At 35.5% G+C, this 135,033-nt stretch overlaps 3 protein-coding genes across 3 annotated transcripts in view; 2 read left to right on the forward strand and 1 right to left on the reverse strand.

The window, feature by feature from the left end:
* Nucleotides 1-11,467, reverse strand: part of LOC127554987 (interleukin-18-like) — a 19,209-nt gene extending 7,742 nt beyond the window's left edge. The window contains exons 1-2 of the mRNA XM_051986974.1: nucleotides 11,416-11,467; nucleotides 2,501-2,629 (exon numbers count right to left, since the gene is read on the reverse strand). Of these exons, the coding sequence (XP_051842934.1) occupies nucleotides 2,501-2,629; nucleotides 11,416-11,431 (145 nt within the window). The 5' untranslated portion in view covers nucleotides 11,432-11,467. The remainder of the gene's footprint in view (nucleotides 1-2,500; nucleotides 2,630-11,415) is intronic.
* Nucleotides 11,468-58,567: 47,100 nt separating this feature from the next.
* On the forward strand, nucleotides 58,568-101,780 carry BCO2 (beta-carotene oxygenase 2). Its single transcript, XM_051986966.1, has 12 exons — nucleotides 58,568-58,728; nucleotides 68,393-68,597; nucleotides 68,795-69,006; nucleotides 69,228-69,343; nucleotides 70,507-70,609; nucleotides 78,588-78,716; nucleotides 80,733-80,893; nucleotides 85,189-85,356; nucleotides 94,974-95,111; nucleotides 99,287-99,469; nucleotides 99,656-99,766; nucleotides 100,614-101,780. The coding sequence occupies exons 1-12, from the start codon at nucleotides 58,644-58,646 to the stop codon at nucleotides 100,728-100,730; spliced, it is 1,728 nt and encodes a 575-aa protein (XP_051842926.1). The 5' UTR covers nucleotides 58,568-58,643; the 3' UTR covers nucleotides 100,731-101,780.
* A 5,094-nt stretch (nucleotides 101,781-106,874) lies between these two features.
* Nucleotides 106,875-121,486, forward strand: PTS (6-pyruvoyltetrahydropterin synthase). Its single transcript, XM_051986983.1, has 6 exons — nucleotides 106,875-107,749; nucleotides 110,582-110,661; nucleotides 112,181-112,203; nucleotides 112,613-112,669; nucleotides 117,635-117,705; nucleotides 120,123-121,486. Exons 1-6 carry the CDS (start codon nucleotides 107,661-107,663, stop codon nucleotides 120,262-120,264), a joined length of 462 nt encoding a protein of 153 aa, XP_051842943.1. The 5' UTR covers nucleotides 106,875-107,660; the 3' UTR covers nucleotides 120,265-121,486.
* Nucleotides 121,487-135,033: the final 13,547 nt, after the last annotated feature.

Raw genomic sequence — 135,033 nt, forward strand, 5'->3', positions numbered from 1 at the left:
TATGAATTATAATGGCTTTACTCTTTAAATGATTCACTGAATGCAGCCAAGATTAGAATAGAAGCAGAAAAATGGGAAAACATTTTTACATTCAAGGATTCTGATAAAGGCCTTATTTCTAAAATATATAGAAAATTGACTCAAATTTATAAAGATAAGAGTCATTCTCCAGTTGATAAATGGTTAAAGGATATGAACAGACAACTTCAGATGAAGAAATTCAAACTATTTCTAGTCATTTAAAAAAAAAATCTTTAAATCACTATGATTAGAAAAATGCAAATTAAGATAACTGAGGTACTATTATACACCTCTCAGATTGGCTAAAATGACAGGAAAAGATAATGATAAATGTTGGAGGGAATGTGGGAAAATTGGGACACTAATACATTGTAGATGGAGTTGTGAACTGATCCAACCATTCTGGAGAGCAATTTGGAACTATGACCAAAGGGCTATCAAATATCCTTTGATCCAGCAGTGTCTCTATTAGATCTTAAAGAAGGGAAAGGGACCCATATGTACAAAAATGTTTTTGGCAAGAGACTGGAAACTGAGTGGATGTCCATCAGTTGGAGAATGATTAAGTTATGGCATAGGAATGTTATAGAATATAATTGTTCTGTAAGAAATGATCAGCAGGATGATTTCTGAGAGACATGGTTGACTTACATGAATTGATGTTAAGTGAAATGAGCAGAACCAGGAGATCATTGTACATGGCAACACCAAGATTATACGATGATGACATGTCTGATGGACATGGCTCTCTTCAACATTGTGATGATCTAGAGCAGTTATAATGATCTTGTTATGAAAAGAGCCATCTATACCCAGAGAGAAGACTGTGGGGACTGAATGTGGGTCACAACATAGTATTTTCACCATTTTTGTTGTTGTTTGCTTGCATTTTTTTCTTTCTCATTTTTTCCCTTTTTGATCTTGTTTTTCTTGTGCAGTTTGACAATTGTGGAAATATGTATAGAAGAACTGTTCATGTTTAACATATATTGAATTATTGCCATGTAGGGGAGGGGATGGGAGAAGGGAGGTAGAAAAATTTGGAACACAAGGTTTTGCAAAGGTGAATGTTGAAGATTATCTCTGTGTATATTTTGAAAATAAAAAGCTATTATTAAAAAATAAAAGGGGAAAAATGACATTGCAAGTTTAGAAGAAGGTGGGGAATGAAAACCTTTCTATATAGTCTTCAATGGTAGGGGCTTCTCTGCTGCAGTGACAAGACTGTCTTTTTTACTTGCTAACACTTCCAAATAGAGGTCTCCTTCCATCTTTTAGCAATTTATTTAAGAGAATTCTAAACCAAAGAGCTCATGTTATATCATCCATTTGCTAAGGAAGAACACATCTGAAAATTTATAGAATTGTATCGTGTCCATTAAGGATGCAGACCTCCTATGTATTTAGATGGTGCTGTCACTGGGAATTCCTACATCCTCCTTCTTTTGTGTGTGTGTATGTGTGTGTGTAGGGGCCCAAATATTTTCAAGCCATCTATGTCTTCAATATTTTAATAGAAGTTGATAGGGGTAAAATGAGATTCACTTAAGGGAATAATTATAATAGCTTACTTCATATTGCATATTTACAATGTACTATCTTGTAATATAGTACATTGTAGTACCTTATGAAGAGCAATGCATAAAATACTTGGCATCGTGTCAGGAAGATTTATGTTAAAATCTGAACTCAGACATTTACTAGCTGTGTGATCCTAGGAAAGTCAGTTAACTTTTGTTTACCTCAGTTTCCTCAAAAAGGGATAATAATAGCTCCAACCTCCCAGGGTTGTTGTGAGGATCAAATGAGATAATATTTGTAAAGCATATAGTATCTAGCAACAGGTGTTTAATAAATGCTTATTGCTGAAAAAACCCACATTTGTTAGAGTTGATAGTCACATAATCTTCTTGTTGCTGTGTTCAATGTTTTCTTGCTTATACTTACTTCACTGAGCATCAGTCCATGTAAGTCTCTTCAGGCCTTTCTGAAATCATCCTGCTGATTGTTCTTCTCCTTTCTTCATATTTTATACAGTTTATAAAACATTTTCCTCATAATGACCCTGTGAGATGGGTAGTACAGTACCTACCGTACCTTTAAAAAGAAGAGTTGTAGGCGGATTCCAAAAAATTCATTTGTTTAGATTTTTAAAAAATGTAAAGGACTATTTAACGTAAAATTTTTTTGGTGGTTATTCTGAACTTAAAAAATATCAACAGGACCATTTTCATATACACAGAAGAGAAAAAGGATTTTGCACGAAAGCACAAATCTCTAGGATATATAGCTTACATTTTTTAAAAAAGCACATACATATGTATATGTATACACATATTATGTTATATCCTATTTCAAAATTACTGTATTTCTATGGGACCCATGTTCTTTTGCTATTAAGAAAAATCTTATTATAAGCATGGTCACTCAAAACCAATCCACATACCGGCCATTTCCAAAAATGCCTATGATGACTTACAACTTAAGAGGCATTCCTCTTCTCCAAATTTTGGCTCCATATTGTCAATGAAATTGGGATTTAATTTACAATCCTCTTCTGGGGCACAGGCCACTTCTTGACAGTCTTTTGCAGTTGCCATCTTTATACCTAAAATGGAAACCATACTGTTGAAAGATAACCAAAGTTCTTTTGATATCTTACATTTTTTCAGACTGTTTTCCCAACTCTTTTTTTTTTTTTTTCCTGAGGCATTTGAGGTTAAGTGACTTGCCCAGGGTCTTAAGTGTTTGAAAGTGTCTGAAATGTTAGGAAGTCTGTCTGAAACCAGATTTGAATTCAGGTCCTCCTGACTTCAGGGCTGTGTTCTATCCACGTGCCACCTAGCTGCCTCGCCCCACCAACTCATATTTCTTAAAGCATTTTTTTCTGTTAGCATTTTCTCCTCTTTCCTGTTATAGCAATCTATTATTTAGAGATTTTCTTATTTTCTGAGTTATAGTGTAAACTCCTTCAGGGCACAATTACTTCTTTTTTTTCCTTTTTATATTTCCAGGGTTCAGTACTGTGCTTTGCACCTAAAATATAGGTAATTAATTTATATATTTTAAAAACTGAACTCAGTACTTCATTTAGAACCCTGGCTGTTTAATATGCATTTCTTGAATGCTATTATCTATTGATTGATTGATTTCTTGGTTATGTGATGAGTTTCTCCCAATAATATGAACTGTCTTGTCACATTTTGAAAATTAAAAGTTATCCTGTCTAAGATATGTATGTGCTTCTGTCATCCCTCACAGAATCTTATAAATTCTTTTAGGGTAGAATAAGAAGGTGTGTCTCATTTATTTTTTGAATGCTTGACTTCCAAGTATTAGCACTGTACTTTGCACATATCACTCATTTGGTAGATGACTGTTAAATGAATAAATGAATGAACCAAGAATAGTGTGAATGCATTGCCATCAATGTAGCAATGATATCATAATTTTTTCTTGTTTTAATAGGGCAAAAAAGTTAGTGAACAAGAAGTACTGGGTGCTTGAAAAAGGTGGATCAAATTCTTTGAATTAATAAAAATAAAAAGAAAAGTGATATCGGAGGCATCAATCACAAACTTCAAAAATTTCACAATTATCATCTAAACTCAAAGTTGGAAGGGACTTGAGGTCCAATCTGTAAGGAAATAAATATAGACAGGAGTATTGTATAAGTGCCTCACACATACAAGAATAGATATCAATAAGGAAAAATTTTGATTCCAACCAGAAGAGAAAACAGGAAGGAGTCAGAGGCAGGACACTCTGCTGCTCTAAGAGAAGAGAAGTAATGAGCTAGAATAGTATCTATGGGCTGCTTTAAATATTATTAATTTGGGAGAAGTAACTTGAAGGTTTAAGCTAAATTCTTGATTTCTACTAATTAATGGCTTTACATTCAAGGCTTGATGCCCTTTTCACCAAAAACCAGTTCTACAATAAATGTTCATAATAAATAGAAAATTTATCAATGTTAAGAGGAAAACAAAAATCAGAGAAAAATACTAAAATATATATCAGACAATATAGATTGAAAATCCTCTCCCATTGAGAGCAGAATATTTCAGTTCAACCAAGAAAGTTCTAGCTTTTGGCCAGAGGGAAAATTCCAGTGTTTCTAAAATAGCAAATGAAGAATAAGGGCATGATAGAGACAGCCAGCTCCTCTCATGTTGTCTTCTTCTGAGATTTTTTCCTCTCTCTTCAGTAACAGGAAGATAAGTTGGAATAGCTACTTTTTCTCTTAAAACTGGAAGCCAGAAGAGCCCATTAGAGACCCCAAAAGTCATGATCTCTCCTCCCTCAGGTTCTTAATAATTCTGCTCTGCTCCTTAGGTGATGCAGGTTATTGATCTCCACCAATGAAGAGACAGTCCTATATCAATGAGTTTTAGAGGTTACAGAAAAATTTATGCTATAATATTACAGAGAAATGGTTATCTAGTCACTGCTTGAATGCATTACTTTTCAAGGCAGCCCTTTCCCCTCTGGAACATCTCTAATTCTTAAGAAGTTCATGGTTTAAATCAAGTCAAAATCTGCTTCTCCACAATTTCTTTCCTAGTTTTTACCTCTAGGGAAAACCAGAACAAATATATAATAATTTTTCTTGGATATGATAGTCCTTTAAAAAAAAGATTAAAACAGCTCATACACTTCAGTAAAACAGCCCAGTTACCTTCAACTGATTCTTAAATTGCATTATTTCCAGTCCTTTTATCATTCTACTTATCATTTTTTGAATGTTGTCTTTCAAAGTCCTTATTAAATGTGGTGCCCATCACTAGACAGAATAGTTGAGGTGTGGTCTAGCACTGAGTACAATGGCCCTCTGATTTCCCTCTTTCTGGATGTTGTGCTTATCTTAATGTACCTTAAGATGCCAGTGATTTTTTTTTTTTTTTTTTTGCTTTCATGTCTCAAGGCTGAATCATATTGAATCTTCAATTCATTAAAACCTCTGGGTCTCTTATGAACAATGATCCATAGGCTACCCCTGTTTACTCCTGTTTTCCATTTGTGTGCAGACAAATATAAACTGGGCCAAAGATCCTTCATGGTTGTGAAGCATCCCTTGAACCTTGTTAGCCTATCCATTGTGGCAGCCCATCCTGATATACCCTCTCTAATTCTACCCCCTCTGTTATCTCATGCTTGCTGAGTCTCCATCAAATTCAATTAAAAGGGTTTTTAAAAATCTGAATTTAACAAGTAACAAGCAAAATGACAATTTCTTTATTCAAAATAGAGCAGAAAAAGATGATTGCAAATGAAACAGTGGGAGATATATGTGTAAATATACATATATATGCACATACATACATAAATTAGATAGATTGATAATAAATATTTGACAAGTTCAACCTGCAGCTTTCCATGCTTATTTGTACTACTTTTTCATCTTTGCATTTTTAAACAAGATGCCTCAACAATCCTCTTTTTTGTTCTTTTGTTATTCCGTTTTTATCATCTTTCCTCCTCCCCTTCATTGTAAAAAAATAAGAAAAAGAAAGCCATCACAAATATGAATAGTAAAGTAAATTAAATCCCAAATTGGTTGAGTCTGAAAATGTCTTGTTTTGCATCTTGAATCCATCACTTCTCTGTTAAGAAGTAGGTAGCAAGCTTCACATCAGACCTCTAGAATCTCAGTTGCATATTGATCAAATTTTCAAGCCCCCTCAAAGTTTTGGCATTATTGTCACTTTATATCAGTTCATTTAGGTCTTCCCAAGATTTCATGGAATTAATTCTTTCATTAATTCTTATGGCAAAATAGTATTCTTGTTACGTGCATATGCTTTAATTAATTTGTTCAACTAATCCCTCATAAAATGTATCTTCCCTTAGTTTCTAGTTCTTTGCTACTACAAAAAGAGCTGCTATAAATAATTTTGTACATATGGATTTTTTTTTTGCCTTTTTGATTGGGATCAAAGAATATGCGTACTTTGGGGACATTATGTCAAATAGATTTTTAAAACAGTTGAACCAATTCACAGTTTTACCAATAATATATTATGCATTTGTTTTCCTGTAGCCTGTCCCCAAACTGTCATTTTCCTTTTTTTTAAATCATCTATATCAATCTGATAAATGAGAGATAGAACCTCAGAGTTTTTAAACTTATAATTTCTGGAATTAGTAGTGATTTGGAATTCCAAATCAAATTGTATCACATCCCCTCAGGACTACATTCTCTATATCTTCCTTAGGCATTGATCAACCAATTCTAGTTAATATGCTAAAAAGAGCTTAGAAATTATTCTATTTAGGGACCATATCTGTAATTTAATTATGGTCTTCTGTTTTTTTTTTTTTATATATAAATTTTATTTTATTTAATAATAACTTCGCATTGACAGAATCCATGTCAGGATAATTTCTACACGACATTATCCCTTGCAATCACTTATGTTTCATTTTTTCCCCTCCCTCCCTCCTCCCCCCCCCCCCCCCCCAGGATGGCAAGCAGTCCTATATATGCTAAATATGTTGCAGTATATCCTAGATACAATACATATTTGCAGAACCGAACAGTTCTCTTGTTGCACAGGGAGAATTGGATTCAGAAGGTAAAACTAACTCGGGAAGAAAATCAAAAATGCAAATAGTTCACATTCATTTCCCAGTATTCCTTCTTTGGGTGTAGCTGTTTCTGTCCATCATTTCTCCAATGAAACTCAGTTAAGTCTCTTTGTCAGAGAAATCCACTTCCATCAGAATACATCCTCATACAATATCGTTGTCAAAGTGTATAATGATCTCCTGGTTCTGCTCATCTCACTTAGCATCAGTCCATGTAGGTCTCTCCAAGCCTCTCTGTATTCATCCTGCTGGTCATTCCTTACAGAGCAATAATATTCCATAACATTCATATATATGGTCTTCTGTTGACAAAACACTCTTCATTTACTGTCTAAAAAGTGGAGTGACTTTGATGTCAGAGATTTCAAGTTAAAGTGAGGAAAGTAGTGTTATACAGGTTAATAGAGAAATTATTTATTGGTACACCTGACTTTTTAGATTACTTAAACAATTCTAAAGTGTCATAGCTTCCTATTCCTAGGATTGGCTTTGTGTGTAATTGTATTTTTATAACTATGTAAATCAAAAGCTCCTCAGAGTTGGAAGGGAATTGAGAGGCTACTTCATCCAGTCCATACCTGAATATTACCTCTAATTTGTCCTTGAGGAGTGATCATCTGGTTGATCATTTTAAGACCTCTGCTTATAAAGATCCCTTCAGTGATAACTGTAATGACTGCGTATTTAAAATCAGCCGGAGTCAGGAATTCAGGTTAAGGGAAAAAATCTTCACTCTTTATTGAAGTGAAGAGGTGAATAAGGATTGCGATAGCAATATGGGCAAGAAAGATTGCGATAGCAATATGGGCAGCTGCGACAGGAAGCCAGCTAACAGAGGGGGATCTGAGCTGAACAGTGGTCGCAATGGCAATGCAAGCAGTCTCTCCTTCCCCTTCCTTTTCCCCTCCCTTGCCTCCACCCACCAAAATCGTCATTTCCTATACAACATATCAGGACTTGCACAAAGAGTGGGCGGGGGCCATTTTTTCTCCAAGCTTATATATTAATAGAGTATGGTCCAATTACTATTTCGCCTCATGTGCTTGGGACCTCAGTGCATCAATTCAAGCCTCAGCCCATTACAGATAACTACTGAAAATTATTTGAAGATCTCTGGTGAATAAGAAACCACTCTTTTTTTTTGAGGAAACTAATTATACTTGTAGGAATCTCTAATTAATAAGAAGTTTGTCTTCTCAATAGAACTGAATATCAGTCTCTACCCATTACTCCTAGTTGTGCCCTTTGGGGCAAAACATGTCTAATCCTTTTAATTCACAGGCCTCCCCAAATTTCCTTATCTAGCTTAAAAATCTCACATTTACTTGAAGCAATTCTGGCATGATGTGGTCTTCTTTCCCCTCACCTTCTTGGATCTTTTCGGTGTGTAGTCTGAGCCTGTTGGCATTCTTCCTAAATTATACCATTATCAAACACAGGTTTCAAATGGGATCTGCTCAAAGTAGTATTCTCAGGAAGGGACACAATGACAAATGTATTAATATGGCCCAAAATGTCAGTAGCTTTTTGGGCTATTATATTACCTTGTGGCTTCCCAGAATTTGCAGTCCACTAAGCCTTTTATACTTTTTCACATGATCTATGGTTTAGTCATGGATTTTCCATTCTATCTTTGTTTTGATTATTTTATTTTTATTTATTTTTATCTATAGACGTAACTTATCCTAATTTGTTGAGATTTTTGATCCTGACTCTATTGTTCATGTTAACTGTTTTCTCAGCTTTGTGTCACTCTCATATTTGATAAGCAATCATCTATATCATCATTCAAATCACTGATAAAAGTGTTGACCAAAGACGAAAAGGAGACACTTAAGAGTCTCTAACAATAACTTTCCTCTAGTTTGGCAATAGCCATTAATTCTTATTTTTTAAGTCCAGACATTCAGCCTGAGCCAAGTTTACCTAACTGCCCCAAAGAGAGAGCAGAATTCCAAAAACAATTGTATAAAATAATCAAATTTTAGTTTGGCTGCTGTGTTTATGGAGCTTTAAAACTTGTAACGGCATTTTGAAGAGACCCCTTTTCCTACCAAGAGGAACTCCCACAGTTCTTCCCTGCATTCCTTAAAACTCAACTTTATCACTCTTCTCCTCAGTTTCCCTCTTGTTTCAGAAGAAAAGGTCCCTACTGTTTCTTTAGGCTAATTTAAGCCTGTGTCCTTGATTGCACTTCCTCCTCCAGGACATTCCTCCAGCAATCATCTTCTTGCTCTCATGCTTCTTCCATCTCTCCTTCTCTACTGACTACCCAGATATCCTCAATTAAAAATATAATAAATAAATAAAAAAAGAAAGTCTTTCCTTAACCTCACTCATCTTTCCCCTAAGTACCAAGTTCTTTAAGACTGAAGGGCCTAACAGGACTCCTCAAACTTTTTAAATAGGGGGCCAGTTCACTGTCCCTCAGACTGTTGGAAGGCCCAACTATAGTAAAAACAAAAACTTTGTTTTGTGGGCCTTTAAATAAAGAAACTTCATAGCCCTGGGTGAGGGGGATAATCGTCCTTAGCTGCTGCATCTGGTCCATGGGCCATAGTTTGAGGACCCCTGGATGCACAATGGTCTTTTAAGAGTCAGGAGGGATAGAAAAGATTGAACCAGTTCACATCTATAGTTAAAAAACTGTATAGAATGGTGGACTGGGTTTGAATCCTGCCTCAGATACCACTGAGCAAGTCACCACCTTTCTGGGCCCCAGGTTCATCAATGGTAAAGAGGGAGAAGGATTACATTTGATGACCTATTAGATCCTTTCCGACTCTAACACTATGATCGATATGATTCTGTGACCTCTTTATCTCACAAGAGAGCCTGATAGCAAGTAGGACTGGTATGGTTATCATGTTTTCAAAATTAGGAAAATTAAACGAAGGAAATTGTTTCTTGCCTAAGAATAAATACATAATTAGTAAACAGCAGAGCCAAGAGTAGTAGATCCAGTTATTCTACTTCCAAGCCTCCTTCCATCATATGGTCTCAAGATCTATGCTCTGAAAAGCTTACCATCTAGTGGAGAAGACAAATCACACATACAATATTTTTTAAAACTCTTTGGGCCATACTGAAGTCTCCCAAGGATTGAGAGTGAGGGGACAGATTAGGCTGTGACCCAGTTTTAAGGGAAGCCTTTGTGGGGTAAAGATGGAAAGATGAGGAGAATTTCAATGGGTGGGAAAGGTAGAAAAGAATCTTTAAGTCTAAGTGATGTCATTAGCATTCATGAAAAGCATCCAACTTTTGGATTTTTCAAATCAGTTTCACATCTATAATCAAAAAGCTGCATAAAATGGTGGCCTGGGTTTGAATCCTGCCTTAGACACTAGCTGAACAAGTCACCACATTTTTTGAGCTCCATATTCATCATCTGTAAAGATGGGGAAGAATTAGGTTTGATGACCTATTAGGTCCCTTCCAACTCTAAAACTATGATCCATATGATTCTGTGACTTCTATCTCATGAGAGAGAGCGTGATAACAAATAGGACCCGTATAATTATCCACATTTTAAAAATTAGGAAAAGAAAACAAAGGAAATTGTTTTCTGGAGTGAGATAGAACAATGTTTAAATAATATACAAGGAGAGTAGGAAAACAACAAACCTTACTGGAATAGAGTTCTTGCTGGGGACTAGTAGAGGATAAAGTAGGCTTCAGTTTACCTTAATCCCAGGATGAGGAGTTTGGATTTAAGTTGATAGACAATAGGGAGGCATCACAGGTACTTGAGAAGAGGAAAGGCATTTTACAGGTGATGAATAAGGAATGTTAATTTGGGAGCAGTAGGGAGGAAGGTGAGAGCAGAGCCAGGAGAACAGCTAACAGGCTATTGCAGTAACTCAGGTGAGGTGTTGGGATCAACAGGAATAGAAGAAGGAAGGAATATGCATTTATATAGGGCCTACTATGTGCCAGACTCTGGGATAAGCACTTTACAAATATCATTTCATTTAATATAATAGCTAACATTTCTCTAGCCCCTATTATATGCCCGGCCCTGTGCTAAATACTTTATAATTCTTATCTGATTTGATTCTCACAACAACCCTGAGAAGTAGGTGCTGTTATTGTTCCCATTTCTTTAAATGAGGAAACCAAGGCAGAGAGCTAATATATATTGTTTAGAGAAATGACAAAGTGTTTCCATTTCCAAATAAACTACACAGCCTTGATTATTTTCACTGAAACAGCAAATATTCTTCTTTTTTTTTGCCATTAGTTCATGTTTCTGTCTTATCTGATCTCTGCTTTTATAGAAGGTTATATGGAAGACACAATAGCCCCAGGAAACATGGGTTCTGCTCCTGACTCTTCCTCTAATGAGCTGTGTTACCTTAGATAAAGAGATTTCTTCTGGGTTTCAATTCCTTATCTGTAAAATGAAGGAACAGCACAGGAGAATCACTAAATAATTTATGGCCTCTATTATTCTGCTTGGCCATCAGTACAATTAAAGATTTGGACTAGACTATGTCTAAGGTCCTCTTTAACATTTTATGATTCCATGTTCCTCTTGCTATCTCAAGGTTTCTGGAAGAAGAAAGACCTGGTGGTTATTCCTTTGTATATCTAAGAACTTGACAAAAACAGACAATAGGACAAGGATATTGAGATCATCCTGCATCTATTTGCAAAGTAAACAAGGGATGTAGATGACTGTGCCCTATGCATCTATCTGACTGCATAGTTCATGGACTTCTGTGACCCCAAGATCTATAGCACAGAATTATAACAATTGTATTTTCCCACTGAAACCCATTGAATATTTAATAGTTTTCTTCCTACCTTCTGCCAAGTCCATATGAAGATGAAGTGATTGTATTCTCACGGACTCTTCTCCAATAATAATGAACTAACTTCCCTGGAGAGCATTGTAACAGCTGATCTAGTGGGAGGAGACTAGAAAGGTGAAATAGGTGGAGAATAATATTCATACATGATATGAATCTGTCTTTTAGTCTAATGTGAGAGAAAACATTAAAAAAAGGGGAGAAAAGAGAGAAAAATCTTTTAAAGGATCTGAGATATTTCTTTTCATCAAAATTATTATTGTATTGGTCTAAAGATATGGAATCTGATGGCTAGAGTCAAAACCTCAGAAGTTACATAGTCCAATCCCTCCTGAAATGTGTCAGGCCATTCTGAACACAGACCATTTTACTTTCATGTACTTTTGTTAAGGAAATTGTGGATTTTTTTTTTAAATATAGTGAATAAAAATCTACCTTAAATAAAGGTAATTTATTATTAATTAATTTAAATAAATTAAATAAATTTCCCACTGGTTGTTCCTTGTTCTTTCCTTGAGGAGTCTATAGATCAAATCTAATTTTTATTCCTTGTGACATTCATTTAGGCACCTGAAGATAGAGATTTTATTCCCTCTAAATCTTTTAGATTTCAGGTTAAATATATCTAGTCCTTTTAATATTGATTTTGTATGATTGTGAGTTTCCTGACTTCTCCCCCAAAATGCCTTCTAGGTTGTTTATTTCATTCAAGAATTTGAAAAACAGAAGAGAAAAGTTATGTATCTTTAATCTGCAGAAAATAGACTAATGCCCAAGTCTCACCTACTATGCTTCTTTGAATTCATCCTAAATTTGCATTGGTTTTGTATTTTGTTGGCTGCTATATTACATCGTTGACTCATACTCCATAGCCATATCTCCACCACCCTGATCTGGTGAAGTTGATAGTTGGACCTCTGTATTAGTTTGATGAGATATTTTTGGAGCCTGAGTCTTTAAGACACTATGTTAATGATGTCCTGCATCTGGGTGTCACTTATATGTAGGCATATTTAGCTTGCATTCTAGAAACTTTTATTCATCGTTGCTTCTTCCATGTTATTGTTTAACTCTAACCTCCTCCCTTCAAAATGACATCAATCTGTTTCTGACTACTCGTGGTGACTAGTTCTCAACTCATCTAAATGAATTATCACCTAGCTAGTCTACATTCCTCCATCTCCTCCATGGAATTTGTAAGAAAGACCATCAAATGTACTAGTCTGGTGAATCCATCAAAAAAAAAAACAAATGAGTTTAGCTTGCCATGTTTTCCCATGCATCTCTAAATTCATATTCTCTGTTCTAAGTGTTTCTACACTTCTTTTCTGGACTTCTATTCCATTATATTCATATATATAAATTTGTTAACTATTTCCTGATTGATGGGCATTTACTTCATTTTCAGTTTCTTGCTATTAGAAAAAGTGTTGCCATATAAATATGTTGGTGTAGATACAATCTTTCTTTTTTATAACTGATTTGTTTGGGAGTGGGAACTTTGGATCAAAAAGTATATGGTCAATGACTTTTGTTCATGTAGTTCTAAATTGAGTTCCAGAATGATCTAGCCCATTTGCACTCCCTAGAATGTCTGATCTTCCACAACTTCTCCAACAGTGACTTTTCATCTTTTTCCATCTTTGTTCATTTTGTTGGATGTGTGATGGAGCCTTGTTTTTGTCTAATTATTAGTTACCTGGAGCAATTTTTCATGTGCTTGTTAATAATTGACAATTCTTTTGAAAACCATTCTTAGTTTTTTTTGACTATTTAGAATAAATTTTGATCATCTATTCATTTTTTGTTCCCTATGTTACTTGGACATTACACCTAATCTGAATACATATTTCCTTGTTAATTATTTTTCTTCTATCATCCCTGGCCCAAAATTTATTTCCTTGGTAGGAAAAGCAGACACAAAATGATAAAAGTGGTTATGCTTTCTCTCCATTTTCTACTTTCATCTTTCTCTCCAGTTCAAGCAGTAGTGTTTTTTCTTCCTTCTGTGATCTTCCTCTTGTTTCCATTATGCCTCAGAACTTTTATTATTATTTTCAGCAGTCATCCCCAATCTCAGTCCATTCTTAGAGAATTAGTTTGATATTAATACTCTGACAGTATTCTCATAGGATTATTGTCATCTTTCAGAAATTTTTTTTTAATTTAAAAACATAATATCTATCAATAAAGGACAGCATGGATACTAGATCTGGGAATGAGAAATGAAGGAGGAGAATTCCCTCCATTAAAGCATGTTGACATCTTCTCTTCAATCTATATTCTCACAGAATTGCCTGGATGGCAACTTCTCTGGATGGAGAAGTCAAATTATTTGCCCAGTCACACAGTCTATTTTTTTTTTTCCAGAGACAAGACTTGAACCCAGATCTTTATAGCTCTGAGGATCATTTTTGAAGGCAGCTACATGACATAGCTCAGGTCTGAAGTTGGAAAGATCTGAGTTCAAATGTGGCCTCAGACACCGAATAGCTGTATCATTCTGCGCAAGTCAGTTGACCTCTGTTTGTTTCACTTTCCTCAACTGTAAAATAGAGATAATAATAGCACCTACTTCTCAGGGATTTTGTGAGGACCAAATTAGATTATGATTATAAAGAGCTTAGTACAGTGCCTGACACCTGGTAAGTGCTATATAAATGTTAGCTATTATGCCATGCTGCCAGCAAAATATGCTACAAAATCAACATGCTACCAAACAAGGGATGATAGTTATCCAAATTTCTAGCTTCAGCCAGTGCTTTCTTTTTTGTTATTAAAATCAGTCTACCAGAACTGGTGACTTTCTCTACTTTTTGATTAATTGTTCATCTCCATAAAGAAACCTCATTGACTTTTATGTTAGAAAATGGTATTATTGATTTTCAAATTGTTATTTTATATAGAAAGGGGAACTGAGCTTTGAACAAGTTCCCAGCCAAGAAAGCCCAGGATCTAATCACTGTAAAGCCTTGGCCATAGCCTTTAGAAATGAGTACCTTTTTTGAACAAGAAAGGGATCCTAGAAATTGGCTGGGAAAAGATTGGCCATGATATTAGGTGGCTCTTAAAATACAATCAATCTTATAGTTCATTCAATTTGGATGAGTCCAATAGGGGAGCGATTTTGTAGAGTGTGACCATTGTGTCTATGCCAGAGAGCATTGGAGAAGAGAGAAAGGGTTTTCCCTTTCCTCACTCCCTATCAGCTATGATGGCTAACATTGGAACTTCTCATCTGATAGTAGGCATACCATTTCTCAAAGGAGCTTCATAAGGAAATCCATAAGGACACAAGGGACACTGGGGACCTGGAGTAAGAGAAGGGTGATTTGCTTTGTCCATGTGTTCCCAAATGTATTCTCATTGTGCTACAAACTAGTTTATATTGCTAAAGAGGCTGTGTATATTTGAGGGGGCATATGGCCCAGATCTGGGGTCTTGGGATGTCTTACCACTATGGTTCTTACTATGATATTTTAATAAAAATGCCTCTGGTTCGACTTCCGGCCAAGATAGCGGAGAGGAGGCACATAGCTGTGTAACCTCCATGTTTTTCTCTCAGAATCCATTTCATTACAAGCCTCTGAATTAATGCTACACTGAAAAAAACATACAATTAGTTACCAAGAGAAACCATCCTTGAGACTCGTCAGGAAAGGTCTGTTTTTGCGTGAGGGCGGGAACGGCTATTAGATCGGAAGCAGACTGCGGGCAGCAGCGACAGTGAGAGCAGGGAATGCGGCTCAGAGCCGAGCAGAGCGGAGAGAGGGTGGGGCGTGATCACAGCAGTCTCTGCAGAGAGAGCTTTGCTACAGGATTAGATACTTTGCTCCGGCAGCAAGTCAGCAGCCCAGCAGAGAAGCTAAAAACACCGAGGGCGAAGAATACAACCCCAAACAGCTGGAGTCTCTCAGGACCTGGCCACCCCACCCCCACAGTATCTCAGCACGCTCTCGGATCTCAGAGCGCAGGCGCAGCACAGTAGGGCTAGTGCCTCGCTCCTGCCCCCACAGTCTGTAGAGGAAGCTCGGTAACACCACCCAGCCCCTCCCCCAAAGAAAGCAGCCTCCATTCAGGGGTTTTTTCTTCTGTTTCTTTGCTAGTTTGTCTTTGATTATTAGACAGAATGAGCAAGAAACTGAAAAAGACTTTAACCCTTGACAGCTTCTATACAGATAGAGAGCAGACTCTAAATCCTGAGGAGACTAAAAACAAACAGTCCCCAGGTGAATCCCCAAAGGAGGAGATCATCTGTTCCTCAGCACAGATGAATCTCATGGAGGAAATTAAAAAGGCTCTCACAAGGGAGCTAGAAGAAAAATGGGAAAAGGAGAGGGAGGCTTGGCAAAAGAGCCTGGAGAAGTCATCCCACTCAGTTAAAGAGAGACTGGATACAGAAATAAAATCCTTGAAAAATAGGATTGGTGAACTGGAAACAGAAAACAGCTCTCTAAAAAACAAAATTGGCGAAATGGAAAAAAATTCCACAGAACAAAAAAACTCAATGGGACAATTAGAAAAAGATTTTTAAAAAGTGAGTGAAGAAAATACTTCACTGAAAATCAGAATCGAACAATTGGAATTGAATGACTAGAGGAGACAAGAAGAATCAGTCAAGCAAATCCAAAAAAATCAAACAATGGAAAAATGTCTTCTGGGGAAGACAACAGACCTGGAAAACAGATCCAGGAGAGACAATCTGAGAATCATTGGACTTCCAGAAAAGCATGATGAAAAAAAGAGCCTGGACACTATTTTCCAGGAAATTATCAAAGAGAACTGCCCAGAAGTCATAGAAACAGAGGGTAAAATAGACATTGAAAGAATTCATCGATTCCCTACTGAAAGGGATTCTAAAATCAAAACACTAAGAAATATAGTGGCCAAATGCCAGAACCCTCAGACAAAGGAAAAAATACTACAAGCAGCTAGAAAAACCCAATTCAAGTATCAAGGAGCCACAATAAGGATCACCCAGGATCTGGCAGCATCCACATTAAAAGATCGAAGGGCCTGGAATATGATATTCCGAAAGGCTAAGGAACTTGGTATGCAACCAAAAATAACTTACCCAGCTAGAATGAGCATCTTTTTCCAGGGAAGAAGATGGACATTCAACAAAGTAAGCGAATTTCACCCATTTTTGATGAAAAAGCCAGAACTTAACAAAAAGTTTGATCTACAAATACAGAACTCACGAGAAATCTAAAAAGGTAAAGATTAATCTTGGGAACTATATTTCTGCTATAAAGATGTATAAAGAATACATCTATACCTTGTTCTAGAAACTAGATGTGGAAAGGACATTGTACCAGAAAAAGGGGAAAGTGGGGGTACTACATTTCATAAAGAGGCAAAGAAAACCTATTATATCCAAGAGAAAGAATGGAGGGGGATGAATATAGTGAGTATTTTATTGCTTTCAGAATTGGCTTTAAGAGAAAAATTTTAGACATATTCAATCTATGGTGAAACTTCTCCCACCTCATTGAAAAGTGAGAAGGGAAAAGTGAAAAGGGAAGGAATAAGCTAAGTGGAAGGGAATACGGGAACTGGGAGGGAAAGGGGTAAGATAGGGGGAGGAACTCTAAGGGGGGGGAGGGATACTAAAAAAGGGAGGGCTGTGAGAAGCAAGTGGTGCTCACAAGCTTAATACTGGGAAGGGGGGTAAGGGGGAAAGAAGGGAGAAAAGCATAAACCAGGGTTAACAAGATGGCAAGTAATACAGAATTGGTCATTTTAACCATAAATGTAAATGGGATAAACTCTCCCATAAAGAGGAAGCGGTTAGCAGAATGGATGAAAAGCCAGAATCCTACAATATGTTGTTTACAAGAAACACACCTGATGCGGGGAGATACATGCAGGTTAAAGGTAAAAGGTTGGAGCAAAATCTACTATGCTTCAGGTGAAGTCAAAAAAGCAGGGGTAGCCATCCTGATCTCAGATCAAGCTAAAGCAAAAATTGATCTAATCAAAAGAGATAAGGAAGGGCACTATATCTTGCTAAAGGGTAGAATGAATAATGAAGCAGTATCTATATTAAACATATATGCACCAAGTGGGGTAGCATCTAAATTCTTAAAAGAGAAATTAAGAGAGCTGCAAGAAGAAATAGACAGCAAAACTATAATAGTGGGAGATCTCAACCTTGCACTCTCAGAATTAGATAAATCAAACCACAAAATAAATAAGAAAGAAGTCAAAGAGATAAATAGAATACTAGAAAAATTAGATATGATAGATCTCTGGAGAAAATGTAATGGGGACAGAAAGGAGTACACCTTCTTTTCAGCAGTTCATGGAACTTATACAAAAATTGACCATATATTAGGACATAAAAATCTCAAACTCAAATGCAGTAAGGCAGAAATAGTAAATGCATCCTTTTCAGATCACAATGCATTGAAAATTACATTCAATAAAAAGCCACGGGAAAGTAGACCAAAAAATAATTGGAAACTAAATAATCTCATACTAAAAAATGATTGGGTGAAACAGCAAATTATAGACATAATTAATAATTTCATCCAAGAAAATGATAATAATGCGATATCATACCAAAATGTATGGGATGCAGCTAAAGTGGTAATAAGGGGAAATCTCATATCTCTAGAGGCCTATTGTATAAAATAGAGAAAGAGAAGGTCAATGAATTGGGCTTGCAACTAAAAATGCTAGAAAAGGAACAAATTAAACCCCCCCAGTCAAACACTAAACTTGAAATTCTAAAAATAAAAGGAGAGATCAATAAAATTGAAAGTAAAAAAACTATTGAATTAATTAATAAAACTAAGAGTTGGTGCTATGAAAAAACCAACAAAATAGACAAACCCTTAGTAAATCTGATTAAAAAAAGGAAAGAGGAAAATCAAATTGTTAGTCTTAAAAATGAAAAGGGAGAACTCACCACTAACGAAGAGGAAATTAGAGCAATAATTAGGAGTTACTTTGCCCAACTTTATGCCAATAAATTTGACAACTTAAATGAAATAGAAGAATACCTCCAAAAATATAGCTTGCCTAAACTAACAGAGGAAGAAGTAAATATCCTAAACACTCCCATCTCAGAAAAAGAAATAGAACAAACTATCAATCAACTCCCTAAGAAAAAATCCCCAGGACCAGATGAATTTACATCTGAATTCTATCAAACATTTAAAGATCAATTAACTCCAATGCTAAATAAACTATTTGAAAAAGTAGGGATTGAAGGAGTCCTACCAAACTCCTTTTATGACACAGACATGGTACTGGTACTTAAACCAGGTAGGCTGAAAACAGAGAAAGAAAATTATAGACCAATCTCCCTAATGAACATTGATGCTAAAATCTTAAATAAAATATTAGCAAAAAGATTACAGAAAATCATCCCCAGGATAATATACTATGACCAAGTAGGATTTATACCAGGAATGCAGGGCTGGTTCAATGTTAGGAAAACTATTAACATAATTGACTATATCAATAACCAACCAAACAAAAACCATATGATCATCTCAATAGATGCAGAAAAAGCATTTGATAAAATCCAACAGCCATTCCTAATAAAAACACTTGAGAGCATAGGAATAAATGGACTTTTCCTTAAAATAGTCAGGAGCATATACTTAAAACTTTCAGTAAGCATCATATGCAATGGGGAAAAACTGGAACCTTTCCCAGTAAGATCTGGAGTGAAGCAAGGTTGCCCACTATCACCATTATTATTCAATATTGTATTAGAAACACTAGCCTCTGCAATAAGAGTCGAGAAAGAGATTAAAGGAATTAGAGTAGGCAATGAGGAAACCAAACTATCACTCTTTGCAGATGATATGATGGTATACCTAGAGAACCCCAGAGATTCTACTAAAAAGCTATTAGAAATAATTCATAATTTTAGCAAAGTAGCAGGATACAAAATAAATCCCCATAAATCCTCAGCATTTTTATACACCACCAACAAAATCCAAGAGCAAGAGGTACAAAGAGAAATTCCATTCAAAATAACTGTTGATAGCATAAAATATTTGGGAATCTACCTACCAAAGGAAAGTCAGGAATTATTTGAGCAAAATTACAAAAAAGTTTCCACACAAATAAAGTCAGACTTAAATAATTGGAAAAATATTAAGTGCTCTTGGATAGGCTGAGCGAATATAATAAAGATGACAATACTCCCTAAACTAATCTATTTATTTAGTGCTATACCAATCAGACTTCCAAGAAAATATTTTAATGATCTAGAAAAAAATAACAACAAAATTCATATGGAACAATAAAAAGTCGAGAATCTCAAGGGAATTAATGAAAAAAAAATCAAATGAAGGTGGTCTAGCTGTACCTGATCTAAAATTATATTATAAAGCAGCAGTCACCAAAACCATTTGGTATTGGCTAAGAAATAGATTAGTTGATCAGTGGAAAAGGTTAGGTTCACAAGACAGAATAGTCAACTATAGCAATCTAGTGTTTGACAAACCCAAAGATTCTAACTTTTGGGATAAGAATTCATTATTTGATAAAAACTGCTGGGATAACTGGAAATTAGTATGGCAGAAATTAGGCAAGGACCCACACTTAACACCATATACCAAGATAAGATCAAAATGGGTCCATGACCTAGGCATAAAGAACGAGATTATAAATAAATTAGAGGAACATAGGATAGTTTATCTCTCAGACTTGTGGAGGAGAAAGAAATTTGTGACCAAAGATGAACTAGAGACCATTACTGATCACAAACTAGAAAATTTTGATTATATCAAATTAAAAAGCCTTTGTACAAACAGAACGAATGCAAACAAGATTAGTAGGGAAGCAACAAACTGGGAAAACATCTTTACAGTTAAAGGTTCTGATAAAGGCCTCATTTCCAAAATATATAGAGAACTGACTCAAATTTATAAGAAATCAAGCCATTCTCCAATTGATAAATGGTCAAAGGATATGAACAGACAATTTTCAGATGATGAAATTGAAACTATTACCACTCACATGAAAGATTGTTCCAAATCAATATTGATCAGAGAAATGCAAATCAAGACAACTCTGAGATATCACTACACACCTGTCAAATTGGCTAAGATGATAGGAAAAAATAATGATGAATGTTGGAGGGGATGCGGGAAAACTGGGACACTGATGCATTGTTGGTGGAGTTGTGAACGAATCCAACCATTCTAGAGAGCAATCTGGAATTATGCCCAAAAAGTTATCAAACTGTGCATACCCTTTGATCCAGCAGTGTTTCTATTGGGCTTATACCCCAAAGAGATACTAAAAAAGGGAAAGGGACCTGTATGTGCCAAAATGTTTGTAGCAGCCCTGTTTGTAGTGGCTAGAAACTGGAAAATGAATGAATGCCCATCAATTGGAGAATGGCTGGGTAAATTGTGGTATATGAATGTTATGGAATATTATTGCTCTGTAAGGAATGACCAGCAGGATGAATACAGAGAGGCTTGGAGAGACCTACATGGACTGATGCTAAATGAGATGAGCAGAAGCAGGAGATCATTATACACTTCGACAACGATATTGTATGAGGATGTATTCTGATGGAAGTTGATTTCTATGACAAAGAGACCTAACTGAGTTTCAGTGGATAAATGATGGACAGAAACAGCTACACCCAATGAAGGAACACTGGGAAACGAATGTGAACTATTTGCAGTTTTGATTTTCTTCCCGAGTTATTTTTACCTTCTGAATCCAATTCTCCCTGTGCAACAGGAGAACTGTTCGGTTCTGCAAATATGTATTGTATCTAGGATATACTGCAACATATTTAACATATATAGGACTGCTTGCCATCTTGGGGGGGGTGGAGGGAGGGAGGGAGGGAGGGGAAAAATCGAAACATAAGCGAGTGCAAGGGATAATGTTGTAAAAAATTACCCTGGCATGGATTCTGTCAATACAAAGTTATTATTAAATAAAATAAAATTAAAATTTAAAAAATGCCTCTGGTTGAGCTAATTATACTACTTTCTGATTGTAGGGGGAAATTCAATATACATGAAGTAATAATCATCAAAATGATTACTGTTTAAAAATTTGAGATACAAATTAACCTAGTCAAAGATAAAGTCTTTGATAAAGTCAAAGACCCTAGATGCTAGGATAAAGACTCATTGACAAAAACTGCTGGGAAAAGAAAACCAAACCAAAAACACAATCTGGAAGAAATTAAATTTAGACTAATTCGTAGCATATACTAAGAAAACTTCCAAATAGGAACATGACTTACCCTAAAAGGTCACATAAACAAATTAGAGGAATAAAGAATTTCCTTTTAGATCTACAACAGGTAGAGAATCTCACAGAAGGTAAATAGATACTTTTATTATGTGCAATTTTGTACATCTGAAAAGTTCCTTCCAACCATGAGATTCTGTGAGTTTCTTTCTTGTTTTTTGATACTTCCTTGACAATATTTCAGCTGGGTGCTGCTACAAAGAGTCTGTGAATGTGCTGCTGTGCCAGCTTCCCTCCCCTCCAGCACCCCAGTACCTTGAGGCCTCTGCAGCATCCTTGCCTTTTCCTCTCTCCGCTCCCACCTGTCACTGTTGCCCAGCTCTGGTCCTGGATCTTTCTGGGTCCTCTTCTTCTATACCTAGATAGAGACTTCTCTCCCTTTGTTTCAGCTGAAATTCTTCTACAAAGATCTCTAAACTAAATTATTTGAAATAATTAGAGTTGCAGACTTAGCTCGAATCTAACTTCTACCTTTGTCTATTGTGGCATTGAGCTGTTTTCCCTGAGTTCAGTTTGTGATAGCAAATACATACACTCAGGGGGCTTACCAAAACACAAGATATTCCTATTAAAGGAAAGCAACAATATGTATCTACCTTATGACTTAATCACCTTGGGTCCAGGCTTTGGGTCCTGATTCCAGAATTATAGCTAGGAATCTTTGAACTCATAGCAAGAGATAATAATGGTGGGAGTAGAGACCTTGACCACCAGCAGAAAAGAGAAGGAACTCCTCCCTTCTGGAGCACCTGGTAGCTTCTAATCCAAGCTAAAAGACAATTATTAGAGACCTACTGCATGCAAGGGAATTGGGATTCAGGGAGAAAACCTCCCCTGCTCTGAGGGAGATCATGCCCTTCTGAGGTATTCTAACACTCTAACACATGCTCGGGTGGCATAGGAGCATTTCAGGTATGGACAGCAGCCCGCAGTTATTGTTTAGTCATTTCAGTCAGGGGCAACTCCTCATGGCCCTATTTGGGGTTTTCTTGGCAAAGATAAAAGTTATAAAAAATTGTAAATTGTAAAAAATTGTAAAATTGTAAAAATAATTGTAAAAATTGTAAAATAATTGTAACAAAATAGGTGGCACATAGTAGGCACTGTATGAATGCGTATTCCTCCTTTCCATACTTTCTATTGGGAGAATGACACGATCAGATCTGTGGAGAGTAGAATCTGATAGTCCAGTGAGGAGTCTATCATGTTAGTCTACTCAAGGTAATAAATCTGTAAATTCGGGTGGTGGGCAAGTGAGTGTGAGGGAAGTGATGGATATGAGATGCTGAGAAGGACTTGGAAACTGACTGGATATGGGGCATGAATGAGAGTGAACAGTGAAGGACTTTCTGGGACTTGAACCTGGGAGCATGGCAATGTCTTCAAGAGAGACAAGGAATTTGGAAGAAGGCTGGGGGCGATGGGATTTTTGTATTAAACACACTCAGTTTGAGATGCTATAGGAAAGCTATGGAAATTAGATTTCCATAGTGGGTTGGATCCACCTGCCTTTGGTAATCTGGCAGAGAGAGAGTGTAGGGATTCTGAAGTCAACTACAGAAATGGTCACTGTCATGGGGAGAATATAATCTCGCAACCTTGTCTAGAAGGGAAATGAGGCTCTAGCTAGTTTTTGGTTATCTCATACTATCTCGTGGAGATCTGTACTTTTCTTTCTAGGTTGTGGCTGAAGTTTTGTCTGACACTTTGTGACCCCACTTGTGAGGTTTTCTGGGCAAAGATACTAGAGCGCTTTGCCATCCCTTCTCTGGCTCATTTGATAGTTGGGGAAATTGAGGCAAACAGGGTTGAGTGACTTGCCCAGGGTCACACAGCCAGTAAGTGTTCCAGTCCAGTTTTGAGTCCGTTCTTCCCCATTGCAGACCTCTTGCTCTCCCCATTGTGCCACCTAGCGGCCCTTTTAAGTGCACACTCACAATTTGAAGCCAGTTTGGTTAACCTTAAGTTTTAGTCCTGAAACCCCTCCCTTGCTCATTGAGATTCCCCACTCAGAAACCAAACCTAGAATGTCTTTCAAAGCTTCGGGACAGATTCTTTCTGAGTCTGTTGACCTGAAGTTCCTGAACTCTCTTGCTAATTTTTTTCTCATCTTCTCATTTATTTTGGATTTTAATTTCCTGTTATGCACTATCCTCTGTATTTTCCTGTCTGAAGATCCAATCAGAAGGAAAATAGATTTGTTATCCTTGCTTTCTCTTGATCACTTATTATTATTAATCCTTTATCTTGATCAGAGGTTCTGTTTTTTCTTTTTCATTCTTCCTTGTCACTAACATAACCAAGATTCCTCATTATTTACTTTCTTTAACATTTATCATTCCAAGTTTCAGTTTATTTTGAGTTTTAGAGATCCCAACTGTAATTTATAAGATTTTTTATGATTTCATTTTAGTTGTGTATTCTTATTTATAGGTATGCTTTTTCAAACAAATATGTTAATTAACTATTGAATCAGAGATAGTTCTGTCCACATCAGTTACTTTTCTTCCTCAGGATAATAATTTGTTTTTGAAGTCAGAACTGAATCCTTGAGAACTTTCCATCCTTCTTGGATCTTAACCATTATTTTTCTGAAATCTTTGTAATCTGCTCTTCCAAAATTTAGAATATGTCAGATTATTGCCTGGCTTTCCCCTCCTTATCTGTTATGAATTTCATATTCCCCTTGACCAGATTTGTTAGTTCTCTATCTGTTTATCTGTCATCTGTCTCTATCTATCTATCTATCTATCTATCTATCTATCTATCTATCTATCTATCTATCTATTCATGGATCCTCAGTTAATAGCTTTTTTCTATTGTTTCTAGGAAGATTACCAATGAATCCCCCTCAGAAACATTACACTTCAGCTGATCTGCTTAGTAACAAATGCTGATTGATTGACTGATTTTCTGTCTCTAAACTATTAAAGAAGATGGCACAATGGAAAGCGTGCAAGGCATGGAGTTAGGAAGACTCATCTTCCCAAATTCAAAGCTGGCCCCAGACTCTTACTAGCTATGTGACCCTGGGCAAGTCACTCAAACCTATTTTCCTCAGTTCCCCCAATTACAAAATGAACTAGAGAAGGGAGTGGCAAATCACTCTAGTATTTTTGCCAAGAAAACCCAAATGGGGATGGACATGACTGAGGCAACTGAACAATAGTTTTGTTCATGTAGCATATGTGTTTGCTTCAGTACTTGTTGTCAGATAAAGTATGGTCTCTGCTCAGTTCCTTGTTTACTTGGATTTATTTTTCACTTGTTAATCTTTTCATTAGAATAGTTATGACAAATAATCACTTTATATGTTTTTTTTTCTGAGCCTTAAAAATCCAAGCATGTAATACACTTCAATCTGAGTTCTGTTTTTAATGATGTAGCTTCAAAAAGAAGTTTACAAATTTCTGTATAGAGTTTATAGTTGTTCCTCTTATTGTACAATTCAGTTCTTTTAATGTACCAATCAACTTTGTCATTTCTTACACTTTAGACTTTTGGATTGTTTCTCGTTTTTTCCCTTGTTGTTAGATATGTTAATGTTAAATGAAAAATCTTTGTGTAAACAGGCTTTCCTTTTAAGTCATTTCTTTGGAATTTAATTCCATAATTAGTAATTAAATTAATTTAATAGAAAACCAGCATAGCAGAATGGATAGAGGCCCATATTTTCATGTCAGGTTCAAATCTTGTTTTTAATGTTTCCTAATTGAAAATGATACTGATATATTCTTATATACTACCCTGATTTGGAAGATTTATATATTATTAACTACTTTCCTGAGAAAGTTTTGATTGAATAATGTTGTTTTATTTTATACAGTAACAGCAATATAGTGCACGATCAACTTTGATAGACTTAGCTCTTCTCAGCAATACAGTGATTTAAGCCAGTTCTGGAAGACTTAATTTGGAAAATGATGTCCACATCCAGAGAAAAAACTATACAGTCTGAATGCAGATCAAAACATACTATTTCACTTTTGTTGTTGTATTTCTTTCTCATGGTTTTCCCCTGATTCTTCTTTCGCAACGTGAGTAATGTAAAAGAAAAAAAGAATAATGTAGTTTTGACTAGATGCAATTTAAGTAGGCATTTAGTTGTTACAAATCACAATGAGATGTTATTATTTTTAAAGGCCCATGCAGATCTAAAGTTCTGTGATGATTAAAAAAATTCTAAAGATAATTTTTGGGTAATATAATCATTTTATTAATAAGCCCAGCACATTTATTAAAACATAGATGGTCATTTTCTATCTCTCTTAGACTAAAGACTTCTCATAGAAGTGAGCTCAAAGTTTATATGCTATTTGAAAAATAGGTGTTCTTGAGATATAACAGTCAGCTCTGGTTAACACAATGGGAAGTGGAGTATATTAAAATGAGTGTCTTGGGATGTGTGATTTAGGTCCCCCAAATATTAGTTAGAGAGACATTCCTCATTACTTGCCTGACAAAAGAGGAAACAACATTTTTTTCAGAGTTATCTGATGATAACAGAGTTATCAATGAACAGGAATGGACTTATTAGCCCAAACTTAGAATTCCTTTTATTATCTGATTAGATCTTGACCTGGGTAAATCTTTTTTTTTAAATTAAACTTTTTATTTTCAAAACATATGCATGGATAATTTGCCAACATTGATCCTTGCAAAACCTTGTGTTTCAGATTTTCTCCTCCTTCCCCCCACTCCTCCTAGATATCAAGCAATGCAATATAGGTTAAACATGTTAAAATTTATGTTAAATCCAATATGTATAAACATATTTATACAATTCTCTTGCTGCACAAGAGAAATCAGATAAAAAAGAAAGTAAATGAATAAGAAAACAAAATGCAAGTGAACAGCAACAAAATGAGTAAAAATGTTATGTTGTGATCCACATTCCATTGCCACAGTCCTCTCTCTGGGTGTAAATGGCTCTCTTCATCACAGTATCATTGGAACTGGTTTGAATCATCTCATTGTTGGAAAGAGTCACGTTCATCAGAATTGATCATCGTATAACATTGATATTGTCATCTAAATGGTCTCCTAGTTCTGCTCATTTCACTCAGCATCAATTCATGTAAGTCCCTCCAGGTCTCTCTGAAATCATCCCCCTGATTGTTTCTTATAGAACGATAGTGTTCTATAGCATTCATATACCATAACTTATTCAGCCATTCTCCAACTGATGGGCATCCACTCAGTTTCCAGTTTCTGGCCACTACAAAAAGGGTTGCCACAAACATTTTGGCACATACAGGTCCCTTTCCCTTCTTTAGTATCTCTTTGGGATATAAGCCCAGTAGAAACACTGCTGGGTCAAAGGGTATGCACAATTTGATAACTTTTTTGTGAATAGTTTCAAATTGCTCTCCAGAATGACTGGATCCATTCACAATTCCACCAACAATGTATTAGTGTCCCAGTTTTTCCATATCCCCTCCAACATTTGTCCTTGTCTTTTCCTGTCATCTTAGCCAATCTGATAGTGTGTAATGGTACCTCAGAGTTGTCTTAATTTGCATTTCTCTGATCAGTAGTGATTTAGAACACCTCATATTGATTAGAAAAGTTTAAATTTCTTCATCTGAAAATTGTCTGTTCACATCCTTTGACCCTTTATCAATTGGAGAATGGCTTGCATTCTTATAAATTTGATTCAATTCTCTATATATTTTAGAAATGAGGCCTTTATCAGAACCCTTAATTGTGAAAATGATTTCCCAGTTTATTGCTTCCCTTTTGATTTTGTCTGCATTAGTTTTGTTTGTACAAAAACTTTTAAACTTAATATAATCAAAATTATCTCTCTGATATTCAATTATGAGTTCTAGTTCTTCTTTGGACACAAATTCCTTTTTCCACAGATCTGAAAGATAAACTATCTTATGTTCCTCTAATTTGCTTATAATATCATTCTTTATGTCTAAATCATGAACTGGGTAAATCATTAAAAGAAATTTTCCACTTGTTAGTTTCTGGGTGAGTGTGTAGAAAAGGGAAAAAAACTTTAGTGTTGATTCAATAATTAGTTATTAAATGTAAGAGAGAAATTCTCATTTTTCATAGTTTTTTTGGTTTCGTTTCTAAAACTTCATAACAGAATATATTAGATTTATCCTCCTCGTCGGTCATTTTCTTTAAAACCAGGATATCAGTGATTCTCTTTTCCTCACATGCCAGGTAATATTCTGAGTATAAAAATGACATGAATTTTACATTTTCACTGCCTGGAAGTGAAATTTTCCAGAGCAAGATATCTTTGTCTTTGTCTTCAACCTTGTCTGGAAAATCACCAGCCTATAGGAAAGAAGAAAGAATAATGTTATCATGCTGGACTATAGCCAGCCTAAATGGGAAGAAATAAATTTATATGGGATGGGTGAAAAGATATGTGCATACATATATGTATATATCACAAAGTTAAGAGCACACATATATGCAAATATATGTGTATATCTATTTGTATGTACGCATAAGTTTTAATTATAAATATGTGAGTATATATATGCATATATATACACACATAAATATGTGTGTATGTGCTGTTACTTCTATGATGCTATTTACCCTATCCTTTTGCACTGTATGTACCTGCACATTCTAAACCTTGATTATATTTCTGGGTACACTCAGACTCTCCTTTTCTGCCTGGTGGGCATCTCATCTGCTCCCAGACAGCATTCTGGCAGTTAGTGGTCACACTAGTGAGAGTAGTTCTTCCCTGTTCTTTCCACAAAGTTAGATACAGAGGTTCATTGCTACAATCACCCTCAAGTTTCCCAAGAACATCCATGGCCCCAGGTAATTAATTTATCCAGTGCATCAAGAGTTTATCTACCTGATAAACCCTATGGAATATTCCTAACTTCCCTCAGTATTTAACCCCCTTCCATTGTCTAACTGGAGACAGCACTCTGCCTGTTGTGAACTGTGGGCCCCTATCTCATAAAATAGGAAAAATGCTATGGAGAAAAAGAGAGAATATCATACCACAATTCCAAGAATATGGGCCCTAATTCTTTGTCATTGACTTTTGGTGTAACTTGGGCAAAATTACTTTCCTTCTCTGGACCTCGTTTTCTGTCTACCTAATGAGAGGGATGACTGGGATGTTTTTAAAGAACTCTTCTAGTTCTAATATTCTAACTCTCTATAGAATATAGGTACTTTATCTCTGTATTCATTCATTTATTAATTAAGCAAGTTATCTAGCTATCTTTAATTAATTTTATCAAGGACAGTTAGATTTACTCAGTTAACCTGGTTTGAAATGTGTTATCCTTGATTTCTCACTTTTTTTGTACCTCAGTATATAATCACTTGATAAATCTTGCTTCTACTTTACATCTTACCTATTTTGTTTATTCATAGAACTACCTTTCTTGTTCAAACCCAAGTCACTTCTTTTCTGGACTATTACAATGGCCTCCTACGTGGTCTCCCTGCCTCCTCATCCTAATCCATCCTTCAGAAAGATGCCAAAAGTGATTTTCAAAAGCATGAGACAAATCTTATCACCCCCTACTCAATGAATTCCAGTTGCTTCCTATTGTATTTAGGATTAAATACAAACTCTTCTGGCATTTAAAGTCTTTCAGAGTTGTACTCTAGCTTACCTTTCCATGCTCATTCTACATTATTCCCTTTCATGCAAGCTCTAGCGCAACAAATTGATGCCATTTCTCCTCACATGCAACATTTCATTTCCTGTCTGCATGACTTTGCACAGGCTGTCTCCCAGTACCCCATTTCCCCTTCCTGGTATTATTTGGTGTTATTCAGCCATTCACTTGTGTCCAACTCTTCATGACACCATGAACTTGTCCATGGAATTATTTTTGGCAAAGATACAGCCTGGTTTGTCATTTCTTGTCAGTTTCTTCTCTCCCTTTGGCATTTTTACCTCACTAATTATCTTTTATTTAGGCACTTATTTAAGTTAGTTCTTTAAGAATTAACTCAAAAGTAAGATTCATTCCTAAAAAAGTCTATGCTTTTATTTTTCTTCAGATGAATATGGTAACTCACTTTATAGATTTTAATCCATGATGAGTATGCCAGCTAATTGTTGTGATTATCTGAGTTTTGACATTAGTACTGGGCCTATCCTGTGAGCAAAAGGCAAATGTTATTCCCTGATTCTGGCAAATGGTGGTGGTCTTCTATTATTAAAATTCTTTGTCTCTTGCTCTTTGTTCTCTGGACACAGATTTTAGACCAAGGAACTGGGACTTATTTGTAATGTTTTCCTAGAAATAAAACTAAGAATTAAACTTAATCTTACCTTCAATTGAAGTTCATTATTTTTGCAGGAGAGAATATAATTATTACTTCCATCCTTCACAGAGAGGGCTATTAAAATTTTGTCACCTTCACAACCATAATGCTGCAGCACAAGTTGAGTCATTTGTGCATTAGCTGAGAGGAAATATTTATGAATTATTATTATTTTAAATCAAAAGATTTTTTTCTAACCTTCAGATTTGAATATTTAAAGATAGTTTCTAAATCCTTCTAATAGACTTCTCTTCTTGATCTTATACAAAGTTTGGACTAGAAAAAAGTATGACCCTCAAGGAGCTTATGTTCCAATAGAGATAATACGTATGAGGTAGTATTAACATGTTTTGGCTTGAGAAGTTACAGGAATAGCAGGTAGGACCATTTGACAATGGCTTGAAGTATCTTTGTGGATAAGACATGGAAATGTGGGCTTCATAATGGTATAAATTGTTTTTTCATTTTGTTGAATTCTATACAAAAATGTTCATTAATGTATCACTGTCAACTAAAGAGATATGTGTAAGACAGGGACTTGTCCTTAGACCTTTCCTACTAAACATTTTAAGCAGTGACATTGATGAAGATAGAAACACATGCTAATCGAATTTTAAAATTTGTATGAAGCTAGGAAGGATAGTTAATATGTTGGATGATGGAATTAATATATAAAAAGTCTCAACAAACTAAAAAAATTAAACAAAATTAACAAAATAAAATTTTACAGATATGAGTGAACTGATCTGAATAATTGCAGATCTAGGAAAGTTTGCCTTGGCAGAAACAAATGTGAAAAAAAACCTTGAAGTTTTAGTTGATTGAAGGGTTAATTGGAAAATTAAAAAATGGAAACTAAGAGAAAGACAATAGTATTGTTCTGTACAGGCTAGTGATTTCCAAAGCTCAATAATCAAAAGGCTGGGGCCTGATCCAAAGGTTTATGTGATCAACCAATGAAGATGAGTGAGAAGAAGGATAGCATCCTACTTTCCTATGATGCAACTTGTCTCCAACACAGTCACAGTTATTTGAATTATTATTTTTAAATTTAAAAAATATTTTATTGTTCCCTAATTACATGTAAAAACAAAATTTAACATGTTTTAAAATTTTTGAGTTCCAAATTCTCTCCCTTCATCCCTCCTCATTGAGAAAGCTAGCATTTTAACATAGGTTTAACATTTGTAGTCATTCAAACATATTTCCATATTATTCATATAAAAGAAAACACAGACCAAAAAATCTTCAAGAAAAATATAGATATGCTTTGATATGTATTCAAATACTATTAGTTTTTCTCTGGGAACGAATAGCATTCTTTATCATAAATCTTTCTATGTTGTCTTGGATCATTGTACTTCTGAAAAGAGCTATTTCTGATACTGAGTACAATGTTGTCCTCATTTCACTCTGCATCAAAATTTATATAAATCTTTCCTGAGAGCATCTATCTCATCATTTTTTAGGGCACAATAGTATTCCAAACCAATCATATACCACAATTTCTGACCTGGAATTATTACAGTAGTTTCCTAATTAGTCTTCCATCTTTAAGTCTTTATTCATTCCAATCTATGCTCATAGTTGCTGAAATAATTTTCTCAAAGCCCTGGTCTGATCATAGCACTTCCCCCTTACTCAGTAAACTCTAATGGCTAAATTTTGGATTAAATATTATCTTTATCTTGCTCTTATCCTTTCATATTTATTTACAGAAATTTTTATTGTACACATTATTAATATATCAGTATATATATGCCATTAATAAGTAAATATATACATATAAGGATATATAAATTATTAAGTTAGTGATAATGCTATCTTATTCTGTTGATCAGACCATAGAGTGCTATGTTTAATTCTGGCAAACCTTTTTTTTAAAATTATAATAATATTAGAAGAGTAAACCAACATATCGACACTTGCATTAATTAAGTCAGGCAGTATCAATGAATTCTGTAATCTTTATATAAAAGTTTCTATGATTTCATTTATCTGGGTATTTCCTCTATAGATGTAAATTCCAATGTCTCTTTACCTGATTAGGTGGTCTTTGTTAGTGATTGTGTCTAGAAAAACTTTTTACCAAATGATTAGTCATTGGCTAAGTCTAGACTTAGCTAGATTGGTACTTAATGTCAGGTTCTCATGACTGCTAAATACCAGGGTCTTTTGACATCTGAAGCAGGAATGGGTATGGCATTTTAAGAGAAGCATTGACAAACAAGGATGCATCTAGAGGACTGAGGACCAGAATAGAAAGGCATCCGGAGACCAGATCATGTGAGGAATGGTAGAATGAATCAGGTATGGTTACCTTGAGAAGAAGTGACTAAGGAGAGAAGAGGGTTAGTGGAAACAGATGGACATAATAATGATCTTTAACTATCTGAATGGCTGTGAGATGTAAGAAAGATTGACCTTATTCTGCTTGGGGAGAATAAGAAGGAAAGGGTGGAGGTACAGGGAGATTGATTTTAGTTAAATATGAGGAAGATAAGCATTCTAGATATAAAAATATCTTTCTAAGAAAAAAAAGCTTCACAAGTACAAGAAAGGGAATAGATGGTTGAATAGAAGTTTGTCAAAAAAAGATGGGGTTTTAGTAAATTTAAACCTCAATATGATTCTTCAATATGATGTGGCAATCAAAATCTCAAATGTAACCATTAGTTGAGTCAAAAGAGGCAAAGATTGTAGTTTAAAAGAGCCAATATTTTCTCTGTACATTGCCTTGATTGGACAACATTTGGAATACTGAATATTACTAATATTAGCTGTGTGGCCCTGGGTAAGTCACTTAACCTTGATTGCTTTAAAAAAAAAAAAGAACATTGATAAGATTGATATGTACTCTGAAGAGTACTCTGAAGAGAGCAACTAGGAAAGCAAAGTCTTGAGTCATATATGGATTGAATAAATTAGAAATATTTAAGTCAGAGGAGAAGACTCAGGGAGGGCATTCTTATTACATTCAAGCATTTGAAGTATTGTTCTGTGCTTGATCCAAATGAGTAGAATCATTGGACTGGCAAAATTGCAAAAGTTAAAGTTAGGCTTGATCTCCTTTGCAACTCCTCACAAGTAAGGTTTTCCAAGTGGATTAGGCTGCCTTAGGAGCTCTGAAAATGATTCTTTTTAGATATGGTTTGGATTAAGTGGCTGCTGTGATCATTTCTTACTAAAATTTTTATAAATCTCTAATAAGAGTTCCTTGTCATTGTATGTGTGCAAGTACAGTCAGAATGTTAGTAGAAGGGCTTCCTGTAGACCCTGTAGGAGTATAGTGGTGGGGTTGAACTAAATAAACATTGAGGTCTCTTCCATTTGAAGATTCTTTAATTATGAGGATATAATTATTACAAATGTCTCTGAAAAACAAATTGAAACCCATAGTGACAGTACTTTATTGGTTGGGTTATGGTTATGGCATGTACTTTATAGAGAGAAGAAGAGAGATGTGTATGAGCTTTGGGTTCTCAAATGAAGTCCCCGAAGTTTGCTCAATAATAAAATCCTACAAGGTTATCCAAATGGGGTTTGATATGAATATCATTAAATTGGACCTACTCCTGTACCTTTCACTTAAGGTGTGGGTCCAGGAGGGCTCAGGGATTTAAGTGACAAAATAGAGTGTGAATAATAAAGATGTGGGGAGGCAAGGTGGTGAAACAGAAAGATCCTTCAGCTGGTAGTCAATTAATGCTAATAATTAATTGGGTTGTTAATGCTGTTCTGCTACTAACTGATCATTTGACTTTTGGCAAATCACTTACCTTTTCTAAGACTTATGAACATTTTGGCATTTGTAAAAAGACAGTTTGGATTGATTTTCTTTAGTATCTTTTCCAATGCTATGCTTTTCTTGATTTCTAGAAAATGAAAAAATACCTTCTATGTTAGAATTGGTCATTTCTTCAAATAGGAGCTTTTTTTCCTCTTTCATGAAGTAGAGAACTTTGTTTTTTAAATTCCATACTCGGATACGACGGGGTTTTTCAATCTTTTTGAATAGTGCTTCACCTGTTTTAAACACAGGACACAAAGATGGGAGTTTGTCACATTTCCCAGAAGACCTTACGCTTAGTTTTTTTTTCCATAATGATTGATGACATTTACAAAAGAATGGATCACAAAATTGCTTCTTTTTTTGAGCTCCTTGCACAAGAGAATTACAGATAGAGGAACAAAGAAAATTCTTTGAGTAATGGGAGTGATTACTCCAATAATACAAAAGAGAGAAGGGGAAATTTTTTTTACCATCTTGAAAAATAGGAACTTTTTTCCTTTTTTGTCTTTATGTTCTCAGTGCCTTCCACAGTATCTTGTGTTAGAAGACTCTTAATAAACTATTGTTGCATTATAGGATTCCTACTTTTAAAAAAATGGCACCTAAAAAATTGGAAAAACCGCCCATACTCAAGAGCCAATAGGAACTCATGGAGGCACAAAATCTGGACAATGGAGAGAGAATCCCGTCCTTTTCTTATAGAAATTTATTGGCTCTCCCAATACATTTTCTCTAATATCACCTACTAGTATTACCTACTATTTACCTAGGGCTCATCGGGAAATTAGGTGGCACCTACATAGAGTGCGGGACCTAGTCCAGGAAGACCAGAGTTCAAATCTAATCTTATATCCTTCCCAACTCTGTGATTGATCATAGTCTACTAATCATATAGCCAACCTCCCAGCATTGTTATGCTAATCAGATTAAATAATAACTGTAAGGTGTCCCCCATTATAACGTGAGCTCCTTAAGAACAGGGACTGGTTTTTGCTTTTCTTTGTATCCCAAGTCTTAGGACAATATCTGGCAATAAGTTGTTTGGTTGTTTCAGTCATGTCCAGCTCTTTATGACCCCATTTAAGGTTTTCTTGGCAAAAATCCTGGCCTGGGTTTGTCATTTCCTTCTCTAGCTCATTTTTATAGATGAGGAAACTGAGGCAAACAGGATTAAGTGACTTGCTCAAGATCACCTGGCTAAAAAGTGTTTGAGGCTGGATTTGAATTCAGTTCTCCCTGATTCTGGGTCCAGTGCTCTATTCACTTCACCACTAAGAGGAGGCACTTTATAAATGTTTGTTGACTGACTAAAGAATCAAAGCACAGGAATGGATAATTCTTATTCTATGGGGCATATTCCCAAGTACAGTCTGGAAGATAGAATCAGAAAAAAGTGTGGATGGTCAGGTTCCCTTTATCTACATGTTTCTTCCTATGTCAATGGCCTGACCTTAAATACCATGTACATGACCTTTTCTGGACATTGCATAGAGCTCACTATCTCCTACCAGGATCAAACCCTGATTAGCAGTACATAATCAATGTGAATAAGATAGATTTTGAGAGTTGGAGAATTTCCAGAGTTAAAAAGAACATTTCAGTCTTCTTACTTTTTACCATTACAGTACCATCATTTTAATATAGTGGGAGTAACACTGAATCCCTATGGCCCACATTCCTTTCATGGAAGGGATGCAGCTTCTCAAATCAGATATGTTCCATGGGTTACCATTTTTTCTCAAGGCTGAGCAAGTTGACAATGGCATATGGATATGTACTAACAAGTAGTTCCTCCTCTCCTTCCCCAGTCTAGAGCCAATATTTAGATAAATTAAGTCATTTTTTTTTCAAGTTAGGGAGAAAAGTTAAATCCTGAATTAAAAGCAATATTTTCTCTCAGCATCTTCATTTTCCCCCCTCAATGTTTTGTCTCCTCATCCTGCACTATTTCCTATAACTTCTGTTATGCCATCCATTTGCTAAGGGAAAGCACATCTGAGAATTTTTAGAATGTAGGAGGTCCATTAAAGATGCAGACATTCTAAGTAGTTAAATGGTACTGTCCTCAGGAATTCCTACATCTCCTTCTATTTTGTGAATGTGTGTGTGTGTGTGTGTGTGTGTGTGTGTGTGTGTGCGCGCCAAACTTCTTCAAGAAGACTATCTCCAATATTTTAATAGAAGCTGATGGGGAAAATTAGATTTACTTAAGAGAATAATTATAATAGCTTACTTCATATTGCATATTTTATACTGTAGTATGTTGTAATATAGTACAGTATACAATGTAGTACTATATAAAGAAAAGTGGATGGAATGTTTGGCATAGAGTCAGGAAGATCTAAGTTAAAACCTGAAATCAGACATTTACTAACTTTGTGACCCTAGCAAATCAATCAAATTCTGTTTGCTTCAGTTTGCTCAAATGAGGCTAATAATAGCTCCAACCTCCCAGGGTTGGTGTGAGAATCAAATGAGATAATATTTATAAAGCATTTAGTATCAAGAATAAATGCTCTTTTCCTTTTCTTCCTTTATATTTTATATTGTACTACAGTTTATAAAACATTTTCTTCATTTTGACCCTGTGAGACAGGTAGTACAAATGCAAAGAAAACCTACTATGTTAAAAAAGAAGAGCTGTGGGTAGATTTCAAAAAATTCACTTGTTTAGATTTAAAATAGATGTAAGAGACAACTTAACTTAATTTTGGGGGTTTGTTATTCTGAACTTGAAAAACATCAACAGGAACATTTTCATATACACAGAAAAGAAACATGATTTTACATGTAAACACAAATCTCTAGGATACATAGCTTACCTTAAAAAAAACCCCATGTATGTATGTGTATTTGTACTCACATATTACACTTATCATATTAGTTTTAAAGTTATTGTGTCTCTATGGGTCTCCTGTTCTCTATTATTTATTAAGAAATGTCTTATGACCTTTATTTGTTTCTTTCTCTTTCCTTTTCTCCCCCCTCTCCTTTCTGGGTTTCTCCCCTTGTTCATCACTATTGCTAATACTAAATCTCTCTCTTCCCTCTCTCCATCCCCTTAAAAGACAAAATCATAACAACCCTTAGAACAATTAAGTGGGGTTAGGCAAAACAAATCCACATACAGGCCAGGTCAAAAAATGCCTGTGTTTACTTACACCTTAAGCAAGATTCATCTTCTCTAAATTCTGGATCCGTACTGTTGGCAAGATTGGGATTAAGTTTACAATCTACTTCTGGGCCACAGATTACTTTTTGACAGTCTTTTGCAGCTGCCATCTTTAAACCTAGAAAGGAAACCATATTGATAAAAGAAAACCAAAGTTCTTTTGAAATCTTATATTGTCATGCAACTGTTTTCCCAACTCATATTTCTTAAAGCATTTTCTCTGCGTTTTGTCTTTTTTCCTGTTATAGCACTTTATTATTTAGGTATATTTCTTATTCTCTGAGTTATATCATAAATTCATTTAGGACAGAATTACCTTGTTTTTCTTTTTATATTTCCAGCACTCAGTACTGTGCTTTGCACTTAGAATATAGGTAATTTATATATTTTAAAATTCAAAATCAGTACTTCATTTAGAATCCTGGCTATTTAATATGTATTTGTTGAATGTTATAATCTATTGATTGTTTGATTTCTTTGTGATGAGTTTCTCCTAATTGTCACATTCTAAAAAGTAAAACTTAATCATGCCCAATATATGTATGTGCTTCTGTCATCCCTCTCAGAATCTTATAAATTCTTTTAGGGTAGAATAAGAAAGTGTGTCTCATTTATTTTTTGAATGCTTGACTTTTGGGCATTGGCGCTGTACTTAGCACATATCATTCATTTGGTAGATGACTGTTAAATGAACAAATGAAATGAACCAAGAATAGTATGAATGAATTTCCATCGATGTAAAAATGATATCACAAATATTTTCTTGTTTTAATAGGGCAAAAAAAGTTAGTGAGCAGGAAGTATTGGGTACCTGAAGGTGGACCAGATTCTATGAATGAATAAAAACAAAAAGAAAGGTGATATCAGAGGCATCAATCACAAACTTCAGAAATTTCACAATTATCATCTAAACTTAAAGTTGGAAGGGATGTGAGGCCCGATCTGTATGGAAATAAATACAGACAGGAGTGTTGTATTAAATGCGTCATATATATAAAAATAGACATCTCTAAGGTAAATTTTAATTCCTACCAGAAGAGGAAACAGAAGGGAGTCAGAGGCTGGATACTCTGCTGTTTTAAAAGAGAGGGGGTAGTGGGCTAGAATAGCATCGATGTGCTGCTTTAAATATTATTAGTCTGGGAGAAGTAACTTGAAGGTTTAAGCTAAATTCTTGATTTCTACTAATTAATGACTTCATAGCCAAGGCTTAATGCCCTTTCTACCAAACCAGTTCTACAATTAATGTTCATAATAAATAGAAAATTTATCAATGTTAATAGGAAAAGAAAAATCAGAGAATATATATATACACACACACATATATATGTATATGTATATATATATATATCTCAGACAATATAGATTGAAAGTCCTCTCCCACTAAATGCAGAATATTTCAATTCAACCACGAAAGAGAATCCTAGATTTCACCCAGGAGGAAAATTCCATTAAATCTCTAGAATAGCAACCTGAGAATAAGCACATGATAGAGACTGCTAGCTCCTCATGTTGTCATCTTCTCAGATTTTTTCCTCTCTTTAGTAACATGGAGAGAAGTTGGAATAGCTACTTTTTCTCTTGAAACGGGAAGCCAGAAGGGTCCACTGGAGACCCCAAAAGTCATGATCTCTTCTCCCTCATGTTCTTACTAATTCTGCTCTGCCCCTCAGGTGGATGCAGGTTATTGATCTCCACCAGTGAGGAGACAGTACTATACCGATGGGTTTTAGAACTTACAGAAAGATTCAGGCTGTAATATTACAGACAAATGGTTATCTAGTCACTGCTTGAATGTTTCCAAGTGGTGAAGAATGCATTACTTTTCAAGGCAAACCTTTCCCCTCTGGAACACCTCTAATTCTTAAGCAGTTCATAGTTTCAATCAAGTAAAAGTTTGCCTCTCCACAACTTCTTTCTTAGTTCTTACCTCTAGGGAAAAGCAGAACAAATCTACAGTAATTTCTCTCAGGTATGATAGTCCTTCAAAAAAGATTAAGACAGCTCATATGCTTCAGTGAAACAGCCCAGTGACCTTCAACTGATTCTTATATTGCATGATGTCTAATCCTTTCACCATTCTACTCATTATTCTTTGAATGTTGTCCTTCAAAGTCCTTATTAAATGTGGTGTTTGTCACTAGACAGAATAGTTGAGGTGTGGTCTAGCACTGAGTACAATGGCCCTCTGATTTCCCTCTTTCTGGATTAATGTACCTTAAGGTGGCAGTGATTTTTTTTTGCTTTCATGTCTCAAGGCTGAATCATATTGAATCTGCAATCCATTAAAACCTCTGGGTCTCTTTTTAATGAACAATTATCCATAGGTTACTCCTGTTTATCTTTCCATTTGTGTGTAGACAAATATAAACTGGGCCAAAGATCTTTCATGGTTGTGAAGCATCCCTTGAACCTTATTAGCCTATCCATTGTGGCAGCCCATCCTGATATACACTCTCTAATTCTACCCACTATATTATCTCATGCTTTTTGAATCTCCATCAAGTTCAATTAAAATGGTTTTTAAAAATCTGAATTTAGCAAGTATGAAGTAAAATGATAATTTCTTTATTCAAAAGAGAATAGAAAAAGATGATTGCAAATGAAACAGCAGGAGATATATGTGTAAATATACATATATATGCATATATATACATACATTAGATAGATTGATAATAAATATTTGACAAGTTTAACCTGGAGCTTTCAAAGAGCAGAACCAGGAGATCATTATACACTTCAACAATGATACTGTATGAGGATGTATTCTGATGGAAGTAGATTTCTTCGACAAAGAGAAAATCTAATTCAGTTTCAATTGATCAATGCTGGACAGAAGCAGCTTCATCCAAAGAAAGAATATTGGGAAATGAATGTAAACTGTTTGCATTTTTATTTTTCTTCCTGGGTTATTTATACATTCTGAATCCAATTCTTCCTGTGCAACAAGAGAACTGTTCGGGTCTGCACACATATATTGTATCTAGGAAATACTGGGACATATTTAACATGTATAGGACTGCTTGCCATCTGGGGAGAGGGTTGAGGGAGGGAAAGGAAAAGTCGGAACAGAAGTGAATGCAAGGGATAAAGTTGTAAAAAAAATTACCCAGGCATGGGTTCTGTCAGTAAAAAGTTATAATCATTTTTTTAAAAAAAGAAAGGCTAAAAAAAAATTCTTATGGCAAAATAGTATTCTTATTACATGCATATGCTATAATTAATTTGTTCAACTACTTTCTAATAAATGTGTCTTCCTTTAGTTTCTAGTTCTTTGCTAATACAAAAAGAGCTGCTATAAATAATTTTGCACACGTGGGTTTTTTTTGCCTTTCTGATTGGGGTCAAAGAATATGAGTACTTTGGGGACATTATTTCAAATAGATTTTTAAAACAGTTGGACCAACTCACAGTTTAACCAATAATATATTAATGTATTTGTTTTCCTGTAGCCTGTCCAAAAACTGTCATTTTCCATTTTTATCTTCTATATAAATCTGATATATGTGAGATAGAATCTCAGAGTTTATAAAGTTATAATTTTTCAAATTATTAGTGAATTAGTGGAAATTCAATTAAAAGTTATCTGTCCTCACATTCCCTCAGATCTACATTCTCTGTCTTTCTTAGGCATTGACCAACCAATTGAAGTTAATACGCTAACAAGAGTTTAGAAGTTATTCCCTGTAGGGACTATACCTGTATTTTAATTATGGTCTTCTGTTGACAAAACACCCTTCATTTGCTGTTTAAAAAGAGGAGTGACTTTGATGTCCAGAGATTTCAAATTAGAGTGAGGAGAGGAGTGTTATGTAGGTTGATAGAGAAACTATTGATATATCTGATTTTTCATATTACTTAATTTTAAGGTATTATAGTTTCCCATTCCTAGAATTAATTGGCTTTGTATGTAACTGTATTTTTATAACTATGTAAATCAAAAGTGCCTCAGAATTGGAAGGGAATTTAGAGGCTACTTCATCTAGTCTATACCTGAAGATTACCTCTACCATATCCCTGAGAAATCATCATTTGGTTGATCACTTTAAGACTTCTGCTTATAAAGATCCCTTCAGTGACAGCTACCGAAAATTACCCGGAGATTTCTGGTGAATAGGAACCCACTCTTTTTTGAGGAAACTAATTACACTTGTAGGAGTCTCTACTTAATAATAAATCTTCTCAATAGAACTGAATATCAGTCTCCACCCATTCCTTAGTCTCTACTTAATAATAAATCTTCTCAATAGAACTGAATATCAGTCTCCACCCATTCCTTATCTAGCTTAAAAATCTCACATTTACTTGAAGCAATTCTGGCATGATTGGTCTTCTTTCCTCTCACCCTCTCCGATCTTTTTGGTGTGTAGTTTGAGCCTGTTGGCATTCTTCCTAAATTATGCCATTATCAAACACAGGTTTCAAATGGAATCTGCTCAGAGTCGTGTTCTCAGGAAGGGACACATGACAAATGTATTAATGTGGTCCAAAATGGCAGTGGCTTTTTGGGCTATTATATCACCTTGTGGCTTCACTGAATTTGCAGTCCACTAAGTCTCCCAGATACTTTTTCACATGATCTGTGGTCTAGTCATGGATGTTCCATTCTATCTTTGTTTTGATGATTTTATTTTTATTTATTTGCATCTAATTAGAACCAGCCCATCACCCTAATTTGTTGAGATTTTTGATCCTGACTATTGTTAACTGTTTTCTCAGCTTTGTGTCACCCTCATATTTGATAAGCACATCGTTTATATCGTCATTCAAATCACTGATTAAAGTGTGAACCAGTCAAAGACCAAAAGGAGATATTGAAGAGTCTCTAACAATAACTTTCCTCTAGTTTGGCAATAGCCTTTAATCCTTATTTTTTAGGTCCAGACATTCAGCCTGTGCCAAGTTTACCTAACTGCCCCAGAGAGAGAGAGAGCAGAATTCCAAAAAACAATTGTATAAAACAATCAAATATTAGTTTGGCTACTGTGTTTATGGAGCTTTAAAACTTATAACGGCATTTTGAAGAGACCCCTTTTCCCATCAAGGGGAACTCCCACAGTTTTTCCCTGCATTCCTTAAAACTCAACTTTAGCACTCTTCTCCCCTGTTTCCCTCTTATTTCAGAAGAAAAGGTCCCTACTGTTTCTTTAGGCTAATTTAAGCCTGTCCTTGATTGCACTTCCTCCTCCAGGACATTCCTCCAGCAATCATCTTCTTGCTCTCATGCTTCTTCCACCTCTTCTTCTCTATTGACTATTGTTCCTCTTCTTACAAATTTGTCCAGGTCTCCTCAATTAAAAAAAAAAAAAGGCCTTTTCTTAACTTCTCTCAGTTGCTATCTTTCCCCAGAGTAGTAAGTTTTTTATGTCTGAAGTATTTAAGAAATGCTCAGTGGTCTCTTAAAAGTCAGGAAGGATACAAAAGATTATTCTTACATGAAAAGCATCCAAACCTTTGAATTTGTCAAACCAGTTTCACATCTATAGTCATAGAATGGTGAGTTGGATTTGAATCCTGCTTCAGATACCAGCTGATCAAGTCACCAGCTTTCTGGGCCCCAAGTTCATCATTGGTAAAGATGAGGAAGGATTAGGTTTGATGACCTATTAGATCCCTTCCGACTCTAAAACTATGATACATATGATTCTGTGACCTCTATCTCACAAGAGAGCTTGAGAGCAAGTAGGGCTGGTATAATTATCCATATTTTAAAAATTAGGAAAAGGAAACAAAGGAAATTGTTTTCTGGAGATGGAATAATGTTTAAATAATATACAGGGGGAGTATGAAGACAACAAATCTTACTGGAATAGAGTTCTTGCTGGGGACTAGTAGAGGATAAAGTAGGCTTCAGTTTGTCTTAAATGCCAGGATGAAGAGTTTGAACTTGAGTTGATAGACAATAGGGAAGCATCATAGGTTCTTGAGGAGAGGAAGGGCATTATATAGGTGATGAATAAGGAATGTTAATTTGGAAGCAGTAGGCACAGTAATTGGAGGAGGCCGAGAGCAGAGTCAGGAGAACAGCTAAAAGGCTATTGTAATAACTCAGGTGAGATGATGGGATCAATAGGAATAGAAAGGGGAAAGGAATATGCATTTATATAGTGCCTACTATGTGCCAGGTACTGGGCTAAGCACTTTACAAATATAATTTAATTAAATACATAAATTATTTTATATATTAATAGGTACTATTCATTAATAGGTGTACTTCTTATGTGCCAGGTACTGTGCTAAGTGCTTTACAATTATTTTCTGATTTGATTCTCACAACAATACTGAGAAGTAGGTGCTGTTATTGTCCCCATTTTACAGATGAAGAAACTAAGGCACACATTTAAAAAATATTGCTAAAAAGCAAGACAAGGAATTATATTTTTCAATAATCCACACAACCTTGATTATTTTCACTGAAAACAACAAATGCACTTTTTTCTTCTCAATAGTTCACATTTCTGTCTTGCCTGATAACTTTTCTAGATGGTTATGGTGGAAGGCACAATGGCCCCAGGAAACATGGGTTCTAGTTCTGGCTCTCTCTAATTAGCTGTGCTACCTTAGGCAAAGATACTTCACCTTCTAGACCTCAGTGTCCTTATCTGTAAAACGAAGGGACAAAATTGCATATCACTGATGTCCCTTCCTACTCTAAGCTAAATAACTTGAAGTTTGTCTGACTCTTTTTGCTCATCAGTAAAACTAGACTATGTCTAAGGTCTACCTCACTTCTAATATTCTATGACTCCATGTTCCTCTTGCTATCCCAATGTTTCTGGAAGAAGAAAAGAGCTGGTAGTTCCTTGTACATATATCTAAGAACCTAACAAAAACATAAAATAGGATAAGGATATTGAGGGGATTATTGACCTTCTTGCATCTATTTGCAAAGTAAGCAGGGAATATAGATGACTGTGCCCTATGCACCTATCTGACTGCATATTTTATGGACTTCTGTGACCCCAAGATCTATAGCACAGAATTCTAACGCCCATCCTTTCCCCTGAACTCTACTGAATATTCAGAGGTTTTGTTCTTACCTTCTGCCAGCTTTTCCTTGAGATGCAACCTCAGCTAGGAGGATCCTTCACAATGAACTGACTTCTCTGGAGAGCCTTATAAGAGGTGATCTAGTGGGAGGATCCTGGAAAGATAAAGTAGGTGGATAGTAATATTTGCTTGTGAAATAAACCTGTCTTACTTCTAGACCAATAAGAGAGAAGAAATCAGAAAAGTGGGCAGAGAAGAGAGAAAAAAATCTTTCAAAGTATTTGGGATATTTCTTCTATGCAAAATCATTATTGTATTAATCTAAAGACATGGAATCTTACAGCTAGAGTCAAAACCTCAGATGTCACATAGTTCAGTCCCACCTGAAACATGTCGGGGCACTAAGTACCTCTGGACACAGCCCATATTGGTTTCAGCTGCTTCTTTTAAAGAAGTTTTTCTTTATGGTGAATAAACATCTACCTCCATATAATTTCCCATTTCTTTTCCAGTTCTTTCTTTTAGGGTCAGTAGGTCAACTTTAATCTCTGTTCCATGTGACAGTCCTTCAGGCACCTGAAGACAGAAATTTTATTTCCCTCTAACTCTTTTGTATTTCAGATTAAATATCCCTAATCCTTTCAATATTGGTTTAGTATGATTGTGAATTCCCTGACTCTCCCCAGGAATGCCTTCCAGTTTCTTTACTTAATTCAAGAGAATGAAGAGCAGAAGAGAAGAGTTATGTGTATTTAACCAGGTGAAAATAAGAGTATTGCTCAACTCTTACCTCTTGATTTCTGGATACTAGGTCTCTTTTAATTCAGCTTAAATTTGCATCAGTTTTTTATTTCTTTCTCTGGCTGCCACATTACATTGTTGCTTCATAGTTTAAGTGCTTAGTAGCTATATCTCCACCATCCTAATTTGTGACATTGATAGCTGAATTTCACATTTATTCTAGTAAATGTCAGCTAGTTAGAATTGACTCATTATAGAGCATGATGAGATCTTTTTGGAACCTAACACTTTAAGAGGGTATATTAGTTATGATTTGTAACTGGGTGTCACCTGTAGGCATACTAAACCTGCATTTTAGATACTTTAATTCATCTTTGCTTCCTCCACAGTATGGTTAAGATATTGAACAAAAGAGGAATAGTAAATTCTAAACTCCTCCTTTCAAAATGGCATTAATTTATCCTTGACTCCTTCTGGTGACTAGTTCCTAACTCACTTAAATGAACTATCATCCATTTAGTTCATATTCTTCCATTTCCTTCATGGGACTTGTAAGAAGGACCATCATATGTACTAGTCTGGTAACTCCATCAATGAGGCAAATGAGTTTAGCTTGCCATATCTTCCATGCATCTCTAAATTAATATTCACTGTTATAAGTATTTCTGTACTTCTATTCCATTACATTCATCTATCTCACTTTGTTTAACTATTCCCTGATTGATGGGAATTAACTTGGTTTTCAGTTTTTTATTATTACAAAAAGTGTTGCTATATAAATATAGTGTAGACGATCTTCTTGGGGTACATGCTTGGGAGTGGGGTCTTTGTATCAAAAGGTATAATATGGTCACTCACTTTTGTCAATATAATTCTAAATTGAGTTCCAGAATGATCTAGCCCATTCACACTCTATAGGATGTCTAAGTTACCCAACATCTCCAATAGTGACGGTTTCCATCTTTTTTCCATCTTTGTTAGTTTTGTTGGATGTGTGATGGAAACTTGTTTTTGTTTCTCTAATTATTAGATATATAGAGCAATTTTTCACATGCTTGTTAATAGTTGTAATTCCTTTGAAAACTATTCTCAAATGATTTTTTGACCACCAATTTTTCATTATCTATTCATTTTTAGTTCTCTTTGTATCTTAGACATCAGATCTTATCTTAGACACTTATTTCTCTGTTAATTATTTTTCTTTTATCATCCCTGGCCCAAAGATTCATTTCCTTGGTAGGAAATATGTTAAAAGTGGTTATGCATTCTCTCCATTCTCTACTTTCATCTTCCCCTCCAGCTCAAGCAGTGGTGTTCTGTGATCTTCCTTTTCCTTCCATTATGCCCTCAAAATCTTCCTTGTTATCTTCAGCAATCATCCCCAATCTCAGTTCTCTCTTAGAGAATTAGCTTGTTATTAACAGCCTGATGGTATTCTCTCAAGGTTGTTGTGAGGAATAAATGAGATTATGATCATAAAGAGCTTAGTACAGTGCCTGACACCTGGTAAGTGCTATATAAATGTTAGTTATTATGCCATGCTGCCAGCAAAATATGCTACAAAATCAACATGCTACCGAACAAGGGACGACATTTATCCAAATTTCTAACTTCAGCCAATACTTTCTTTTTTGTTATCAAAATCAAGTTACCAGAACTGGTGACTTCCTCTACTTTTTGGATAATTGGAGTTTAGATAAACCCCCAGCTCTAGTATCCATGCTATCCAAATAAATTTTGGATAATTTCAAAATAAAACAATTTGGAAATTGGATAATTTCTCCATAAAGAAACCCCCTTGACTTTTGTGTTAAGAAATGGTATTATTGGTTTGAAAAATTGTTATTTTATATAGAAAGGGGAACTAGGCTTTGAACAAGTTCCCAGCCAAGAAAGTCCAAGATCTAATCACTGTAAAGACTTGGCCATATCCTTTGGAAATGAGTAGCTTTATTGAACAAGAAAGGGATCCTGGACATTGGCTTGGAAAAAATGGCCATGACATTAGGTGGTCCTTAAAAGACAATCAAATAATCTTATAGTTTATTCATTTTGGATGAGTCCAATAAGGGAGCGATTTTGTAGAGTGTGACCATTGTGTCTGCCAGAGAGCATTGGAGAAGAGAGAAAGGGATTTATCTTTATTCACTCCCTGTCAGCCATGGTGCCTAACATTGTAACTTCTTATCTGATAGGAGGCATTGCATCCAGCAGTTTAATAGTTCATTGTTTGAAAACAATCCAAGCAGAGCCAGTATTTGAGCGAAGACACAATCTCCAGAATGATATGGACACAAGGAGATAGTTCCTCAAGAGAGGTAGCAGCAACTTCAAGGTACACAATCTCTAGTCATAGAAAAGAGGTCACTATTTATTCAAAGGAGAAGTGGTCCTGGCACAGAAAGAGAATTACAAGAAAGAAGTGGTCCCTAGGAGCTGAGAGAAATAACTTACCCAGTTGACACAAAATTTCTCAAAGGAGCCTCATAAGGAACTCCATAAGGACATAAAGGACACTGGGAACCTGTAGCACCAGAAGCATGATTTGCTTTGACCATATGGGGTTCCAAATTTGTGTCTCATTCCCACTGTAGTACAAATTTGTTTATATTGCCACAGAGACTACATATATTTATGGGGACATATGGCCCAGTTTTGTGAGCAGGGGAATAGCTACTGTTCTTACTGTGAAATTTTAATAAATAAATAAATAATGCCTTTTTGAGCTAATTATATCTACTTTCTGAGTGTAAGGGAAAATTCAACATATTATGAAATAACAATCATCAAAATGATTTGTTACTATTTCAAAAATATAGAGACATTGGGAACAAATGAATCTGGTCACATGGTGTTTGATAAAGCCAAAGACCCTACAATCTAACATAAAGACTCATTAATTGACAAAAACTGTTGGGAAAACAAAACAAAACAAAAAAACCCAGTCTGGCAGAAATTAGATTTAGATTAACTCACATCATGTACCAAGTAAACTTCCAAATAAGAATGTGACATACTAAAATGTCACATCATAAACAAATTAGAGGCATAAAAAATAAATTTCCTTTTATATCTATGATTAACTAAACAACAGGTAGAGAAGCTCACAAATGATAAAATACTTTTATTACATACAATTTGCACATATGAAACAAATGCAGCCAATATTATAATGGAAAAAGGTAATAGAAAAATCTTAACGAGTTTTTCTGATATATATCTCACTTTCAAGATCAAATTGATTTAAATTTATGAGAAGAGCCTCCTACAAATTATAAATGGTTCAAGGATATGAACAGAAAGTCTTCAAAGGAAGAAATCCAATTCAATAGTCATATGTAAAAATGCTCCAGCTCAGGAATAGAAAAATTTAAAAGAAATTCAATTAAAACAATTCTGAATTTCTATTTCATAGGCATGATTGGAAAAGATGTTAAATAAGGAAAATGACAAATGTTGAAGGGACTGTGGGAAAACAGGTATACTAATATATTGTTATTGTAAAGTTGTGAATTGGTTCAGCTGTCCTAGAAAACTGTTCTAGAAATTTGGATCTGTTCCCCCAAATACTCTTTCATCCAGTTACTTTTAGGCCTATTCTCAAAGAGATCAAAGAAATTTGAAAAATATACAAAAATTATTATATATATATAAATATTACAAAATTATTCATAACATTTTTTTTGTGGTAGCAACGACTGGAAACTAAGAAGTTTTCATGATTGGGGAATGGTTGAACAAATGATTTTATGTGACAGAAGACACAGTGCTATAAGAATTACACAGTGCTATAAGAAATGGTGAAAGAAATGATTTCAGATGAACCCGAGAAGACTTACATGAACTGATGCAGAGTGAAGTAAGCAGAAGCAAGAGAACAATTTACACAATAAAAACAACACTGTAAAAAGAAAACAAAAAATAATATTGTAAAAATATTTTTAGAACTATGACTAATTAAATGACTCAACCACAATGCCAGAAGACTGATGCTATCTACCTTGTGACAGAGAGATGATTTATTCAAGGCACAGAATAAAATATAAATATTTGGACATGAACAATAAAGGAATTTATTTTGCTTGGTTATGAATTACTTACAAGAATTTTGTTTTTCTTTTTCCAGTGGAGGTAATGAGAAAATTTTTTTTTAATAATTTGGGAAAAAACTAAGCTGTAGACTATGGATTTAAGAGTGTAGATCCACAGAAGTAAATCTTCGATTCCATAACAATAGAAGTCACCCTCTGAAGAGATAGCTCAAAGGAAATATGACATATAAAATTGCCTTGAGCTTAAGATCTATAATAAAAATTGTTGAACAAAATCTTCAACAAAAAATGGTTAATTGACCTAATCTTCAACCATTAAGATTTTGTGCTCATTGCCATATTCGAGATTGGTAATGAGCAGCAAAGAAAGGCTAAGTGGTTCAGTTTTACCTCCAAAGAAAATAGGGCACACAATTAGACTCAATTTAAAAAATTCTTAGGATCCCAAGGGAGATATATAAAATACTCCTTTTGTCTTTATCCTGAAAATATATAGTTAATTTCCTAATATTTTTATTTTAATTTCCTAGATCTGTGTTTTAAGAAGAATTAATATGATAGCTGAGTAGAGGATAAACTGAAGTGGAAAGAATTTGAGGCAAGAAACCACTCAGCAGGCTTAAATGATACAATATTTGTAAAGCAAAGTACATGGGACATGTAAGGACTTATAAATGTTTCTAGTCATCTTTCCCTTCTCTTCATTCCAAGAGAATTGGGAAGATTAGGACCACCAAGTGGTTAATTGTGGCAATTGAGTGAATCTTACTGACTCCATCTTCTGACTCAGTATTGGAGCTAGTTCAGTTCCCTTTCTATTTAATTATGAGCTTAATCCAAATTCTCTCTTGTGGAAAAAAAAACTTTATTCAATTGTGAGAATTGGGAGAAAACCTTATTGTGTTGTTTAATCCTAACTCTGTGTGTAAAGGGAAGCTGGATCACCTCTACTTGCTGCTTAAAAACTTTTAAGTAAAGATCTAGGTTATGCTGACCCAAAACCCAGTCAGATCTGAGGCTTGATGAAAAAGTTTTCTCACAATTGTATGTCTCAAGAATTCCTGTTGTCTTTTCAGAATATTGGCCTTATATTGATCAAGCAGTTATTGTTTCCATTTTTAAAATTGTTTACAGATACTTGGGGGGAGAGGGACGCCTCTTTTTTTCTGTATTCTGAATATTGTATCTGTTCACTTTTTCCCTCCCAACTTGGCAAATCCTTAATTTTTCATCAATTAGAAATTGGATTATCCCATGTTGTATTGTTTCTTTTTAATTAATTGGACTTATTTGATTAACTTTTTATAATGTATAAAAATATGTCTCCTCCTGTATTCAGGGTCCAATGTCAAAGCTAAGGAAGGCGACTGGTTCCAATTTGTTAGGCAATTAGCATACATTGCTTAATAAAATGATAGGCTTAGAACTTCAAATCTTTTTTCTATATCATATCAACTTTCACCTGCCAAAATTTTCCTTTCTTTATTTTTTTTTCCTTTCCTTTCTATTCCCTTTTCTTTCCAGATTTTGATTCAGGAATAAAGGTATCAGGATCTGCACTCTGGTGATTTCAGTGTCAGAGAAGAGAAAGAATATATGTAAAAGATATTGAAAGATTAAATGGACATAACTTAGTAATAGAATGTAGATGTGAATTGAGAGAGGCTTAGGAGTCATAAATGACACCTATGTTGCAAGTCTTGATGATTGGGAAGATGGTGGTATTCTTAACAGAACTAGGAAAGTTTGGAAGGGAGGAAGGCCATAAGGGGAAAGATAATGTGTTCAGTTTAGGATATGATCAGTTTACGATATCTACAACTAGTTTGAGATGTCCATAGATAGAGATGTGAGTCTAGAACCCAAGGAATATTTAGAAATGGATAAGGATCTGAGAATCATTAGTATAGAGAACAAAATTGATTCCATGGGAGATGAAATCACCAAGTAAAATAAAATGGAAGGATAAAATGGTTCATGGACATGACCCAGATGAAGATCCATCCAAGAAAACTGAGGAGTGGTCCAACAGGTAAGGAACTTGTAATTTTGTTAACCCACATCTGTCCTTCCCTTACAAAGCTAAATTCTATTTTATTTCCTGCTATGGAAATTCTGTCCTATCATTTTATAAGACTGAAATCCCATAGAAAGTTTTATGATCACAGGATCATAGAAATAGAACTCTTTTTTCCACCTTTTTATTCTTATTTGATATTTGTATGTTTAGTTATTTGAGTTGTGTCCAACTCTGTGACCTCATTTAGGGTTTACTTGGCAAAAATACTGGAGTGGTTTGCCATTTCCTTCTCCAGCTATACACAGATGAGAATTATATAGATTATACAGAGAGAAATTATTTTACAGATTATACGGATGAGAAATTATACAGATTATACAGATTATTATTTAACTTGAGTTCAAACCCTAGCTATTGACTACCTGTGAGATCTAGGTCATTTACCATTTTTAACCTAAGTTTCTCCATATATTAAATAAATGAGTTGGACTAAAAGACTAAGGTCTTTTTCAGCTCTAGATATATTGTCCAATGAGTAAAGCAGTTCTTTTAATGGATTTGTGGTCTGACTGATGTGAATACTCCTTAAATGGTAGTAATTACAACTCATCCATGGTTTCATATCCTGTGTGATTCTTAGCCAAGTCTTCCCAAAAATCATTCTTAAAGAAACTATCCAACATGCTGGGTGCTTTCCTTTAGGTCTTTTTCCCCTCCCCTTAATATTTTGTGGATTAGTAGGGCAGGACTGAAGTTGTTATCATTTTGCCTTTCATACCAATTACATTATTGGCTCACCTACTTTTCTGAACACACATTTCCTGGATGAAATCTTTTACATTTTTCATACGTAACTCATCACAGGAAATATGCTGAAGTTGATTTATGTTCATTCTATTTCTCTATTACATTTTGGGTCTCCTGAAATCTTGAATTTTTTTTGAAACAATGATTTTCTAGGATTTGAAGAATGATTGCGTTATCAAAATATTGCCATCAAAAAGAGGGCTTTTTGTGTCAAGGAGAAGTTTAGGATCATTGAAAGAACAGTACAATTTCCCCAATGTGGTCTCCTCTTTCTTTTTCCTCTCATTCAATTCTAAATCCAGCTTACTATCCATCTCTAGTGCAAATCCAACATAACATGTTTTTATGGACTAAATCAGTGGACTAGTTACTTAATTGCATGCCATTATCTGAATGACAAATACTTTTAATCATTTGATTCCTCCTGTGAGGACAGTCCTTTTTTAGGGATTATGAATCTGATTGAGGAGCTACTTATTCTGCAGACTGATTAATCAGCACAATGTCATCTCATCTACAAACATGAACTCCCAGAGGATCTCATTATCTTTTTTTTTTTTAATATATATATATATCTTTTTATTTACAAGATATATGCATGGGTAATTTTTCAGCATTGACAGTTGCAAAACCTTTTGTTCCAACTTTTCCCCTCCTTCCCCTCACCCTTTCCCTCAGATAGCAGAATATATGTTAAATATATTAAAGTATAAATTAAATACAATATATATATATAAATATCCAAACAGTTATTTTGTTGTACAAAAAGAATCGGACTTTGAAATATTGCACAAATAGCCTGTGAAGAAAATAAAAAATGCAGATGGGCAAAAATAGAGGGATTGGGAATTCTATGTAGTGGTTCATAGTCATTTGTCAGAGTTCTTTCGCTGGCTATAGCTAGTTCAATTCATTACTGCTCTATTGGAACTGATTTGGTTCATTTCATTGTTGAAGAGGGCTATGTCCAAGAGGATCTCATTATATAAAGAAAAGTTACCCATTTGTATTCTGTGTAGGATATCTTCATGACAATGATAGACACTTTTGGTGAACATATGCCTATCTGTTTCAGGCTTTCCTTAGTGTTGATGGTCAGATATTTATTTAAAAAAAGTATTCCTATGGTTGTTTCTATCATGAAAATTTCATGATTTTAACATATGCCTTGTAGATATCTTGTGGAAGGAACTCTTTAAGGCTATAACTTGTTCAATCAAATGAAATATTTGTTTAAAATAAACTATTATTATAAAAATTTTGCTTCCAAACTTATTGGTAAATTGCATGATGTTGAAGATGTGGTAATTGAAGATAATTGTGAAATTCTTCTGTTTCAATTCTGAGGTACCAGCTCACACCTATCAAATTGGCTAAGATGATAGAAAAAGAAAATAATAAATGTTGGAAAGGATACAGAAAAATTGGGACATTGATGCACTGTTAGTGGAGTTGTAAACTGATTCAACAATTCTGGAAAGCAATTTGGAACTAACCCCAAAAGCTATAAAACTGTGCATTCCCTTTGATGCAGCAATACCACGCCTAGGTTTATATCTCAAAGAGATGTTTTTAGAAAAGGGGGAGGGGAAAGACCCCTTTGAACAAAAGGATTTACAACAACTCTTTTTGTAATAACAATTGGAAATTGAGGGAATTCTCATCAGGTGGAGAACAGCTGAATAAGTCGTAGTATGTGATTGTAATGGAATATTACTGTGCTATAAGAAATGATGAGCAGGTCGAATTTAGAAAAATCTGAAAAAAACATATATGAACTCATACAGAGTAAAGTAAGCAGAGCTAGGAAAACATTATATACAATTAAGCATTGCTGTACATTGATGAACTGTGAATGACTTAGTTATTGTCAGCAATATAATTATCCAAAATAAATCCAAAAGGCTTATGTTGAAAGATGCTATCTACCTTCAGAGAAAGAACTAATGAAATCTGAATGCAGATCAAAGCATACTATTTTTCACTTTCTGTATTTTTGTCATGTTCTCATCTCCCCACCTCGCCCTTCCCTTGGGTCTGTGTCTTTTTTTTTTTACAACATGGCTAATATGATAATATGTACTGCATGATTGAATATGTATAAGCTATATCAAGCTGTTTATTGTCTCAGGGAAGTGGGAGGTGAAGAGAGAGAGAGAAAATGTGGAATTAAAAATTATTAAAAATAAATGTTATAAATTTTCTTTACATTGTAACTGGAGATAACATAAAATATTAAAAAAGAAAAATGTTTTCTTCTTATATATTTACATGTATTTAGATTGTTGACATAAAATTTTTGCAGAAATAAATATGAGTTAATAGTTACTGACTTCATTACCATTCTGACAACGATATAGCATGCTATCTTTTTCTGGTGGTTTGGTAATCTCTTTGGTATAAGTTGAAAATCAGCTTTAAATTTATGCTTTAAAAATTAATCTTTAGTACAAGTCATGTCAAGTCATGTTAATGAACATTTATTTATTAAGCACTTATTGTGAAAGGCAGAAAAATAGCTCTCAAGGAGCTCACAGTCTAATTGTAGAGATAGCATGTAAATAACTTTGTACAAACATTACACACAGGATAAGCTAGAAGGAAGGTTACTAAAAGATTAGTAAGGCTACTAAAAGCTTAAGGAATTAAGAGAGATCAGAAAGCTTTCTTGCAGAAAGTAGGATTTTAGCCAAAGAGATGAAGGAAGCCAAGAAGTGGCGATGAAAAGGGAGAAAATTCCAAGCACAGGCACAATGATTGAAAATGCAGATTTGTCATTTATGAAGGACAGCAGGGAGTACAGATTTTGTTTGTATATCTGTACTTGGTCTGTTTTAATTTCAACATCCTGCAAGTAGTGTTATCTGGTAATGATATAAGAAATGCTGATTTCTAAAGAAAGAAACATGTAAAAGTCCTTGAGGGCTGCATCCAGGGTTCTTTCAGTACTTTCCACTTGCCCTGTGGCTGATTTATACTTATCTCTAATTAGTGTGAACTCTCACAGAATAGAGACTGCCTTATTTTGTCTGCTTTCCAGCATAATCTGATACAAAATGTCTTTTAGTTAGAACCCTATGTAACTGTGCCCTTCCATGTAACTACAGTACTGATCAATGAAAATAATACAAATAAATAATATTTCCGTGGAGTTCCTATGTGCTATGTCCTGTGTTAAGTGTTTTATAGCTATCAGTCATCTAATTTGATCCAAACAACAAATCTGGGAAATAGGTATTATCATTATCCTCATTTTATAGATGAGGAAACTGAGGCAAACAGAGATTAAGTGACTTTCCCAGGGTCACACAGCTATTAAGTGTCTGAGGCTGGATTTGAGTACAAATCTATGATTAATGTCTGTGATGATGATGTTGAAGTGCTAAAAGATTTTCAATTAATTAACTCATCAATCAATAAGGATTTAATAAATTGTTATTAAGTGTCAGGCACTTTGCTAGGCTCTGGGATGTAACAAAGAATGAAGCTACTCTTAAGAAATTTATAACAGGTATAATGTAAATGGGTAAGAAAATCGGTCCATATGAATACACAGTATAAATATAACAAATAAAATATTTCAATGGGGACAGCTAGGTGGCACAGTGATAGAGCACCAGCCCTAAAGTCAGGAGGACCTGAGTTCAATTCTGGTCTCAGACACTTAACACTTCCTAGCTGTGTGACCCTGGGCAAGTCACTTAACCCCAAATGCCTCAGCAACAAACAAACAAATAAATAAATAAATGAAATGCTAAATAAATAAATAAATAAATATGAGGAAATGCTTTTACATAGATACAAATTACTTTGAGAAGTTTGAGAACACTAGCATTTGAGGGATTCAGGAAAGGCTTCGCAGGACAGGGGATGCTTGAGCTGAAGTTTGAAGGAAAAGGCTTCTTTGAGGTGGAGATAAGGAGAAAGGGCATTCCAGGTGTAAGGAATGAGGAATCCAAAGGCATGGAGAAGTATTGTTGTATGTGAGGGATAGAAAAAAGGCCGTATTGACTGTATTACAGTTCAGGGAAATAGAGTCGTGTCCAACAGAGGTCAGAAAGACATGTTGGTGTGAGGTTGTGAATGTTTTATCTTAAAAATTTATGTTTTGGGGTGGCTAGGTGGTGCAGTGCATAGAGCACCAGCCCTGAAGTCAGGAGGACCTGAGTCCAAATCCAACCTCTTACACTTAACGTGTCCTATCTGTGTAACCCTGGGCAAGTCACTTAACCCCAATTGTTTCAGGAAAAAAAGTAGTTTTATCTTAGAGGCAACTGGAGTTCCTGGAATTTACTGAGAAACAGAGCGATGTGATCAGACTTGTACTTTAGGAACATCTTCTTAGCAACTGTGTATGAGATAGAGTAGTGAGATCTGGCAAGCAGCCAGCTAGGAGACTATTGCAATCATCTTTTGCTACTAAAGTATTTTAGTGATATCTGATTCTTCATGATCCCATTTGGGATTTTCTTAGCAAAGATACTGGAGTTGTCTGCCATTTTCTTCTTCATTTTACAAATGAAAAAACTGAGGCAAACAAGGTGAAGTGATTTGCCAGAGTTATACAGTTTGTAAGTGTCTGAGGCTGGATTTGAAATCAGGTCTTCCTGACTCCAGAACTAGGGCTTTTCACTGGGTCACCTAGCTGGCCCTCTGAAATAATTTAGATGGAAGATAAAGAGGATCTTTATTTGATTATTCAAGAAGAGAGAATGTGTCAAATGTAAGAGATATTGTGGGGATAGAATAAAACCCAATATTGGCAAAATAGAAATTGCCACTTTCCTCCACCAATGATTAGAACAACCCCCCCCCCACAATTTCTTCTTTTAAATTTGATGATTTTATTATAATGAAAAGTATTTAGAGTATAAAGGCTTCTTGGAATGAGAACTCTTATGTATATTAACCTTTCTGCATACTCCAATGTAAAATGTCTTTTAATTCGAATTCTATGTAAATGTGCCCTTCCACATAACTCCAATATTGATGAGTGAGAATATGGATGGATATAAAGGGTGAGAGTGAGGAACTGAGAGTAACACAAGGTCTCTATATTTGTATATAAACATACAGATATAGAGAAGCTGGGAAGAGAGGTGGGTTTTAGAATAACTTCAGTTTGAGATGTTTTCATAAGGTCTACTCTGAAATGTGTGTGTGTGTATATATATGATTAATCTAAACATCCCATTCTCTAACCATATTAGATAACAGGGGGAGGGAAACAAGAGACAATTTGATTGGGACTTAAGAACAATATAAGTTTAGGAGGGAAACCGAGATCGGGAGCCAAATGGGTGAGGGTCTTGAAGGCCAAGATGTATATATTTATTTCGGAGGCACTGAGAAGTCATTGAAGGACTTTTTTTAAAGTAGAGTGATAACATCAGAAATATGTATTAGGAGGTTAATTTTGACAGCCTTTAAAGGAAGATATTATTGCATGAGAGCAACTATATTCCTCATACATATCCTTGATAATTATGAAAATCATAATTTTTCTCACAACATATTATATGTTATAATACATATGAATTATTATATCACTAGATTAAAGTCAGATAGAACTATGTTTTAATTTGGTTCAGTTGTACTCAGGAGCATTGTGGGACCCACATTTCTGTTCTGCAAGATACAAGAAGCTGTTCTTCCTTCAAGGTGTTTGTAATATCAAGCATTTTTTGAGACATGGACATATCATACAATAGAAGAAGCTAGTCTGTGATATAGACAAGCTAGTTCAGAATCGGTTATGTTAATATTTCTAAGACTCTTTGCATTCTAAAAGAGACTTAAATATAAATAAGATGTGAATCCTGCCCTCTAGGAATTTAGTGGGTGCAGATCAAGATAGGGTGACCTATAAGGTCACTTGTAACAGTACATCTATTGTCCTGTGTAAAATAATTTACTCAAATTTGAATAGAAGAAAAATGAGTCAGCTAAAGAAAACAATAGAGATACAAGCAGGAACTTCTTTATGACTGAACTAAGCTGACTCTCCCAAGAATTATGGTCAAGATAGAACTAGAACAGATTTTAGAAATCATCTAATATCTCCCCTCTCTTCATTTTATAGTCAAAGAAACTGACTCCCAGAGAGAAGGGACTTGATCATGATATGGAAAGGTGTGATCACAAGGAAACTTCCTCTTAGGCTAGCACATGGAGGGATCAGTTCTAACCAGCTGGCAAGCACCCACTGTTAAATTTTCAATGTGAATATTTATTTACATCTCAGAACTCTAATCTCTAACAAATCAGAGCTTGGTTTATGGTTGGTTGATTTTCTAGACTTAAGAAAGTGTTAATAATTCAGATTAAACTTTCTAAAAGTGTGTGCATAGATTTCCCTCTACCTCATTTCCCCCAATCTAGTTGTTAAACATTTACCAACCCATCCCAGTATTTCTGTATAAAAATTTTGAGCTCAGCAGTGTCAACAGAAGGAAAAGTCACTATTTCATGACTGTAGGCTAATGATGATGATGATAATACTAATAAACTGGAACATATTTATTGTTTTGAGGTTTACAAAGCTTTTTACTTACATTTTCTTATTTGAGCTTCAAAAAACCCCTGTTTTCACATACATTGTAATCTGGCCAAACATAATTTTTTTTCACTGACTTTAAAGGGCAAGTAGTACGTGTTTACTTAATAATCTTAATAAACTTAATTAATATTAATAATCTTAATATCGTAAATATCAATTCATCAAAATACTATATTCAACCTGCCTACACTGAATGAATGAAATTGAATGGATAGTTCAGAAACTGGTCCATAAATAGGTAAGATTTGTCCTAAAGCAGAGCAAGATTTGTTTTAGGGTTTAATAAATATTCTAAAACAAACACTTTCACCAGCTAGTTCAAAAGAAAAAGCTAAGGAACTTTCAGTTATAATTAAGGCAACTGTTTCTTTGATTTTATCGTTTTCAAAGCGCAGCTCTCGCCAACGTTTATAGCAGAGATTAAAGGCCATTCGACGCTCCGCCCCAGTGCCGCGTCTCTAGGTTCTGCCCTGGAAACACTCGGCCCAGAAGGTCGGCTCTGCCGGACCCAGTTTCAGCCGCTGAGGGCGCAGAGGCCCCGGATCTAGCTTCAGAATCAAATGCAAAATGTTTTCCGCAATCTTCCCGGCTGTCACAGGCATTTCTGCCATCCTAGGGCGTTTCCTTGCCTCTCTAGCTAGCCGGATTCCAGGTAGGGGTTCCACCCCTCCTTTGGGGGCCTTCCTGGCAATGTCCCTCAAACTCCAGAGCGTAGAACCCGAGCCCGGGCTTGAATTCCAGTGGACTGGGGGATCTGGGGTCAGTGGGAGGGGCTGGAGAAGGGTCTTCTTTGGCTGAGCTGGGGGCGGGGGGAGGTGACCAGGTGAGTGACGGGGAAGGAGAGGAGCAAAGCCCCGGCTCACAATGCGAAGTGTTCTTTTTTTCTCCCGGAACAGGCATTCTCAGCTAAAGTGCGTTCTTAACGTCATTCTTAGTACCCCGCAAGTGGTTTTCTCTGGCTTCCAATGGGGATAAACCTTATTTGATAATCAAATCTCACCAATGTTTTATAATTTTAAGAAGCACGATTTTTTTTTTAAAGGAATAATGCAAGCTATTTGATTCTGCTTTGTAAATAACAAGAACAAAATCTGAGTTGCCTTGTTCCTGTACCGTGTTTTTGTTTCAGCCGTTGGTTATTCTTCGCTGAGGAAGCGCGACAAATATTTATTAATCACACGTTATGTTATTAATTAATAATCAGCATATATTAAGTTTAAGTTGTGTGCCAGGCAGTGTACTAAGTGCTAGAGATTAAAACAAAGAGGCATTTTAAAGTACTTATTTCTAAGCACCTGCCGCATATTATTAAACAGTGCCAAAATGAAATAAAACTGCCCCCTCGGAGCTTGTAATTAAATAGGGGTGTGGTGGGGATTGAGAATAAGATTCTTATTTATCCTATGTGATGATACACAGGATAAGTGTAAGGTTGTATTCAAGAGTAAAAGAGATGGCAATCCATACGGAAACTGCGGGTGAGATCCCTGCTGGATGATTTAGGGAAGGATCCCTTGAGGGAAAGAGTGGGATTTCAAAAGGTGGAAAAGGGAGAGAGTGTGAGTAAAGTGCAGGAGACTAGATCAGACTTAAAAAAGTGGGGGAGGGAAACAAGAGACAATTCGATTGGGACTTAAGAGCAGTGTGAGTTTATTTATTTTATTTTTTAAAATAACTTTTTATTGACAGAACCCATGCCAGAATAATTTTTTTTACAGCATTATCCCTTGCACTCACTTCTGTTCCGATTTTTCCCTTCCCTCCCTCCACCCTCTCCCCCAGATGGCAAGCAGTCCTTTACATGTTAAGTAGGTTACAGTATATCCTAGATAGAATATATGTATGCAGAACCAAACAGTTCTCTTATTGCACAGGGAGAATTGGATTCAGAAGGTATAAATAACCCCGGGAAGAAAAAAATGCAAGCAGTTTATATTCATTTCCCAGTGTCCTTTCTTTGGTTGTAGCTGCTTCTGTCCATGTCTGATCAGTTGAAACTGAGTTAGATCTCTTTGTCGAAGAGATCCACTTCCATCAGAATACATCCTCATACAGTATCATTATTGAGGTATATAATGATCTCCTGGTTCTGCTCATTTCACTTAGCATCAGTTCATGTTAAGTCTCGCCAGTCCTCTCTGTATTCATCCTGCTGATCATTTCTTACAGAACAATAATATTCCATAACGTTCATATACCACAATTTACCCAGCCATTCTCCAATTGATGGGCATCCATTCATTTTCCAGCTTCTAGCCACTACAAACAGGGCTGCCACAAACATTTTGGTACATACAGGTCCCTTTCCCTTCTTTAGTATCTCTTTGGAGTATAAGCCCAGTAGAAACATGAGCAGTGTGAATTTAGGAGGGAAACCGACACCGGGAGCCAAATAGGTGAGGGTCTTGAAGGCCAAGAAGTATATATTTATTCTGGGGGCACTGAGAAGTCATTGAAGGTTTTTTTTTTTTAGTAGAGTGATAACATCAAAAATGTGTATTAGGAGGTTAATTTTGACAGCCTTTAAATGGAGATATTATTGAGTGAGAGCAACCATTCAAAACCTTGATCCTAGTCCAGGGAAGAGGGGATGAAGCTTGAGCAAAGAAGATGGAGTATAAAGGGGGGAACTGGGTACTAAACATTTTTAAGAGATAGAATTGACAGGATTTGGCAAGTTATTGGGAGGGAGCTAGGTAAAGAAAAAGGAATGATAAAGGATGACTGATTTTGAGCCTGGTGTGGACTAAGTACATAGTAAAACAATGGGTTTTTTAAAAAAATTAAATTAAATTTTGACAAAATTATTTTTTCCAATTATGCATACAGTTTTCAATACTGATTTTTCTAAGATTTTGAGTTCCTTTTTTTTTTTTCTGTCTCAGCCCTTTACCTCCCCCCTCCCCAAGACAGCAAGCAATCTGATATAGGTTGAACATTTCCCACTCATTTTTAACATATTTCCATGAGTCATGTTAGGAAAGAAAAATCAGAACAAAAGAGGAAACAAACCAGGAGAAAGAAAAGACAAACAAAAAAATGTGAAAATAGTATGCTTCAATCTGTATTCAGTCTCTACAATTCTTTCCCTGGATGTGGATGACATTTTCCCTCCCAAGTCTATTGGAATTGCCTTGAATGACTATTGCCGAGAAGAGCTAAATCCATCATAGTTGCTCATCACGCAGGCTTACTTTGTACTTTGTACTTTGTACAATATTTTCCTGGTTCTGCTCACTTCACTTAGCATCAGTTCATGTAAGTCCAGACTTTTCTGAAATCAGCTTGTTTATCATTTCTTATAAAATAATAATATTCTATTACATTCATATACCATAACTTATTCATCTATTCCCCAATTGATGGATATATACATTCAATTTCCAATTCCTTGCCACCACAAAAACAACTGCTACAAACATTTTTGCATTTTTTTATGATGTCTTTGAAATATCCAGTAATGGCTCTGCTGGATCAAAAGTATGCACAGTTTGATAGCCTTTTGAGTTTTGTTGCAAATTATTTCTAGAATGGTTGGATTAGTTCACCAACAGTGCATAGTCTCCCAGTTTTTCCACATCCCCTCCAAAATTTATTATCTTTTCCTGTCATCTTAGCCAATCCAATAGATGTGAGGTGGTACCTCAGAGTTGTTTTAATTTGTGTTTCTCTAATTAATGGTGATTCTAAGCATTTTTCCATATAACTTTAAATGGCTTTAATTTCTGCAGCAGTTAAAACAATTGACAGAAAAAGATACATCAAAGAGAGGAAGCAGGTTTGAAGGGAAATGATGAGGTCAGCTTCTGCACAAATTGAATGACAGGTGCCAGTGGGAATGCCAGTGTAAATGTCCAGTAGATCATTAGCTAAAACTAAGTGGTATGGGAGCCCTAGGGAGATATAGGGATAGGAGAAGATATGTGAAAATTATAAAGAATTGTATAGGTCAAATTGAAACAACGAGAGTAAATGTGATTGCTCAGAGAACATAGAGACAGGAGAGGGTCAAGGAAAGAACTTTGGAGAACCCATACAAGGGGCCATGAAATTATGATTTATTATCAGTCATACAGTGGGGTCGTATAAAAATTTCTTGGTTAAAAAGGAGTCATAAATAAAAAAAGCTTAAGAAGTTCTGAACTAGAGTAGTTGAACAACCGTGAAAGTATACGGTGGCAGAAGCCAAAGACAGATTTAGAACATTTAGAAATCACAGGATAAATAATGCACAATATTTTAAAAAATAAAATGTTTTTGAGAGCTTACAGGGTGCAGGGCACTATACTAGGCATTGTGGGAGATATAAAGTTGGGGAGGATGTGTTCCTTAGTCTTTTGTAGTCAGGGAACGCTTCAAAGAAGAAATAATCTTTGATCTGGGCTTTTAAAGACAAATAGGGTTTCGAGACAGGGATATTAGGGAAGGATACTCTGAGAAGAGGAAATGTCATGAGCAAAGGAAAGAGGCACAAAAGTATAAGGCATTTTCCTGAAATTATAGATATGCTTGTTTGACTGGATTATAATGTATATATTGGGGAATTGTGGGAAAAGAAGAGCAAGAGCTTCATGGAAGCTTTTGAGGCCATTGAGAGGAGATGTGGAGAGGGCCCAGTATTCACTAATGGAGTACCAATGCATAGGAGGTAAGTAGGATGCTGTCAGTACTGAAAAGCCCTGAACTCTAGACTAATGAATTGAGTTTGTTCAGAGACAATGTGTTTTTGAAGATTTTTCAGTGGGATCACTCAGTCTCAGAATTGAAAGGGACCTCAGAGACCCTCTAGACTAACCTTTACCTAGAAATAAATCTCTTTTACAACTCAATTGTCGAGTAGTTAGCCAACTTTTGTTGGAATACTTCTAGTGAGGTACCAACTCCCAAATTCCAGGATAGCCTGTTTTCTTTTTGAACAGCTGTAACTTTTGGGAAGTTTATTCCTTACTTTAACCCTAAATTCTCCATAATTTCTGTGTACTGCTCCTAGTCCTGCCTTGTGGGCAGTCAGAACATGAAGAATACCCCTTCCACAGAATACTGGAAGGCAGCCATCTTGTCTTCTACCTGTCTTTTCCAGACTAAATATTACCATTAACTGTGAATGAGCCTCGAAGAAATGGTTTTGGGATCTTTCCTCATTACAGTCTCTCTTATTCTTTAGCTTATGGAACTTTTTCTTAAAACATAATACCAAGAACTTAATATAATGGCCTTAAACTGGATCTTTTAAAGAAGACTGAGATTACATTACCTTTTTAAAAATAGTTTTTCCCAATTATATGTAAAGATAATTTTAGCATTCACTTTTACAAATTTTTGATAAGATATTCTTTTACACATTCCATCTTGCTCTCTATCATAATCATTTATTAAGCATCTATTACTGCTTGGCACTGGGTTTAACAATATAAAAGTAATACACTTCTTAACCTTAAATATTTTGCTTTCTCTTTATACAATGTTCACAGATAATTCAGTATAGTATATATATGTATCTATACATATGTTTATATATAAACAAATATAAACAGGATGTGGGTGGATATTCTCAATTAGAGAGGAATCAGGAAAAGCTGTCCGAAGGAAATGACATTACTTGATAGGATTAGGGATTTCAAGAAGGAGGGCATTATCTAGGGATGGTAACAATTTGTGCATAAGAATAGAGGAGGGTAATGTATTATTGTACATGGGAAACAGCAAGTAGTCTGCGTGGACTAGAGCAAAAAGTGTGAAGAGTAATAAGTAATAAGCTAAGAAACATTGTCCGATAGTGAAGGCATTAAATGTCAAACAGAAAAATTTAAATTTTATCCAAGAGGCAATAGGGAATTGCGTCATCATGAGCAGAAGAATGACAGTTTGATTTGTTCTTTAGAAATATCACTTTAACATATATGAAGGCTGGGTCAGATGAGGGAGAGGGAAGCTAAAAGGAGGCCATATAAGAGGCTAATGCAATAGTCCACGTGACAGGTAATGAAGGCCTGAACTAGGGTGATTGTGGTATGAGCAGAGAGTGATGCATGTGAGAAATGTTGAGAGTTAGAAATAATAAGACATGACAACTGATTAGGTATGGAGGCGGGATACGGTGAAGTATGTGAAGAATTGAGGCTAACTTCTAGCAATTAAAAAAATGATGGTGCTGTTGATAAAAGCAGGGGACTTAAAAAGAGGGATGGTTTGAAGAGTAAAAGAATGAGTTCTTTTTGGGAATATTGAGTGATTATGGAACATTCAGGTGGTGATGTCCTATAAGAATTAGGAGATGTGTTCTGGAGATCAGGAGAGAGATGAGGGCTGATTATGAATAGAGTTAGAATTGAGAGTTTTAGAATTTTGTGTTAGAGAATTGGGAGTTATTTATATAGACATGGTAATTGAAGCCAGGGGAGCTGATAAGATCGCTGAGATTGGGTGTGAAGAAGAGAAGGCTTAGGATACAACACTTAGGTAAACACCAATGCATAGGGAATGAGGAGATATGGATGATGATCCTATAGAGAAAACTGATAAAGCTCAGTCTGACAGGTAGAAGGAGAAATAATAAAACAGCATCACAAAAATTTAGTGAGGTCAGAGTTATCTAGAACTAGGGTTCTTAGTATTTTTTTTTTTTTTTTTTTTTAGTATGTCATAGATTTTTTTTGGCAAGTGAAGCCAATGGACCTTTTAGAATAACATTTTAAAAAATATAAAAAAATGCTAAACTTCAACTAGAAGTTAGTGAAAATAAAAATGTAATTTTATATAAGTCTACTCATGCAATCCTAGACTATCTACAGACTTTATGTTAAGAACCCCTGATCTGATAGGAGAAGATAGTCCATACTAGGGTAAAAAACTACAGAGTAGCCAAGAAAACTATATAAGGGTTGAGAAAAAAATCATTAGATTTAGCAATAAAGAGATTATTGGTGATCATGGAGAATGTAGGTTTAATTCAGTGCTAGGATCAAAGCCAAATTGCAAGGGCCAAGAAATTATTGAAAGGTAAGAAAATGGAGCAATAAATGTAGTCAACTTTTTCTAAGAGTTTGAGAAAGAAAGGAAAGATATAGAATGATAGCTTGAAGTGATGGTAGAGTTTGTAAGGAAGGTTTTTTTTTTTTTTCCCTCAAGGAAGAAGATCTAAACATGTATGTAGGAAGCAGGGAAGGAACCACTGGATAATGACAGATTTAAAATTGGGAATGAAAATGAATAATCAAAGGGGCAATGTCCCATAGGAGATAGGAGAATGGGATTAAAAGTACATGTAGAGAAAATGGTGTTGGCAAAAAAGTATCTAATTCTTTAAAAGTAGAGCAAAGAAAGAGAGAATGGAGAATGTGTTGAGATGACTTTTCAATGTGGAATTTGGGAAAACTCCTGACAAATTTTTACAGTGAGGTATGAGGCAAGGAGACCAATTAGTCTATTGCCATAATCCAGATGGGAGGTATTGAGGGGCTGATGCAGGATAGTGACTATGTGAGTACAGAGACAGGATTGGAGGCAGAGATGTTGTGAAATTAGACAGGACAGAATTTAGCAACTGTTGGTTATTTATAGTTATGATGATATGCCCTACACATGTGGGCAAGTGAGAAGGAAGAGTTAAGGATAACACAGAAGAAACTGGGAAACAAGACAGATGCTAGTGTTCTTGAGAACAAAAGAGCTAGCTATGCAGATTTGGAAGTCCTCTGCAGAAAGATAATATGCTAGACTATATAATAAGATGGACAGCTGGATGGCACAAGGGATAGAGCATTGGGCTTGGAATCAGTGTGATCCTGGGCAAGTCACTTAACCTTGTTTGCTAACCCTAAATAGAATCACTGAGAGTTGTACACAACTGAAAAACAATTAAACAACAACAAAAGATAATTGGATAGGTAATAAGATAATCATGGGAGCTGATGAGACAATGGAAAGCGCGTCTAAAAGGACTTTTTACTTCATCACAGATAATATATATTTGCAGGAGTGATGGGTTTTTCCAGAAAGATAATAAACTTTATTTTGTGTTTGACATGCCTATAGGATAAATACTTGTTGAATTAAATTGATTGTGAGGAGAAGAGATAGAAAAACATTGTAATAATCCAGGAAGTCATAATGAGGATGGAAAAGAGGGAACAGATTCACCAATTATTAAATTGATATTACATGGGACTAAGGCCACACATATAAACATCATAGCCTAATGGAGGATAGCATCCTTCCAGATAAGCTCATATAGAACAATTCATATGCCATTAAAATATAGGATGTTCCAAAAGTCTTACCAAAGCTTTAACACTTTAGTGTTAAAACAAATCTATTAATAATTATAAAATAATAAAACTATTAAAACTTAAAAGTATACTAAGACTTTTGAGATATATTAGTTGGATTAAATATAGTGTATATCACTAAGTTTAGTGTAAATTTGGAGGGGATTTCAGGAGACAGAAGTCCATTTATGTTGTGAGTTGAACCATAGAAAAATTTGTGGATTACTTAATATTAAATGGGTATTGTTACTCTTCTTAGGACAAAATGCAAGTTATTCAGTCAGGAAATATTTATTAAGTGCTTCCTATGTTCTGGGCACTGCACTAAATATTGGGAATACAAAAAGAGGCAAAATGTAATCCCTGCTTTCAAGGTGCTCACAATCTAATGGAAAAGATTAGTAAACTATTATTAATTATTCAATACAAACTGATGTTATTATAAATGTAGCTGATACTTCATAGTATGTAAATTATTTGTGTCTGGTGAAACCTATGGATCTTTTCTTAGAATCATGCTTGTAAATGCAAAAAAGAAAATACACAAAATGGCAAAAAAAAAACCCCAACCCCAAACCATATCAATTATGTTGTAATACAATTGTCTATGCGTGTGTGTGTGTTCACAGACTTCAGATAAAAAAGCTCTGATTCAGAGAGACATAATTATTGCTTATCCAATGGCAAATGATTATTAGTTGTCCTTAGTAAAACCCAGAATTGATTACTAGGCAATTAACTCTCCAAAGTCAAAAGAACACCAATAATTGGATTAGTCCCTTGTCATTAAGGAGAAAAAAAAACAAAGAATTGTGTAGGCTTTTAAGACCATTCAAAATCTGATTCTAACCTACCTTAATATATTTCATAAGCCTCCTCTTTATTCCCTCCATGTTCTAGCCAAAAGAGATTTGCTACTATTCTCCAAATTTGACTTTCCATCTCTTGTTCTGCAACATATCTCCCTTTTCCCCCAAATACCTTTGTATAGTTTGCTCCCCCAGATTGGAATGCTCTCCCTTTTTTTAAAAAAACAATTATTAATAGTATTTTATTTTTCAAATATATGTAAAGATAGTTTTCAACATTCATTTTTTTAAGACTTTCTCCTTCCCTCTTTTAGCTTCTCCTTCCCCAAGACAGCAAGTGGTCTGATATAGGTTACACATGTATACTTATTTTTAACATATTTCCATATGAGTCATGTTATACATGAAAAATCAGACCAAAAGGGAAAAATCTACAAGAAAGAAAAAGCAAAGAACCCCCCCCAAAATATTAAAATAGTATGCTTCGATCCATATTCAGTCTCCATAGTTCTCTTTCTGGCATTTTCCATCCTAAGTTTTTTGAAATTGCCTTGCTGAGAAGAGTTAGTGTATCATAGTCAAGCATCATGTAATCTTGCTATTGTTACTATATACAGTGCCTGGTTCTTCTCACTTCACTTAACATTAGTTCATGTAAATCTTTTCAGGCTTTTCTGAAATCAGCCTGTTCATAATTTCTTATAAAACAATAATATTCAATTACATTCATATACTATAACTTATTCATCTGTTCTCCAATTGATAGGCATCCATTCAATTTTCAATTACTTACCAACACAAAAAGATGCTTTCTCTTCTCACTTCTGCCACTTAGAATCCCCAGCTTCTTATGAGTTTTATCTCACATAGGAGATATCCCTCTTTGGGAAGCCTTTTCTGATACCCCTACTTGCTAGAATTCTCTCTGTCCTCATTTATTTATATGTTTTTGTACTGTTGTCTTACTCTCATCTCACCTAAGAAGGACCTAAGTGCTATGTAGTGTTCAGGAACTGGCCCGATGCCTGATACATAGTAAATATTATTAAATACATTCTGGTTGTGTTGAATTGTTTATGATATTATAGTGGAGAGGAGGGGAGAGAAATAGAATTTAGAGGAGATTTTTGGTAGGGTTGAAGTTTAGACATTTTCATTTTCTTGTTCTAGAGGCTGTTTTCTATGGAGAGATGTATAGCTGGTTCATGAAGACTTTTTGTACTTTTATTTTTTCCCATAGTTCTGAAGAATTATCTGCATGATATTCAACAGAAGCATGTGACCTTCAGTGAACGAAAGGGTTTGCAAAGTATTGCCTCATTAGTATCCACTGTAAAGGAGAACCCTCAGCCCATCCCTGCCAGGACTCAAGGCCATTTCCCCAAGTGGCTCAATGGTTGTCTGATTCGGATTGGACCTGGGAAGTTTGAATTTGGAAAGGAAAAGTACGCCCTGACTGGACAATGGAAAATCATTTGTATTGTTATTACAATAGTCTCTTTCCTATTCTAGATCTCCAACCCTTATTTTTCCAGTTTGAAACTTTACATAATCCTGATAAGCCCCCTATTTTTCCCTCTCCTTTTAAACTACGCTCAGTTGACTGATGTTATTGATAACTGTGATCTGTTCCTGATTGAAGGTACAATCACTGGTTCGATGGCATGGCCCTGCTTCACCAGTTCAAGATGGAGGATGGCACTGTGACATACAAGAGCAAGTTTCTGCAGAGTGACACCTATAAGACCAACAGCATTCACAACCGGATTATGGTCTCAGAATTTGGGACGCTGGCCCTGCCTGATCCATGCAAGAGTGTTTTGGGACGCTTCATGTCAAAGTTTGAGTCCTTTAGTAAGGAAAATTCTATATTTAGAATTTTCAGGTGTTTAGTATTAGGGAATATTTTAATTATTTTTAATAGTGATTAATGTGGTTATAAACTCCAAAGATGATTTTTGTGGGTGCCTGAAACTGTTTTGATGATTTTCTAAACTCTTTAATTCTATATTTAGGACCATTGTAAAGAGATGGGGAGGTTATCTGTATTAAGTGGATCTTGGATTTATTTTCAGCCATGACAGACAACACCAGTGTCAACTGTGTGAGGTACAAGGGTGATTACTACGTCAGCACTGAAACTAACTACATGAATAAAATGGATCCTGAATCCCTGGAAAAAATAGAAAAGGTGATGTGTCAGTCATGAGGGAGAAAAGAGAGGCTGTCATTTCCTTCTTTCAAAAATAGCTTTGGAGACAGCTCACAACTGAATAAGAGGCTGGATCCTTAAATTTGGATTGAACTTCAGTCTAGACCTCTCTCCTCTGATGAGCATAATTGTGCTCCAGGATGATAAGTACTTTATTAAGTCAGGAGGACTCAAGGTCTACTTCTCAGTGATTGGAGAGGAGTGGAAGAAAAAAAGTTTTTCAACTATTGTCCCAAGCCCTGTTCTCTCCTTCTCCCAACCAGATTCTTCTGTGGTCCTTGAGGCTGTGATACCAGGGAAGATTAGGAGCAAGGAGGTCTGGGTGGGGGTAGTGGGAATTTGCTAGAACTAGCTTGTACAGACTCATAATTGTTAAATTTTCAGTGCACACATTTATACTTCAGGACTCCATAAGTACTACACATTAGGACTTGATTTATTATTTTGTTGATTGTCTAGATTTAAGAAAGTGATGGAGAAGATGAGAATAATGAAAGTCAGCTTAAAAGTGTATCCTTTGTAGCCTTTTATACCTCAAGAGGTGATTGTTAAACATATTCAGAACACTCTCCCCTGGAACAATGCTCTTGGACAATTCAGTCTACATCATATGAAGAGGAAGTGTAGGACCTCCATATATGCTTTTTTGTATATGGTATCTTGGTTCAGTAGAGGCTTGTGCTCTAGTTGTAATTGTGGTTTTAAATTTTAAATATTGAATTGTTGGAGAAATCTTAAGTGTATATGGGATTTTTATCCTTTTTTTTTTCACCTTTTCAGCAGCAAAATAATTTTGACCTGTCTCCTGGAAATTCTCGTAGGATTTAAGTTTGTGAGAGTGAGAGATTTAAATTTATATATTCATCGACTCCTTTGGTCCAGAGCTAAGATTTTACTGGTGTCAGGATCTTGACCTTCTTTCTTCCAGTACAGAGAGCCAAGACTCCTTCATTTTATAATTTTAGAGAATTTAGGGATACCTTGTTTGTGCACAGATGTGCATGCATACATGCACATATATGCACACCTCTGCTGTTTTTGAGACTCTACATAAAGGCTTTTTTAAAGACCTTCTTACATTTTTTAGCAAATGTTTTACCAAAACATGAAAAACAAAATCTCTGATAGACTTTAATTTGCAGGTGGATTGGAGCAAATTTATTGCAGTGAATGGAGCAACTGCGCATCCACATTATGATCCTGATGGGACTGCTTACAACATGGGGAATTCCATTGGGTCACATGGTAAGTAGGAATAAGAGTCTTTTTTGGGAATTACCTGGGCTAACTGACTCCCCAAAACTCCCTCTTCCTTTTTCCAGTTGGTCTCTGTTAATGAATCATTGCATGTTTGAGAAAGGGGACCATTATTTTCTGTTTTATCTCCTCCTTCCCACCCCAGAGTCCCCATGGAAAAGATTGTGAAAGGACTTCCAAAGCACCAGTCCTTTACTTAAAGGATGTCACTTTTCAGTAGGCAGAAACCAATCTGTGGTCCTTTTGCAGTTGTGGTCCTATCAAGATAGACATTCTCTTCCTCCCTTCCCTTCCTCCTTCCTTCTTGAGCAGGTGGTCATCTGCTTGTGGCTCAATTTTTTGCCCTTTTCTTTTAGTTCTGATGACCCACATGAATGAAGGAGAACTTTTTAGGACTTATGTTTTAGGCATGAATGTTTGGTGGAAATAAGAGTTTTTTGAGATGATCAGAAACTATAAATTATAAAGAAAATTATGATAAAAGCAACATTCTGTGTTTTTTTTTTTTTTTTTTTGGATGAGTGCTTACTCATGGACATATTTTTCTCTTACAACCACATATTTATCCACTATCTCAGAATAGTCCTAATAATTACCAAGCAATAAATATTTACTTTAACCCTCTACTATTATTTTTCTGCCCTTGTTCTACCAATTATCCACCTACTTGTTCATTCTTTTTTTTCAACTAAAAAGCTGAGCATTCTACCGCATGCAGCACTTGGTGTCAGAATAACGTGGTTTGACATTTAATAGCTATGTGTCCCTGGGCTTGTTGCTTAATTTTTCTGAGCCTTAGCTTTCTTGTAAAACAGAAAGATAATAGCATCTACCTCACAGAGTTGTTTTGAGGGTCAAATGAAATAATATGATGTGTGTCAAAAGACAATGTAGTTTTAAGCTATTAAAGTTTCAAACTGCATTAAAACTTTTGGCACATTATATAGATTTCTGAGTGTGTCCCTCACCAATGGTAGCTAAGTAATGGAGTAGTTAGGGTGCTGAGACTGGAGTCAGGAAAACTCATCTTTATGAGTTCAAATCTGGATTCAGACACTTAATAGCTGTGTGGACTCTAAGCAAGTCACTTAACTCTGCCTCAGTTACTCATGTGTAAAATGAGCTGGGGCAGGAAATGGCAAAGTTATTCGGTATATCTGCCAAGAAGACCCCAAATGAGATTGTGTGGGATGTAGAAGACCCTTACCCAAAATGACTACTCAGAGATCACTCAAAATAGAAAGCAGCAAGGTCTTTTATTATATCTCTGGAGAATGAGCCGTTCTATCACGAGATAAGGAAAAGAGAAAGCTAAGGGAAAGAGAAAGCTGGTGCTAGGAGGGCTAAAGAAGTAGTAAAGATACATAGCTTTTATACAAGAAGTTACATCACAAGTAAGAGAGCATTGAGAAGGGGATGGGGAGGCATCTAATTGGTTGTTGCTATCTGGAGAGATTGGAATGGAAGGTTTCTGTTTCCCCGAAATCACCTGATTTCTAGGAAACAGAAAATCAGGCCTTCAGGCTTCAGATAATTAAGCAGACAGTAGTCAAGCTAATAGACTAAATATTGATAAATGTCAAATACTGATAAATGTCATCAGCTCAGTTTAAATAAATATGTTTATAGCTGGCCAAGGCTCAAGTAAATATGGGCCTGCACATATTATACAAGTCATAGGGGAAACACAGAAATAATGAAAATAAAATACAGAAAAAGAATTCACATATTCCTGTAAGTTCTTCATCTTATCTCTCTATTCCACACAAGAGCACAAAGAGTCAGACACAACTGTAAAATCCCTATCAATGGATTTGTATCTTTCAGTATGTAGATATTCAATTCAATAAGCATTTATTAAGTTCTTACTATGGCTGCTGTTAGAGATACAAAAATAAAAGTATAAACCCATTTCTCAAGCACAAAGACATAGCCTTGAGGTCTATGTTTTGTGTTTTTGTAGGTCAGGGCTGTGTACCTATATGTATGTGTGTTTGTGTTTGAATGTTCTCTACCAATCAATGCGAATTAGCTTGTTGGTTTATGCCTGTGGGTGAGTTGTAAGTGTGGGTGTGTGCATGTATACATGTGAGTAAATATAAGATTCAATGTGCTGTTATTTTATGTAGTATCCTTTAATGGGTTTCAAATGAGATCAGAGTGATATATTAAACTCCTTTCCTGTCTGTAAACCCAGCTATACTTAAATTCTCTGATATTATCCTCATTTTAACCCCCAAAGGAAAAGATATTTTTGTTATTTATGGTTTCTGGAAGTAGTGTTTTACTCAGACAAATATTGCCCTCTATTTTTTCCTTGGGCAAGTAATGTAGCCTCTCAGTTTTCTTATCTGTAAAATGCATATAACAAATCCTTTATTTCATAGGTTTGTTGTGGATATCAAATGAAATAATATGTATAGTGATTTTTTTTAACCTTTAGGTCATATATAAGTGTTAGCTCTCATTATCCTAAGCTTTGGGTTATCTTCAGATTTAGGAAGTATTTCATCTATGCCTGGCACATAATAAATGCTTGTTGACTGACTATATTTTCATTTAAATCACTGATAAAATGTTAAAAGAATAGCACCAGAGCTAGAGTTATATGCTTACTTATGTTTTTTCTATTAAATTATCTTATCACCTATTATATGCTTATTTTAACCAACATTCTTTGTATTCTGTATTTTAACCAGTTCAAATACATTTAACTGTATTGTTATTCAGCCCACATCTATAACTTGTGGCAGAGAATGTTGTAAGAGATTTTCAAATGCCCTGCTGAAATCTAAACCATTTCTCAGATCTACTAGTTTGTAACCCTGCCAAAACAGGGAAATCACATTAATTTGTCATAGCTAGCCCTTAATAAAGAAAGTATGTTGGTTTCTGGTGACTCCATCTTCTTTCTAAGAGCTTAAAAAGTATCCCTTTTAATAATCATTTCTAGTATTTACCAGGTTCATTGAATTATAGTTTAAAAATATCCATCTTATTTCCTTTTTATAAAATACCTTATTTTATCCATTTCTAGAGGTGAAATTGACCATTTACCATGATTCTTCAAAGATGACTAACTCAGTAATATTATATGCAATTTTTTTTAGTAGCCTGAGATGTAGCTTGGCTGGTCTATGTGGTTTTCCCCCCATCTTCTTATCTTAGACTTTGATAGCCTATTTAACATTTTCTTCTTTTCTTTCTTTTCCAGCTTGAAAATCATACTTTTTAGAAGAGAAAAGAGAAATTGAGTTTTCCTTTTTCAAGTCAACAAGGAAATTTTTTTTTTAACAGTATCTACTATGTATTATCAAATACCTACATAGTACCAGGCACCAAGCTTAATTCTGAGGGTATAAATAGTGGCAAAAAACATTCCCTGCCCTTAAGGAACTCCAGTCTAATTTACTGGAGGAAACAACTATTGTCTGATTTCACCTTTCTTTTAGTGACAATAATTGATAATCTTTGTATCTCTGGTGCCCACTACAACTTCTTACATATAATAGTCATTTAATAAGTTTGTTGCTTTGCTTACTGATTTGAACTGAATGGAGCTAACATCACGAGTTAGATTTTACCCTCTTGAATCTTGTTACATACATTTAAATTTACTAACAGTGTTTGCATTGTCTTATCTACTTAGATGGTTTTACTATGTTTTGATATTGAAGAGGCAGTGTTCCTCCTCTTTGGTCATTGTCCTTTACCTTTGTTCTTTTTTTAAATAGTATTTTATTTTTCCAAATACATGCAAAGATAGTTTTCAACATTCATCTTTACAAAATCTCGTGTTCCAAATTTTTCTCCCTCTCTTCCCCCTTCAGCAAGCAATCCGAAATAGGTTAAACATATGCAATTCTAAATGTATTTCCAAACATACTTATTCTTGGCAGGTAGGTGATGCAGCGGACAAAGTATTAGAGCCAGGAAGACCTGAATTTGAATTCTAACTCAGTTACTAGTTGTATGTCCCTGTGCAAGTCAGTTAACCTCTCTGCCTCAGTTTCCTAATCTGTAAATGAGGATAATTAAAGCACCTATTTCCCACAGTTTTGAGTATCAAATGAGATAATAGAGAAAGTCTTTGTAAGCTTTAAATTGCTCTATAAATACTAGCAATTATTATTTCCTGCTGTGAACTTTACAAAGGACTTACTGAATTCCTGGCCAGGCAAAAAGATACTGCTAGGCCTGATTCTTCCCAGTTATTTTTCAGCTATCCTGTCCTATTGTTGGCTGGCCAAACTTTGCCAATCATGAGAACTTTTATAGGCTTGCCTTAGGGTCTTTTGAATCTCCTTCATTGTGCTGAGTTCTGTGTTTTATGTATTGCATATTGCTCTGAATATGCCTCAACTAACTCCTTTAATAGCTCTCTCTCCAAATCTGGTTATGTGACTGTGCATAGTTATGAATATTTATCTTTTTAAGAAGTTCATATTAGTGGTGGGTTCAAAACAAGAGGCAGAGGGCCAGACTTGGAGTTAGGAAGACTGGATTTGAATCCCACTTCTAGGATTTGCTAGCTGAGCTATACTGGACAAATCACTTAATCTCCCTGACCCTCATTTTCCTCATTACTAGAGGATAATGTCTGTAATACCTCAAATAAATGTCCTGAGGTTCAAATGGCATAATAAATTTATAGAACTGCAAACGCTAAAGTGTTTTGGCTTTGTTTGTTTGTCTTTCTTTGCATCCTTAGCATAAATCCTTGGCTTATAGTAAGCACTTAATAAATGCTGGTAGACTGACTGACTAATGTTCTATGCAAATATCAATTATTATTCAATGGGTTTTTACTCATCATCTTTTAAAATTTTTCTCCACTATTTGATAGTGTTGACCACCTTCTTTTGGACACTAGCTTCTCTCTGGGTTTTTATGACACAGTTTTTGATTGATTTTCCCTTTGATAATCTGACCTCTCCTCAATTTATTTAATTTTCAACTCTCAAATGTTAAATTATCAACTCTCAGTGGATGATCTATGTATCTATCCTGATTTCTATCTCTCAGCTTCCAAACCCGCCTCATCAACTACACATGGTCATTTTGAACTGGATAGATATCTCAAACTCAACATTCCCAAAGTGGAGCTCATAGTTTTTTTTCTCAGACCTACCCTTCTTCCTCACTTCCCTTTTTCTTTCAAAGACAGTGTCATTTTTTTCCCAGTCCCTCAGATTCATAACCCAGGAGTCATCTTCAGTTCTCTGCTCTCATCTCTTCCCCTCCATAACCAGTTAGTTGTCAAGCTCTGTCCTTACTTCCACATCTCTCTCTCTTTCCACTCAATTTCAGATATTCTTCCTTTCTTGTGTAGACTATTTTAATAGATTCCTAATGAGATTCCTTGCCTTTAGAATCCTCTAATTCATCCTATACACAGTCTGCAATGTGATATTCCTAAAATGTAGTCTTACCATGTCAGTCATCTGCTTAAGTAGTTTTTGTGATTCCCAGTTGCTTTCAGGATAAATTACAAATTTCTCTTTCTGACACTTAAAGCCTTTTTTACAATCTGGTTTCAATCTATTTTTTTCAGGAATTCTCTCTTGAATTCCATATTTCAGTCATATTGACTATTTATTGTTTGCTACACATGCTATTCTGTGTCCTTCTTCAGGGATTATTCAGTTTTTGTCCTTGTACTGTCATTGCCTAGCACATCATTTGTTTTCTTCTTAAACGTTACCTATTGAACAGTTCAGATTGGATGTTTCATAAACATCTTAAGCTCAAGCTTGTCCCAAACTGAATTACTGAACTCATCTTTCCTCCCAAATTCTCCCTTTTCCCTAATCTTTCCACGACTATTGAGAGAGCTACAGCTTTCACAGTCTCCAAGATTTGCAATCTCAGAATGAAATTTGACTTCTCATTCTCTCTTAAGCTCACTCTTCCCTCTCATCTAGGCTGTTGGCTAATCCTTTGAATTTTTGCATTGAAACAACTCCTGTAAATTTACTCTTCTCTTCTCTGCTGCTGCCATCACTCTGGTCTCTCTCTTGGACTCAAATAACCTGCTATATTGTTCCCCTAATTCAAGCCTTTCCTCACTTCAATCTACTTAGCTGACAATTTGTGATTTTTCCTAAAGAGTAGGAATGACTATGTCTCTTCCTTATTCAGTTGTTGTTTGTCCTTGGTTCTCCAAGAGGACCATGACATCAGGGAGGTGATACTGTGATACACAAATGAATTGGATTTAAGAGTGGGAGAGCTGTGCAAAGTTACCTCCCTCACTTTCCCCTTTAGAGCCATCTGGTCCAGTGGCAAGAGATAGATCACGATGACTGGAGATGTCCTGGATGCAATAGGAGACTTTGAACTTTTTAAGTTAAGGTCTTCAATAAGTCTCAGTTTGACTGAGGATGCTCCCATTCAATGATTCAATAAACCTCTAAGAACAAAGATAAAATCCCCTGTCACTCTAAACCCTTTACAATAGCTCCCAGAGACAGTTAGATGGCACAGTGGATGGAGTAGAAGACCTGAGTTCAAATCTGGCTTAGGCACTTAACTTTTACTAAATGTGTGACCTTAGGGAAGTGACTTAACCTCAGTTGCCTCATCAAATAAAAAAGCAAACAAATAAATAAACATGGCTTCCTTCTCCATTTCCAGGATTTTGATGCTCTGTTTACTTCTCTTATTCCTCTTTCTCTGCTTCCTTTCCATATTTGAGTTCCAATGACACTGGCTTTCTTACTTTTCCTCAAATCAGACACTTGATTATCAGAACAATTTACACAATAACAGCAATATTAAAGTTGTATAATAATACTAACTCTGTTCTACACAATGACTACTCTAATTCCAAAGGACTCATGATGAAAATGATAATACATTTCCTAATAGAAATTAATTCAGAGAGTAGATTGAAGCTTCATTTTTTTCCTCTTTATTTCTTTTATTTTCTTCCCCCCCCCCCGCCAGAACATGGCTAATGTGGAAATTTGTTTTGCATGACTTCATATTTATAATAGGTTTTATATTTCTTGCTTCCTCAATTGGTAGGAGAGAGGGGAAGAAAGATAATTTGGAACAGAAAATAAAATAAAATTGAATTTAAAAATTGAAACATTCCACCAAGTGATTCCATGCATATTCACTGGCTTGTCTTCCGTGTTTGGTATTCTGTCATTTCTTATCTCTATCTCTTGGCCTCCCTTGCTTCCTCAAGCCTCAGTTAAAATTCCATGTTCTTTAAGAAGGCTTTCCTGAGCTTTTTCTTTTTTTGCTTAAATTTTTTTCATAGATATGTTTTATTACCCCACCCCCAGTTACATGTAAAAACATCTTATCCTTCTTAATACTAGTATTTTCCTTCTATTCATCACTTCTAGTTTATCCTGTGTATAACTTGTTGGAACATCATCATTTCTATGCTATTTCTCCCCTTAGACTGTAAATTCTTTGAGAGCAGAGATTACTTTTGTTTTTGTGCCCTCAGAATTTAGCACAGTACCTGGCACATATTTAGTGCTTAAGAAATGCATGTTGACTGACTGTATGCCATAGTGTATGCTTGGTAAATTCCTGTTGAATGGGAATATATTGAATTGACTATCCAACTCTAATTTTCATGTTCAGCCAGCTGTTGCTATCAAGGAAGAGAGTTGAAAAATGTTCCAATGGATTAATACAGTTCTTTTTCAACCTGCTTTCAATGCTCTAATGCCAAGGAGACAATTTTAGAATATTAATTTAGTGCTGTGTTTATTATACAACATTATAAAAGAATTCTGAGTTGTAGTTATCAGGCTGGTTGGTATTCTTGTGAACATGTTATCTTTCACTTCCAAACCTACTGTATGAAATCTTCACATCATGAAGCAGGAATGTTTCAGTTTTTGCATTACCACTCTGACTATTTGCTCAGGATCCAAAGGAGCATTGAAGCTTTTAGTCTGGCATGAACATTGCTCTTTAGATGGCTTTTCTCATTTTTCAGGTTCCTTCTATAATGTTATCCAGGTTCCTCCTCAGAAAGCGGACCTTGACGAGACACTCCATGGAGCTCGAGTGATATGTTCCATTCCTTTTGACCAAAAAATGAAACCTTCCTATTACCACAGCTTTGGTGAGTCCAAAGAAAAATAGATCAATAAAAGTTAATGGACCTTACTGGTCGTCATTTATCATTATATACATGGGCTGCTTGGTTAGCATAGTGATTGGAGCAGAGGGCTAAGTTCCTAAGTTCTATTCTATCATTAGTATTTCAGACAGTCCTTCTCATTGTAGCCCTTTGCCCTTTATGCTCTATTTATAAAGAAGAGTGGATAGATGAGTGAGACTCAGTTCAAATTATTACTATTATGGGGGACAACACCAAGCATATAACTGCTTAGTAATGGATCAGGCAGTTAACAAACATTTCATAAGCACTTACTATGTGCCAGGAACTATGCTGAGTGATGAGAATACAAATGCAAGCAGCAAGATCATTCCTGTTCTCAAGGAGAGTATATTCTAATGGAAGGAAGATAGCAGACAAGAAAGTAGAAAAAAAAAGGGGAAGAGGAAGATAGAATGTGGTGAGGGAAGGAAGTTGCGATAAGAGATGATCTTATAAGATAAGAGGGTGATAAGAGAAAATCCGAAGTGCAGTCTGGAGAGAATGAAGCATGGCTAGCCTGGGTGCTCTCCTTAAATAGAAGTTCTGGAAGGATTCATTCATTTGGAAGAAGGGGCTGCACGGACTGAAGATACTTCCCATGTATGAATTCCAGCGCTAGAATAAGCTTCCAGGATGAAAATGTTTTTGGGGTATGTTAGAGAGAGTCTAGAAGGCAGCCTGGAGAGGAATGTCACATTATCTTAGTATCTATTTATTTAATTTTTAAATTTTATCTTACTAATTTGAAAGCTTGTTAGGAAAGAGTTATTTAAATCTTTAGGAAACACCTGGCATATAGTAGGTGCTTTATAAATGCTTATCAGATATCCACTGGACCACTGGGACCATTCTCATTCTCTCCTAGGAATTATCAATTTTACCTCCTTTGAAATCATGGATATTATTTACCTTCATGGCCTAGGCCATGGTTCAAAACCAGTCCCAACCCTTTATTAGCTATGTGGTCATAGAAAGTCTCAATCTCCAGCTGCCTCAGTTTCCTCACCTATGAAATGGGGGTTTTAATAGCACCTACCTGTCAGAGAGGTTGTGAGGATCAAATGAGGTGATGTTTGTAAAGCATTCAGCACACTTCCTGACATATAGTAGGTGCTTAATAAATGTTTATCAGACATCCACTGAACCACTGGGACCATTTCTCCCTCTCTCCTAGAAATTGCAAATCTTATTTCTTTTGAAACCATGAATATTATACCTCTCTGGTCTGGACTAGCAATTAATATTGCACTTAATATCGCAGGTTCTGCATTATTAGAATCACTTTGGTAAATGACTATTAGCCAGTTGGATCAATTAAAAAGACATCTATAGATTTCTTCAGTTTTGCTACAGAAATTGTTTCTTCTCCTACATTTTAAAGCATATTGGCCAAAATACTCCTAAATTGCTGACCCACTGTGAGAAAGAAGAGATCTGAACAGAAAAGATGTTTTTTTTTCCTGTGGACTCCTATGCATATATATAGTATCATGAGAGAAGCTATTTTTTTTTTTTTTGCTCTGGTTCAGCATAAGATTCCCATATCAGATGTGATGCCATATATGACACCTGATTTTTTACATCTAGTATATCTGAATCAAAATTTGAGCCAACAGAAGCTTCTCATTAGTATTTCCTGATATTTCCCTTCATCTTGCAGGGATGGGAAGTGCATTGCACAGCAGAGCTGACAGAGAGCAAGCAAAGAATTACCACTAATTGTGGTTGGTGATTTGCCCAGACATGGTTTTGTATTATCCAAGCTGTTCTCTATAACTCAGAGTTTATTTTTTCTGCTTAACTAAACTCTTAAGGTCCTCCAACAGAATATAAGCTCCCTGAAGTGAGGAACTGTTTCATTTTTACCTTTGAATCTCTTCATACCTAGTACAGTACTGGGCAACAATAGGTATTTATTTATTCAACACTCATTGAGTGAAAAATCAACAAGCAATATTGTTCTTCTGACTCTTTCAGGGATGACAAAAAACTATGTCATTTTCATTGAGCAGCCCCTAAAGATGAACCTGTGGAAAATCATCACTTCCAAAATTCGAGGGAAGGCCATTTCAGATGGGATCAGCTGGGAACCCCAATATAATACACGGTTTCATGTGGTGGATAAGCATACAGGACAAGTAGGTATTTTGAGTATATATGTCAGTGTATTTTGCATACTCTAGGAACTTAATATTGTTTTGGAAAAATTGTTCAGAGATGAATTTCTACAGTCATAGATTGTATCTATATATCTCTACTCTAGTACTCTGGGTACAATTGACCCAGATTCTTGGTCAATTGCAAATATATACAAATTTGCAACACAAATACAAATGTATTTATATACAAATACAAATGCAGGTCTGTGCTCAGAAATAAATCCAATTCCTATTCTTCAAAGGGTTCTAAGAAACCCTTATCATTTTTATGTGGTCCTCTGGGACAGAAACTTAGAATATGGAACTGTATTCGTGGATTGTAAGTACAGGGTTGGAAAATCTAAAAGATTTAAAAACTGAAACCCAAAGATGTTAAATGATTTGCTTTCCAAGGTCATTTAGATCATAAGCGTTTGAGGCAGCGTTTGTGCCCAGGTCTTCATGGGTTCTCTAGAGTCACACAGATACAATGAAGGAGTTCTAATGTTTTGGAAGAAATTTCCACACTGATGATATCATAGGGTATTAGAGAAAACTAAGTAGCACAATAGACAAAGCTATGGATCTGGAGTGAACAAAGAAAGACATGAGTTCAAAACCAGTCCCAACCCTTTATTAGCTATGTGATCATAGAAAGTCTCAATCTCCAGCTGCCTGTTTCCTCACCTATGAAATGGGGGTTTTAATAACACTTAGAGGTGTTGTGAGGTTGTGAGGATCAAATGAGGTGATATTTGTAAAGCACTCAGCACACTTCCTGACATATAGGAGGTGCTTAATAAATGTTTATCAGACATCCACTGAACCACTGGGATCATTTCTCACTCTCTCCTAGAAATTGCAAATCTTATTTCTTTTGAAACCATGAATATTATACCTCTCTGGTTTGGACTAGCTATTAACACTTAATACAACAGGTTCTGTATATGAGAATCACTTTAGGAAATGATTATATTAACCAGCTGAATCAATTAAAAGGACATCTGTGAACATTTCCCTAGCAGTGCCTCTTCCACATAGCAGTTATTGCTGATTTAGGTATTGCATGTATAATAGTCTCATAATTTCTTCCAGTTACCATATAGTGTTTAATGATAAGCTCTCCTAACTCCCTGGTAGGATCACAACAATGCTTACAAAGTCTGGGGTTTCATCCTTCTGCTTCACAATACTGGCTGATGAACAGGTCTATATTCTAGGTTTCTGTCCCAGAGGACCATTAAAAATGATAGGTTTCTTGGAACCTTTTGAAGAATAGGAATTGGGTTTATTTCTAAGCACAGACCTGCACTGTATACAGACCCAGAGGTTTCTAGAGCAGAGATTTTGTAGGGTGGGGGCTGGTTATCAGGATAAAGGTAATGTGGCCCCAGGTACTTCCAAATGACTGACAAACCAGTAACTTATAGTAGCTAATGTAGCTTCTGTAGGGCAGTTCCATCTGCACTTAACCTAGCATAAAAAGCCAACCTGATACCTCAAACTAAAAACTGCTTCTAAGAGATTATTTTCCATTAACATGTGGAGGCTGGCACTGGAGATGGGAAGAAGTTCAGATCATGCTTCTGATACATACTGGCTATGTGACACTGGGCAAGACACTCAGGGCTCTAGAAAGAGACGTCAAATATACAGCCAGCAACATGAACCAGATTAAATGTAATTGGGAAATATTTAAATAAATAATAAAATACAATAAAATATAGATAGTATTATAACTTAGAACAAAGATCAGTAAGAAATAGGGCCACTAAAGTAAACATAAGGATCAGATGAGATAATGTATATGAAGTATTTTGCCTTTAAATTCTAGAAAAATGCTCTTCTACCTTCTTCATTTGCATATATGTTTGTGATTTGCTTTTTTTTTTTTCCTAGCTTTCTTAGTTGATTTTCAGAATTTCTAATTTGGTATTTAATTGGAGTTTTAAAATTTGTTCTTCATGTGATTTGTTTTTCTTTCTAAATAGAATACCTTGAATTTGATTTAGTAAAGCATCTCTTCTGGCATCCCTTATAACTTAGCACCGATGGGTATGAAGATTGGATTGTCAAGGGACTGACTACTATCTCCAGAATTCAAAAGTATAGTCTCTAGTTCTTTATTCTTAAAATTACACTTCAGTTTTTATCAGGGAGTTTACCTTTAATAGGCAGCTGCTACAACTTGGTATACCCCAAAGGCTATAAAACTGTGTATACACTTTGATCCAGCAGTACCACTCTTGGGTCTCTATCCCAAAGAAATCATAAAAGAGGGAATAGTACCCACATGTGCAAAAATATTTGTAGCAGCTTTTTTTTGTAGTTGCAAAGAATTAGAAAATAAGTGGGTGGGGAATGACTGAATAAGTTATGGTATAAGGATGTAATAGAATATTATTGTTCTGTAAGACATGATGAGCAGGCTGATTTCCAAGAAGCCTGGAAAGACTTACATGAACTGATGCTGAGTGAAGCGAGCAGAAACAGGAAAACATTGCACATAGCAACAGCAAGGTTGTGTAATGATCAGCTATGATAGACTTAACTCTTCTGAGTAATTCAGTGATCCAAGGCAATTCCAGTAAATTTTATCAGGAAATGCCATCATCATCCAGAGAAAGAATTATGGAGACTGAATGTGGATAGAAGTATACTACTTTTGCCTTTTTTTCCTTGTGAATATGACTCACATGGAAATATGTTGAAAATAAATGTACATGTATAACCTATATAAATTGTTTGCTAATGTGGGAAAGGGAGAGGTAAGGAAGGAAGGGAGAAAAAATTGGAATTCAAAATCTTATAAAAATGAATGATGAAAACTATCTTTACATATAATTGGAAAAATAATATATTATTAAAAATTTAATAAGTAGGGCAGCTAGATGGCTCAATGGATAGAGCACAGCCCTGAGTTCAAATCTGATTTCAGACACTTAATACTTTCTAGCTGTGTGACCTTGGGCAAGTCACTTAACCCCAATTGCTTCAGCAAAATAAATAAGTTAAAAAAAAAGTCAGCTAATAGACACAATTCGTTTTAAGCAAAGGCATATGCTAAGATGGAGTAATATGAACAGTGGTTACAAAATATTTCCCTTCCTCACTCCCTTATCATTATGAACTTGAAAATAGTTTCCCACCAATACAGAAAATGTCAATGGGAAAGGTGAACACAGACCTAGAATTCACTGAATATTTAGAAAACAAATGACCAAAGCAACATATATCTCTGGTACTCTAGAACTCTGATGTCTTTATTCTTCTTGTGGTAATCTCATGCTATTTCTTGGTTCAGCATCTCTATTGGGTGAGTCTACAAGAAAAAGCTTTCTGAGTATGCTCTTCAAAGTTTAATTCTCAACTGCTAGATGTAATTCTTACTTTAATCCATAGACATTTCTCTTCTTTGCTGCTAGAGGTCTTGCTTCTTTGAAGCTGCTTTCTTACCAAAGTACTATTCCTCTTTATGTCCATGTCTCCACAGTGAGTATGGATCTTTTTGTTCCCTGTTGTAATGTCCTACCTGTGCCTGAAACTATCTGGAACTGTTCTACTCTCTTTTAATGGATAGTCTTTTACCTGTCCAATGGATAGGTTTCCTTCTAATTTTATCAGATAGAACATCACACTTTAAAAAGGGATAAGTGGGTGATAATACATCTTTGCAACTCTAAATATCTTATTACCTGTTTTTTTTTTTTTTTTATTCCTTGCTTTCTCCAATTTTATCAACTAGGGAGTGGTGGAATGGTAAACCACAAAATTTATATCTTTTTAACTTTTTAACTTCCTGACATCACTAGTAGCATATTTCTACAATTTGCCAAGGACTCCTGTTTTTCTGACTCTGCTTCTCATGGCTTTATAATGTCCTAAATTGCTATTTTCTATCTATATGTTGAAGATATTCTCTGATTATCTGGGTCATTGATAAAGATACTGAATACACAGTCTTGAGCTATTGCTTGTAGAATCTGGGTAAATTTCTGTTGGCTATACTGACCCAACAATGCTACTTTTTTGAATAAAAACTTCAAACTTTTGGTGGTGGTTTTCTAACCCTATTTCTTCCATGTCTTTGATGAAGATGTGATACACAGCAGAGTGAGTGTACAGTCCAAAGATCCTGTACCACTGTCAGAATATGCTACTTCTAAGTTTGCCAGATCAGCCATACAACCATATCAACAGAAACCTAACTTTTGATTTCCCTATATTTAAGCTACATGAATCCTAGTGTGAGAGAAGGAAAAAAAACATTCACTTTTTGTTTTCTTTCTCTGCAGTGCCTTCCAAGGATATTTTATAGTAAACCTTTTATAACTTTTCATCAAATCAATGCCTTTGAGGACCAGGACTGTGTTGTAGTGGATCTGTGTTGCCAGGATGATGGTAAAATCCTGAACATTTACCAGTTACAGAATCTACGGAAAACAGGGGAAGAGCTGGACCAGGTAAACTTTTGTTTTATATATGTAAGAAAAGAGAAAGCCCCATATGTGAGGAAGGAGATCAGGTGTGGTGGGAACAATGTCCTTGTATAGAGCTTGAAAGGAGGCAGAAGAGACATCTTCAAACTCTTTTCCTTCCGCTTTTCTCTAAGGAAAACTTTTATTCCTGCCAGGAGGGAAAGTAGGAGGTAAGAATTGGAGGCCACCACTCTGTGTTCTTCAGAGAAGTGGAGTACCATTTACTTCCTTAAGATTATTTGTTTAGGAGGTATGATCAGACTCAAGCTAATTTTGATCACTTCGCCCTTGGGGAGGAGTGGAACATTCATCTCTGCCAATAAGAAAAATGTCCCATACCAATGGGCTTTGGAAAGAGGTAAACTTTTAATGGCATTAAACCTGTCAGTACCAGGCTTAGGTGTAAAACTGTTTGCTTCTTTCTTAGAAATTACATATCTACAAGGATTTGAAGTAATTTTATAGTACTGAAATCAGAACTACTCTTTTGTTTATTTAAGATTTATATTTCAACTACTCCAAATGAATTTGAGGAACCTTATAAAATCAAGAAGTGATATGGAATGGTAGATAGAATTATGGCTTTGGGGTCAGGAAGGCCAAAGTCCACATTCTACTTTATAACATTTACTGCAAGACTTTTGTTGTCTCAGGTTACTTCATAGGAATTATCTAATAATTTTCAGATTGATTTTGATCTGCAAAAATGGAGGGAGCTCTCCTACTGGATTGAAATTACAGATCCTTCTTATGTCCATCCATCGATAAAATCAAACACAACACAAAACAGGATAACTATAAATAAAAACTGAACAAAATTAATTAAAAAGAACAGAGAATTAAATATAACTAGAAACATGAAATGAATTGATTACTGCAGCTGAGCACAGAATATAGCCATTTGTTTCCTGGAAGCCAAAGGATAAAAAAAGAAACATGTTAGGTTGGATAATTCTCATTGCACAACAAATGAAAACAAGTATGTTTATGCTTTATTACTTCAGGTACTCGGTAATTCATCCAGTGATGCAGATCATAATCCCTTCTTGATTTTGTAAATAGTGTTTATTTTCAGTTCAGGGATTGTCCTGTGACCCTCAAAATTCATTATCTAGTGATTAACCTTCTGGAGATGAGTCTCTCTAAATTTAGCTAGACTAGTCCTTGTATAACCTTGCCAACTGCGTTCTTAAATTCTTCCCAGCTTGGTTGGGCATGTAGACCACATAGTCTAGTGTACATAATTTTTGGCAACCCAGGGTCACCTCAATGTTATAAGCATCTGTGTTGGTCTTTTTCCTGGTACTTAAGAAGGATTTATACTTCTTAATTCAGCAGTCTCAAAATAATAATATTTTATTAATTATTAATATATATTATATATGTCATATATAATATAAAACATTATACATATAATTAATAATGAATTTCAAAAATTATAGAATTACAGAATCTTAGTGTTGTTAGAAGAAGAAACTGAGACTCAAAGATAAGTGACTTGGTCACATAGGAAATTTATGGAAGAACTGGGATTAGAAACCAGATCCTCTGACTCCAGTCTAGGACTATCAGTAGATAGCACTGTAGTGATTCTTTACTGTGACATACTGCCCCTCCAATGGACTTTGCTGCCTGAAGTGTTGGTTTATACTTGTAAGATATAAGTGTATAGGTTGTCTAAATTATAGATATAGCTCCTGTATGATCTGAGATATGGACAACCTTTGTACTCAGGAGGAAGGCCACACCTGCATCCCCAGCATACTAGGTGGGTGATATCTCCTTTAGTCTCTAAGAGGGAAAGTAGAATAGAAACTTATCTATATACCACTCCTGAAATATCTCTGTTCTGGGGTACAATAGGTTCAGAAGGAAAGGTGCTTTTCCGATTATTTTTATGAGAGATTGCCTAACCTTACCAAACTCTCCGCACCAAATGCTATTTACACAGAAAAAAAATCACAAATGATATATAACAATAAAATCCATTTTTTCCAAGCAAACCAGCAAATGAAATCTGAGTTTTGTGGTTTGAATATACTAGAGAATATCCAAAAGTAAATGGGATTAAGGTGTCAATTTAAACCAGGAGAGAGATTATCTATCCCGGGAAGTTCTTCCTCAGCAATCTCTAGAATTACAAATCCTGAATGTTAAAGAACATGATGGGTCCAGCTCCCATACATGTCTGCAGTCTTGAGTTGTAGGATTCTGGAGAGAAGATGGGATTTTGTCATTCAAAATTTGTGTTCTTTACTGACTCCCAGGAGAAATTCAGATCTTGTGGTGTTTTGGAAATGTCTGAAACCAACTGAAATAAGTCCCTTATGCAAGGATATGCTTGAAATTGGCCCAGCCAATCAGGAATCATAACTCCTCCTGCCTACTATGATGGTATCTTTCCTCAAAACTGCTCCTGGCTTGGTTGGAAGCTTGATTACACAAGAAATCCAAGGTGGATTTTTCTGATAAGTTTTGACATGTTAATTTTGTGTATTGTTGATTAAAGTGTGATCTATATGTTTTAAAACACAATTTTTTTTTTTTTTTTGGGTCATGGATACTTTTGACAGTCTGATATGGCCTGTGGACCCTTCTCAAAATGATTGTTGCCTGCATTCTTAGTTGAAAGAAATGCTAAATTTTAGTGAGACTTTAGTGAAAATAATAATGTAATATTCCTCCCATTTAACTTCATAGACCCCCCTTGAAATATATTTATGAAACCCTTGAGGATTTGCAGATCCCAGGGTTAAGAACTTACTGGTTGTTGTCCTTAGGTCTCAAAGAAGACCAAAATGACATTACTATATTAGAGCTGAGTTACAGTGCATCTGACTGTGGCTGATCAGACCAATATGAGCTCAGAAAGCTTTACCACAGGTTGTTCACAAATAGTCTCTATGAACATTTGGGGGAGTTTCTCTAACTTTGCACATCTCGAATTTCCTTTGGGATAATTCAATTCTGCTTCTTCACAGAGCACAGAGTCTTCTCTGACAAGGTCACACCATGTTGAGTGGTCCTGTGCCAATATCACCCATGTTATGCAATCAGTTCTAAAGTTCTTAAGAGACCTTGAAAGTGTCCTTGTATTGTTTTTTCTGACCACCACATCAGCTTTCGCCCTGTGGTTCTCCATAAAATAGTCTTTTTGGCAAGTGTACATTTGAAATTCAAACAATATTGTCAGTCAGAGGGAGGTATGCTCTCTGCAGTGGAGTCTGATTGCTTGACAGTTTAGTTTGAGAAAAGACCTCTGTGTTTGGTATTTTATCCTGCCAGGTGATCTTCAGAATCTTCCTAAGACAATTCAAATGAAAGCTATTAAGTTTCTTGGCATTGCAACAATATACTATCCAGGTTTCACAGGCTTTATAAACAAATATAGAGAACCCAGAGGTAACATTTCATTGCAAAAGTTGAGGAGTTTTATATTCTTAACCAGATTGTGTGCCCAACCCGCTTCTCCATGGAGGGGCATTCAGAGAGTAAGGCCTGTATTTTCTTCGAAAAGGGAATTCTTTTCTAGTACTTGGACAAATTCTTGGTTGAACTCCTATGGTTCTGTACCCTATAGAACATGAAACTCATTTTGAAGGACAGGTGTTAGTTATCTGAACTATAAAAAGACTTTGGATTAGCCCCAAAAGGCCATCTAAGTAGAATTATATATTCACTGGTCTGCCAGGTTGAGTTTGGTGTTAATGCCTTCTTTTGTAGTTGAATAAACTGACTTGTCAGATGGGATTATCAAATATCATCCTTTTAAATGTTGGCAGATGTCTGTCAAATAGAATAATTTTCATTTTGTTTTAGTTGGTGCTAAGTTACTCCTTCTAACAACAATTAGCCAATAGATTCAGCTGCTTCTTAAATCTGCTCCTAATTAGAGATAATAAAGCTGTGTAATCAGCATAGAGGCAGATGCTTGTTTTCCCATTTGCTGTGGCTAAAGGACATGCATCCAATTTATCAAATGATCCTCTCAGTTATTTAAATATGGATTGTAACAAGGTATGGACTGGGTCAAAATCCTGTTCTGTAGCATTGTAGATTAGCAATTCATTTACCTTCAAATTGTTCTACCCTATCCCTTGATTTTATCGTAGTATTATGATGTAAATTTTAAAGAAACATGAATAGACTAGGATTAATAATAAGAGCTGGCAATTATATAGCTCTTTGAAGTTTACAGAATGTTTTTCAAATATTACCTTATTTTATCCTTATAACAACCCTGAAAGGTAATAACCTTGCAATTACCATCCATGTTTTACAGAAAAGGAAATTGTAACAGAGAGGCTCAATGACTTGCCCAGGATCCCACATCTATGATGTTTCTGGGGCTAGATTTGAACTTGGATTTTCCTGATTTCAGAACAAATTATCTATCCTCTGTACTACCTAGCTGCCTGTCTTTATTTATACTAAGGTTAAATCATTTGTCCATGAGAATATTACTGTCTATCATATATGGGGCTATAATTGAACCTGATTGCCAAAGGAAAGGCACAACCAGTTTAGGTGAGGACAGTGCTCTGAACACTGCAGAATTCAATGTAGCCAGCAAGGTGTGATTGAAGGAACACTGAATCTGGGGTCAAAGAGATAGGTTCAAGCCTAGGTTCTGCTATTTAGTACCTATATGATTTCATAGAAGTCACTTCTTTTGGTTTTAGTTTAGTTTCTATAAAAACAAAGGGATCAGAGTAGATTATTTCTAAAAATCCTTCTTGCTCTGAATCTATGTTCCCTTTTCATTTTCAATCCTTTGATTATCTCTTGTCAAACTCGGAGACAATAAAATTCAGGATCAGCAAAGTTTCAGGGGAAAATGATCTCTTTAAACCAAAATTAGAAAATTACAGAATTTCAGGGTTATATGGGACCCTAAAGAGATTCTGTCAGCATAGTGGAGGGACAAAAGAAATGCAATGAGATACAGAGATGGAGAGAGAGCATAAGGAGGACCATGTGATGCACGAGTTAGAGACTAACCTCAAGAGATTTCTGTGTTGTTGAATGAGGACCCTTGGGATGAGACTGGTTGAGGGCACTCTCACATTTGCTCAGAGCTGCTGTAGCCAGGGCATTTAAGGGAAGTAGTGAGAATAAACTTTGCTTATGTATGTCTTATACACCTTGAGGGTATAGCAAGTCCTTTGGTGACAAGGAGGCTGTGGGTATGTTTCATATGTGTGTGTACATGTGTGTGTGCACATGTGCACATATGTATATCTGTGTGCTATGTTGATTGCTCACCTTTTGGGAATAATAGCCAAGGTAGCTGTGGTTGTATCCCTACAATATTGTGTATATATACTCTTCTCAGAAATGTGTGTGTATGTATGTGTATAATGAGAGAGAGACATAGAGAGAGAGAGAGAAAGAGAGAGAGAGAGAGAGAAAGAGAGAGAGAGAGACACACACAGACAGAGACAGAGACAGACAGAGAGACAGAGACAGAGAGAGACACACACAGAGAGACACAAAGAGACACACACACACACACAGACAGACAGGGAGAGACACAGAGAGAGACAGAGAGAGTGACAGAGAGACAGAGAGAGTGACAGAGAGACAGAGTGACAGACAGACAGAGACAGAGACAGAGACAGAGAGACACAGAGAGAATAACCTTCCTAAATTCAATAGACATTCTATCCCTGAGAATAAACATTATGAACCATTACCCTACTCTAAAGGGAAAATTGTGCCAATAGTTGGGAAACCCAATAGATATATCCATCTCAAGCAATTAAATCATAAAAAATACTGTCTCCTTGGTTAAAACTAAGTGAAATTTCCCCTAGAATTACTCCATGGATTAGCATTCAGTATTATGATTATGGATTTGTTGAAGCATTTTCTTCTTTGGTTCAGTTATGAGAAATATCCCACAGGGACACAGTCTTCCCAGTTCTGACTTTTTGTGGATAAAGCTTTAGAAGAATTAATTCCAATGATGGTGCTCAACTTTGCTAAAATCATAGTCAGCTTTATTTAGGAAAAAATGCTGTCTGCTGTGTTCTAGACATCTGAAGTCTTCATGTACACATTCTGGAAGGCTATAGATGCTCAGGCCTTCCATTGGTCTTGTCAGGAAGCTGGATCAAAGTTTATTCTTGTTATTTGTACAAGACAGTTTGGAAACTAACCCTCTAATATGAATTGAATTCCGTGTGGCTAGTCTACCTTTGCTTTATCAAATTTAAGAAAAGAAATTGTTTACAAAAATTTTCTGTTAAACAATTCTAGATTTCTAATATTCAGGTTTCTTAAGTGGATGTTAATTTAAAAAATTCAATAATGTTTTATCTTTCCAAATATATATAAAGATAGTTTTCAACATTCATTTTAGTAGAACTTTGTGTTCCAAAATTTTCTCCCTTTAACCTTTGCCTTTTCTCTCCCCAAGACAGCAGGTAATCTGATACAGGCTAAACATTGCAATTCCTTTAAATGTATTTCCATATTTGTCATGTTGTACAAGAAAAATCAGACCAAAAGATTAAAAAAAAAAAACAAACGAGGAAGAAAAAAACAAATAAAAAGGTGAAAATACTTTGCTTTGATCCATATTCAGTCTGCATAGTTCTCTCTTTGGATGCAAATGACATTTTCTATTCTAATTCTATTGGAATTGTCTTGAATCAATGCATTGTTGAGAAGAGCCAAGTCCATCACAGTTGATCATCAAATAATCTTCTTGTTATTGTGTACAGTGTTCTCTTGGTTCTGCTCACTTTACTCAGCATCAGTTCATGCAAGTCCTTCTAAACTTTTCTGAAATCAATCTGCTCATCATTTCTTATAGAACAATAATATTAAATTACATTTGTATCTCATAACTTTTTCATCCATTCCTCAATTGATAGGTATCCACTGTTGCTGCTACAAAAAAGGCTGCTACAAACATTTCCCTCTTTTATGATCTCTTTGAGATACAGAGCCAGTGATGAAACTGCTGGACCAAAGGGCACACACAGTTTGATAGCCCTTTGGGCACAGTTCCAAATTGCTCTCCAGAATGTTTGGATCTTTAAATAGATATTATTAAAGCATGAGAGGAAAATTAGAAAGTCAGGATGTTGTCTTTTTCCTTCCCTAGCTCGCCATATTCCAAGTCAAGATTTTAATTATTGAAAAGTATTAAAAATCAACTTCAGAATTAAAAAAAGATTCATCTCTGTCTTTTGGGGATTGTTGGTATGTGTTTCTACAGTGACTGAATTATTGATAGCTTCGGAGACTAGAAAAACCTCATTCAATCTGTGCTGAGCGAACAGTTTAGCATTTGGGCATAATAACGATACTGTTTCTTGTAGTGGTAGCATTTTCAAGTCTCAAACAAGTGAGGATAAGGAGTTGATGAGGAGTTAATCAGATGTACAGTGTTATTACAGCCTGTGCCTAAAGAGAGTGGGAGTAGGGGAGAGTGAGGAATCTCACTGAGAGGATGAAAAAAATCACCTGAGAAGAAATTTGCAGTAAAGTTTGAGGGGGACAGGTGGATTAAAACTGCCATAAATTAGATTCTACTATGGAACCAGGGTATCGATCAGGTGTGTAGTCAAGAAAGAATGAGATTGATTGGAATCATAGAATTTCTAAGCTGGAAGATACCTCAGAGGCCAAATCCTTTCCATACATGAAAAAGAATCCCCTTGATAATTTACCTGTTAGGTTGGCAACAAGCAGTTGCTTGAAGATCTGTCCTGAAAGGGAACCTTTAACTTCCTCAGGCAGCACATTACATTTTGAAGGGTTCTAAATATTAGAATCTTAAATGGAGCCTAATCTGCCTGTTGTCAGCTTCCACTCATTGCTTCTAATTTTGCTGCTTGAGGCTGGACAGTTTGAGAATTTCAGAACAGAAATGGAGGCAACCCAACAGGGTTATTGTTATCTCCATCCTAAAACTCTTACTAATAAAATGCCGTATGTTAGTTAATTTTTGTGACTTCCATGTTAAGACTAGAGAGTTGAAAAGCATAAGGGAATTCTTTCATCATCAAAAGGTTGATCAACTGAGGTAGATCAATTTATTTATATAATAGACATTCTAATACATTAGCTAAGGATCCTTGCAGCAATAGAAAAATTGTTGTGAGCCTGATTATTTTCTAAAATTAAACTTGTAGAGAGTTTGCTTTGGGAGATCCTGCTTGGATATCATTTCCTACCCAGATCCATCCTAGTCCATGATTTAGGCTGATTAGGAGCTCTGGTTGCTGTCAGAAAGTTAGATTGGTTGGAGACTATGGTTTTTGTTTGTGAATGTTTCCGTATAGAAACTGAGTATTTGGGAATATAAGTAAACAGCTGTGTTCTAGCTCTCCTAGTAGCTAGTGTTCTAGTAGTTCTCCTGAGATATTCCTGAAGCTGGGCCTTTTGCTTATTTGGGGCATGGTTTGGGATGGGGAGAATTCAGCCAGTAATTTTTCAGAGTTCCTAAGATCTTTGTGATGTTAGATATCAGAATGGATACCTTTTTTCTTAGGGCAGCTTAGAAGTCGGGGGTGGGCTGGGAAGCATTTAGGACTGAGTGAAGGGGAAATTTGTTCTTGGCTGCTAAAAGGACCATTTATGAACAAAAGCACTGCATCTGGACTCAAGAGAACCTGGATCTGAATTTCAACACTACTACTAAGTATCTGTTAGATTTTGGGTAACTTCTTTAGGCAACATTTTACTCATCAGCACAATAAGAGTGAAGTGGATGATTTCTAATGGACTCTTCCAGTTCTAAATCCTATGATTTATCTTATTTCAAGTTGACTGTATAAAACTTAAAAAAAAAAACTCACCCAAACTTTAAAATGAAAATAAATAAAATGAAATAACATACAATGAAAAGCTAACAAAGATAATTTGGAAATTCTGAAAAGATTAGCAGGACCATTAATGGCTCCACAAGAACCTCTGTTTAAAGTGGCTAATGTCAGTATCCTAAGATAGTGGTTTCATAGTGTGGTCCAGGAATTCTGGAGGGAAGTGTCTCTGAGACTGTTTTAGCAGGGTTATGTTATTTCTATAACAATAATTTCCAATATGATAACAACTGATGGATATAATCCACATAAACATTTGAAGGGAAGAATTTAGCAATTTTAAGGAATCCTGAGGATTCTGAGATCAAATCTGATTTCTTTACAGAGAGAAACTTTTAAAGTCCTTAGGGATCAAACACTGAACACCTTGGATGTATAATCTTAGTGAAACTGCCTTGTCTCTCCTTTTTTTAACATTATGAGTCAAAGAAGGGTGAGACAATTATCAGTTAAGGCAAAGTTCACTTGTTCAACTAATCATCCCCATTCAGATCCAGAGCAAAAAATAACCAATACTTGGCAAGTCACATCAACCCCTGAAGTTAAAGAAGTTATCCTTTATTAATATGCCCAGTTTTAAAATCCAGACTAGTTGCTTAAAACATGATAATTCAATTCTAAATTACTGGCAACTTGAATACAATTAAAACTTTCTTGTATTTAAAACAATAGGTGAGGGAGGGAGAAATGGCTCTCTTCAGAACAAAGTGCTATTCTATTTCTCTAATGATAACTCCCTTTTAAAATTTCTCTTTTCCTTAACAGGTCTACAACTCAGCGCCAAGAGCTTTCCCCCGAAGATTTGTTTTGCCATTGGGTAGTAGCACAGATTCCTCCGTGGGACAGAACCTCAGTCCGTTGACCTACTCATCAGCTACTGCTGTGAAACAGAAAGATGGGACGGTATTCTCTGAAGGCTTATTGATTAAAATTTTAGTTTTTGGGATATATACACATATATGCATACAAAAATATATACTCGCATTATACAAATATATATTTAAATAGTATATATTTTGTGTTATATTTTATATATGTGCATACACATACATGCATACACCAGTTTCCTAGTGACTTGGTGCCTAGTATGAAATGAAGCTTGGAAGAACAGTTTTATTCTTTTGATAAAAATTCTACCCATTCTCTTGTGGCTGGGCTGAGGTGAACACTAAATGTTTGTTGATCCAGGTAATGTCACAGTGCTCTTGCTGTGCTGCTCATCTTCAGCTCATCACATATAATTGAAACCAGGTGGGTAGAAACAGTGTAGAACTGACATAAACCAGTCTTATGCTTGTGGTGTGTGTGAGGCCTGAAACTGATACTGATCAGCACCACCGTGGGGGGACTGCTCTAATTTCTGTGAATTCATATATCCAGAACCTTTGTTTCTCATCACCATCACTACCACCACCACAACCACCACAATAACCAGATAATAGACTGGCTTTTAAAAGGCTTATTATTTTCAGTCCTCTAACATCTTTCATAATTTAAATATAAATTCCAGAAGTAAAAGTAGTTGAGAAAGTACTGATGCTCAATTTGAAGTCAAAAGACCTAATAATCAATGAAGTAAATAAAAAAAATTATTAAGCCCCTACCATTTAGTTGGCACTATGCTTAGTTCAGGGGACACAAAAAGAGGCAAAAGAAGTCCCTGCCCTCAAGGAGCTTACAACCTAATGGATCAGGGTTTAATTCCCACATTTGTCACTCACTATCTGGTGACTTTGGTAAAACAACCTCATCATTTGAGCTCAGTTTCCTCATCTGTAAAATGAAGGTATTGGCCTAGATCATTGGATTCTAACTCAAATAAAAAGATATCCCAACAAGCCAAAGATTGACTTAGAAAACCACACAACATTATCTACTTTGGATTGTATTTTTAATGAATTTTGTCAAACATTTCCCAAGTACATTTTAATATGATTCACTATCCTGGAGAATTTCACTGCTTCAGCCATGAAGTTGACATCTCTGGTTGAGATGACCTTTAAGGTTCCTTCCAGATCTAAAATTTTGACCTTCTGATAGAATATGAACAGAAAATCATGTTTCCAATTTGTTTTAAATCCTGAAGTATTTCAACTAACTTTAAAAATCTTTGTGTCAGAACCCAGAAACCTGATTTAAATAATCATTTTTAAAATGTTTTTTTTGATATCTTCTTAACATAACTCCCCCTCCCAAAAAAATTCTTCCTAATCATCCCTTACAATACACTTTAAAAAAAAAAGGAAGAAGACAAGTATAATTCAGTAAACCTATTCAATATATTAAAAGATCTGCTGTTACAAGCAACAATACACACTCATGAACCTCCATATCCTTCACCTCTGCAAAGGAGTGGGAAAAGAAAAAGAAACGTTCTCACATTTCTTCTTTGGGACCAAGCTCGTTCTTTGTAATTCTCACATTTCTTCTTTGGGACCAAGCTTGTTCTTTGTAATTCTGCAACATTAAGTTTCAACTATTTTGAAGTTGTTTTTTTCATTTATATTGTTATAATCACTTTGTATATTGCATTCCTGATTCTGCTTAATTCTCTTTTCCAACAGCTTATGTAAATTCTTCCATGATTGTCTATCCATCATGTTTGTTGTTTTTAACCCCATAGGAATATTCCATCGAATTCATAGGCTATGATGTGTTTAGCCATTCCTCAATCACTGTTTTGGTTCTTTATTAATAACCTCCTTGGGACAGATGCTTAGCCTTGGAATCTTATGGTGAAAGATTGTGGGCTATGTGATGTTGGGTAATCTAGTTAACTTTTACACATCTTTTGGAATTTCAAAAGGCCTAAGGAAGGAAGAGAAGATTTGGAATGGCTTCCATAAGAGTGAGATAAGGAATTAGTTATGGGAGAAAAAATGTTTACCTTGCTGCATGAAGGCTCACATAAGGTTGAATAACATGAACTGTTATGTTATTATGAACAAATAGTTATCTAAAGAAAACTGCAAACTGTTAACTACCACGTGAAAGAATATTTCACATCACCAAAAAGAGAAATGCAAATTAAAACAACTGAGGCTTTACCCAGTAAATTGGCAAAGATGACAAAAAGTGAGAATAGTTAGTGTTAGAGAGGTTGTAGAAAGACTAAACATTAATCCACTGTTGGTAGAGCTATGGATTGGTATAATCATCCTGGAAAACGATTTGGAATTATGCAAATGAAATAATTAAAATGCCCACAAACCTTCCTTCCTTTCCTTCCCCTTTTCTCCTTTCCTTTCCCTTTCCTCCATCCTTTCTTCCCTCTGTTCACATAGGATGATATTCTATGCTCTTAAAAGCATTTTTTTATCTTGCACCTCTGAACCCTCCCAAGATATCTTGGATTTACTCACTAGATTTCTTCTTAAGGACCAGGCCTTGAACCAAAAGCAGTCTGATTCTAACAGGCCACCAATAATAAGCCAACCCCCATTTAGTCATTGATTGGATCCCTACTGATTCAGATTGAATGTAAATAGCAATTATTTCTGCTTTGGCCAAAAATTCTGAAGGTCTTCCCCTCTCAACTTCATTTAATTATTTATTTAGATTTTTGGGGACTTTTATAAAGAAGAGATTCTTTGCATCAATTGCTACTTAATCATTGAATGGGTTCAACCTCAATCAAACTGAGACTAGTTGAAAATGTCAGCTTAAAAAGGCCAAGTTCTCCCAATTCATCCAGGGATATCTCCAATTGTCCTGATTTATATTTGGCCACTAGATCCAGATGGTTCTGGAGGGAAATGAGATATGTGACCTTGCCCAGCTCTCCCTCACTTAACTTCAATTCATTTACATATCATAACCACCTCCCTGATGCTATGGTCCTCTTCAAGAATGAGAATGAAGGACAAACAATTGCTGCCAAAGTAATTTCTTCTTCCATCTTTCCCTCTTTCCCTTCCTCTCTTTTCTTCATTTTTTCTTTCCTCCTTCCCTTTTCTCTTCCCTCCCTCCTGTCTTTCTATCCCTTTTTCTTCCTATACCACCTAGGTTAGAAGTACAGTGATCAGTCATGGGCCAATTCCAATACTGATAGGCACAGAAATTTAAACCTACTTTATTTTTTTGAATTGAGCAGATTTTCTCACCCTTAGGCCACCTGCCTTGTCTCTCAAGGGACTCTTAATGTTGATGCCAGACTTAGCATAGATACCTGATAAGACTGTAGCCCTACCACAGTGCAGAACTCCTGAACTCAAGGAATCTACAGTTCCAGCCTCTCTTAATAGCAGAGATTTTAAGTGTATGACATCATATGCAATCAAAGCAATTATGTGACTCCTCTCCCACTCAACCAAATCCATAGTTTCCTGGATAAACTATGAACTTCTCTGTTTAATTTTTAAAGTCTTAATAACTTGACTCCAATCTCTTTCCAGCCTCATTAGACATTTCTCGTAATTAATTTGCTGTCTCTTCCTCTTACATGACACTCTCATCTCTATGTCTTTGCAGTAGCTGACCCATATTCTTGGGATTCCTCTGATACTTACAACTCATAGAATCTCTTCCTTTAAGATACAAGACAAGAATGACCTGCATGAAGGCTTTCCTAATTTCTATTAGCTTGAAAGTGTTCCCCTACCAAACTATCTTACCTTTATTTTGCATATATCTGTAATTTATTCATTATATATATTAATTATATACACATACACATTGTCTCCCCCATTAAATATAAACTTCTTGTGAAGAGGGATAATTTTTTTCTTTGTATTTATGTCCCCAGTTCTTGGCACAGAGTAGATACTTTATAAACACTTATTGTATTAATTGATATTCTTTGATTTTATTTCTTCTAATTATCTCTATTTCTTAGATATCAAACCTTTGTAAAAGATTTTTGATATATAGATTTTTTCCCCAGTTAATTGATTCTTTTATCCTGGATATATTAATTTTGTTTGTGCCAATTTCATGTAACTGACATTATCTATTTTATCTTTTGTAATGGTCTTTGTCCTTTATCTGATTAAGAATTCATCCCCTATCCATAACAATGAAAAGCATACGATCTGCTTCTCTTATAAATTTTTTTATGTTTCTTTTTGGGTCTCTTCTAGATCTGGTGCTCTCATGAAAATCTCTATCACAAGGATCTGGAAGAGGAAGGGGGCCTAGAGTTTCCCCAGATAAACTATGCTCAATGTAACAGCGTGAAGTACCGATTCTTTTATGGCTGTGGCTTTAGACACCTGGTGGGAGATTCTCTGATCAAAGTTGATGTTGTGACCAAAAAACTGAAGGTGAAAACATTTGGAAATCATCTCCATTTCTTTAAAGTCCCTAAGACCTGAGCTTCTAGCATTTAATTTAGTAATTATTATTATGGATATTACAATGCCATTGTGGGTAACCACAGTTAGGCTGGGAGTGAGAACACCCACATGTAGTTTCTAACTGGCTACTAACCTCTTAGTCATATATTCCAGGTATGGAGAAAGGATGGATTTTATCCCTCAGAACCTGTTTTTGTTCCAGTGCCTGGAGCCAGTGAAGAAGATGGTGGAGTTATTCTTTCTGTAGTGATCACTCCCAACCAGGTAACTATGTTTCCTTGTTGTTGGTGAAGGTTAAAAATACTTGCCTGCTTGCCTGCCTGCCTGCCTGTCTACCTACCTATATGCCTAGCACAAGCCTTGCACATATAGGTGCTTATTATTTGTTGAATTGAGTTGAATTAATGCCTAATTGAATAACTCCATCAGGCTTTTGTACCTTTCATCTCCTCTTACTTCCAGCCCAACCCAATCTCCACACTGCCCAACTCACTTTTCTTGTCTTTTTTCATGGAACTGACACAGCTATGTTATGTACGGTTTTTCTAGTTTATATAAATCAATCAAGATGCATTAATTAAACACCTATCACATTTGAGATAATATAGTACTATTTCATCAAAACAGAAAAGAATCTTGTACCTTAAAATATGGCACAACAGCTTTAAAATGCTTACTATTGATTGCTATTTCCTTAGTGCTTCTCCAGTGCCTTGAATGTCCTCTTCCCTCTTAGTTCCTCATTGAATTTCTACCTATCTTTTAAAGTCCTTTAAATGCTAACTCTTCATGAAGTCCTCCCTGAACCCCACTGTTGGGAGCAACTTTCTTACCTTAAACTTCAGGTAGAACAATTTTGAATTTCTTTAATGTGCTTATCATGCAATTTTGTATACTCTTGCCCTGTGAGATTACACATTTTACCATGGCAGAAACTGGCTTATCTAAACTTCATACCTCTTGCCATGTTGTGCACATGGCACTTACTGTCCAATCCAAAGATTTGGGGTTTTCTTATCTCTTATGAGCTTTCTTATTTCTTATGAGCTAATTTCCTTTTCCTTAGTCCCTCTTACTTTTAAGGAAAGCAGAGTGCTGTTTTCTTTTCTAGAATGAAAATAACTTTCTGCTGGTGCTGGATGCCAAGACCTTTGAAGAACTGGGCCGAGCCGAAGTGCCAGTGCCAATGCCCTATGGCTTTCATGGCACCTTTGTTCCCAGGCAGTAGGGACACTGTCAAGGACATGATGACCAGATGGGAAATGGAAAGACCCTGATATGTTGGCACCCAGAGAGATATCTTGTTTCTTTTTCATTCAGTCATCAATCAATAAAGATTTATTAACAACATTCTAGGCCAGTCACTGCACTAAGCACTGGGGATATTAAAAAAAGGCCAAAGATAGTTCGTGATTTCAAGGAATTTATAATCTATTCCAAACATCATGCACTGCAGCTATGAAAGCAATCTGTTGCCTTGGCCTTCTAAATCATGAACACTGGAGAGTAATTTTGAAATCCTCAAAGTGCTTTTAGGTAGCAAGAAAATATTAAGCTAAAATATCATGGTCTCACATTTATATAGCTTTGTAGCTTTTAAAATTAATTTTCATTTTTTTCTAAGTTAACATATACTAATAGAATGGATATTTGCATGGATTATACATAAAATGGTAGATCTCCTAAGCAATGTTTATACATTGTACAATATGTGTATATGCATGTGTACATATACATATATTGTATATCTATACATACAACTTTCTCTTTTGTACAGCTTGATTTTCTTTTTAAATATTTAATAAGAATTTGAAAGCTACAGCTTTTAAAGGACAACTAGGTGGTACAATGGATAGAGTGCTGGTCCTGGAGTTAGGAAGATTCAGGTTAAAATATTACCTCATATCCTTACTAGTTTTGTGATTCTGAGCAAGTATCTTAACTCTTGTTTGTTTCCTTGTCTGTAAACTGAGCTGAAGAAGGGAATGGTAAACCACATCAGTATCTTCATCAAAAAAATGCCAAATAAGGTCATGAAGAGTCAGATACAATTGAGAATGAATAAATAACAGCTTCCAAGTTGTCCTACTTATTTGCTGTTTCTCCGTTTATCCATTTTAAAAAAGGCTCCTTCTGATTTTATTTCATTTCCCCCACCCATTTTATCCCTATTTCTTCTTATTCTCCTCTCTAGAAATAAAGTTCTTGTAATAAATACCCAGTTAAGAAAAACAGATTCCTACCTTGACTGTGCCTGAAAATAAACGATTTTACTGTATAGATTGTACTTTACTTGTTTTATTTTTTCTCTTTATGTATGTATATTAGCTTTTTAAAAAACATTTCTTTTTCCCCCAAATTTATTTTATTTAAAGAAACAGAATAAGAAAAAAGAAAAACAGAAAAGGAATACAAAACAAAATGAAACAAAACAAAAGAGAACATTGTCATGTATCCAGCAGAACACTAGAGAGGATTCAAAATATGTAACAACAAATTACCAGTTCAAAAAAGTATATATATTAGAAGAAATTATATTCATGAATGTCCATCTTTTTTTTACTTCTGTGTACATTGTTCTTTTGTTCTCTGCTGTGCATTTTTTTTTACTTTATTTTTTTCCCCCTCTTTTATCTTCCCAATACCTCCAAGCAGGGTATAAGTTAAGAAAGGATCTATCTACCTATCTATTTCTTTGGGTGTATGTTGTACTTTAACAGGCAATAAAAATAATTCAAATTTGTATAGAATTTTAAAGTTTGAAAATGTTTTACTCACAAAGCCCTATAAGGTAGGTAAATATTTTAAGTATTATGTTCATTTTACAAAAGAGGAAATCTAAACTGAGATGTTAAATTCATTGTCATTAATCATCAAATTAAGTTTCCTAGTGTAGAGGGGAACTCATGTCTTCCTGATCACAACATCATATTATCTCACTATATCTTTACAATAGCTCTATAAGAAAGGTAGGGATAATTTGCTATTCCTGTTTTACATCTCACAGATTTGGAACTAGAAAAGACCTTGGAAATTATTTAGTTCAAGCCCCTCACTTTCACATGAGAAAATTGAGGATCAGGAAGAGAAGTACTTTGGTTAAGTTCATACATCCTAAGTATCAGAACTGGGATCTAAATCTGGGTTCTCTTGCTCGAAGTTCTGTGCTCAATAACCTTTGACCCAACAGTGTTTCTACTGGGCTCATATCTCAAAGAGATCTTAAAGGAGGGAAAGGGACCCTACATGTGCAAAAATGTTTGTGGCAGCCTTTTTTGTAGTGACTAGAAACTGGAAACTAAGTGGATGCCCATCAGTTGGAGAATGGCTGAATAAATTGTGGTATATGAATGTTATGGAATATTATTGTTCTGTAAGAAATGACCAGCAGGATGAATACAGAGAGGCTTGGAGAGACTTATAGGAATTGATGCTGAGGAAATGATGCTGAGCAGAACCAGGAGATCATTGTACACAACAACAACAAGATTATACTATGATCAATTCTGATGCACGTGGCCATCTTCAATAATGACAGGATTTAGACCAGTTCCAATTGTTTAGTGATGAAGAGAGCCATCTACACCCAGAGAGAGGACTGTGGGAACTGAGTGTGGAATACAACATAGCATTTTCACTCTTTTTGTTGTTGTCTGCTTGCATTTTATTTTGCTTCTCTTTTTTTTTCTGGTTTGATTTGATTTTTCTTGTGAGGCATGAAAATTGTATATATATGCATATATTGGATTCAACATACATTTCTACCATGTTTAACATAAAAAAGTTCTGTGCTTACTTCATTTCACCAAACAGGCAATTTCATGATATATTCAGAAGCCTCTGGCTTATTGGACAGAACACTTGTGGTGAACTTTAGAGCTTTTAAGAAGGACTTAGAGGCCATTGAGCTCAACCTTCTCATTTTAGACATGAGAAAAAGAGGCATAAACAGGGTCACATATTTAAGGAAGGAGTTGAATTTAGGTCTTCAGAACATCAAACCCAGTGCTCTATTTACTACTATGACAGCTTTCATAGATGAGAATTCCACAGGACTGGGGTATAATAATTCTAATCTGCGCATTGTTTGGGGAAGGGGAGGAGACTGGACAGACTCCTAAATTGATGAGATTATAGGTTCATTTGAAAGCTATAAATCATCAGCTAGCAAGACGTAAACCTAGAAGTCAAAATACATGTCTTTCAATAAGAACAGAAACCTACTTTTTCTATTTCTAAATGTTTTTACTTGTCTTTCCATCATACCAGGTTACTATTCACTTCTCCTTTTAATTGGTCATATACATCATCCCTAGGCAATACGAATAATATAAGCAAAACTAAACCATATTGCTATTATCATGGATAAAAATTGGATAATGATTCTAGGGGTTTGGAAGGAAAGGTAGAAGAAATACAAATTAGTATTTTGATTTTCATGCATCTGAAAATTAATTTCTACTTCTCATCTTTACCTTCTCCTTAACCTTCCTTACCTTCTCTCTATTATGTGTCTGTAAACTCATTCAGAGAACATCATTATTGTCCCTAAGATCCTTTATTCCATAGAGACCAGAAGAGGACAAAGATAAAACTGTAGAGGGGATTCAAAAGAGATCTTAATTTATAAGGGAAGTATGGCTAGCAAACAAAAACAGGTGAGCTGTGATTCTTGTCACTTCTACCTCTTCCCATCAATTCATATCTAGCACTCCCCCAATTCAATTTTGTCATGGTGTAATGCAATTCAGTGGAAGTGAGGTAAGCAGCAAACACCTTTAAAATGAATTCAGTTCTGAGACTGACTTTTAATCTCCATAGAAACTGGAAACTAGCCTTCAGCAATAGCTTTCTCAATTATTGTTATGTCTTAATAGAACTGGGCACCAGGTGGCACCACAGGCCACATAATCCCTGAATTTCCGTTTACACAATTAATTTGGCTACTATATTTCTCTTTGGCTCAAGAGCAATCAAAACACTTGGCTGATGAAGTCAATTGCCTTTAGGAGCCTCTCACCTGCTCATTTGCAAAACATTTCACATGTAAATGAAATACATAAAACCCCCCTTTCAATTTGCTTCTTTGTGGAACCTTACAAACTCAAAATCCCATAGATCCTACGGTTTAGAACTGATTTGACTCTAGAGATCATCTAGTCTCATTAACCCTCTCATAAATGAGGAAACTGAGGCACCAGAAAGTTACACCCAGCACAAGATTAAAAATAATTTTAATAGTCTATTAATGTTATTGATATTAATATAATATTGAGGCAGCTGGGTGGCAGAGTGTATAGAATATTGAGTCAGGAATTCAAAATTAAAATCCTTCCTCAGGCATTTGGGCAAGTCAAATATCTTAGTCTTCTCATCTGTAAAATGGAGACAATACCTAGCAGGGTTGTTGTGAGGATTTAATGATGTTATTGTAAAACATTTAGCACAGTGCCTGGCACATGATATACAAATGCTAGCTATACTGTTAGTGTTATTATTATTATTGTTTTATTATTATGTCTGGTGGATTATCTGACTCAGAAAAACAGTTGTCCCATTTATATTTTCCTTGTTGCACCTTGCTAATATTCAGAATATTAGCCATCCTTTCTCCTTCCTATGCATTGTTTCTCCTCCCCCAACCCTATAACAGCCAACAAAATTATGGGACCAGTTTCTTTCCTAAGAAAAAGCAGTCCGATCCAATTGTACTTTGGCTTTCTATTACCCTGATACATTTTTAGAGAAGGGAAATTAGATTTAAGTGGACATACAGCACTGATTTGGAGGGGAAATGAAGTCACAAAAGGGTAATCTGACAAATGGATTGGCTAAAATTGGATGAGGTAGCTTCTGATTTCCACTTAATTTCCAAATCCACAGGAAAAATTCCCTTTCTTTCATTAATCAGTAGTACATCTATTTTATTTTTCAATTCTATCTAGTTTAATCATTTTCTGACACTGGAGGTATGAACTTATTAGGTTTGGAAGACTAAAATAAAAGATAACAATGGAGCCGAGGCCAATTCTAGATGCCACTGTGAGAGTTATTAGTTTTTAAAAGCTGGGATTACCCTACCCAAGGTTAATTTGCAAACATGTAAGTGTAATGAGAACTGGTCAATAGGATCTTCATTTCTAGTCCTCTATTAAATAATGATCAATTCAAAGAAAGTACCATATTATGTTTTTCCCACATATTCTACACGAAAAATTTCCTTAATAATGGTTGTATGGTTGTATGTGGAACTTTACCTAGATATTTAATTTTAGGACAAAATGAATTCTTAAAAAAACTTACTTCCTAATATTTTTTAGGCTGATGAGAATTGTGTGATCTGAGAGCTATATATGCAGCACCATTTCTTAAACTCTCAAGTCACTTTAATTGATTAAAATGTAGCTTAATCATACCTGTCTGAGTACTGATTTGGAGAATGAAGGTGAATAACAACTTACTTACCTGACCCTCACCTTTGGAATGAAAGTGTACATTCCCAGACAAAACTGGTCATGTCCATTCTCCTCTGACCAGGTAGCTCCTACTTCATTATATTGTGAGTGCCTTGAAAAGAGGGACTACTTTTGTCATTCTTTGTATCTCCAGCGTTTACCAGCAACCACCACCAGGTGTTCCTATCTTCCAGCCACTTCTGCTTTTATACTCAAATGGTTGCAGCTGATAATTCCAAAATAAGCTGTTCTTGTGTTACAATGCTCCAGATCCCCTTCAGGAGATACTGTTTTAAGAATATGAACCCTTTTTTCTTTTGAATGCACTGAATTTTACTGTTTGGGTGGTCATGGATGGCCTGTGATAGATTGCAGCTCCCATTGTATTATTTCTCTCCCCAGTTCTTCTCTTCTTTCAAACTTCCTCATTACTGATGACAGCACCACCATCCTTCCAATCACTTCAGTTTATAATTTCTGTCATCCTTGAGTCTTCACCTTTCTTTCCAGACCTCTAAATGAATTTCCAAATATTGCCATAACTCAACTTTCGCCCAAGTCCCCATCTCTCTAATTTCAGAGTCACTACACTAATTTGGGGTCTCATCACTTCTTCATAATGTCCTCATTGGCCTCTGATCTCAATTTTCTCCAAACTAGTTTTTGATCATTTTTTTCCAAAGTTGTTTTTATCTTTCCTAAATCTGACTTTATCACTTTCCTACTCAAGAAATTCCACTAGCTTCCTACTGATTCTAGGACCAAATAGTATTTCCTTTTTAAAATGTCCATTTTTGTTTTGTATTATAATGTACATAAGTGTGTAATATCATGGCAAAGATGCTTATAATTTATCAATACGGAAACAAAAATATTTAAGATAATTAAAGGCATTCCTTTTTTAATTTAATTTTTCTGGTCATATATACATATACATTTAAAAAACATTTCCTTATGATCATTTTGGGAGAGAAAAATCAGAACAAAAGGGAAAAACCTTAAATTAAAAAACAAGACAAAAAAAAAGTGCACATAGCATGTGTCGATTTACATTCAATCTCCATATTTCTCTCCTTATTTTCCACCCAGTTTTTTGAGATTGCTTTGATGGTAAATTCTCCTTTTAAAAATTGATATTATTAATTTTGCTGCTAGGGATGGGTAATAAAAAAGAGACACACTGGAGAACTTAGATCTAGTTAACGGTTCGTTATTAAGCGCAGAGAGGGATAGTTTTGAGATTTCTCTCAGCTACAGAAAATTAGGAGCACTCGAAGTTGTACGTGGACGACTTTAATATGGATGTAAGAAAAACTGCCCCGAATTAGAATTATGCAAGAGTTGTGCGGGAGTTGCTTCGTAAAGCAGAGAGCTTCCCATCTCTGGAGGTCTTTCTCAGAGGCTTCTCGATCACTTATCAGCTACAAAGGGGTAAAGGGCATCTTCTAGTGGGAGGTGGCCTGGGTGACCGTTGGCCTCCTGGGATTGCGAGGCTGGGATTGCGAGCACGCAAAGGGAGCTCCACCAGGCCGCCAGGGGGCGGCCTCTCGCAGCCTAGATTAGCGGGCGGGGCCTTCCGGAAAGCGAGACCCTAGACCGTAGCAGGCCAGCCGTTGCTGGAGAGGGCGCCGGCCTCTCGCTTTTCCTCTGACCACCTTTTCTCGTAGGTAACTGGAGAGGTCTCTGGCGCGTAAGCGTGCGACATGATGAACACGTCAGGCTCGCGCCCGGGACATCCCTGTGCGCGGGTCTCGCGGTGCGTCACCTTCAGCGCGAGCCATCGGCTCCACAGGTGAGGGGGGTAGGGAGGTGTTGGGAGTAAGAGGGCGGGACCAAGAGCTAGGATCTTCCGGGGGAGGGGCCAGGCACGCTAGTTGGGGGCAGGGCCATATATCATGCACTCCCTTCAAGGGAGGGGTAATTGGTTACTTGGACCAATGGGTGGGCATAGGCAACATGGGGGCGGGGCTTGGCTCCACAGGACTGGGGGCGGAGCCACGGGCTTCAGTGGAGGAGGTAGTGTGAACCTTGCACGGGGCAGGAAAGTCTGCGCCAATGGTTACACAGGAAAAGTATTAAATTGAAATAGTTATCGAGATATTTTTTAAAAGGCCACCGGCTCCAGGTTGACAACCTAGTAATTAGTAGTTATTAATAATACAATAAAATATTTCTTAAGTATCCACTAAGAACCATCTGGGGATTAGGACAGATGCCTTGCCCTCCGAGAGTTTACCATCTAATTGGGGAGACCACGTGCAAACTTATTTAGCTTGACGTTTACCGAATAAACCCGAGAGGAATTCGTAAAGTTCTGGGATCTGGTGGGGCTGGGGATCTGGTGGGGCTGGAGAAAGCTTTCCGTAGAAGGTGGGATTTTTGTTGGCGCTTAAAGGAAACTGGGAGGTGGAAATGGGGAGAGAGAGCGGTCTGGGCTTGGGGGACTGCCAGAGAAATGACATTAGAGCTGAGGATGGAGCATCTCTTTGTGGAAAAGCCAGGAAGTCAGGGTCTCTGCGTCAAGGAACCTGTTGGGGAGCAAAGTAAAGAGGAAGGGGCTGGGATGTGAAGGGCTGTGAATGCCGGACGGCAGTTCATATTTGCTCCTAGAGGCGATAGAAAAGTGTGGGAATTTAGAATTGGGAGGTGATATCATCATCATCATCATCATCATCATCGCCCCTGGGGTAAGGAAAAAGACACAGGTTACTTGGGTGCTTCACAGCAGAGCTGGGTAGGACCTTTGGGGTGGGGCCCACAGGTGAGGCAGGGGCTGGATTCACCTACAAAAGAAGGACAAGTGGAGATATATATAAGGCGTGAGTATAGGTGTGTAATAACTAATATTTGTGATCTACCACAGGTTAAATTGGGGAGAAATGGGACTAAAGATTAAAGGTGAAGCTAGGGAAAGAAGTGGTGCCAGTGATAGCTAATATACCAGAGATACTGAATCCCTTCTGTTTGAGATGAGGGAGATGTAAGGATGAGAAGTCTAGAAGTCTAATCAATAAACAATTACGAAGTGCCCACTATGTGCTACCCTCTGGGAATAGGAAACATTTATGAATTAAGTGGTCTTATGGGAGTGTCTCAGTATCAGCCTTTCCCTATTTATTTATTCTATCTTCTCCCCCTCCCTCAAACCTGGGACAATTAACTCTTTTGTTTCATGTAATTTTCATGAATGATTTCTTGAATTATACCTTTGGAAAAGCAGGCTTTGAAAAAGCCCAATGGGATTCAAGTGGAGCTAAAATCTTGACAATCTTTAAACCCAAATCTTCGGACTTTGTTTGATTGATTAGTAGTAGGTTTCAGTCCAAGCCTCACTTGCTCATTGAGTTTTGCTGGCTCAGGGCAGTATGGATAGCCTTTGTTTCTTCCCTGGCCAGAAACTCTGAGAGTGTTTCCTCCTAGGTTGTGAAGGCAAACTAGGCCATCTTTTGTCTCAATTCCTACCGAACCTTTAATCATTGAAAGGGCATTACCTCAAACAAACAGATCTGGGAAAGACCTTAACTTAAAAAGAACATGGTCTTCTACTGCATCCTGGACTATCTCTAGTCATCTTGACTTATACCATTAGATTCCAACAACTCTGGAAGAGAGAGTGAGACTGATGACTTTGCACAGCTTTGCCTCATTTAAATCTAATTCCCAGGGAAATCAAGACATCACCCTCTGATGTCATTGGCTATGTTCAGAACAAAAGTTTACGACTAATTTGAAAGTCTCTAAATGATTGCCTCCAGAATCACATATCAAATATAATCTGTCACCTTCCTACACTTCCAATTTTCTTGATTCACTATTACTGACCTTCCTTTTTTTCACACTAGAAAATCCATATCCAGATGCTAGGTATTTTCATTGGCTCAAACCCTTCCCTCTGCCCTAGAATTCTCTCACCCTTTATTCCCACTTCCTGGTTTTCTTAGCTTCCTCTGTCTTCAGCAAAAATCCCACCTTTTATATGAAAATCTTTCTCAGTCCCCTTTAATTCTAGGGTCTTCCCTCTGTTGATTGTCTCCTATGTATCTTTCTATATCTTGTTTGTACATAGTTGTTTGTCCTTTTTGCCCATCAAGAGCATGGGATTATTTCACTTTTCTTTTTATCTCCATGGTCTTAGCCCAGGAACTCTCAAATAATACATACTTATTAAATGTTTGTTGACTTTCTGTCTGACTGGTTGAGGAAAAAAATTATTACATTTAGACAGAATTGGGAGATAGTAAAAACAGAAACTTTGAAAGATATGATTAGGTTATATAATAGTCTCTCAAATGAGAGAATGCTGGAAGTTCACAGCTTTGGAATGATTCACAATCAATAGAAATTGACACTGGCCAGTCACTTTTATGGACATATGTGACTTTAATATGGATAAATTTAAGGATTGTGAATTGCTAACCTCAGTGGTACAGTGCTCTGCTCTGGGATCACAGTAACGTCTTATAATTTAAAAAATATATATATAAATCTGACATGAGAACCCATATAGGGTATGTGAGCTAATATTGATTGATTTTCAAAGGATAAAGGTTTTTTTTTTTTTTAAGCATATAAGCAATTTACAGGTATTATTTATATACTTTTTTAATTCTTTTTTCTTTGGCAGCAAATCTCTCAGTGATGAAAAGAATCTGAAGCTGTTTGGGAAATGTAATAATCCCAATGGCCATGGGCATAACTATAAAGGTAAGAAAGAGAACATCAGAATTTAAGCTTTTTCACAGAAATGAGAGGTAGAGCACATAATCTTTCAGAAAGAATAGTGATTTATTTGGAAGTCCGGAGATTTGTGTTCTACTCTGGACTCAGTTCTGCCAATTAACTTGAGCAAATTATTTTTTCTCAATCATTATTTCCATAGATGTAAAGTAGCAGAGTTGGATTACAATGATTTTGTAGGGTTTCTTCCAGGTCTTACATCCTCTGAACCCAAGTGTTAAGTGTATTCTATCGTTGTGGACTTAATAAGTGAAAAACATTGTGAACTTAAATTTCCACAATTTTAAACAAAAATGAGAAGCTAAATTAATTTCAAATATAAACTATCTCTCCCTTAGGTGAATACAATTTAGTAGTTTTGAAGTATTCATAAGAGCAGGAGAAGAGAAATACTCTCAATTATCTGCTCCAATGGAGTGGAGCAACATTATAGGTAGTCCAAAATAATCAGTGGTTTAAAATCATTTTTATTTGGCTTAGGAATTCATAATAAGATTTTTTGTGGCAGTATATATTCATCTAACTAGGTCTGGCCAAGGCTAACATTAAAATGAATTTGTTTTCCCTTAAGTACACACTCACTGAGGAAAGGAGGTAGTTAAGGAACATGCTGCCTAGTAGGAATACCGCTGGGTTTAAACATTTGTCTGTGATAATCCACAAAGAATAATTTATGCCTGGGTAATTGAGATTTGCCTCTTTAGAAGAGTCAGCCAGGTATGGTATAGTGGATAAAGTATAGGCATTAGCGTAAAGAAAACCTGTTTTCAAATTCTACCTCTGGAGTACTCATTAGTTGTGTCGCCATGGACATGTCACTTAATGTCTAAGTCCTAGAACATTTCCTAGGACGTATTTGTGAAGTCAGTGTCAGGTAGTTGATACCCACATCATAGGTGGAGGAAGTTTTCTATTCTGATAAAATCAAATCACAGATTCTTTTGAATTCTGTACTTGAGAGTTTATTCTATTAAGCCATAACAGATGCTTTCAAGTGCTGATCTATAAACAATTCGCCTACCTTCAGATAAACATCCATTTGTGAAGCAGTTTTCTTTTAAATTACTCCTTACTTTATAAAAGCACCTGTTTTTCCTCATATTATTGCTGTCAGCTTATGTGTGTATTCATGTGAATGAGGTAGAGATTCATCTTCCTCTTTTGTCTCTACTAAGAATTTAAGTCATTGAGTGTGCTTAATTTGGTATGTGACTTCACTCAGAAAGATATTAACTCAAAATTGAACACCAGTCCTGGTAGTTTTCCTGCAGAACTACAATGTACTTTCCCTGGCTTTGGTCCTCTCATACTTAGATGGGATCTGATGATAAAGGAACCAGCTTCCAAATTGGAGAGTTGTTTTGTTTGGAAATATAAGGTTTCCTGTCTGCTATAGCCTATGTTGCCAATATCTGCTTATGTGATAGCTTGTTGAAAATCATGACTATTTTTGATATTTTGTCTCTCCCTCCCCAACCCCCCATAGTTGTGGTGACAATACATGGCGAGGTATGTGCAAAAAAAATTTGTCTCTTGTGATTTGTGCAATTTGCTTAGACCTTTTCTAGCTTATGTGGTGGACTTTTATCATTATGTATTCTATGCTTAAAATGTTTCTTTAGTGTTGCTTATTTGTTAGTCTTTTTATCTGGTGAATTGTTGCTTTTTCTAGTTACTCCACTTCCAATGAATTGTTCTTCAAACTGGATTCTGAAGCTTTGACTGATATTATAGCACAAATAATACCGTGTGAGGATAGATCTCAGATTTAAATGATTATCTTGGAAAATTAAATTATCTGTGGGGAAACAAATATTTTGGCCTGCTCTCTGGACTCCATGCTGGCTTTCTTCTTTTTCTAAGGATTAATTATTATGAGTTGCCCAAATCTAATTTTTTAATTTTGTTTATCCCTTAGATTGATCCTGTTACAGGAATGGTTATGAATCTGACAGACTTAAAAGAATATATGGAGGTAATAATATTATTTAGTACTGTATAGCTTCATGGTATATGTTTAAAATTGAGCTCCTCAAATACAAGTTTTCAAAGATTTCATTCTGCAAACTTCTGCCTCTAGAATTGTTTTTGCTGTAGGCCTTGGGAAGCTTTCCTTTTACCTCTAGCCTTAATACTGCTTGTTTTGCTGCTGTTTGAAAGATTCATGAATTTGAAACCAATCAGAAATAATGTATAGTGATCAAGAGAGCTATTTGTATCATTTACTTTACTTGAACTACACCTTACTTCTCTGCTTTATCTGTTTAGATTCTTCTCATCCTAAAAGAACCAATTTCACTTGTGAAAGTTTCTATTCTATTCCTGCCCTCATAGATCTTTTCTCTATATTCCTTCAGTCTATAAACACTACCACAAAAATTAGCACTGAATTACTTTATATTGTTCCCTCAGCATATTTCTGTTTCCAGATGTTTTTTATTTATGCATTCTCCTCACCTCCTAGCATGTTACTAAGTATATTAGATATATATGGTTTGTTACTCAGTACTTTTTCTGAAATTTAAATTCTTTTTAAAAGACAGTAACATCACACTACATTTAATTCTTTATATGTTACCTTTTTTTCTCCTGTGACATATACAACAGATACTTATTGAGCACTTATAAGTATATATTAGCTCTATGGGGAATACAAAAAAAGTGTATCTCAGAGCCTTGCCTTCAAACTGCTTAATAATTTGGAAGACAAGAAATGTGTATTTAAAAGTCTAACAATACAGGAGATAACAATGCCTGTTAAAATGTTTACTGAAAGGTTGAATTGCTGTAGATTCAGAGAAAGACGAGATCCCTGTGGGATGTAATCGTAAAGAGAAGGCTTCATGGAGGAGGTGGACATTGTCCTGGGCCCTAAAAGTCATAGGATCTCCAAGTTGCAGTTAACGGAACAAAAACCTTCTCCACAATATTCCTGAAAAATGCTCATCTAGTTTTGCTTAATGACCTCCAGTGAAGGGAACTAATTACTTCTTGAGGCATCCCATTTTACTTTTGAACAGCTCTAACTCGTACAAAGGGATGTATTTTTTCCTTAAGTCTAAATTTGTCTCTTTTCAACTTCCTACCATTCCTCCTACACAAGAAGTATAATCCCCCCTTGCACAAGACAACTCTGTCTTTTCTTTTCTAATTTAATTTATATCCCTAGTTCTTTCAACTTGTCTGCTTATGGCCTAATCTTGAGGTCTGCCACTATTCTGTGGGTCTCCTGGGTGCTTTCAAGAAAATCAGAGTACTTCATAAATGCAGAGCTCAGAACTGAATAGAATATTCTACTTAGTGTCTGACTCCAGCAGAATGTGTCCTCACTATTACTTGCTTAGTCATATACACTAGAGCCCAAGAACATATTGACTTGTATTAAATGTTCTACCATTACAATTTTCAAGGCCTTTTTTTAAAAAATAGGTGAACTTTTATCTAGTCATGTGATTCCCATATTACACTTATAAAGTTGCTTTTTTTAAAAATTCAAATTGAAAATTCCCCTCTATTTTTATGAAGTTTTATCTTATTGGCTTGTTGAGAATTTTCTGAGTACTGTCATCCAATATATATATATATATATATATATATATATATATATATATATATATATACACACAATACCAAATTCTGATCCCTGGGCCATATTGACATTGAACTATTAATGACTACCTTTTGTGTCCATTCAATAAGATCCAACTTTGCCAAACTGTGCTATTAATTAGTACATATCATTCTTTATCCACAAGAATAATATGAGAGATTTTGTCGAATGCTTTGCTAATACCTAAGTTCCCTTGATCTATCAGGAGAGCAACTATGTTAGAAAAAACTATGTTAGAAAATGAAATGATAGTCTAGTGTGGCCTTTCTTTTTAAAAATGATTTTTAATTTTTTTTTTAACATCACCTGCATTTCTTAATATATCTTCCTTACTTATAGCTAGCTCTTGATATAAAGAATACTCAAATAAAATCCCAAAGATTCAAACAATCCCAACCCTAGCTTAGTCAAACTAATCAACCCTTAGAAAAGGGCTGATGTATGCAATATTTTACCTCCACAGGCCCTAACTCTTCAAAAAAAAAATGGGAGAGATTCCCTCTCATAGTTCTTTTGTAGCAAGCTTGGTCATTGTAATTTTTTAGTATTGTTTCAATTTAATTATATTATGTGGTTGTAATTATTGTTTATTTTACTTTCCTAGTTTTGTTTATTTAATTTTTTACCAGTTTCTATTAGCCTGCCTATACTTTTTTTTTTATCCATCATATTCATTGTTTTCTTTAGTTTAGAAGTTATCCATTACCTTTTTATCATGTCTTATTTATCCCTCCTCCAGCTGCTTTATTTTATATTCTTTCCTACTATACAAGGCATTGCCATATATATGGGGCTTTTCTTTTTTGTCGTTGACCTCCTTGAAATATATAGCTAATAGATTGGGACCTCAGGGCCAAAGGTTGGAATGATTTTAGTCAATTTCTTTGCATAATTTTAAATTTTTTTCCAGAAGTCTTTGATCAATACACAGTTGTACTAGCAGTATATTAGTTTGCCTGCCTTTTCATAATTTCCCTCCAAAACAGTCTGGTTCTTTCTTTTGTCATCTTTGCCAGGCTAGGCCTCAGGGGAAACCTGACTTGATTTCATTTTCATATTTCTTTTGTTTGTAGTGATTTGGAGTGATATTTCACATAGTTATTAATTATAATTCCTTTGCACATGTGTAACCTATATTGGATTCCTTGCTGTCTAGGAGAGGAAAGAGGGAAGGAGAAAAATTTAGAACACAAAGTTTTGCAAGGGTAGATGTTGAAAACCATCTTTGCATGTATTTTGAAAAATAAAAAAGCTATTATTATTTTAAAAGAATAGTTTGTAATTTTTTGGGGAACTGTTCACATCCTTTGACTATTTATTTGGGAATAGCTTTTGGTGGCAGATCTTATTCTTAATGAAGCTATATTATCTTTTCGTGACCCCTGCTTTATATTCTAAGTATTTGTATACCATCCCCTTAAATGATACCTTTTTTTTAAAAATAGTATCTTATTTTTCCAAATACTAAATTCCAAAGATAGAAAATTATCTTGCAAAACCTTGTGTTCCAAATTTTTCTCCTTTTCTCCTTCTCTTCCCCTCCCTAAGACAGCAAGCAATCTGATGCAAGTTAAATGTTCAGTTCTTCTAAGCATATTTCCATATTTATCATGCAGCACAAGAAAAATTAGCTCAAAAGGGAAAAAAACATGAAAAAGAAAAAAAAAACAAGCAAGCAAACAACAACAAAAAAGTGAAAATGTTATACTATCCTTTGATCCCTGTTCTGTTCCATAGTTCTCTTTCAGGATGTAGTTGGCATTTTCCATCATAAGTCTATTGGATCACCTCATTGTTGAAGAACCAAGTCCATTACAGTTGGTCATCATATAATCTTATTGTTTCTGTATACAATGTTCTCTTGGTTCTCCTCACTTCATTTAGCATCAGTTCATGTAAATCTTTCTAAGCTTTTCTGAAATCAGCTTTTTCATCTAAATGAGATACATTTATTGGAAGTCAAATTTAGGCTTCTTTACTCTGCAGATTCTGATTTCTTCCATTTTGGGGAAATTGAGACAATATTTGGCCTCCCCCAGTTCTGTATTACCTGTCCTGTCTTATGTCATTCTGATAGTGATTCAGCCAGCATTCACACCTGTCTTTTCTTTTAGTTCCCAGAGATGTCGTTATCAGAATCTGGATACTTGAACTTCTCAGGGATACTCTTGTCTTATTTTTTTAGTGTTAGCTCTTTATTAGCCATTATCTGCTTTTTTTCCTCTTTCCAGCATCTAAGTCATTCATTTTGAGACAGAAAATAGAGGCAAATCTCACATATTTATTCTCTTAATACTCAAATAGGACAATCCTTTCAATTTATTGAAATCACAATTTATACTAATAGTAGCTAACTTCTGTAAAGTACTTTATGGCTTACAAAGTACTTTGCAGACATTGCCTCATTTAATTCCACCATGGTGTGATGAGCTCAGTACTATTATTATCCCCTTATAGTAGATGAAACAGGCATAGTAATGCTAGTAGACTTATCCATAATTACCCAGCTTGCAAGTGTCAGAGGCAGATTGTAACCTGGCCTTGCCCAGCTTTAAAGCTAATGTTCTTTTTATTGCATGAATCAATCATGGTACTTCTTGAGATTCTAAAAATGATTGCTTCCATGATACCAAGGTTTTTTAGGTAGTTGAAACTGGTACTGATATCAGGAAAAATGGCAATTAACAGCTCTTGTTAAAGAAAAAGGAAGAAAAATGATGTGTGTTTGAACACATGGAAATAATCTACTTTGCACTTATAAAGTTTTTAGGAGCTCAAGGTAATTAAATTACTTGATTCTAAACAAATTTTGAACTAACTTTGTAATTGAGTGACTCTTAAAAAACCTAAGTATTCTGGTTACATGTCTTTTTGCTAGCTTCCAATGTCTTGTTGTGACACTGATAGATGAGAGTTATGTTGAAGTGTTGTTTGAAATAAAAAAAAATTTTCGGAGAACATACGATTGTTATCTGATGTTCTTAATTGCCTTAGGTCACATTACAGAAAAGTTCTAATGTAAGTATTTCCACTCTGATATGAAGTGGTATATGTTCATGATTGGACGGTAGTTGTGGATTTCTTACTGTGGTTTTGCCAGCTGGTCTTTGGACAAATGAAGGACAACTCATCAGTTTGGAGGAGGTCCTGTTTTCTACTGATAGCATTAAACTGCCTGGAATTTTTGTTGGATAGGGTCATAGCACATAGGCACTCAACCTCCAGTTAACAGAGTCAACATCTGAGAAGTACAAGCAGTGCCCATCCAAATCCAAATCACAAATGGAGCCAATCTTGGTTTTTCTTTTTTCTATTATATTTTGGCTCTAGGAGGCAATTATGAAACCCCTTGATCATAAGAACCTGGACCAGGATGTACCTTACTTTGCAGATGTTGTGAGGTAGGTGCTGACTCCCACTTTTGTCTCATAACAGATAATAAAATAAAAATAAATTTTCATATTAGTTCAAATAAATTGCAGTCTTCTCTTCTTCCCCTCAAAATGTGGCTGATATAAGTCATGAATGTAACTTAGAGTAGTGTTAGCATCATAGATATATCCTAAAACTTGCTTCTCCAGCAACAGAGGCACAAACAGTAGCCATGGCTTTCTCCAGGGATCTCACTCACTCAAGTGAAAAGAGATTGGGTTGGTGGTTGTCCCTGCAACTGCTATTACTACAAGAAATAAGAGAGAAAGAGCCTTAGAAAAGGATTTAACAGCTAAGCACCCAATGAACAACCACATATGTTTCAGTGTAGAAAAAATTACCAGAGGTGAGTGGTAGGAAGGGATTATTGGTTGTAGTCCCCCTCTTTGCAGAATTTATGCTTTGGTTTCCACAGTCCACTAAGTAAACCCTGCCGATCATGGCTTTGTACATGGTTAAAAAGCCTTTCCAGGTTATGGAATCTGGTCTTTTCTAGCTCTAAAATGGCCAGTTGGTGGGGATGGGGTAGAGGCTATTAATTGGTCTCAGTGTGGTAGAAAGGTGACATCCTTAGCCTAGAATCTCCAGAGAGGTTAGAGTTGATCTGAAACTAAGGACAAGATGGTGAAAATGAAAAGAAAGAAGTATATATTTTGGAAGCACTGAAGCTTCTTTCTTGTCAGATCTCTTTTGGAGGTATTGAATGAAGGTGATAAAGAAGGATGGGAGGATGTTGGAGGATAGGGGAAGAGAAAGGAGAAGTTACTATTCTCTCAATACTGTCAATTCAGAAATCATCAGTAACAAATGATGCTTCGAATGGAATTTTTTTCCCAAAGCAGGTTTGCTTAGTTCTAGGTTTCCTTCTCTTGATGTGGAAACATTACGTCCAAAAAATATGACCCACAGAAAAGTGGTTAATAAGTATCTCTATAAAAATGGCAGCAGACCACAACTTAGTTGTTAAAAGTTTCTGAATTCATAAACTTGGCTTAATCTCATGGATATATGTTTTATTTGCCTTTTTCAGTTTTTTTTATTTTTGCTTGAATGCCACACTAGTACTGGACAAAATATGTTAAGATAATTTTGAGAAACTGAAAACTTCACCATTTGTTTGGTAGTATGGGCCCAGGCTCCAGTCTATAGTGTAGAGGCTGGCAGCTCTGTCCATGAAGCTGTATCACATATGTTTGTGGAATTTTAAAATTCTTTACTTTAAAATGGTATGTTGTCTTTGATATGATAGATAGTGATATGATAGTAGTGTAATACATAATTGTATGCATCTTAGTACAAGCCCAAGTATTTTGAATTAAAAATATCTTTTAGTATTTTAAGCCCAATGTTTAATATTCTAGTGTAATGGGCTGAGGCTTGAGTTGATGCACTGAGGTCCCAAGCACATGAGGCTAAATAGTAATTGGACCATAATCTATTAATATATAAGTTTGGAGAAAGAATGGCCCCCGCCCACTCTTTGCGCAAGTCCTGATGTGTTGTATAGGAAATGACGATTTTGGTGGGTGGAGGCAGGGGAGTGGAAAAGGAAGGGGAAGGAGGACTTTTGGTATTGCTTTGCGACATTTTGCTCAGGTCAGATCGCTCTCTGTTAGCTGGCTTCCTGTCGCAGCTGCCCATATTGCGATTGCAATCCTTCTTGCCCATATTGCTATCGCAATCCTTTTTCACCTCTTCACTTGAATAAAGACTGAAGATTTTTTCCCTTAACCTGAGTTCCTGAATCCGGCTGATTTTAAATACGCGATCATTACAATTGGCCCCAACCTTCCTTTTCCACTCCCCTGCCTCCACCCACCAAAATCGTCATTTCCTATACAACACATCAGGACTTGCACAAAGAATGGGTGAGGGCCATTCTTTCTCCAAGCTTATATATTAATAGATTATGGTCCAATTACTATTTAGCCTCATGTGCTTGGGACCTCAGTGCATCAACTCAAGCCTCAGCCCATTACATTCTAGGAGTTCTTTTTTAACTTTATATAGAGTGTGCCCAAAGCCTTAATTAAAGGCTTTTAATTTAGCTTAAAGTTGTGCTAAGACTTTTGGGACAACCTATACATAGTATTTAATGAGAAAGAAGGTTGGTTGTTTACTTTGAAAAGCAATTTCTCCTAAACAGGTCATTTTATATGAGAATTTCACATAATTAAGTGCATACTTATAGATATTTCTTCCCAAAAGATTTGATTTTAGAGGGGCATCCTCAATTTGAGATAGCCTATTCAGTAAATAATTTACCATATCTAGTTGTTAATTTAAATGCTCAAATTTGCAAGAAGGTTTATTTCTGAGAATGATGGATATGAGACTGCTAATCATTTTCATTTTGAGCTTGTAAAATTTTTATCTCTGTTCACAGCACAACAGAAAATGTAGCTGTATATATCTGGGAAAATCTTCAGAAGATTCTTCCTGTGGGAGTCCTTTATAAAGTCAAAGTGCACGAAACTGACAATAACATCGTTGTCTACAAGGGAGAGTTATCAGCCCTTGGGAATTAATATTACTATCTTAACATTAAATTCATGGCTAATCTTTTTGTAAAAGAACATATCTGTTGAAGTATTAATAAGCTGTCATATTGATGCTACTATTGTGTCCTGGAATATCTGAATGTAAAAACATTTCAAATTCATAGAATTTTTATTTCAATATAGAGAGTTGTACTTTACAAATTTAAAGAAAAATTGTTGTCAGAGTGCTTTGGTGGGTCGTTAAAAAACAAACCAACAAACTCTTCCTTTTATTTTGTCATGGTCATCTAGTTTTCCTAATTCAGAAAATCTCTAGGCATGAATAATAAATGAATGAATTAAAAAGCATTGTATAAGTGCCTACTATGTACCATCCATAATGCTAAGCTTTGAAAATACAATAAAGCAGATAGGCCTTCCTTTCAGTGAGTTTACATACAACATATAAATCAAAATGGTGGTCAATGAAGATTATTTGGTTGGAAAGTTAGAGGCACAGAATAGAATCATAGGAGAATGAAGATTGACACATGTTTTCAGGAACTATAGCAGAATTGATAGGAATATTAGGAATAGATAGAGAGGGTGAAGAAATCTGAGGTTTAAAATGAAATATAGTCAGAGACAGAACCTAGATTTGGTGGGCCACTGTGGCAACCATAATTAGCCTCCGAGGGCCAAAGATAGGACTTGTAGGTAAGAACATGTTAGGTCCTCCAGGGTACAATTCTGGACATAAAGGATGCTTTTGTAACTTATTTGAAATATTAAAATGTATGTAGAACTTTACAATAAATCAAGTTTGAGTGACATAGCTGATTTTGAAGACCATGAATAATGATTACTTATTATACATCCTCTTAAAATAATACAACAAAAAAAGGAGGCTTTACTCTGGTGTGGCAACCCTCCCATAGGAATTGCTTACTCATTGTCCCTAATCATTTTTCCTCTGTTAATTTGTATTACATTAAATGAATGTAAATCTGTAGGTCTGTGTTGTGTGCACAGAGCTTTTTCTTTCTTGGATTCTCATTTGCATTGCTGGGGGGAAGGGAAGGAGCATCTCCTTTTCTCCTTTGTGCTTTGTATCCAGTAAAGAATCAGATTGACAATGAAAGGCCAGAATTTGTTTTACAGTATTAAACTTAATACAGTTTCATGTGCAAACATTTTGTTGTTGTGGTTGTACCATGTTAAGGAAATGATTGTTTTGTTCTGTGAATTAAAAATAAATTTAAAAACAAGAGCTCTGGACTTAAAGTGACCAAATCTAGATTCAAGGTCCAGGTGAGTTACTTTTATTAGTCCTGGGACCATGGGAAAATTACTAGCCTTTTTCTATTTCAGTTTTCTTTCTTTAAGAGAGCAATGATTTTTAATGACATCCCACAGGGATGTTGTGAGAATCAAATAGATCCCACAAATTATGTAGAAAGGCAGTGTGATATAGCAAAGCTGACAGTAGAGCTAGGAGGATCTAAGTTCAAAACTAAGTTCCACCTCAGGCACATAAGATTGTGACTTTAATAAGTGAGTTATACACTCAGACTCCTCAGTTGCAAAGAAAGTGGTGCTCTGGATTGGTGGGAACTCCTACAGCTGGAAGTTCCATATACCATTGAAAGCACTGGTCTATGCCATATATAAGTGCTTTGAAAACAGAAAACATGATTACAAATATCAGTTATTCTTTAAATTTTGAAATTTGTGATGGTGATTGACTTTAAATTGAAGATAGATCTGTATGTATCATATACAGTTTTTGGCTGAGTCATTTGATAAATGATGCCATAATCAATGGTGGATGAAAAGCCACATGCCAACTTCTGATAGAAGACTAATGCATAGATTATAAAGCATTTCTTTTAGAAAGAATTAGCATAGCTTTGGCAATAAGAGAAGAAAAAGAGATTAAAGGAATTAGAGTGAGTAATGAGGAAACCAAATTATCACTGCAGATGATATGATGGTATACTTAGAGAACCCTAGAGAATCAATTGAAACACTATTAAAAATAATCCACAACTTTAGCAAAGTTGCAGGATACAAAATAAATCCATATAAATCATCACTAACAAAACCCAACAGCAAAAGATACAAAGAGAAATTCCATTTAAAGTAACTGTTGATAGTATAAAATATTTGGGAATCTATCTGCCAAGAGAAAGGCAGAAACTATATGAGCAAAACTACAAAACACTTTCCATACAACTAAAGTCAGATCTAAACAATTGGAAAAATATCAAATGCTCTTGGATAGGTCGAGTGAATAGAATAAAGATGACAATACTACCTAAACTAATCTACATATTTAATGCTATACCAATCAAACTGTCAAGAAACTATTTTAATGACTTAGAAATAATAAAAACAAAATTTATCTGGAAGAACAAAAGCAAATGAAGGTGGCCTAGCTGTACCTGATCTAAAACTATATTATAAAGCAATGGTCATCAAAACCATTGATGGCTAAGAAATAGAGAAGTTAATCAGTGGAATAGGTTGGGTTCAGAGGACAAAATAGTCAATAACTACAGCAATTTAGTATTTGACAAATCCAAAGACCCCAGCTTTTGGGATAAGAATTCACTATTTGACAAAAACTGCTAGGAAAATTGGAAACTAGTATGGCAGAAACTAGGCACTAATCTACATATAACATCATATACCACGATAAGGTCGAAATAGGTTCATGATCTAGATATAAAGAATGATATTGTAAATAAATTATAAGAATGTAGGATAGTTTACCTCTCAGATCTATAGAGGAGGAAGGAATTTGTGATTAAAGAAGAACTAGAGATCATTATTGATTACAAAATAGATAATTTTGATTATATTAAGTTAAAAAGTTTTTGTACAAACAAAATGAATGCAGGTAAGATTAGAAGGGAAGCAATAAACTGGGAAAACATTTTTACATTCCGATAAAGGCCTCATTTCTAAAAAATATAGAGAATTGACTCAATTTTATAAGAATTCAAGGCATTCTCCAATTGATAAAATGGTTGAAGGATATGAACAGACAATTTTCAGATGAAGAAATTGAAACAATTTATAGTATATAAAAAGGTGCTCCAAATCATTATTGATCAGAGAAATATATGGGGACAGCTAGGTGGCGCAGTGGATAGAGCATCAGCCCTGAAGTCAGAAGGACCTGAGTTCAAATCTAGTCTCTGACACTTAACACTTCCTAGCTGTGTGACCCTGGGCAAGTCATTTAACCCCAATTGCCTCAGCAAAAAAAAAAAAAAAAAAGGCGGAAGAGAAATTCAAATTAAGACGACTCTGAGATACCACTACACACCTCTCAGATTGGCTAAGATGACAGGAAAAGATAATGATAAATGTTTGAGGGGATGTGGGAAAACTGGGACACTGATACATTGTTGGTGGAATTGTGCACAGATCCAACCATTCTGCAGAGCAGTTTGGAACTATGTTCAAAAAGTCCAGCAGTGTCTCTACTGGGCTTATATCCCAAAGAGATCTTAAAGGAAGAAAGGTACCCACATATGCAAAAATGTTTGTAGCAGCCCTTTTTATAGAAGGAATTGGAAACTGAATGGATGCCCATTAATTGGAGAATGGCTGAATACATTGTGGTATATGAATGTTATGGAATATTATTGTTCTGTAAGAAATGACCAGCAGGATGAATACAGAAAGCTCTGGAGAGATTTACATGAACTGATGCTAAGTAAGATGAGCAGAAACAAGAGATCATTGTACATAGCAACAAGAAGACTATATGATGATCAATTCTGATGGATGTGGCTCTTTCCAACAATGAGAAGATTCAAACCAGTTCCAATTGTACAGGGATGAAGAGAGCCATCTATATCCAGAGAGTGGACTGTGGGAACTGTGTGGACCACAACATAACATTCTCATTCTTTCTGTTGTCTGCTTGCATTTTGTTTTCTTTTTTTTCCCTTATTGATACGATTGTTCTTGTGCAGCAAGATAACTGTATAAATATGTGTATGTGTATATATATATATGTATGTGTATATATATGTGTGTATATATATATATATATATATATATATATATATATATATATATATATATATATATATATATATGAGTTAACATATATTTTAACATATTTAACATGTATTGGACTACCTGCCATCTAGGGGAGGGGATGGGGGGAAGGAGGGGATAATTTGGAACAGAAGGTTTTGCAAGAGTCACTGTTGAAAAATTTCCTATGCATATGTTTTATAAATAAAAAGCTTTAGTAAAAAGAAAAAGAAAATTATAGGCCAATGTTACTAATGAATACAGATACAAAAATTCTAAATGGAAGACAACAACAATATATCTCAAACATTGTACATTGTGATCAACTGAGATTTATACCAGGAATGGAAGATTGGGTTCAACATAAAGAAAGCTATTAACATAATTTATTTTGATAAAATATAACACTATTATATTGAGTGAAACTTAACTCTCATCAAAATTGGCTCAAAGAGGGAATAATAAATACACTCAACTGGGTATAGAAATCTTTTTTATCTATAGGAAAGTAGGAAGGGAAGGGAATAGGGGAAAAGTATGTGTATGAAAAAAGGCAAGTTGGAGGAGGGAATAATCAAAAGCAAAACTCTTTTTTGAAGAGGGACAGAAAGAATAGAATAAAAAGGGTGGAGGGACTAGTATGGAGAAAAATATAGTGAGTAATAGTTTTTAGGAAATTTCTCTGATAAAGAGCTCATTTCTAAAACAGAGAGAAATTTATAAAAATAAAAGATAAACAATCTTCAGATGAAGTAAAGTTATCTATAATCATATAAAAATGCTTTAATTCAGTATTTATTGGAGAAATGCAAATTAAAACAATACTGAGGACTACCTCATACCTATTAGATTGGGTGTACAAGGGGAAAAAATGGAAAATGTATAGAAAATGGTATTGTTGGAAAAATGGAACATTAAAATATTGTTTGTGGAAAAAATGGAAAATGGTATAGAAAATGGTATTGTTGGAAAAATGGAACATTAAAATATTGTTTGTGGAGTTGTGAATTGATTCAACCATTCTGTAGGACAATTTGGAACTATACTCAAAGGGTTATCAAACTGTGCATACCCTTTGATCCAGCAGTGTCTTTACTGGATTTGTATCTTTAAAATATTGTAAAAGAGGAAAAGGATTCACAAGTACAAAAATGTTTGTAGCAGCACTTATTTTTGTATTGGCAAGGAAATAGAAATTGAGTGGATGCCCACCCCATTCTAGTTGAGGAATGACTAAATAAGTTGTGGTAGATGAATATAATGGAATATTATTTTTCTATAAGAAATGATGAGCAAAATGCTATCAGAAAGACTTCCATGAGTTGATGCAAAGTGAAATGCACTGTGTACAAAATAACAGCAATATTGTAAGATGATCAGTTATGAATGACTTAATACACATAAGTGTTAAGCATAAATCTGAAAGACTTATGATTAAAAAAAAGTGTATACATACCCAGTGAAAGAACTGATGGTGTCTGAATATATATTGAAGCATATATAATTTTTTTAATCTTCATTATTTTTCTTGAGTTTTTTGTTTGTTTTTCTCTATATTTTCTTTCACAGCATGACTATTATAGAAATGTTTTGTATGTCTACACATATATAATCTATGTCAAATATCTTGCCTTTTCAATTAGGGATGGGTTGGTAAGGGAAGAAGAGAGAATTTGGAAGTCAAAGTTTTAAAAATGAACATTAAAATTATTTTTACATGTGACTGGGGAAAAATAAAATATTAAATAATTAAAAAACAAAGAATTAGCATTCTTTAGTGAACATTAATGATGCTTTGAGAACATTTCTTATTTTTTGCTTCTGGGGTGTGTGTGTGTGTGTGTGTGTGTGTGTGTGTGTGAGAGAGAGAGAGAGAGAGAGAGACAGACAGACAGACACAAGAGAGAGACAGAGAGACAGAGACAGAAATAGAGAGAAAGAGGTTGGGGGGAGAGGGAAAGGGACAAGAAGGGAGGACAGGGAAGGGAAAAACAGAGAGAGAAACAGAGAAACAAAGAGAAAGAAATAGAGACAGAGACGGGGGGGCGGGGGAAGACAGACACAGAGATGAGTTGAGAAGACTGCCAGACACATAGAGACAAGGTGAGAGACACAGAGATAGAGAAAGAGGGATAGAAAAAGAGAAAGAATAGGAGGTCTTAATAGAAAGGTTATAATGTGAAATGGAACTGTTATGAGGCTTTGAGGCCGTTGTAATTGGCTTTAACATTTCTTTAAGAGTTTCTCTCCATCTTGTTTTGTTTCTCTTTAAAACCAAACCAAATCAAACCAAATCAGTTTTTTGATAGGTTTCTATAATAAGAAAGAACTAATTTTGTTTGGCCTGTGGGGATGGGGTAGGAGAGAGAGGTATTAGTGTGGTCTAATTGAAAGAGTATTGACCAAGGAGTGAGAATAACTGGGTTTAGTTTGACTCTTGACCCTAGTTATGAAGCCTTGCCCAAATAGTTTAATATTACTGGACTTCCATTACTTTACCTACAGAGTGCCAGGAAAATCTGAGTTTAAGTCTTATGTCAAACCCTTACTAGCTGTATGATCCTGCTCAAGTCATTTAACCTTGTTTGCCTCATTTCCCTACCTATAAAGTGACTGGAGAAGGAAATGGTAAATCACTTTATTATCTTGGCCAAGAAAACCACAATGGGGTCATGACGAGTTAGACACAACTTAAATTTCCAACAAAAATGGAAATAATAGTTTTCCCTATGAGAATAGATGAGCTATTCAGAAAGTAAGCATTCATTTTGGAAGAAGGTAAGAGAATCATTGTCACTAGTCAATTAAAAAAACCTGAAAAGGTGAATTTTTAAACTCCATTTTTCAAGTGTGTTTTCTTTAAAGGGATGAAAACAATAAAAATCTTATGTTAAGGATTTATAGATTAGTAACATGACCGCTTTGCATACATTAGCAGATTTTATAATGCTTTTGGCCCCAATAGGACTCAACCACATCTAATTGTGCTGGGGGATAAAAATATTAGAGTAGTAATGACTATGGCTATCTCCTATGAAGAACATATGCAAATCATTAAATCCCAATTTTAATAATTAAAGCCTCACTCTTAGGTAATGAGAGGAAAAAGTGACTATAACCATATCTTTATAACTTATATACCTTGGGGGTACAATGTAGTTCATTCGGTCATTTTGGTTCTTATTGACTTTTCAATGTGGATCACCATATGCCAAATAGGAAGATGTTTGAAGTAATCTGCTCATATTCCACAGTGTCATGAGCATTTTAATAATTTGAAAGGTGGGACAAAGACAAGTTGTTCATCTCTTTTCTGTGCTGTCTGGAATATTTCTATCCTCCTTTGTATGTAGTAAAGTCGTTAGTTTCACATAATTTAATTTTATAGAAAGATTCTGTTGCAAGGCACTTTTGGAAGATATCCCAGATAAACACTATTAAAATCTCTATGGGGATGCAGAGAGATCAGATGCTATCACAGGTAGTTATGAAAGAACTGTACTTTTCCAGGAAAGGTTAACTTTTGAAAAGTACTGGAGAACTGGATGGACACTACCTTCTTGTTCTGCTTCTGCTTTGACCACTGGTAAAACACTGGATCCTCCTAAATAATATGCATAAATAGCCAGAGTTGAGCTTAAAGCTTATCTGCAAGATCTAGAGACTGCCAAATGTGTGGTATGGCTGAATCCAGATAGACTATACCTGTTCTCAATCAAGGGTAGCTAGATGCTCAGTGGGTAGGATGTCGGGCTTGAGTTCAGATGTAGCCTCATACATTTACCAGCTGTGTGACTCCAGGCAAGCCATTTAACTTTGTTTTCCTTAGTTTCCTTATTTGTAAAATGAGTTAGAAAAGGAAATAGCCAACCCCTCCAGTATCGTTACCAAGAAAACTCCCAATGGGGTCATGAAGAGTTAGACATGACCAAAAATGACTGAAAATGAACAACAAATTCTCAAACTATCAGCCTAGTAATCATAATAAAGAAGACAATGAAATTATTCTGGCATTATTTCTTAGGGAGTCCCTTCTGATTCCTAGTGATCACCACTTTTTTTTTTTTAAGTTCTTATAAACTATCACTTAATAATCACTTTGAAGAATCAAGTTCATCTCCAGGCCTTCATTCCACAGAGATCAGTGGCAGGGAGCATAAAAGCAGACATTTACAAAATGATCAGCATATAATTTTTCATTAGACTCTTATATAACCCTCTGAGGCATAATATAATAAGTATTATTATGTCCATTTTATAAATATGGAAATTAAGGCATAGAAAAGTCAAATAATTTGCCTATGGTCACATAGCCAGTAAGTGTCAGTGGTATGATTTCAACTTGAGTCTTCTGCCTTCAAATCCAGCATTATGTTTACTACACATTGTTTCTTACATCTTGCTAGATCACCCCACCCCTCCAAAACACTCTTATCACAGGGTTGTGATAATAAAATGAGATTATAAATATAAAATGCTTTGGGTCTTTGATCTTATAGAGGGATATAGGGAACTGCCAGAACAATGTAGTTCTGTGGCTATTTCCTAGTCACATCAACCTGAGTCCCCAGGTGACTAATTATTTTTTCCTCTGAAGGTTTAAGGTATATTCCTGCAGAGGTGGGAGAGTTTCTTTACTTTTCTTCCCTAGCCCCCATCTCATGTGTTTCTCATTAATTATCAATTAGCCAGCCAGAGCTAATTAGCTTTTGGAACAGATATTTACTAAGGCAGTATAGAAAACAAATTGTTATAGAAGTAGTGCCCCTAAAATCTGGGGCATAATGTCCCAAGGTCACTGGGGAAAATGGGCTCAAGCTGAGATAGAACATATGACAAATAGGTAATATAGCTCCTGGTTTCTGGAAGTGCTTTTCTCCCTTTATGGAGTTCACATGAATTTTTGGTGGATATAGTTCACTTTAGGAATTGTGAGAGTCAGCACTTTTACAGAGTCCTGAAGCTGCTTTTCTTTTAACGTAACTTTAGTTCTTAAGGATAATGCTACTATTATTCCGTGATGTTCTAGGGACACTGCTACCAATATAGATGGGAAATCTGAATCTTTAGGTCTTTCAAAGTTCATAAAGTCACCCTCTACTCAAGGTGGGGTGATGTCTTCCCCCTCTCCACCAAGGAAGTTCCTTTCTGGGGTTTGGCTAGAACTGTTCTACCGCTATTATGGCCTGCTACTTGAACACTGGCTTCTAAAATGGCTTTCTCAGGCATTTAGATGGAGCAGTGGATAGAATGACAGTCCTGAAGTTAGGAGAACTTAAAAGTTCAAATTCAGCTTCAGATCACCTACTAGCTGTGTGGGCCCCGATTACCTAAAAAAAAAGTAAAATAGCTTACTTTTTTTTTTTTTTTTAACAAGCTTCTCAGTGTATCATGTCTGATTTTCTTCTATCAAACACAAAATAAGTTTCTATGTGGGCTCATCTGATTGCATTCAATCTGTACCTGGTTTATACTTTTGATTGATTGATTCAATAGAGTTGTCTAGGAATTGTTCACATCTAACTTGTGCCATTGATGATTTTATAAGTTAATTAAAGACTTTTCTCACTTGATAAAGGTATATAGAACATCTTGTTAGTTACATTAATTGAGGATGAGGTCTGTGAGATATACCTCTTCTAAGAGGAAACTCCTTTTCCTAATGCAACTAGCTTCTCTGCAATTTCTTGTCTTAGATAATTTGCTAGAGCATTGAGTGGTTAATTGAATTGTTCAGAGGCACATACATAGCCAGTATGTGTCACAGATGTGGCTTGAACTTGTGCCTTCCTGACTTTGAGATCAATTCTCTATTCACTATGCTCTCTGTGTAGATTTATGTATGAATATATACCTCACACATATGCATACTTTTATGCATACTTTTATGTACATGTACACACACACATTTATTATTTGCTATTATTATCCTGGGGCATAATATCTGGTACTAGAAATATTAACCCAAGAGAAATAAACCATTATTTCTTATTTCTAACTTATCTTGGCCTTTGTTGTTCACTTGATAAGTTTGTCACCTATGGGTAGATTTCTTCTCCTACTTTTTCCAGTCTGAAATGCATTCTTTTATTTTTATTTATTTTTAGTTTTTTTATAAAATTTTATTATTTTTTAATTATAGCTTTTTATTGACAAAATATATGCATGAGTAATTTTTCAACATTGTTCCTTGCAATCATTTCTGTTCCAACTTTTCCCTTCCTTCCCTCCCACCCCCTCCCCTAGATGGCAAGCAGTCTCCTACATGTTAAACATGTTAAAGTATGTCTTAAATACAATATATGTGTACATATTTATACAGTACTCTTGTTGCACAAGAAAAATCAGATTTAGAAAAGTAAAAATAACCTGGGAAGAAAAACAAAAATGCAAGCAGTCCACATTCATTTTCCAGTGTTCTTTCTCTGGGTGTAGCTGGTTCTGTTCATCACTGATCAATTGGAACTGAATTGGATCTTCTCATTGCCGAAGATATCCACTTCCATCAGAATTGATCCTCATGTAGTATTGTTGTTGAAGTGTATAATGATCTCCTGGTTCTGCTCATTTCATTCAGAATCAGTTCATGTAAGTCTCTCCAGGCCTTTCTGAAATCCTCCTGCTGGTCATTTCTTACAGAACAATAATATTCCATAACATTCATATACCACAGTTTATTCAGCCATTCTCCAATTGATAGGCATCCACTCAGTTTCCAGTTTCTTACCATTACAAAAAGAGCTGCCACAACATTTTTGCACATGTGGGTCCCTTTCCCTTCTTTAAAATCTCTTTGGGATATAAGCCCAGTAGTAACACTGCTGGATCAAAGGGTATGCACAGTTTGTAACTTTTTGAGCATAGTTCCAAATCACTCTCCAGAATGGTTGGATCTGTTCACAACTCCACTAACAATGTATCAGTGTCCCAGTTTTCCCACATCCCCTCCAACATTCGTCACTATCTTTTCCTGTCATCTTAGCCAATCTGACAGGTGTGTAGTGGTATCTCCGACTTGTCTTAATTTGCATCTGAAATGCATTCTTATATAGAGGATAGATGTAGTAAAGAAAGAATTAAATTCTCCTTTCTCTCATGTCTGTTGAATTCCTATGCACCAGAATTCTCATTCATTCTCTCTCTCTCTCTCTCTCTCTCTCTCTCTCTCTCTCTCTCTCTCTCTCTCTCTCTCTCTTTCTATGTTTTCTGGAATATAATGTAAAAAGACACAGTTTTAGGGATCCTTATTACTTTTTCATATTTTCCATTGTTTATATAACCCTGATTCCACTATTCCATATTTTTTGTTTAAAGATCTGTATTCATGGAGCACTCCTCTGAAATCACACCTATCCTTTTATAAGTGCCTCCCCCATTTCTTTCTCATTCAGTCAACAAGCATCTCTTGTTTTTCTGCTTCTGTGCTCAGTATTGGAGATACAAAATAAGAATTTATTAATATACAGTCAGAAGTGTTTTTTGAGCCATGATCAAACCTTGTATTTTTTTTTTTAGCTAAGTTATTTCATCTTTGAAATACCAGCTGAAGTTTCAATCTCATCCCAGGGTCATCTCCACTCCTCTTGGTCAATATCTGGACACTGAACCCAGGTGGCTCTGGAGGAGAAAGTGAGGCAGGTGACTTTGCACAGCCCTCCCTCACTTAAATCCAATTCACTTGCAAGTTATGGTATCATCTCCCTGATGTCAAGGTCTTCTTAGAAAACAAAGGACAAACAACAACAACCATTTCTTTACACAGTGCAGCTCTAGAATCTCATTCAGAACTTGATCAGTCCTTTGTAAGATGTTTTCTTGTCCTTTTCATTTTCACCTAGAGGTCTATTTGTAGGGAACAAGCTGATGGAGGACTGACTTAGTGATAGTGCTGCCTGCAGTCTCACTATTGAAGTAACCATTGACTAAGATCAATCAATCAATCAAAAGGACTACTAAACCTAGTTTGAACCCAGCTTTTTAAATGTGGTGAGATTCAAAATGAAAAGTTTCCACTCAAATATTGGCCAGTTTTGTCCTTTGGTGTGGGAACAATTTTTTAATGTAATAGATCCATTATGCAGCCTGGTGAAGCTATAAACTGTTTTCCAGAATAATGTTTTTAAATGCTCAAAATAAAATGTATAATCTCACACAGGAAATTGATTATGTTGAAATAGTAGAGGATGTAAAAATGTTTTATTACTATGTTATTTATTTATATATATTTAAAAGTTCATAGATAGCAGGTTAAAAATCTTTGCTTTACTGGGCCTTTTTTTTTCACCTATGTGGGTGAACAATTCTTCTGTCTTATAGAGTTGCCTGGGGGTGGGTGGGTGGGGAGAGGACAGAAAGTGGGGGAGGACTGAGCATTTAGATGATTTGCCTAGCAGGTGTCAGAGGAAGAACTTGAATCCCTATCTCTCTTGATTAGAAAACTAGATCTCTATTAGATGCTGCCTCTCCATATCATTTAGCTAAATGAAACCATTAAACCTTTAATTTATTCAAAAGTAACATACCATATTCTTTCCATTAACATAAATGGACAGATTGGTAGATAGATAAATGGGTCTTTTATTCAGCACTTATTGCATGGCATATCCTATGCTAAATATTGGGGACATAAAATAAAAGCAAGCTGTAGTCCCTGCTCTCAAGGATCTAACTTTCCAAAGGGAGAAGATAATACATAAAAGGTAGTTGAGGAAGAAAGGTAATGACTGGAATGTTCAAGTTCAGTGGAGTTCTGGAATGGTACAAAATTAGCACTAAGGTGAATTATCAAAGCCAGGGTGACTCTATAGGGGTGGAGTTCCATTGGGGGAACCATTAGAGATGATAGCCCTGAAACAGCCGCTAGAAGTCCTGAAGTGACTATTTATAATAATCTAACTAGCAACAACCATTGACCTGGGAGTCAGGAGACCAAGTTATCCTAGTGAACCTGTGCAAATCACTTAATTATTGTGGGCTTCAATTTTCTTATCTGTAAAATGTTTAATTATTTTCAGTCATATCTGACTTTTCCTGATCCCATTTAGGATCTTTTTTTTTTTTTTTGGGGGGGGCAAAGATACTTCAATGATTTACCATTCCTTCTCCAACTCATTCTAAAGGTAAGGAAACTGAGGCAAACAGGGTTAAGTGACTTGTCCAGGATTATGAGGTTAAATTTCAATTCAGGTTTTCCTGATTTCTAGCTTGCACTTTATCTCCTAGCTATCCCTCAAATTAGGCTATCCTTAGATAACTTCTGCAGGGCTTCTCAAATTGTTTTTGTGTTGTGAACTTTTTCTGGAAATATTTATAAATGCATAAAAAATGATGAAGTCCTGAGTAACTAGGTACAGTTGCTGAAATTACTCCCTGAGGCAAGTAGGGAAAGGAACTGTTGGGGATCAATTTAGACTCATACTCCCACCCTACTTGAAGATCATGGGCAACCACATCTTGCTATGTCCAGTCAGAAATCCAAGTCATGTCAAAACTCGATGTTACATTTCCCCTCTAAATCTGTCCCTGGCTCATGCCATCTTTGCTGAACCCCTTTGGGTTATATCAGTCACCAAGTTCTGCCTCCTTCTTTATGGCATGAGATATCTCCCCCTTCATCTCCTACCATGCCTCTATTCTTTTTTCGCTATCTCTTTTAGAGTGCTATATCTCTCTAAGGACTTGATCTTGACCTGTCAGCTATGGGCATACTCTAACCTCCTAGGTGTTCCTTTTTTTCTGGTTAATTGTGAGTTCTACTAAGGAACTTGTCTTTTCCATCATTAATTGTTAAAACCCCCTTTCCTTGCTAACTATATGCTCTCCCAACTCTATTTCATTTTTACCATTCCTGGTGTCTATTGTTTCTTTACATTTTGCCTATGACCTTTTCTCCTAAATAAATTTACCTTTTGTCAAAGAAAATGGCCATTGTGAATTCTTCACATGACCAAACCCCAACATTTGGTGCCTATAATCTCCTTTTTTTGGTGTTGAACTCCAAAAACATTATTTTCAACTGGAAATTGCTCTCTTAGATCACATTGTTCAGTGCCTGAATCAAAATCACATCAAATACACACAAAAATATATAGGATTACAAAGAAAAACAATGATATTGAAATCGTTATCTCTATATATATTTACATATACATATACACATACATGCGCATGCACACACACACACACACACACACACACACACACACACACACATTGTAAAAAACCAAGTCCACTGAGTTCAGTTTAAGAACCTCTTGTCTCTAAGATCTCTTCTAGTTTGGAGAGCCTGTTTTCCATTTCCATAGCTAAATGAGTTTGCATTCTGTGTAGTCCCTGGGGACAAATCTAATTAAGGATTAGAAGCCAGAACTCTGCTCCCTTATCTCTTGGGTAGACAAAATGTCCCATTATAAAAATATCCCATGACAGCTTCTTATTTCCTGGGCTTGCCTAACTAGTAATCTGTTTTCAGACTGTCCTACTGACCAGGTGCCCATATAGAACCATAAACACTGCTGTGTACTTGAAACTCACTTCCCTCTTCCATCTACTGACTTTCTGTAGAAGTCTAGCCCAGATAGGACTTCAGTATGAGTTTTTAAAAAATGTATGTGTGGTTTTGTTTTAAACCACTCCCATTTGTTTGGCTTCCCTGAATACTCTACCTTGTGGACAGTATAACAGAGCTGATGAGCACCAATTCTGAACCAACACATATTATTCAGCAAACATGAATTTGGACTGATTTGTTGCCAAAATAAT

This window comes from Antechinus flavipes, chromosome 3, assembly GCF_016432865.1.
Source record: "Antechinus flavipes isolate AdamAnt ecotype Samford, QLD, Australia chromosome 3, AdamAnt_v2, whole genome shotgun sequence".
Lineage (NCBI taxonomy): Eukaryota > Metazoa > Chordata > Mammalia > Dasyuromorphia > Dasyuridae > Antechinus > Antechinus flavipes.

What these genes read in the sequence shown, in the direction of transcription:
- PTS (XM_051986983.1), top strand. Translation starts at nt 107,661, where the DNA reads ATGATGAACACGTCAGGCTCGCGCCCGGGACATCCCTGTGCGCGGGTC. An exon ending in GCGAGCCATCGGCTCCACAG is followed by an intron (nt 107,750 to 110,581) that starts GTGAGGGGGGTA and finishes TTTCTTTGGCAG; the next exon opens with CAAATCTCTCAGTGATGAAA. An exon ending in ACTTAAAAGAATATATGGAG is followed by an intron (nt 112,670 to 117,634) that starts GTAATAATATTA and finishes TTTTGGCTCTAG; the next exon opens with GAGGCAATTATGAAACCCCT.
- BCO2 (XM_051986966.1), top strand. Translation starts at nt 58,644, where the DNA reads ATGTTTTCCGCAATCTTCCCGGCTGTCACAGGCATTTCTGCCATCCTA. An exon ending in GAATTCCATTGGGTCACATG is followed by an intron (nt 70,610 to 78,587) that starts GTAAGTAGGAAT and finishes CTCATTTTTCAG; the next exon opens with GTTCCTTCTATAATGTTATC. An exon ending in TAGTGATCACTCCCAACCAG is followed by an intron (nt 99,767 to 100,613) that starts GTAACTATGTTT and finishes TTTCTTTTCTAG; the next exon opens with AATGAAAATAACTTTCTGCT.